This window comes from Triturus cristatus, chromosome 2_2 (genome assembly GCF_964204655.1).
Source record: "Triturus cristatus chromosome 2_2, aTriCri1.1, whole genome shotgun sequence".
NCBI classification, from domain to species: Eukaryota; Metazoa; Chordata; class Amphibia; order Caudata; family Salamandridae; genus Triturus; species Triturus cristatus.
Window position 1 is genome coordinate 1,188,976,701 of NC_140582.1, and position 144,179 is coordinate 1,189,120,879.

A 144,179-nucleotide genomic window follows, 5' to 3' on the forward strand; every position below is an offset into this window, starting at 1 on the left:
TACCTTATGTTGTGAAACATGCATTGCATGAAGTAATACTGCAAATTTTCTTTTGATTAAAGTGCATCCACCCCAGGAAGGACACACAGAGCAGCTTTTCAACAGGCAGAAGTTCTCCCCATGACCTTCCGTGTCTTTGAAATGAGCGTCATTATACCTTTTGCGGCATCTGTCTGGGATAGAGATTGGAAGTGGGCAGCCATGGCTTCTAGGAAACACCACCTTGTTCATGAAAAGAGGACCTTTGCAAGTATATACTGCAGTGTGGATGAAGCAGTGAAACCAATTCCAAGTTACTAATAGCCAGCATCTGTCCTGCTGCAATGTCTTCATCTCTCCAGGGATGCTACAACTCTTACCACCACTCCGGTGACACCAACAGCGTTTGTCAGTCCTAAGGGGTCAGCTCTTTTGCATTAGAAGAGGACCTTTGCAAGTATATAATCATGAAAACAAACCTCTCTGGGTGCGTCAGAGAAAACAATTCCTAGTTACCACCAGCCAGCATCTGTCCTGCTGCAACGTCTTCATCTCTCAAGGGATGCTACAATTGCGCATAGTGTAGACTGCATGAGCGGAGGGTAGTTTGCATCGCACTGGGCGATGAGGAGGGCTGCATGGAAGATCCTCTGCACATTCAAATAATGTGTCATTCGTCTGTTCATGAAAATGGGTTCACAGGCTCTGGCTGGCACAATGTGTAGTCCAAGCACCTACAACATTTGGAGAAGAGGCATTGGAGATAAATCCTGTTTTGACTGCAGTCAGCTCAGCATAAGCTGAGGGGCATTTAATACAATGAGACATTTCGATCATGTCACACATGCAAAAGGGAGGTTGAGACATGCAACCTGCGAATACCACAGTCCTTCTGTAAGAACCATTCAAACACTAATAGAGCACAGATACAAATTTTTTTAAAGGTGGGACTGCAGTCCTTATTTTGTTGCACCATTCCAGTTTAGCAACATTCATCCACAAGAGGTACAAAAAGCTGTCCTGAGCCAACCGACATGTAGCGAGGACTCACATCAGACTACAAACACATATAGACGTATCCTGTACTTTCCCTGTGCTCCTCCAGGCTCCAGGTAATGTATCCCCTCAGCAGGAAGTAGTTGCTAGTGAGCAAGTCCGCTTCTGTCTCAGAGCAAATGCCACTGCAGCCATGACTGCGGTTTCTGCCCTTCAGCAAAAACCAACTACTTTGATCATATTTATCGCAGACTTAGCATTAATGGTAGACCAGGAATGCACCAAAATCCTGCTCCTCCCGAGGGGAGGGGTATCAAGGAGAAATAGGTTTATTTCTCCTCATTTGTTCCTCTTTCTAAGAGTGCTGCATCCTGCAGCACACATAGGAAGAGTTAAATGTCTCTGAGGTTTGTTTTTCTGCAGGAAGGTGCACCTTCCTGGACAAAAACAATCCTACCCACAATGCAAACAACCTTGTACCATGGTGCAAGGGTACCTGCATCGAAGCTAGCCAGCCAAAAGTGCATCAGCGCTAGAAAATGACAGAATGGCCATTCAGTGTTAAATACGGCACAATCCTGCCCTTTTCCTTTCACGCAGAGCAGCAAGATGGCTTGTTACATTGCTCTGAATGAATTTTTGGTGAATATGGCCCTTAGTGTGCAAAAATAAGTTGCACCTTTACCTACCTAGGGATGGGTACATGATTTCTGAGAATAATCAATGGCCAGAATTATGTTCTGTTATATAACACATAGTAGACCATCAAATCCTTCCCAAATTCAGCATGCTGTCTTGAGTCTTGAAGCTTTTTCTGCCTATATTTATGTTTAAGCAGTTGTTTCTCCTCTTACTTTCAGTTATCTGAGGCTAAAACATGAACCGTGTACAGTCACTTTCATGTGTGTACTTCCTAATGTATATTTATTTGTGACAATTGTAAGAAGGTCCTACCACATTCACTACTATCACTAGAACTTGCATCTGTGTGCATCCTTTGGTGATCAACCAGACTTGTTAGAGGGAAAACATTCCCATGTTCCTTACATAAAAAGGTAGTGTAGGGTTGAGCGTCCCAGTTTTGCAACATTCATCATCAGAACGCAAGGCTCTTCTGCTCAGGCGAGGAACACCCACATTTGAGGCTCCCTACTTCCCTTCAGACTAGGCTATGAGCAAAATGAAGGTTGGTGGCATGTACAGAGGCATTTTACCTCTTCATTTAAGTAGCCATACTCCCCTGTAATGGATGTATTCTCCATAACCAGGTTCTTTAGCTTCCCCCCCATGAAGTGTGTACTATGTGTCACATTTTGTAAAAGTGATGTGAGAGTTTTAAACAGGGTTACTGGTGACCTACAAAGAATGGAGAGTAACTGTAAAATGTGGAGGTTCCCTTTGAGGTTTGTGGGGGCCACCACATGGATGTAATGTGCTTGATATCTATCTCTAGGACTTTAGCTTAGGGACTACGGTGGACTGGTGAAAAATACAATAAATTCCTGGCAACCAGGGGAGGAAATGTTCTAAATTTAAAGATTTTCCTTTTGGTTGGCCCTTGCTTCCAACTGGGCCCTCAAAGAAGGGTGCATAATCCAGCCAGTAGTTGCCCTCTTCCAAACTTGAAATGAGACTATATGTCCCATCCCAGAGATAACTGTAAGGGGGAAGATTCTACTGTTTCCTGTACTGACACACCCGTCCCAGAGGAAGCCCTGCAGCTGTGACCTATCCTGAAACAAGACAAAACTATATTAACTGCCTCTAGCAGTGTCTACACTTCTGTCCTTTCTGGATTTTAAATTCTGGCTGCTGTCACCGAACATCAATCTTTGATGCAAAAAATGAAGGTTTGGCACTGTTGCAGACGCCACAAACAAAACATAACCATGGACAAAGATGGTTGTTGAACATATTTATCCGGTATACAGTGCACAGGACTCTTCACTGGTGAAGATATTATACAATGGAATTAAGTGTTTCATAGCTGTAAGCATATGTACTCGCAATCAATCGTAAGAATGGTCAATGTTCTTGAATCAAGGTGTATTTTCTGTGTGCAATTCCATATGTTTTACCAGGTGTCCTCGTCGTGTAAAAGTTCTTGAACATTCTTTGCATGGATACAGCCTTTCACCCGTGTGTATCCGTCTATGTCTGATTAAATTTGTCATTGCTCTGAACGCCCTTCCACATATGTTGCAAGTATTCGGTTTTTCCCCCGTGTGCACTAGTTGATGAGTCATCAAGGATGATGAAGAACTGTAACCTTTACCACATTTACCACACATGTATGGCTTTTCCTTTGTGTGTGTTTTTAGATGACAAGTGAGCATACCTGGCAGACGAAAATTCTTACTACATATAGTACATTTGTAAGGTTTTTCATCTGTGTGAATTCCTTCATGTTTGAGTAGTTCTGTAGTTCTTTTAAAACATTTTCCACATTCATTACATACATATGGTTTTTCTTCAGTGTGTGTTATTTGATGCTGTTTTAAGGCAGCAGGAAGACTGAAACACTTTCCACATGTCTTACACACGTGCAGCTTCTCATGTGTGTGTGTTTCCTTATGTTGCATAAGAATATCTAATGAGCGAAATGTTTTACCACATTTATAACATCTATTGATTTTCAGACCGGCATGCATTCTTTGGTGACTAGTCAAACTTGATGACCAGCTAAAACTCTTCCCACACTCATTACAAGAAAAGGGTCTTTCACCAGAATGTATTCTCTGATGCATGATCAAGTATGTGTGTCGGCTAAAACTTTTCCCACATGCATTACAAGTGTTTGGTTTACCAGTTTCGTGTACTACCTTATGTTTTTGGAGGTCTCCAGACAGCGTAAATCTATTCCCACATTCTTCACATGCAAATGGTTTCTCTCCTGTGTGTATTCTCTGGTGCATGACCAGCTGTGATGACTGTCTGAAACTCTTTTCACATTCACTACATGTATATGGTTTCTCGCCTGTGTGCACTGAATTGTGTGATTTAAGGTGTGTTGATCGTCTGAATCTTTTGCCACATTCATTGCATTTATATGGCCTATCTCCAGAGTGTATACGTTGGTGAGTCATAAGGGAGTGACATAAGGTGAATTTCTTACCACACTCCTTACATTCATATGGTTTATCTCCACTGTGTGTTCTCTTGTGTGTTTTTAAGTTCGACAACTGATTAAAACATTTCCCACAATCATTACATGTATACGGATTTTCTCCAGTGTGGATTCGTTGGTGGGTACGAAGTGATGAGTTGTCACTGAAACGTTTATCACAATCAGTACATGTATGTGGTTTCTCTCCAGTGTGTGTTCTTTGATGCCTTTTAAGGTGCGCCGACTGTCTGAAACTCTTTTTGCATTCAGTACATGTATATGGTTTCTCTCCAGTGTGTATTCGCTGGTGGAAAGCAAGGTATGTTTGGTGCCTGAAACCCTTTCCACATTCACTGCAAGCATATGGTTTCTCTGCTGCATGCGTTAGTTGGTGGATTTCAAGATGCGCCAGTTGACTGAATTTTTTCTCACATACGTTACAACTGTACGGTTTTTCCCCTGTATGTATTCTCAGGTGCATTTTAAGGCTTGATGACACACTGAAACACTTGCCACACTCCTCACATAAATAGGGTGTTTCTCCTGTGTGTACTCGTTGATGAATCATGAGCCCCGAGCTGTTGCTGAAACTTTTCCCACACTCACTACAAACATATGATTTTTTTCCAGCTCTCGTCTTCCGTTTGGTAGTTTCTTTTAGTTTGCGGAATTTTTTTCCATGCTCAACAGGTCCAGCTAACTGTTTTTTTGCAGGTGTTACAGGATGCTTCCGTTGCAGATAGGTGACATTTTTTGGAAATTTGTTAAATGGCTCCGATTTCTCTGAAGAATGTTCATAATTCCCTTTGGTATGTGGGCTCCTTGGTGCCATAACTATTGGTAAAGAAAACAGTGGAACACAATGAGCAGGTAGTGTATAAAACATTATAACTTTATAATCATGTTTAGTCAGTGGATACCAGAGGGCATGTCTAAATTTCAATGGCCTCTGATCATTCAAAGCCGCAGTTGAATGCATTGATGATACTTCTATGTTATGGTACAGGAAACAGTATAGCAAAAATCATTCAATTTTGTGTGTCATGATAAACACAAAAATTCCAATTTAAACAATAATCTGCTAATTGAAATAACATGGACTTAGACTACTGTACACTTTTATAACAAGCAGCAAGACCCTGGTCACAGACAAAAGTAACTATCACAATTCACAAAAAATACGCAAAACATTAACGTCCAGGAAGGTGAAAGTTATCATAGAAGTGATTATTAAGAAATAGACTTTCACAAATACATACAGAAGGACCACTGAAGGCATGTGTAAGTAAAACTATCTGTGTAGCTATTTATCAATTGAAGTCATATTTAAAATAAGCATTAGGAACTGCAACATCTCTGGCTTGTATTCTGAATAATGCACAGCATAAGCCACTTGGTGACACCATTAGATCATGCACAATAGATTGCAAGCACCATATCACGTTACAAGAAAGCCATATTGTTATAGTAATGGCTTAGGGGCAAAGTCACAAACTGCATTTTGTAGTACGTTCAGTGGTACACCAATAGTATCTGTAAAGTCATAAAAGATACTATTTACAAACTGATGAGTCTAAATCACCACCTCTCTAATCTTTTCTGTGGGGAGAACACTCACACATATAGGTTTAATACTTAGGGGCCAATTACGGTGTCATCAAGTAAGGCTCCGAACGGGATTAGGATTCTGCTAATCCAATTGAAGACCTATGATCCTTACCGAATCGGTCACCTTTCTGGACGACTGATTAAGACGCAAGGAAGCAGTCCGGACTGTCCGAAACTTTTTCGAACGGGATTCAGGCAGCCTGAGCCATTTGGAGCCAAATCATACAGCTCAATGGAGACGGTTTCTGAACGAGCAAGTATGATGACCGATTCGGACAGCCGTTCCGAATCGGTTTGGCTAAGACAAAACTGCTGTGGGGATCGGACTTCGGGGGCCTGAAGCAGGCCCCCCTTCACCCTTAGGCCTCTGGATGGGGCCCGTGGGGGGTACCCAAGGGACCTCCCTTCCCAACCATGCACAGTGTGACAGGCACCATGGGGTGCCCGCCACAGGGCGGAAGGTTTTCCCCACCCACCTCTATTTTAAATGGGAGCCTGTGTTCTCGTTCGGTCAATGAGAGTCTGACCGAACCGATTCCGTAACCATCCGGACACACCGTAATCGGTCGGTAGGACTCCCCGAATATGAATCGTTCAGAAAGCATTCCTAACCCGATTCAAGGGGAATGCTTTCCTGACAACATCATAATCAGCCCCTTAGTAGTAAATGTGGAAGGGACCAGGGGAGTGGTTAAAAATAGGGGGGTACATTTACAAAATAGGTGTGGTTTAGGGAGGAGTAAAGACGAGTCAAGGCAGGATTAAAGAGGAGTTAAGGAATGGTTAAGGAGGGATGAGGGAGAGATAGGCACTCACCCACAAAGGAGTACGAGTAAGCCCATTCCTATTTATAAACTGCACTTCTAAAGTAATTACAGGCAAAAGGGACCCAAACACAAAACAGAAGTAAATGTACTCCAACTCAGAGCTAGACTATGTCCAGCACCACATATGGTCTACCACAACACTCTCCCATAGAAGATAATGGAGGAAGGGAAACCCCATAGGAAATAATGTTAAATAAAATTATTTAAGATAGTTAAAAATATAAATTCATTGTTAAATGTTAAATAAATACTTACATATAAAACTTGTTTTATTCCAATGTATTTCAATACACATTAAAATGTAAACATTATTGTAATATTTTTAATGAAAATGTTATTAAATTACATACAATTCTACACATACTTTAAGTACATGAATATTAAACAATAATTCATAAAAACAACTATAATTTGTGTGAGACTGGGGAGGATGCAGCAGTATGCAGCTATGTTGCTACCTTGAGGTCTCTGGCTGGTACTTGCAATTTCAGAGATGATTACAGACCAATTAATTCAGAATGTAAGCAGCAAAAAACAACTGTTGTCTATGGAATATTCTAGCATGGGATAAATCATAGAAATTATTGCCGAGCAGGGCCATGCAATGTTCTACATAAGAGAAACGGGAGGTATCAGGCAGAGTAGTGGGCAAGTTGAGGTGTGAAGCCTTGCAGGCAACAGCTCAAAACCAGAGATGCAGGCAAGTGCACAAAGACCGAGATTGGAATTGCAAACAGAGGGAGAGTAATCCAAAACAAAGACAATTTGCACTTTCCTTAGATGTGGGAGTTGCATAATATGTTCATCATCAATCCTTTATGCGCGCTACTCGCCTGAAAAATCACTTCAACACCCCATCAGGGGTAGCAAGTGCTATTTAAATGCAAACCTTTTTAAATGCAAGCTCTTCTATCCCTCCACTACCCTTCTCAATCCAAATAACTGACTAACATATCCACCACTCAAATTACTTTTATATTTCACTATACTAATTCACCACTAATCCTTCATGGGTTCCGGAGTAGCGTGCTACTCGCCGAAAAAGCACTTTGACGCCTCATCAGGGGTAGAAAGCGCCACATAAATGCAATTACAATACAATACAATCATGGTCATAGACGAGCATGTAATAACAAACTCTCCAAATCCTCAGAAGATAACGTTTGTACAACTGACAAATCCTGTGATTATACCTGTACAGCAAGAGAGTGCAAACTGGCCTGCTGAGAAAGCATAAGATCAGAGTTCCTAGTCTCGCCAGATCTTCCCACTAATGGCTTCCTGGCCACATTAGTCATCCATCCCGACTGACCAATCAAACTCAGCATCTGTTACACTGTGCTATAAATCACAAATGGTGTTTCCTTCTTCACTTGTGAACACACTATCCTCTTATTCCTCCATGCTTTACAAGTCAGCAAAACAGCTCACTGTGTCATCTTGGCAACCCTAACTGGTGCTAGGCCTCCCCTTTAGATACTTTGTGAGACTTTTTTATGATCACCAAGTATCCCACACCCTGCCAAAATAAAGTTCGCTTCTTGAGAACCCTCTCACATGACCTGTGTTCCTCTAAATCACTTTGGTTAGTACCTGAATCTTTTACCCAACCTTGGAAAAGATTAGTTTTAGCCTCGTTTTCCCATATAATCTGAAAGCATAAAGACCAGTTGTGATGTGGAGTGTGATGACAAAACCTCACACCTTTAAACACTAATCAACCATCCAATCAGAACCCAGCGCTGTTTGGATCCCCTCTTCGAGAAAACTATAAGCTCTCCCAATAAGTTCATCAATGCAGGAGTCAACAGGGCAACCATCAATTGTTTAATCTCCTGTACAGCCAAAAACTCAAGCCTATGCTCAGAAACAAAATGAAGTCCGTTATCTGTCACAATCTCTTTGGGAGGCCCCTCTACTGTAATATTTTCTCATAGAAACTTGATCACACCCTTAGTATAGGCAGATTCAGCAAAATAAAAATAAATAGATTTGGAATTATAGTCCACCACTGGAATTATACACTTCGTATGAGCAGGCAGTAAATGATATGAACCTGCAAAGTCAATGGCTACCTTCTCCCATGAACTACCAGATAGGGGGACAGGACGCAAGGCCTTCTATGCTGTTTTCCAATGCTTATGAGACTCTAATAATTCTCTGCAATTATTCACACACCTTTCCACTTGTGCATCTAATGAGGGCCACAAATAGCACTGCTTCAAATTCTTTCAAGTTGTGGTAATCCCCAAGTGTCCTTCATGGGCAATATTAACTAAGGTATACCTTAAAGACATCGGTGGAACAGAAAGGTCAGACCTCCATATCATTCCGAGAGATTGTCAGAAACTGGTGCATTTGCTCCCCTCTCTGGGGTTAAACGGGCCTTCGGCTTGACCATTTTTGATGTATTCCCTGACTTTGCAAAGGTTAAAATTCATATAAGCTGCAGCCCACTCTGCCTTAAATAACGCATTTCCAAATTCATGGACAGCATCTAAGCAGCCACCACACATCCCACACCATCCGCTTTGTCATCTACAGTCTTGTTTGTTGAAGGCATAGGAGATAAGCAATCTGCCCCAGAGTTCTTACTGCCTGGCACATGCTCAATTACAAAACTGTACTCTTGGAGTGCAGATAGAAGTCTAACCAGTCTGGCTGTGACCTCAGAGTTCATTGCCACTCAAAAAGTAAACTAAAGGCTTGTGAAACATATAAATGTCAAACTGAGCTCCACAAATATGTCTGAAACTTCTCAAGAGCCCATGTGCAAGCACGCCCTTGATGTTCAATAGTGCTATAGTTGGTCTCATCTGGTATCAATGTGTGTCACGTGAATGCCACTTGACATCCCCTGCCATTCACCCACTGGCCCAAGACAGCCCAAGACAGCCCTCAACTCATGTTAGATTTCATCCACTGTGATCACGCACCTTCCACCTGAAATAAAGAGTACTAGGCAGGTGGCTCCAAAACCAGCTTCTGTACTTTCACAAATGCTTCATCAGCTTCTAAAATCCACCCAAATTTACAGCCTTTCTTCATTAACCGACTATGGGGTTGGACTAAAAGTTCTTAACCCTGCAGAAAATGAGCATAGTTCTCACTTAACCTGAGAAAGGCCCATAAGGAACCTTCGTGCTTCTTCAATGAGTTGGCTTAATTCCGTACACTGAAAATGTATGGCCTAAATATTCAACCACCTGAGTAAAAACATTGCACTTGTCAAGTCTTACCATCGTCCCTCTGCCCTTAAGTATCATCAGGACTAGTTCCAGAATGACCTCATGTTCCCTGGGGGTTTGAGCAAATACCAAAATGTAATCGTGGAATGGCCTGTACACCAGAGATTTCACAAAAAAGGACATCCATCATCAAAGTATTGCGCAGAAGCAAGCTCAAACTACAGTTACAGATACCTGAATGGCCTTATGAGCGTGATCACTCCTGACATCTAGGGGCTAATTTAGAAGAGCCTTGTGCCACCGGAGTGCCATTTTTTTGAAGCTCCGGTGGTGCAAGCCTCTCAAATATATCTATGAGGCGAGGCAAATCCACCCTGCGTGGCTTTGCTTGGCCTCATAGATATGTAGTAAGGCAAGGCAGCGTAAGTCAGTGCGTTGCCTTACTCTGCGTCATGGAGGCGTTCCATGGGCATTGCAGTGGGTTTTCCCATGCAGCACCCAAGGATTTTGACACTGCCCCAGATTTACTTAATCATGTAAACATGGGGCAGCGCCAAAACACTACACCTCCCCAGAACAGGCATTACAAGGAGAAATATTTTTATTTTTCCTCGCTTTTTCCTATTCCCAGGTGTGCTGCGTTTTGCAGCACACATAGAAAGGGAATCATGCCTCTTCGGGTTGTTTTTATGCAGGAAGGTACACCTTCCTGCACAAAAACAATCCTGCCTGCAACAGAAGGATTATTGTACCATGGTGCATGGGTGCCTATTTTGGCTTTAGGCAGTAAATTGTGCCCCAGCAAAGGGGGAAAGGTCATGAATGCACAAGATTTCATAAATATGGTGCATTCCTGCCCTTTCACATTAGCGTAGGGCAGCACAGCATGAAGGCTTGTGGCGCTGGCCTATGCCAATTCCTAATAAATTAGGCCCCTATTGTTGAGGGGAATCGGATGCAATGCTGAATGCAAGTCAATGATGGAAAAACACCTTCACCTACCTAAATTAGCCAACATGCCTTTAATCTTGGGCAAAATTTGACAATGCACTAGAATGCTTGTCAAGTGTGCAAAGGTCAACACAGAGACGTATCTCGCTTGACCTTTTAGCGGGTGATCACCACTGGTGCCACCCACAATTATGCCCCTGACAATAAGTGGAACAGGCCTCGCATTTAAACAAAAGAAATAGGATTGGACTTCAGTCTTATGTGGTGGTCAAAACCTTTCACCTCACCAACAAAGTCCAAGAAAACCTTCAGGAAACGAACACAGAATTGTTCCTGCACCAGTCAAGATATTAACAGTACCATGACCACACTCAAAATCTGCATTCCAACCAATACTGCCAGGTCTCAGAAGTAATCCCAATCTTGCCAAATCCTGCCACTCTATGATGGCAACATAAATATTAAATTTCAGTCTTCTTGTCAAGACATGATCCGCAGATTAATTTTTGGGGAACCCGAATCAGCCATCACCTGATCTACAACACCCTTACGTACACATCACACAAAAGAGTCCAGGCGGTCATGTTTCAACAGTAAGCAGAACATTGGCCAGTCTCACTTTAAAATCATCCTGTTCAAGGTCTACTTGTGGTTTACCAGAGGTCTGACTCTTGCAGACCGTCTAGTAATGTTTTCCCTTATGAATATCCTACAACCCTTTTTGCTGAACCTCTGTACACGCTGTCTTTTGAGCTCACAGGCCATATTTGCTCTGTCACCTGATATTTCAAAACAGTTGATATACCAGCCTTGGCTTAAATCATGCATTGTTTGATGCCTGTGTCAGTATCTACCACTTCCAAAAGTGTGGGGTTGCTGCACCACAGCAACCGTTCCTGTGTGTTCTTAGAAAAACAGCTGAAAATCAACTGATATCTTAGATAAGCACTTCCACTGCTCTCAAAGCCACAAGTTGCAGCTAGAATCCACAGAGCAGCAAAATGGTCCTCACACCTTCTCCGCTGCTTTCCTTTGAAAAAGATGTGTCATTCCAATATACCAGGCTGCTCAGAATACTGCTGACATGAATACAAGTTAGAGCCCACTGTACTCATCTCAAACCCTGCACTGCCCCTGAGGGCCATCAGTCTTCAGACGATAGTCAAGCTTGTTGGCCCACATGCCCTAAGTGAACTACAGCAGTCTTTTAACAGCATTAAACTTAGTATCAATGGCCCTCAAATAATGTAAACACATTCTCAGGCATTGCTTCCATGTAAAGGGAGGTCTGCTGGGACTCTGGGGAAATGATGGCAGCTGTAAAACATGCTGTGCAAGAAGTTTAGTTTGAGTTTGAGTTTAAAGCATTTATAGAGCGCATGTTCACCTGGCGGTTTCATGGCGCTGTAGTGTACAGAACCCAGAGAACAAGAAGATCAGGGGGGGAGGCAGAACAAGACAGTTACAGTGGGAAGGCTTGTGCGAAGAGAAAAGTTTTTAGCGCCTTTCGGAAGAGTAAGTATTGAGTAGAAGATCTGAGGTGGGCGGGGAGAGAATTCCAAAAAGCGGGGGCAAGTGTGGAAAATTTCGTGCCCCCCACTTTTTACGCCTAAAGCGGGGAACTGCCAACAAATGTTGGGAGGATGAGCGCAGCTCCCTAACGGGGCCGTAGACTTTAATTTCCGAAGAAATGAAAGCAGGGGCTGCGCCAATCCGAGCCTGAAAAGTAATACAGCCCATCTTGAACTGAGCTCATTCTCGGATAGGGAACCAGTGCAAGGACTTGAGGAGAGGGGTGACATGGTGGAACTTAGCCAGATTATAAACCAGGCGGGCAGCCTGGTTTTGAACCAGCTGTAATCACCGCAGACTGTAAGCGGGCATGCCACAATATAGTGCGTTGCCATAATCGGGGCGAGAGATAACCATCGCCAGGACTATGAGTTTTAAGGCAGAAAAAGAAAAGAAACGGGAAACTTTACGAATAGTGCGGAGTGAAAGAAAGGAAGAGGACACCACTAAACTAACCTGGGAGTGCAGAGTGAGGTGGTCGTTCAACTTAATCCCAAGAGTTTTCACAGAGGAAGATGGAGAAGGGGGGGGGGGGCCCAGGGAGGGGGGCCAAAAAAGAGAAGTCCAGGGACTGGAGCAACCACCTGTCAAAACCAGCTCAGTTTTGTCTGGGTTTAACTTCAGGTGGTTAAGTACTAAATGGTTGGTGATAAAAGCACAGTGCAGTTGGATTAAAATGCTGCAGGAGCGAACGCTGAAAATACAATGAAATGCAAATCTGATATTGACCAGTTGCAATTTAATTTGACTTTGAAATGTCTCAAAATCTCCTTAAAACTATTTAAAACCTTTTTTTGTTTTTATCTTTATTGACCCAGTGCTCTGTCCTTTACAAGTGTAAATTCTTAATTCACTTTTTTTCCCTGCATAATACCGATTTCAAGCTTCCGCCAGCATATAGCGCTCATATTTTGTCTTAGTGCCGCGGAGTAAAAAAACAGAAAGATCGCTGCCAGATGCATAGATTAACATGCACAGGATTGTGGGGCAATACATTACGTCATATGCTTAATGGGAATCTTTAGCTATATGCTCTAAATCAAGCAATACAATTCATTTACTGTACAATGGAGGGTTATGGTTGTACCTGATGTCATCTTGCCAGTGACTCAGGGACCCATTCTAGTGTTTTAGCACCAGAGCAAAGGTTTTAAGGCATATATGGAGACTGAACGTGGGGATATTTTACGGTCAGAAGGACGCTCCCTATGCTTAAAAGGATTTTTAGGAGCTGCGGGACTCTGGGTGCTCAATCATCTTCCTCCCATAGTGGGTGAGGAAGTCCATGATCTCCGCCTGTTAAATAATAATTATTTTTTTTTTTTTACACAAATATATGCACAACTATAGTTCTTTAATGAGTCTTCATGGCGCTCTGATCACACGTCCTGATCATGCCTTTGGAAACTGGGGACAGGTAGAAGTGTCCTTGATGAGCGTTGGTGGTGGGGTTTTCACTTGTCCCCGTCTCTACATTGGCATCAGCGCCTGGCGAGCGATGAACCACATATCTGAAATGCAAGAAATCTCACGTAATGGACATCTCAGGACACTGGGCACTGCCCATGTATCCTTTTGAGGGTCACGACATGAAATGGCTCAGCATCAAATGGAGCATCAGATTTTCGTCCTCTAGACTGACAAGCACACGATCTTCTCTAGTGAAAGTAACGTCTTTTGCATGTCTGCACTTGTTTGCATTGGCCTTCATTTTCCAGTCTTTTAAATCGGTTTCTTCCTCAGTACTTGATCATCTGTTGATCCATTGCGGTACATTTGTCGTCATGGCTGTCCTGAACATCAAGGTTGCAGGGTTTTCATCTGTAGTTGAGCAAGAGGTAGAACAGTGTTAGAATCCAGGGTTCTCTGGTTGGCGCAGGTATGCACTTGCGACCAACAGGGACCCTTTCCTCTAAGTCAGGGCGAAGGATTACTCTGAAAAAATAACCCCTGCTCACCCTCTAGGTAACGTGGCGCGAGCAGTCAGGCTAGGTTCCAGAGGGCATTAGGTTAAGCATTCAAGATGTCCCACACAACAACCACCAACCCACCACACAGAGACACAAGACTGTATTTTTGTAAAAATAAACTCTTTATATAAAAAGGTTTCTTCCAGCAGGCTTTAAAAATACAGTTCTTCTCTTCAAAGTAGGTTCCAGTTACTTGTACTGATTTTTCAGGAGTCCACAGTTCTTTAAATGGCAAGTCTTGCTTCAAAATCCACTTATTTGAGGTCTGTGCGCTTCATAGGGCCGTCGGTACGCTTCGTACGAGTTTTTAGACGTGTCGTGCCGTTTCTCACGCTTCTCGCGTGAGCACGCGTACGAGGACTTGAGCCGTACGGACCGTACCCTCGCAGGTACGCGTCGTACAAGTCCGGTACGCCTCTTGCCAAACCTCACGCTACCTGCGTGAGCAACGTCTATATATTTCCACCGGTATGGACCGTACCTTCGCTGGGACGCCTCGTACAAATGCTCACGCTTCACACGTGAACAGCGTAGCGCGACGCCAGCGCTGGTACGGACCGTACAAAGGCAAGTACGGGTCGTACGAGGGCGCTTTCAGCTCACAGTACCTGGACCTTGGTAGGGGGTTTGTGGCGGCCTCAGCAGTCCCTCAAAGGGCGTCCCACGTTGCGTTGCAGTCCAGACTCTTCAGTGGACGGCGATGCTTCGGGGGCGCTCGGGGATGATTCTCAGCACACCACGGAGGTCAGGAGGAGGAGGGGCAGCTCGGGGGTGATTCTCAGCACGTCGCGCTGTCAGCAGACGCCAGGATCGGCGTACAGTGCACCTTGGGTCCTTACAGTGGTCTCGGCGGCTCAGGGTCGCAGAGGCTTGGCGCTTGGACGCAGGTCGTCTCCCTTCACGTTGCGAGCTACGGCTCGAGGGGGCAGTTGTTTGCTTTGGTCAGACCAGGCGGGCTGGTCTTCGCGGTGCTCACAGCAGCCCGGGCAGCCAGAGGTCGCGGTCCTCAGCGAGGTGGGGGCACACAGGTTCTTCTGGGGTCAGCGTTGCAGGGCCACCCACAGCAGCTTCCTCTTCTTCCAGGGAAAGGTAGCGCCCAATGTTCCTGGGGCGCAGTTCAGGGGGCAAGTTCACACGCAAGCCCTTGGAGATTGTTTGTAAAGCACAAGTTGAATAAAAGTCTTTTCTCCAGTCTTTTTCTCTCCTTCAGCAGCAAGGCACCCACCACAGGCCAGTCTCTCAGGCTTAGAGACAGTACTCCTCCATGCAGATTTCCCAGGTCCTTCTCTTCAGGCAGAGTTTCTTCTTGACGCAAACCGGATCTGATTTCTTAGGAGCAGGGCTCCTTCTTTTATACAGCAATTCTTTTGTTCTTTGTCGCCAGGGGGCCTAGGCCTGGCTCAGTCCGGTTTTGGAGCACTTTGTTGTGGTGACTCTGCTCTTTCCTTTCAGCAGCAGGGCAGAGACATCAGCCGCTCCACAGGGGGCGGAGCCGGCATTGTGGTGGCAGAGCACAGGTCTATTCAGAGTCCATGTGTACTCCTCCCACCCATCCTGGTGTAATCTCTCTACCCACCACCTGGCAGCCAGCCTGTCTCCTGGAATTCCCCAGCCCTGCTCCCCACTGAAACTAGGCAGCACACACACACACACAAAGCAGAGGCGGACTGAAATGGCTAAGCAAGTAAATACTAACTTTCTAAAAGTAGTATTTACAAACACAGGATATTAAAATAAACTTTACTAAAAGAAGTATTTTATTATTCTGAGTCCAGGCGTACTAAACTTGACTTCCTACCATGCTCTATGAGTCCACTGGGATTACAGCGTGTAGTAATTCCAGCAGCCCATTCTGGCCTATGGAGAGCAGATAGCCTTCAATAGTGAAAAACGAAAATGGCTGTAATTCACTATTAAGACATGCCACACACATCAGGGCATGTCCTACCTTATGCCTACAATGCACCCTGCCCTTGGGCCTACCAGAGGGGTGAATAATATGTAGTTAAGGGAAGGTTTAGGGACTGGCAATTGGGTGCACTTGCGCAGTCAGCGCGACAGTACCAGACTGCACGCAGGTTGTGCAGTGGCAGACCTTAGACATATTTTGCTAGGCCGCTTCTGTGGGTGGCACAACCAGTGCTGCAAGCCCACCAGCAGCATTTGTATTTACAAGCCCTGGCACTCCTGGTGCACTTTACTAGGGGCTGATAGTAAACCAAATAAGCCAAACATGGACACCAATCAATGTATACATTTTTCATAAGGGAGCACTTGCACTGTGGCACTGATTGGCAGTGGCACAGTGCTCTGAGCAGCCAACACCAACAAAACACATGAGGCACATCAGCAAAAAGTGGAAGGGAAACTCACGCCAAGGTGCCAGGTCTATCACGTGTCCCCTCCAGCTGAAATGTGGGGAGGGGGGGGGGGAACTACCCTACCCCAGGGAGTTCCTCTTCACTAAGGCGGAAACACCTGGACAGACCGTCAGCATTGGCGTGATCTGTGCCAGGGCGATGCTCCACCGTAAAGTCCATACCCTGTAGGGAGATGGACCACCTCAACAGTTTTGGGTTCTCACCCCTCATTTGCATCAACCATCTGGGGGGCCTGTGGTCGGTCTGAACCCGGAAGTGAGACCCAAACAAGTAGGGTCTTAGCTTCTTCAGCGCCCAGACCACAGCAAATGCTTTTCGCTCGATTGCACTCCACCTTTGTTACCGTGGAAGTAACCTCCTACTAATGAAGGATACAGGTTGGTCCCAGCCCTCCTCAGTCATCTGTGAGAGAACAGCCCCTACACCATGCTCTGATGCGTCTGTCTGCACTAGGAATTCTTTGGAGAACTCAGGAGCCAAGAGCACGGGCGCCGTGCACATGGCAGTCTTCAGGGTGTCAAAAGCCTTCTGACAGGTGTCAGTCCAGATCACTTTTCTGGGCTGCTTCTTCGAAGTCTGCTCCGTCAAGGGGGCAACAATGCTGCCATACCCCTTGACAAACCTCCTGTAGTACCCTGTGAGTCCTAAAAAGGCCCTCACCTCTGTCTGGGTCTTTGGGGGCTCCCAAGCCAGGATGGTTTCAATCTTGGGTTGGAGGTGCGCCACCTGGCCGCTCCCCACTTGGTGTCCCAAGTACACCACGGATCCCTGCCCGATCTGACACTTGCTTGCCTTGATCGTGAGGCCTGCCTTGTTCAGTGCCATCAACACTTCCCAGAGATGTTGCAGGTGTTCTTTCCATGTACCACTGAACACTGCGATGTCATCCAGGTAGGTGGCGCTGAACTCGGTCAGCCCAGCCAACACCTGGTTGACCAACCTCTGGAAGGTGGCAGGGGCATTCTTCATCCCAAATGGCATAACCCGGAACTGGAAATGCCCATCTGGGGTGGAAAATGCTGACCTCTCTTTGGGCCCATCAGTTAAGGCGATCTGCCAGTACCCAGACGTTAAATCAAACGTGCTGAGGTACCGTGCAGCCCCTAACCGATCGATGAGCTCATCAGCTCTGGGGATGGGGTGCGCGTCAGTCTTCGTGACCGAATTGAGTCCTCTGTAGTCCACACAGAACTGGAGTTCGGGTGTGGCACCCGGCGCTGCAGCCTTTGGGACCAAGACCACTGGGCTGGCCCAAGGACTGCTGGAGGACTCAACCACCCCTAGAGCAAGCATCTTTGAGACTTCCTCTTTGATGCAGGCTCTGACCCTGTCAGTTACTCTGTAAGCTTTGTGCTTCACAGGCACGCTGTCTCCTGTGTCCACATCATGGACGCACCAATCTGTGACACCAGGAACCAGGGAGAACAGGTCAGGAAACTGCCCCAGCAGCTGGCAGCAGTCATCCTGTTGCTCAGGGGTCAGGGTGGGTGAGAGGTTAACTCCATCCACTGACCCGTCTCGCTCTGAAGCTACCAGGAGGTCAGGAAGAGGCTCAGACTCCTCCTCCATCCCATCATCTGTGGCCAAGAGCATGCCCACTTCGGACCTCTCCAAGTAGGGCTTCAGTCGATTGACATGGAGGACCCTCAAGGGGTTCCTGGGAGACTGCAAGTCCACCAAGTAGGTGACAGAACTCTTGCGCTCCACAATCTCAAAGGGTCCGGTCCACTTGTCTTGGAGTGCACAAGGCTCCACAGGGGCCAGGACCCATACCTTTTGACCAGGTTGAAGCTCAACCAGAGTGGCATTCTGGTCGTACCACCGCTTCATTTCCTCCTGACTGGCTTCCAGGTTTGCCTCAGCAAGTTGCCTGAAACGCCTAGTCTGGTTCCGGAAGGCCAGCATGTAACTGTATACATTCTGGGGAGGTTTCCTGGGAGATTGCTCCCAGCCTTCCTTTACCAGACTAAGAGGTCCTCGTACTGGGTGGCCATTCAGAAGCTCAAAGGGACTGAACCCCAGAGACTTCTGTGGCACCTCACAGTACGCAAAGAGAAGGCATGGTAAGAGGACGTCCCACTTACGCCTCATGGGTTCCTCAAGACCCATAATCATGCCCTTTAGGGTTCGGTTGAATCTCTCAACCAACCCGTTACCTTGGGGATGGTAAGGGGTGGTGAACTTGTATGTCACACCACACTCTTGCCAAAGGGATTTCATATATTTCGATATGAAATTCGTTCCCCTGTCAGACACCACCTCTAGAGGGAATCCTACTCGTGAGAAAATTCCCATCAGTGCCCTTCCCACCACGGGGGCCGTCACTGTCCTCAGAGGGATGGCTTCAGGGTACCGGGTGGCATGGTCCACCAAGACCAGGATAAACCTGTTGCCCATTGCTGTCTTGGGGTCCAGTGGCCCCACAATGTCAATCCCCACTCGCTGGAATGGGGTACTGACCACAGGGAAAGGTTGGAGTGGAGCCTTTAGCTTCCTTCCACTCTTACCACTTGCCTGGCAAGTCTGGCAGGTCCTGCAGTGAGTGTCTGAACTCCTGCGCATTTGAGGCCAATAAAAGTGGGTGACAAGTCTTTCAAAGTCTTGTCCTGCCCCAAATGCCCTGCTAATGGCACATCGTGAGCCAGCCCCAGTAGGAAGGCTCTGAACTTCTGGGGTACCACCAGCGCAGAGGCTGACCCAGGTGTACTGCTCGATTTTCCCGGCCTTCCGGTGTTGCAGAGCAATCCATATGACTTCAGTCTCTTTCCATCCGAGTCTAAGGACTGGAGTAGTGAGTAGGGCCTATCTATTAGACATTTGTGACACCATCCCGTGCTCCTACCCTTAGCTCAGGGCCTACACACATAGCCTAGGGGATAGATTCGTTAGCCTTGAGGATAATTTGCCCTATAGTGAGGTTGTTTCATGGAGCTGTGTTGAATTCAGGCCTGGTAGGCCTCAAACGGGAGAGACTCCATCTTTCTTTCTGCTCCGGCAGCCCGGGACCTTTCCAGAGGGAGGGGGATGTTTTAGTTATGAGGTGTTATTCGCTCGGAGAGAACCGGTTCAGGCCGGCCCTTATCGAAGGATTGTATTTTTCTTCATGCCGAAGACACTACATCAGGCCGGCCGGCTGGGAAAGTGTCCTTGGTACGGGGAGGTACAGGAATTTGGTGGGCGGCAGGTTTCGAGCTGGAAATTTCCATGAGGGAATGCACTTCCATATTAGTGAAAGTCTGAGGGAGATAAGGGCACTTGCTTCTAGACCATAGGCGGCATCTGGCCGTTAGCAGAAGAGCTATTACTTATTCCAGGGAAGACTGATGATGAACTTGAATCCAAAGAGGAGAGAGTAGTCGATAAGGACGAGGTTCCAGTGACTCGGAGAGGGAGAAGGGAGCAGACCCACAACTGCAGAGGGGTGACTTCCAGGCTAAGCCGAGGCATAGACGAGAAGGGAACCTAGATGACCATTGAGTACAGGCGACGTACCCTCAAGGTGAAGTCGATCCCTTTTTCTTTGAAGTGTATAACTTAATCTTTTACTTTCTTTGCAGGTTATATACGTATGATGTGTTCCATAAATGTGCATGTGGCATTTAAATAAAGTATTTAGCTTATTGTACGTTAGCATGTGTTGTGTACTTTTGTATAGGAGGATAGCCTATTCTTTAGTCAGAGTTGCCTTAAAATGAACAGAGATTAATCCTGGTCAGGTAAGTGGTAACTGGATGAGGGGGAAAACAAGCCCCTCGAACTAGAGAACAGGTTGTGCTCAACTAATAGTCTTTGTGTGATCTGATATATAGTCCCAATTCCCCTGTCGTGTACTAATAGGATGAGCTCGTGCTAAGGCTGCCGTGTAGGTAGGAGATTCTGGGTCTGACTGAGGCCGCGAGATCGTGTGTGTGTCGCTGCCGAATGGGTAGGAGATTCTGGACCTGACCCAGGTCGCGAGACTTTGTGTGTTGCTACCGAATGGGTAGGAGATTCTGGACCTGACCCAGGTCGCGAGACTTTGTGTGTTGCTACCGGATGGGTAGGAGATGCTGGGTCTGACTGAGGCCGCGAGATCGTGAGTGTGTCGCTGCCGAATGGGTAGGAGATTCTGGACCTGACCCAGGTCGCGAGACTTTGTGTGTTGCTGCCGAATGGGTAGGAGATTCTGGACCTGACCCAGGTCGCGAGACTTTGTGTGTTGCTGCCGAATGGGTAGGAGATTCTGGACCTGACTGAGGTCGCGAGATCGTGTGTGTGTCGCTGCCTAATGGGTAGGAGATTCTGGACCTGACCCAGGTCGCGAGACTTTGTGTGTTGCTGCCGAATGGGTAGGAGATTCTGGACCTGACTGAGGTCGCGAGATCGTGTGTGTGTCGCTGCCGAATGGGTAGGAGATTCTGGGTCTGCCTAAGGCCGCGAGACTGTGGTTGCTGAGATTGCGAGGCTGTGAGGTCTTGATATATATATATATAATAGGAATTCCCTGTCCTTAGGTGGTACGTATATATGTGGTTATTTGGGTGTAAAAAGACCCTAGGGAGGGGGTAACGTTCTGTTTTGGGTCAGAAGGGCTCTGTAGAGCGGGTTCCACCCGATCCGAAAACCCAAGCAGAACATTTGGCGTCACGAACTGTTTACGTAACCTGTGTGCGTTGTGGTTGTCTTGTGTTTGCTTTCGGCGTGTGCGTGATTTTCTTTTTTGTACATTTGCGTTTATACTTTTTCTTTCTCTTTCTTTCTCTCTTCCTTTCTTTTCTCTGCGTTTCTTTTTCTTTCTTTTTCGCGATGTTTTCTAAGAAATCTAAATCTACTCTTAAATTGTCCGTTGATATTCCCGGATGGGATTCAACGCCTTATGGTGCCTTGGCCCGAGAGTGGGCTGACTCTACTGGTTTGAGTGAAAATTGGAACTCTTCTTTGGAGTCGGCGGAACCGGCGGACGTGATTACTTGTTTACAGACGGCACCTGTCTTGAAGGGTGAGGAAGTTCCCGCTTTGGGGCGCAGAGGTTGGGTTGTTCTATCTGCGTATCGGATTTTGCATGAGAGGTTGCTGAAATTGCAGATCTCTCTTAAGGATGCGGAATCGCACTTTGTTGAGGTTCAGAATTCCAATACTTTATTGCGCTGTCAAAACAAGTTGCTTTCCGACAAACTTGACACTTACCAAACGGTTGCTGAAAGGGCGGCTGTGCGGATTGCTCGTTACAAGTACAAGAACAGGCGTGGTCGGGTTTCGTCGCGTAAGGTGCGCCTGGCTGTGGCGAAGGCTGGACTGGATTGGAATCCTGATGAATGGGATGGTAATATCTGGGACTCGACTACGTCTTGTTCCTCGGGTGAGGAATGTGCTATGCATGAGTTTTCTCGTTCCCGTCATGGAAGTAAGTCTACTTCTCGCACCTCTGATGGTGCACCCCGTGATTGCGCTCGTTCTTCGGGCGGGATCGATACTTCTTACACTGATTGTCCCTCTACTAGTACTGCTCGGGCTCCTTGTGATGCTCGTCCCGTGGTTTCTGCGCATCCGGTTTTTCGTCGGAAGTTGCAGCAGTCTCCCAATGCTCCGCAGGGTGTTTCTTTGGACTGTTTGGAAGATTTTACCCAACAAGAAATTAGTGATATTTTGCAGCGCTTTCGGCAGCGGACTGGTGAGGCTTTGCTCACATGGATGGTGCGCCTTTATGAACTAGGCGCTGCTGGTATTATGTTGGACACTGGCGATTGTTTGAAGTTTTGTTCTTTGAGTTTGGATTCTACTGTACAAGATCATTTTCGTAACTATAATGGTGGTGGTCAGATTTCTTTGCTCCAATTGGCGACTGAGGGTTGTAATTTGAAGTATCCTACTGAATCTGACTGGCCTGTCAATGACAAGCCGTGGTATACCTTGCGTGATGCTGCGCAACGTCTTAAGGAGGAAGTGATGAAAACGGCTATTTTTCTGGGCACTGCTGACAGATTGCTTGATGGGATGTTGACTTCTTCTGTGCGGAATCGTATCATTCGCTCTTCTCCTGTTGCCTACAAGCAGGTCATGATGACTTTGTTGATTAACCAGACTGGTAATGTACTATCTACGGTGTTGGAGTCGGTACCCCAACTCGGTGAGTTGGGTGAGTGGTTTAAACCTGAACGTCAGTCCCGGCCTGACACCCGTACTCCTGGTGAATATAAATTTACTAGACGTGATATCTTTACTGGTCTTTTGGCTGACGGTGTGCGTCGGGAGGACATTGATGGTGAGACTACTGCTCGTTTGTGGGAGATGTTTCGCAAACGGGGCTTGGATCGGAAGGAGGGTGCCCGGCGTGTTCGAACGACTGAGTGTGATCGTGGTTGTTCTGATGGTAGCGGTGATGATGATCGCCGTGGGCGCTTTGATCGTCGTGATGATCGGCGTCCTGTACGTGATCTGTCCCCTCGTCGAGAGCGGGACAGGGAGAGAGAGGGGGAAAAGGAAAGGGGGAGAAATGATTATGCTTACAACAGACGTAGAGATGATAGGGATCAATCCCCTGAATTGAGAAGGAGGGAGGATCGATACAGTTTGGCCGATCGAAACTCGCAGTGCAATGTAGAGGACAGGAATCCATTTCGTAATAGAGATGGATATGAACAGGAGGTACCGATACCTAAGAAACGTGAGAGTCTTTATCCTGATTTGTCCTGGTACACAGAATGCAGTAAGAATGACTAGGAAATAGGTCAAGCTCCGGTACACAGATGGGCTCACAGAGATAATAGACCCTATGTAGATATTGATATTTTTTGGAGACATCGTAATATCCAAAGGGCCCGAGCATTAGTTGATACAGGAGTGGAGGCCACTCTTATTCATGGAAAATCAAAGAAATTTACAGGGCAGCCTTTCACTATTACCGGATTAGGAGGAAAGGAAACCCCTGCAGTTCAAACTTTGCTTGAAATGAGAATAGGTAGAATCCCTAGAAAGGAATATTCTGTATTAGTGGTGCCACTTCTAGAATTCATAATTGGAATTGATATTTTGAAGGGAATGACATTGCATCTTGATGATGGGTGTTACCAATTTGGAACGACGCATTATATCTCGTCCAGACCTATACGGGTTGGTCGTTTAAGGATGCCCCCCATACAAGTTCCCCAGGCGACCAAAGTGGTTTGTTAGAAGCAGTATCGTATTCCGGGTGGTCATGAAGAGATTAGTACCACCATTCAGGAGTTGGTTGATGCAGGCGTTATAACTCCAGTTACTTCTGCTTGGAATAATCCTGTTTGGCCGGTGCGTAAAAGTGATAATTCTTGGCGCATGACTGTTGATTATCGAGAATTGAACAAACACACGCCCTCTTTGACTGCTGCAGTACCGGATGTTATCACCCTGATTGAAAGAATCCAAACACATCCAGGTACATGGTATGCGTCCATCGATATTGCTAATGCTTTCTTTTCTATTCCAATTGCCCCTGAGTGTCAGGAACAGTTCAGTTTTACGTGGAACGGGCGTCAGATGACGTTCAGAAGTCTTCCTCAGGGCTATGTGCATAGCCCTACGATCTGTCACCGGCTGGTGGCAGAACACTTGACTGAGGTACCAGTTCATCCCAAAATTCAGATATGTCATTATATTGATGATGTTTTGATCCAAGGCGAAACACAAGAGGATGTTCAGACACAATTAGATAGAGTCATTGAGTGTCTGCGTGGGAAAGGTTGGGAGATCAATCCGGACAAATTACAAGGTCCGTCCCAAGCTGTAAAATTTTTAGGTATTAATTGGCATGAGGGACACCGCGAGGTGATCCCTCAAGTTAAACAGAAGATTCTTGATTTTTCGGTTCCGAGGAATAGGAAGGAAGCCCAGAGCTTCATTGGTTTATTTGGTTTTTGGCGCCAGCATATTCCTCATTTGAGTCAAATATTGGCCCCGTTGTACCGTGTTACACATAAAAAGAATGCATTTGAATGGGGTAAGCAACAACAAGATGCATTTAGTCTAGCGAAAGAGGCAATTCAACATGCTATGGATCTTTGGCCTGTACGTGATGGTGATGTGGATTTGAATGTGTCTGTGCAAGGCCCTTATGCAAACTGGAGTCTGTGGCAGAAACAAGGCAGGTGCAAAGTACCATTAGGGTTTTGGACCAAAAAGCTACCTGATGCTGGTGAGCGTTATACACCCTTTGAGAAACAGCTACTTGCTTGTTATTGGGCTTTGGTGGATACCGAGCAATTAACATTGGGACATGACATATTCTTGCGTCCTGAAATTCCTATTATGCAGTGGGTTTTGAGTTCACCAAAAACTCATCGAATTGGGCATGCTCAGGAGGCGAGTGTGATTAAATGGAAATGGTACATACAAGACAGGGCACGTGTGGGTCCGAAAGGAGTTGCGTCTTTACATGAGCAAGTGGCGCAAGCACCATCGACTGAGACTGAGAGTGAGTGTTCTGTACCTTTAGAACAGGAGTCTCCTGTCAAGTGGGGTAAACCTTTTGATGATTTGTCCGTCGAGGACAGGAACCATGTGTGGTTCACAGATGGGTCAGCAAAATTTATTGGAACTACACGGCACTGGAAGGCGGTGTCTTATAATCCGACCACACAGAAACTGTTGAGCACAACTGGTGAAGGGAAGAGTAGTCAGTTCGCAGAGCTCTATGCCGTTTATCAAGTTTTGAAACAGGAGTTACCTGGTGTATGCCATATTTTCACCGACTCCTGGTCCACTGCCAATGGACTGGCCGTTTGGTTACCGACCTGGCATTCCCATAATTGGAGGTTACACTCCAAAGAGTTATGGGGAAAAGAGTTATGGCAAGAGATTTGGGAAATGCTCCCACAGAGTACTGTTACCATCTTCCATGTGGATGCTCACACCCCCATAGATTCTCTTGACAAATTTTTTCATAACATTGCAGATGAGAAATCTAAAATTGCTGAGGCAGTGGTGGACAGACAAGATCCTGATATTGCGGGATTGGCGAAATGGGCACACCAGAAGGCAGGACACTTTGGAGAGAAGGCCACTAGCAGGTGGGCTGCTGATAGAGGAATTTATATTCCCCTGGACCTAATCAAAAATGTTATTCTACATTGTCCCGTCTGTCAGCATATCAGACAGCGTAAAGTACCCCAAATTGTTAGAGGTCATTTACATCGCGGGAAATTGCCCGCTCAAATCTGGCAGATTGATTACATCGGACCCCTTCCCATGAGCAGAAACTGTCAATATGTTTGCACAATTGTCGATACATATAGTGGTTTGCTGGTAGCTTTTCCATGTAAGCAAGCCACCCAATTGAATACCATTAAAACATTAGAATTGATTATGATGTATTATGGTGTGCCATTCCAAATTCAATCTGATAATGCATCCCATTTTCGTGGAAGATTGGTACAGGAATTCTGTGTGGAAAACAATATTGAGTGGATCTTTCATATACCTTACTACCCGCAGGCCTCGGGCCTGGTGGAGAGATTGAATGGCCTGTTAAAGGATCAGCTACGTAAATTAACAGATGACAAGTATAAAAATTGGCGAGACTTTTTACCCCAAGCACTATTAATCCTGAATAATCGTCCTTTTTTAAATGCTGAATCTCCACTTATGCGTTTGTTCCCCCCAAAGGTTGAGACTATGCCTAATGTAATTAATGAAACTGTGATGTATTGGGAAATTACTTCCGGAGCTCTGGCTCCATGCAGAGTGACCCCAGGGTCGGCAGGCTTAGATTTGCATGCTATGGATGACACCGTTCTGGAAAGCAAAAATCGGGTCATCATTGCTACCGGTGTTGGTATTCATATACCACCGGGGAATTTTGGATTGATCGCCCCTAGATCGGGGCTGGCTGTAAAAGGCATCCAGGTACTTGGAGGGGTAATTGACAGCGACTATCAGGGAGAGATTAAGGTACTTCTGCTAAATAGCAGTGAGAATGACTTGCTGATACACCGCACCGACCGAGTGGCTCAATTACTCATTATGCCTGTTTTCAGTGGTGAAATAATGAAAGGCACTGCCCCAACTTTGCTAACTGTACGAGGCCAGAAAGGCTTTGGCTCTACGGATAACCCTGGAGCCAAGATTTGGGTGCAATCGCCTAAGAATCCCCCTGAACAAGCAGAGGTTATTGCCACCGGTCAGGATAATACCATTTTGGTTATGAGGCCAGGGAAAGATAGCTGGGAAGCTGTCCCAGCTGATAAATGTTATTTACGAGAATGATTAATGCCTGTGTTTGGTTCTTTTTCAGATCATTCTTTGGATTGTTGCTGCAGGATGTGTCGGTACTGGACACCGTTCGGTCTACTTCGGAGAGAGAGAAGGGATCCCATTAACCCGGGATGAATTGGGAACCAGAGTGTTGCGTTCCTTCAATGCGTGGGACTCGTCATCGAACTTTTGGACACTGCTGGCGAAAAGAGTAACTGATGCCCCTCACTTCTGTTTGACACCGATGAGATCTGTGCACGATATCTTAGCGACGTGCCTAGTTGCTGTCCCCGCCTCGCTGGAGAAGTTAATAAGCATCTTTAACGTTTCAAAGGCTCGTCCGAATATTATTCTGGGTGATTTTGCTACCCATGCATATTGTCCTCTATGTACTGAACTGCCGAATGAGCAACTTCCCATCCAATCCCAAATAACTACGTATAACATTACACAAGGTGATCTATGCTTTTTCCTCACATGTAATCCTAATGCAATTTCTGAATGTCTACGTCTCAAGTTAAGAGGCGCCACTGTTCTCACATCTCATGAACGAACTCTGTGTTTCCAGAGGACACCGACCACATGTGCTTCAGTCCAGAACAATATGACTTGCAATAGTTTGGTAGTTACTCCCAGTCACTATCGTGCAATATTGCTACCTGCCGGATGGCTTTTCTCATGTGGTAATACTTCCTGGCCCTATGTCCCTGCGAACATTTCCGGAGGCCCGTGTGCCATTACTAGACTCAGTTTACTTATGTTCTCATCACATCCAAATGCCAACTCTCGTGTGCTCCGAGATACAACTACGTTACAGGAGGATTGTGACTCATCTTTGCATTTATATTCTAAGTCTGAATATCTTAGTCTAGCTGTTTCAATTATTGGTGTCCCTGCTTTGGCGGTTTATAATGCTAAATCCATTGGGAAAATGGCTTGCTGGATGGTCAAATCTATTAATCATACTTCTACAGTCTTGTCTGACTTGCTATTAGACGCCCAGGGTGAACGTAGGGCCATTTTGCAAAATAGAGCAGCCATTGATTATCTTTTGCTTAAACATGGACATGGTTGTTCAGATTTCGAAGGTCTCTGCTGTTTTAACTTATCTGATCATACACAATCCATTCGTGCACACATAGATAAATTGCATGACCTAACTAATGAAGTTAGGAAACACATTGATCAGAGCTGGTTTGACTGGCTCTTTAACTGGTTGCCAGACATGAATATGCTACGCCACACATTAGGTGGCATTTTGATTGCTCTTGTTGTTTTAATTTCTATCTGTTGTTTTATTCAGTGTATCCCTTCACTGCTTCAATTCTGCACATCTGGTACTAGACATAGATCAGTTAGTTTTGTTTCATATTATTCTTCCACAGATGTTAGTTCCGTTTAGTATATTTATAATAGACTGAAGTCAAGGGTGGAATGTACTGCTCGATTTTCCCGGCCTTCCGGTGTTGCAGAGCAATCCATATGACTTCAGTCTCTTTCCATCCGAGTCTAAGGACTGGAGTAGTGAGTAGGGCCTATCTATTAGACATTTGTGACACCATCCCGTGCTCCTACCCTTAGCTCAGGGCCTACACACATAGCCTAGGGGATAGATTCGTTAGCCTTGAGGATAATTTGCCCTATAGTGAGGTTGTTTCATGGAGCTGTGTTGAATTCAGGCCTGGTAGGCCTCAAACGGGAGAGACTCCATCTTTCTTTCTGCTCCGGCAGCCCGGGACCTTTCCAGAGGGAGGGGGATGTTTTAGTTATGAGGTGTTATTCGCTCGGAGAGAACCGGTTCAGGCCGGCCCTTATCGAAGGATTGTATTTTTCTTCATGCCGAAGACACTACATCAGGCCGGCCGGCTGGGAAAGTGTCCTTGGTACGGGGAGGTACAGGAATTTGGTGGGCGGCAGGTTTCGAGCTGGAAATTTCCATGAGGGAATGCACTTCCATATTAGTGAAAGTCTGAGGGAGATAAGGGCACTTGCTTCTAGACCATAGGCGGCATCTGGCCGTTAGCAGAAGAGCTATTACTTATTCCAGGGAAGACTGATGATGAACTTGAATCCAAAGAGGAGAGAGTAGTCGATAAGGACGAGGTTCCAGTGACTCGGAGAGGGAGAAGGGAGCAGACCCACAACTGCAGAGGGGTGACTTCCAGGCTAAGCCGAGGCATAGACGAGAAGGGAACCTAGATGACCATTGAGTACAGGCGACGTACCCTCAAGGTGAAGTCGATCCCTTTTTCTTTGAAGTGTATAACTTAATCTTTTACTTTCTTTGCAGGTTATATACGTATGATGTGTTCCATAAATGTGCATGTGGCATTTAAATAAAGTATTTAGCTTATTGTACGTTAGCATGTGTTGTGTACTTTTGTATAGGAGGATAGCCTATTCTTTAGTCAGAGTTGCCTTAAAATGAACAGAGATTAATCCTGGTCAGGTAAGTGGTAACTGGATGAGGGGGAAAACAAGCCCCTCGAACTAGAGAACAGGTTGTGCTCAACTAATAGTCTTTGTGTGATCTGATATATAGTCCCAATTCCCCTGTCGTGTACTAATAGGATGAGCTCGTGCTAAGGCTGCCGTGTAGGTAGGAGATTCTGGGTCTGACTGAGGCCGCGAGATCGTGTGTGTGTCGCTGCCGAATGGGTAGGAGATTCTGGACCTGACCCAGGTCGCGAGACTTTGTGTGTTGCTACCGAATGGGTAGGAGATTCTGGACCTGACCCAGGTCGCGAGACTTTGTGTGTTGCTACCGGATGGGTAGGAGATGCTGGGTCTGACTGAGGCCGCGAGATCGTGAGTGTGTCGCTGCCGAATGGGTAGGAGATTCTGGACCTGACCCAGGTCGCGAGACTTTGTGTGTTGCTGCCGAATGGGTAGGAGATTCTGGACCTGACCCAGGTCGCGAGACTTTGTGTGTTGCTGCCGAATGGGTAGGAGATTCTGGACCTGACTGAGGTCGCGAGATCGTGTGTGTGTCGCTGCCGAATGGGTAGGAGATTCTGGACCTGACCCAGGTCGCGAGACTTTGTGTGTTGCTGCCGAATGGGTAGGAGATTCTGGACCTGACTGAGGTCGCGAGATCGTGTGTGTGTCGCTGCCGAATGGGTAGGAGATTCTGGGTCTGCCTAAGGCCGCGAGACTGTGGTTGCTGAGATTGCGAGGCTGTGAGGTCTTGATATATATATATATAATAGGAATTCCCTGTCCTTAGGTGGTACGTATATATGTGGTTATTTGGGTGTAAAAAGACCCTAGGGAGGGGGTAACGTTCTGTTTTGGGTCAGAAGGGCTCTGTAGAGCGGGTTCCACCCGATCCGAAAACCCAAGCAGAACACCAGGTTCAGCAACCTTAGGCTCTGAGTACAGGAGGTCATTCTCCCAGTAGATTAAGTGAGTACCGGACTGATCACCATTGGCCTGGGCTGCAGCCTGCTGCCGCATACCCACTAGAGAGCGGCACTCTTTCTGCTCCCTGCAGTATTCCTCCCTGGTGGGGCCTCCTTGTTGCTGCCAATGGGTCAGCTCAGGCAGGTCCCCCAGTTCGGCTATCTGTTCCCCGGTAGGCTCCAGGGCATCCCCCTCAAGGTCTGCTTCCTCCTGGGCCGTGGGAACTTTAGGGGCCGGTTTCCCGCGCCCTCTCCCTAAGGCCGGTTCCTGGGCCTCTCCCTCAGGCTCCAGGTTCTCTTGCACACCCCTACTGGCAGCCATCGACCGGGTGGTCACGCACGCCCAGTCAGGTAAACCCACCATCCGCAGGTGAGCTGTCTTCTCCACCTTTTCCCAAGGGGAGCTCTCCAAATCATTCCCTAGGAGACAGTCTACAGGCATGGCAGTTCTCACAGCGACTTGCAGAGTAACAGAGACCCCCCCCACTCAAAGGGAACTAGAACCATTGGACAATGACTCTGTGTTGTCAGCATTGACAACCCGACAATAGGCATGGGGTACAACCTGCTCTTGAGATACCAGGTGCTGCCGCACTGCAGTCACGCTGGCGCCTGTGTCTCGAAGAGCCTCTACCTTCTTCCCATTGACGGTCACCACTTGCCCATATTTCTTAGTGTTAGAGGGCAAGTCGGCGTTAGGGACCATCTCACTGTCTCCTAGTGAGACTAAGGTGAGCTGGACGGGGTCCCACCCACCTGGGACTTCTACCTCCTCCCCAAAGGCTACTGTAGCCACTTGCTTCGGTAGAGCACCAGTGGGTGCTGGTTTCACATACTGTCGACACTTGGGATCACTGGCAAAGTGACCTAGTTCACCACATTTATAACATTGAGGGGGCCCCTTGGGAACAGGTTTACCTGTCGGGGCCCCTGTCGGCTTTGGGGGTGGGGGAGGCTGAGAACCTTTCTGCTGGTTCCCTTGGGTATTACTTTGGGGGCCTTTTGGAAACCCTTTCTGTTTTCCCCTGTCCCCCCCCCACTCTTCTGCTGGGGACCCTGCCCACCCTTGGCGGAGTCTCCCACTTGACCCTTGTGGACCCTGGTGCTGACCCAGCGGTCCGCCTCTTCAGCAAGCTTCCTAGGGTTAGTCAGCTTGCTATCTATCAGGTGTTGGCGTGGCTCAGGAAAACAATTAAGCGACAAGTGCTCCCATGCAATTATATCAAAGAGACCTTGGTAATCATCCACTTTGCTACCCTTCACCCAGCCATCCAGTGCTCTGCAGAAAAAGGTTACATACTCCACATACGTACTCCCCGCAATCTTGGTACACCCCCTGAACCTCTGTCTATATAATTCAGGAGTGAGCCCATATCTATTCATTAAAGCTTCCTTCATGTGGGGGTAAGAATTGTAGACATCAGAGGGCAAATCTAAAAGTGTGTCCCGCCCCTCACTCACTGAGGAACTACCCCACAACCCCGCTCCCCAATCTCTCTCAGGGACCCGGTGGGAAGACATGGCTACCACATAGGCCTTGAACCACTGCCCTATGTTGTCATTCTTAAAGTATTCCTTAACTACATCTTTTGGCATGTACACCCTTGACCTGCACCGGCGTTGCGCTGCCACCAGAGGGAGGGTTTTCCAAACTTTTGGCCTTTATCTCCAGCTCCCTCATTTTCAGGTCATACTCCATTCTTCTTTCTTCAAGAGCCATTTTCTTGCTCTCTAGCTCCAACTGGCCATTTAATTTCAGCTTTGCCAAAGTGACCTCTTGCTCTTTTGCGGCATGTCTGTCTGCCAGCTACTCTGGTGACAGGCCTCTGCAAAAACTATGGACGCTCTCCGCTGGTTCCACTACTATAATCTCCTCAGTTGCATTCCTTGATTCAATCCAGGCTTTCAGCGCCTTGTAGAGATCTGTTTTGTTCTTGCACCCTGCATGGGGAAACTTGAGTTTCCTGCAGAAGTACTTGAGTTCATCTCTCTTGTAGTTGTCCAGCTTTGACTCATCCCATTCCATTCCGGCTATTTCAGAGGTTTCAGAGACCGATTTCTCAATGCTGTTTGGGCCCGGCATGACTCCAAACACAAGGGATCTTCTTTCTTGGCAAGCAAAATTAAATTTAAAGTTCTGTGGCTCAAGCTACTGGACTGTCCTCACTGTGCAACGGCTAGTAATCACTGCGCAGACACCAAGAATGCAAATCCGTAAATCCCATCGCTGCCACCAATGTTAGAATCCGGGGTCTCTGGTTGGTGCAGGTATGCACTTGCGACAAGCGGGGACCCTTTCCTCTAAGTCAGGGCGAAGGATTACTCTGAGAAAATAACCCCATGCTCACCCTCTAGGTAACGTGGCGCGAGCAGTCAGGCTAGGTTCCAGAGGGCAATAGGTTAAGCATTCAAGATGTCCCACACAACAACCACCAACCCACCACACAGAGACACAAGACTGTATTTTTGTAAAAATAAACTCTTTATATAAAAAGGTTTCTTCAAGCAGGCTTTAAAAATACAGTTCTTCTCTTCAAAGTAGGTTCCAGTTACTTGTACTGATTTTTCAGGAGTCCACAGTTCTTAAAATGGCAAGTCTTGCTTCAAAATCCACTTATTTGAGGTCTGTGCGCTTCGTAAAGGCCGTTGGTACGCTTCGTACGAGTTTTTAGACGCATCGTGCCGTTTCTCACGCTTCTCGCGTGAGCACGCGTAGGAGGACTTGAGCCGTACGGACCGTATCCTCGCAGGTACGCGTCGTACAAGTCCGGTACGCCTCTTGCCAAACCTCACGCTTCCCGCGTGAGCAACGTCTATATATTTCCACCGGTACGGACCATACCTTCGCTGGGATGCCTCGTACAGCTGGTGCGACCCGTACCAAAGCTCACGCTTCACGAGTGAACAGCGTAGCGCGACACCAGCGCTGATATGGACCGTACACGGGCAAGTACGGGTCGTACGAGGGCGCTTTCAGCTCACAGTACCTGGATCTTGGTAGGGGGGTTTGTGGCGGCCTCAGCAGTCCCGCAAAGGGCGTCCCACATCGCGTTGCAGTCCCGACTCTTCAGTGGACGGCGATGCTTCGGGGGCGCTCGGGGATGATTCTCAGCACACCACGGAGGTCAGGAGGAGGAGGGGCAGCTCGGGGGTGATTCTCAGCGCGTCGCGCTGTCAGCAGACGCCAGGATCGGCGAACAGTGCACCTTGGGTCCTTACAGTGGTCTCGGCGGCTCAGGGTCGCAGAGGCTCGGCGCTTGGACGCAGGTCGTCTCCCTTCACGTTGCGAGCTACGGCTCAAAGGGGCAGTTGTTTGCTTTGGTCAGACCAGGCGGGCTGGTCTTCGCTGTGCTCACAGCAGCCCGGGCAGCCAGAGGTCGCGGTGCTCAGCGAGGTGGGGGCACACAGGTTCTTCTGGGGTCAGCGTTGCAGGGCCCCCCACAGCAGCTTCCTCTTCTTCCAGGGAAAAGTAGCGCCCAATGTTCCTGGGGCGCAGTTCAGGGGGCAAGTTCACACGCAAGCCCTTGGAGATTGTTTGTAAAGCACAAGTTGAATAAAAGTCTTTTCTCCAGTCTTTTCCTCTCCTTCAGCAGCAAGGCACCCACCACAGGCCAGTCTCTCAGGCTTAGAGACAGTACTCCTCCATGCAGCTTTCTCAGTTCCTTCTCTTCAGGCAGAGTTTCTTCTTGGCGCAAACAGGAACTGATTTCTTAGGAGCAGGGCTCCTTCTTTTATACAGCAATTCTTTTGTTCTTTGTCGCCAGGGGGCCTAGGCCTGGCTCAGTCCGGTTTTGGAGCACTTTGTTGTGGTGACTCTGCTCTTTCCTTTCAGCAGCAGGGCAGAGACATCAGCCGCTCCACAGGGGGCGGAGCCGGCATTGTGGTGGCAGAGCACAGGTCTATTCAGAGTGAAGGTGTAGTCCTCCCACCCATCCTGGTGTAATCTCTCTACCCACCACCTGGCAGCCAGCCTGTCTCCTGGAATTCCCCAGCCCTGCTCCCCACTGAAACTAGGCAGCGCACACACACCCACAAAGCAGAGGCGGACTGAAATGGCTAAACAAGTAAATACTAACTTTCTAAAAGTAATATTTACAAACACAGGATATTAAAATAAACTTTACAAAAAGAAGTATTTTATTATTCTGAGTCCAGGCATACTAAACTTGACTTCCTACCATGCTCTATGAGTTCACTGGGATTACAGCGTGTAGTAATTCCAGCAGCCCATTCTGGCCTATGGAGAGCAGGTAGCCTTAAATAGTGAAAAACGAAAATGGCTGTAATTCACTATTAAGACATGCCACACACATCAGGGCATGTCCTACCTTATGCCTACAATGCACCCTGCCCTTGGGCCTACCAGAGGGGTGAATAATATGTAGTTAAGGGAAGGTTTAGGGACTGGCAAGTGGGTGCACTTGCGCAGTCAGCGCGACAGTACCAGACTGCACGCAGGTTGTGCAGTGGCAGACCTTAGACATACTTTGCTAGGCCGCTTCTGTGGGTGGCACAACCAGTGCTGCAAGCCCACCAGCAGCATTTGTATTTACAAGCCCTGGCACTCCTGGTGCACTTTACTAGGGGCTGATAGTAAACCAAATAAGCCAAACATGGACACCAATCAATGTATACATTTTTCATAAGGGAGCACTTGCACTGTGGCTCTGATTGGCAGTGGCACAGTGCTCTGAGCAGCCAACACCAACAAAACCCATGAGGCACATCAGCAAAAAGTGGAAGGGAAACTCACGCCAAGGTGCCAGGTCTAACAAACAGTAACCTTGATTAGTAGAATTGAAGAAAGTTTTAAAGGTTTAACTTTTCCAATACAGCATGCTGAACAGCTTTCTTAAGAGTACTCATGAAAAGTTCGACAAGGCCATTGGCCTGTGGCCAAAAAAGTGTGCTCTTCTGATGTTTCACATTAAGATGACTGGGAAAGTCTCAGAATACTGGACTGTTAAAAGGTGGGCAATTGTCAGATTTCAATTTCGCAGGATCACCTAATGTCACAAAGGTGCTGTCTAATCTCTTGATGACTCTTTCTTGAGCGACAGATGAGAGATCTTCTAACTTGCGTATTCATCAACAAGCATCATCAGGTGATGTCTATTGTCAAGAGGACAGAGGTGGACAATGGCAATTCTTTCTCACACATGCTTTACCAACTCCGACATGTTTAAGGTATAGTGGTGGTGTTCATTAAAAGGAAGTTACATAGATGACAGGCTTTCAATTCTCTTTCAACTCTCTTACCGAGATGAGGAAACCAGACTCTGTCTTGGAGCGCTTGTTTTGTGGTAACAATTCCACGATGTCCTTCATGGGCCACTTCAATTATCTGTTGTCTCAGACTCTCTGGAATCACGATACTCAAACCTCTCAGGAGAAGGCCTTCTTGAGTGATGGACAGCTCATCTTTGAAATGTTTTAACTTCTGGAACTATCACTGGTAAGAGGTCGAGTGTGCTGGTTCCAAGACGGATGTGTAATAATGTCTTTTAGTTTAAACATGTCACTATTTTGACTTGTGACAGTGATAATTTGTTCTAGCGAATGGCAGCTGGTGTGCTTGATTTCACAATTACATTTTTTATGTAGGCTTCAGCCGTCTTGAAACGGGTACCATGGCACTGTAGAGACACTCGGCAGAAATACTTGGCAGGGTTTTGATCTTTCCCTGGATGGTGCACGATTGTGTCGATGTATTCTTGTAATCATAGACCCTAACGTTTAATGCGAGGAAGAATCTTTGCCTTTGGATTGCCAAATATGGTCAACAGTGCTTGATGATCTGTCACAAGCGTGAAAGGCTTTCCATATAAGAATACATAGAAATGTTCATAAGCCCACACCACTGCTAAACTTCCTTTCTCAGGCTGTGAATAAGCACGTTCAGTTTGGGCCAAACTTCTACTTGCATATGCCACAACATATCATCGAGCATTTGGGTGTCTGCTGTGTTGTACAAGGATTGTGCCTACCCCGACAGGGCTAATGTCGGCAACAACCTCGGTGTGAAACTTTGGATCAAAGTATGACCATTTCAGTAGTGTTCTCAATAGGTTGTTTGATCTTCATGAAGTTTTGCTCGCATTCATGTGACCAATGAAATAAAAACATTCTTTTTTTGTCAAGTCTCTTGACAGACCACTTACGGTGGCAAAGTCTTGCATGTATCTAGAACAGTAACTGACCTTGCTAAGGAATTATTGCAACATGAAAACATCTTGTGAGGGACTGGCCGTTGATATTGCCTGCACCTTAACTGGATTGGGTGTTATACCCCTATCAGAGAAGATATGGCCAAAGATTTCTACATTTGTCTTATGGAACTCACATTTCTCAGCACTGAAAATTAAACATGGATCAGCAAGCAAACGACACTTGCACAAGAGCTCTATCGGGCTCCTTCTGTGTAGCTTTGAAAACCAATATGTCATCACTATAACTGAAAGCATTCATGACAGGCTGTATGATATATCAAATGACATCTTGAAACAGCTCTGCAGCTGTTGACACACTGAAACATAGTCTTTTATAGTGGAACAGACCAATATGTATAGAAAAGGTAGTATTGTACCTGCAAATCTCCTCGAGTTCCAACGGATATCCTTTATTCAAATCAAGGCGAGAGAAGACCTTCGCATCATTCAATTGTGTTAGGTTGGCAACATGCGAACCTGGATGTTGTTTTCATTCAATTGCCCTGTTCGATTGACGCATATCAACACAGATGTGTACAGATCTTTCACTGTCCTTTTTGGATACCACCACTATGGGAGAAACCCATGGCATTGGAGCAGTGGAACGCTCAAACATATCATGTTTGAAAAAGGATTCAAGTTACTTTTCCGCAGCTTCCTGTAAATGAAATGCAATTCACCTGTGTCTTTGTGCAATAGGACAGACGTCCTCATTAATGTGTAATTGTACTTTCATAGTCTTGAGTCTTCCTAACTCATGAAACAACGAAGGGAACTGAGTAAATATTTCAGGATGAGCATTCATGTCATAGTTCACTGATATCAGCCCCATATCAGAGGCTGTGCTGAAGGTGAGTAAACAGGAACTTGAAGCCGTACCTTGAAGCACATGAATGGGTGCTTGCACTTTTCTTTTCTTGTGTTTCATCGTTGCTACAAAGGAACCTTGACTTTCTAATGGTATCGCTGCAGCCCATGTATAAACTTTGGATTTCTATGGTGTAAGTCGAGGCAATGTAGATAGTTACCTGTGTTTCTCCTCAGCCATAATGTTTATCAACACACCACAGTCGATAATAAATAGTATTGAGCAACAGTTTATGTTGGAAATGGCCCTTTCTGCAGGGTCAACCCAAACCTTTTGCTCTCCTCCTCCCCTTTTTGCTGAATTTGTTTTTATTGGCTTTTGGACTCTGGGCACTTTACCACTGCTAACCAGTGCTAAAGTGCATGTGCTCACAACTTAAAATATGGGAACACTGGCTTATCCACAATGAGCATATTTATTTTAATTCTAAGTCTGTGGTAAAATGCACTCTATGTGCCCAGGGCCTGTAATTTAAATACTACTAGTGGGCCTGCAGCACTGATTGTGCCACCCACTTTAATAGACCTTCAAAAATGCTTCCGGCCTGCCACTGTAGTGCCGGTGTGTGCAGTTTGAACTCTCTACATCCTTGAACACAAATTTCTCCAAGAACTTGTTGGCTTGCCTCCTGTTCTCTGAAGTCTCAGGGTCACAAAAGACTTCTTGCAACGCTGCTGGTGCAGCTGAACTCTGCCATCTGCAAGTCCTACCCTTGCCTGAGGAGCCCCTTTTAGTACTGGGCCTCAGAAGTATGTTCTACAGCTGTTTTCTGCTAAAATCGATGCAGGGACCTCTTTGCACTGATCGGAACCTACAGTGCCAATTCAATGAAGACATGGGTCGCAACTGCGAGTTTGACGACACAGTGCCAATCCGAAGATGCTGCTGCAAGGCTCAGGATGTGGTACCGATCCAACACTGACTGCAAGGCTGGACTCTGACGCATCGACCCAACTGCGTGAATCAGAACTGATGCATCAAGTCTTTGTTTGACGTCTGCTCCATACAAAGGTACTTTTTCAGCAGGCTCCACGTGGGTCCTGCAGCTGGCCTGCCCTCCATCATGGTCAACCTGAACTTTGGATTTACCCCGGTCTATCGTGAACTCTAGTAACCTTGTAGCACTATTAACTTCTAGGCACTGTTTCTGGATTTAATGTTTAAAGATTCATATCTCGAGCTCAACTTATTGGTTTGCTGTTTTAGTCGTGTTTTACTCCAATAAATATTCTTGATTTTACCACACTGGTGTGGAGTCTTTTTGTGGTGTTTGTCACTGTGTAACTGTACTTTAAGTGTTGCACAAATACTTTACACATTGCCTCTTAAGGTAAGCTTGACTGCTCTGTGCCAAGCTATCAGAGGGTTAGTACAGATTAATTTAGGTTGAGTGTCTGACTTACCCTGACTAGGATTGTGACTCCTGCTTGGACAGGGTGTATACTTATAGCTTACTCTTAGTGTAATCATCAGAAAGTGTTTGAATGACTGAAGCTTTTTCATGTCGATTTTTCTTTGACTTGTATTTTTCTTCACAAGTGGCCAGTCCAACAGGCTCACATTTATTCTGAGGTAAACATCAACATTGCACAACCATTTTCTTCACTTTTATGTGACATTTATACTGAAGAACTGTTTGATGATGATTTACATGACAATCGAGTTTGTTTGGTGTCGACTTGCTTCAATTGTTGTGGTTGCTTGGCTAGTCGCTTCTGGAATGTTCAGGCGGCCATTTTGTCTTGGTGCCATGACGTACTTACTTTTTCTTCACCCTGCAAACCGTTACAAAATGGTTCTCCATCCTACAGCCTTTGCAGATCTGTTTAATGGCGGGACATTTACCTTTGTATGGAAACGAAAATCCACACCTGAAGTACAATTTCTTTTTCCATGGAAACATTACTCTGTGTACTTCTGCCTTGAACTTTTGCTTACTTTTCATGTACATGACTGACTCACTCTGGGCACGTCTGGCTCCTACTCACCAGCTTGTCAATCAGCACGCTCTTCAGCTCTGGCAGCCAGGAGAACTCACTCCAGACTCTTCTTTCAGTATTCGTCAATAACTTTATGATGTATAAGTTCATTGAACATACAATGTTTGATGACAGTATCCAGTCTCTCAACAAATCATCCGATACTTTTACCAACTTTTTCATTCTTGACTGAAAATGTACCTTTCGTAATCTACATTTGACATTGGATTGATTTTCAGATTCAAGGCTGATTTAATTTGACAGTATGCAATTTTGTCAGCTCGCAGCATTTTCTTTAGGACTTCTTTAACACCTTCACCAGCAAGAGTCTTAAGGTATTTGATAATCTTCTTGCTATATGCTACATCTATTGCATCAATAAAAAACATCAAATGTCTCTATCCAAGCAGTCCATCTGTTGCCAATACTTTGCTTTTTGGTGTACTTAATGGTGGTTTCAAGAAGGCAGTGACATTGTTACCATTGGTGGAACTTACTGATGTGGAAAGTAGTGTTCTTTCCAACGCTACTTGGTCATCTTGTTTATGCAAACCATCTTGGAGTCCTTGCGACGTGCTGGCCTCTTAATAATTGCAGGAAACGTGGGCTCTTTCTTGGTCTCCAGTGAAAAAACTGCTTTCCACTATTCCGATCGGTGCTCTCAGTTTTCAATCCTTGAAGAGCTATGGAGTTGTTCTGAACCCCACGCGGCAGAATTGGTGGCGTGCGCCTTCATTTATGGATGGCTCCGCAAGCACAACCACAGGCACTTACTCTGGTGCCACTCTACCCATCGCTGTGGTACGATGATTCTCTTTACTCATTTTTGGTAAGCAGATGACAGTTTCTTGTATTTGAATTGCTTTGATTTTAGATGTCTCTTTGTACTGTCTGACACCCGGCTGATCTTTGCCTCACAGTGCTTCTGATCACAGCGTTATCTTGCAATTAACGGTCTCTACTTTCTGCTCTTTCAAAACCTGGTTGTATCCGCCTTTAACGTTATAACTCTGTATGGTTTATAGCTTTAGGTTGCGTAGTAGCGCAGTGCCTCTCTTTACGGCCTTACAAGCAGGTTCTTTGCCAACGATGTGTAGACTTCTCAAGTAAGCTTTTGTTATCTTCAAATACTTCACACTGGCTGGAGTTGCACTTTGACTCCACGTATGCCAAACGCCAATTATGCACTTCGACTGAGGCACACTTGGCACGCATGAGCAGTTTGCTGGACCACGGTCTTTAGGTTACTTCTCCCATCCTTGTTGCCAGCTGTAGCGTCCTCCTGAGCTTGGGCACTCGCCAATGACTACGCCACACACAGAGCTTGGCATTACAAGTCTTTGTCAGCGTGTAACCGCAAACTCATCATTCTAAATCTGCATTCACTTCACTACGCTCTAACACTTACGTCACAGTTCTAAGGAGTCCATCAGAAATCAAAAGGGCTCCGTCATTGCTAACTCACACAACACTACATTGTGTACAAAACATGCCATACAACAACTGGAAGACAACTACAAAAATAATATGAGTGAAGTGGTAGCAAAGCATACATTTCTAGGGAGATGCCAACTTCATGGTGACAACATCAGAAATGCCTAAAGATCATTTGCTTCCACTTGCAATTATAGGTGGTTCCTGATGAAATGATAATAGCAGGAAACTGCTTCAGAGAAAATTATTCTTCACGGAGGAACTTACATTAGACAAAGCACAGCAACCACTGCACAAGGCATTAAAGAAGTGTCTCAGACGGACAGAAGCAGATTCAACATAAAAGAAAAAAATGGAAATTTAAAAGCAACAGCACAGAGGAACATTATGTTCCAAGTACAAGAAAAATCTCTGGAAATATTAATGATGTAAAACAATTTAGAGGTGCGGAAGAGAAGAACGTGTATGCATTAGGACATACATGTCATAGATATAAAGGGAAATGGGCATTTTGCCAGTATTTGCAAAGGGAGGGGTGTGGGGATCAAAATAGTGTAAAAAGGCAAGGTGTACCCAAATTAAAGAGATGAAAGGGTGAAAGGCTTCCTGAAAAAACTATTTTAGGGCGAAGTTGAAGGTGTTGATAGAGATGGCCCTCTTGTAGTTTAAGAGTAGGTTAGAATGACATGCGTGTTCTGGATTTAAGCACAGTATGGCACACCTGTAGGACAATTAGGCCTGTTCAAGGATGTTATTTTGCAGCCACCAGCCATTCAATTAAAAGGGTACAGAAATAAACCTACTGAGGCTCTAGGGTATTTTGAAGCAAATATGAGGCTCAGGCACAGTGTAAGGAGCCATAAAATGTTTAATTGTTCATGTTTACTGGGGTTGAAACAACTAAAGGATCAATTAAATCCAAATTACCCTCATCAAAAGTTGGGCTACAAAGACATGATAATGGAGGTGGCTGCTCAGGACAACACAGTGAAATCAACAAATTATTCCTCAGGGTATTCTTCAGGGTTATTGACAGACTTTGTTTATAACAATTCTAAGTGTATACTAAGGAGGTGGTGAAGTTTCTGAAAAATATTTATGAGAGGTGGTCATCTCTAAGAAATACCTACTGATAATGAAGTGAAGCTAACTTCCAGTGAGACGGAGGAATTCTTTAAACCCTACGGGATAACACATATGCATGCATCTCCGCATCTTCCCAAAAGCAACTGAAAAGCAGAGACGTAGAATAGAATTTTGCAAGAGCGTGTGCAACTGTCTTTATACCAAGGACACACCTGGAGATAAACATTTGAGGATATGGCATGGGTATATTGGACCACTGTTTTGAATCAGGCATGGCTTGAGGTGAAATGTATGGATACATAGAAAGACAGTGAAGGTGACAAGTTTTCTAAACAAAGGTTCAAGGTTGGAGATTTGGTGAGGGTGAAGGGTGAGGGGGAGGCTGAGGGGGGAGGCTGGAAGATTGAGGCCAAACGGTTTATTACTTTTTTTTAACCTATTTCAGGCGGTGAGAATGGGTTGACAAGTGGTGGACTGAGTGACAGGACTGTGGTGGTAGGGCTGGAAGATATCAAGTACAGAAAAGAACAGGAAAAAACATCTTTGCAAGACAATAGTAAACAACGTAATTTGTGGAAGCAATAACACATGGAATTATTTTTTAATATTAGATAAGCCACTCACTGCTATCTGTTTTAGTTATTATGGCGTTTACTAATGTTATCAATGTTATACTGGAAAGGGAGATGCATGGTATTTGTCAGGAGAAGGTATAAACATTCCTGGAATGTAGAACCTGGAGTGAAGGATTCTACTATGAGAGTTGCTGGCAAATCCCCTCTCCTGTATGTTGTGATCCTGCTTTCCAGAAATGCCTTTAAATATACTTGAAACAACACACTGGGCGATAATCATTGTGCTTTCCAGGTATGCCAGAGGAAGAAAGGATTTCCTGCACCCAAAACAGTGGTGAAAGAAAGGATGATGCGGTGATGCTGTTTGATGTAAGGGTACAGAGCAAACGTAAGGTGTTGGCAGTGGGATGGCAGAAGTATTGAGGAAGGAAGGGTAAGTTTACTAACCGGGAGTGAAGAATCAGTTTGCAAACGTCTATAGCACTCCTCTGAGATAGCAGATCATTCTACTTTATTCAAAGGATTATGTCACAATGTAAACAGAGTTCAAAGTGAAAGTACTTAAGGAATTATAGAGTTATATTAAAGAATGTGGGTGGAAGGCATGGTGTCTTGTCTGTGCTGGAGGGAATGTTTTGTGGTTCCATGTGGATGTTTTGGGGATGGCTCCTTATGTCAGTCTGTGGATGCTTGTGCAAGTGTGTACTCCATCTCAATAGAAACTGCTGTATCTCTTCTTTCCAGAGAGCTATTGGGGGTTGTCTCTCGATGGACCGCACCCTTCAACTAGGTACCTCACCAGTTCTGACCCAGGAGCCCCTTTTGGCAAGAGATATCGACTGGGAAAATCAGGTAGAGGAGGCCAGAAAAATCATAACATGAGTGCTCCGACATTCTGTGACGTCTAAGGTTTAGCCCACGGTAATGATGTGTCGCAGAGACATTACAGAAAGAAAATAATCTCATTTGTTTTCATTTAGTGACTAGGATGCTTCAATATCTTCATAGAACCTGCCCTTTAGTTGCTTCTAACAGGAGAGTCCTCACATTAGAATTCACTTATAATGCATAAAACGCATCTAGCCACCTATAATCATGCACTACAGGCGCTTGCGTATACCCAACAATGCCCTTGCAGGCACCGCCTGCACATAGCAACCTCTCTTGCTATCTGAGAGATGACCGGCAAGGCCAAAAAAGCACAATACTTGCTTGCATTTTCAAACATCCTCCCAGAAACAAAATAAAAAGGTTTCTAAATGGCAGGATTGAAACTCTACTAGTGAAATCCCATTGCCTCAAGTGTGACCCAAGCCATGGCACACTAAAATATACAAACTATTCTTCATGCGCTGTATAAACTTCAGTAAAAATAAAGGACCATTGAAAAAAACATAAAAACAAAGTCAATGGTCCTTGTTTAAAGGTTGGTGGGCGGGATACTCCGTCCCATCGGCTGTATTACAAGTGCATTATAGCCTATGGGACCTGCTATCAAAGGCAATGCCCATGTCTCAGAGTTAGGGATGGGGTACTACACCCCATCCGATGTACTACAGGGGCATTATAGCCTATATCCCTTGCTATACGGCAAATAGAATATCTATCAAGGTATCACCTCCACCAAACTCTAAATAAGGCCCAAAGTAATATTGCTTTTCCTTTTAGTTCAAGCCAAGGCAGCGCGCATGCGCTGTATGCAAGACATGCTGTATTCAGTCTATGGGTTCTAACCACGGTCATCTATTGAGATTTGTTCTTTGCTGTGCTCGTCTTAAATGCTTGTTTTTTATTGGTGCATTTTTCTAAATGTCCCTCCTTTGTGTGCTTAGCTACCTCCCAGGTGATTTCACGAAGTGAACATTTTTGTTGGCCATCACACTACATTCACGCTTTCTCCTGTTACAGCCTGTGATGGCCCCTTCTCCTGTACGGGCATTGCAGCCTTAGTGTTCTTTGGTTGTCCATAGTTGGTGCCGAAAAATAGAGCCGGCAAAAGAAACTAAAGCAGTCCTTGAAGTTCCTTCTACGTGAGGGCTCAGAGCGCTCTCAAACATCTTTGTGTGTACTGGGGACAGTTCCTCCTGGTCGGCTATCTCAACGCATTCAGGTATGGTTACCAGATGGCTCCACAGCTTCCGTCTCTTACACTTATGGTCCCATCCCTCACTCCTACCACAACACGCTCCTGCCTCTGCCTCTCCTCTGATCTGCCCCCTTCACAGCGGCTTCCGCAGGTCCCCTCTATGGGCCATGAAAGACCGCGGGGGACAGCATCCCTACTGCGCCTCACCACTCGCTGGGCCTCCTTCGCAATCACAATTCAGCGGCGTTTGCGGAAGTGAAGGTGCCAAACCTCCTACACCTCCTTCACAGATCCGGTGTGCCAACATCCGTGCTTTTAGCATTCCAATCCCAGCGGCAGCAGACACCACTCTACCTCTGCTCTCCTGGTTACTTAAATGTTATTCAGTTAACATGCTTTACGATGGTAAAAGGCTGAGCAGTGCTCTTGAATTCTTGACTTGTGGCCAGGAGAATCCACCAGTCATGAGTGCTTTGAAGGCACATTGATGGTTGAAAAATAATACAATCTGTCAAGATCTGCCATCGTTCGAGAACATGGTGAAAATCAACAGTTTAATTGAAAAACATGAAGCGCAGCAGACACATTAGGGCAGGAACCCGCCGCACATACTCTCGGTTTAATTGGGTAAAGAATCTGTATGTTTTTCAACTAATGGAAGAGAGCTGTCCAGCCATGGGGCCATGTGCTAGCAGAACTTTGAAAGAAGCTGAAGTTTGCCCTTGTAATTGGTCTGTACTGCCGACATGTCCACTTAAAACTAAGCCATGTCTGGAGTCGAGGTTCATAACCTGGCGCACTTGCGTGAAGCGCCCTACTACTGCCCTTAAGCATTTGTCTGCAACCACCACCCGGGTGCATGTGTGACCTTGGCACTGCCCATGTTAACAGTCTTAAGAGCCACATGCACTCAAACCTACGCCTCACCTCTCTGATCAGGAGGTGCTTTCCCTTTTGGTCAAACTTTTGAAATGCCGCTCGGTCAAATGCAGTCACCGGCCCAGCCCAGCTGTCTCTCGTCCTGCTGCTGTGCTGTCTCCATCTTGGCTATTCCCTAACGCCAGCATGGGTGCCTTGGCAGACACGTGGGGGCGAAGGGAACTTCATAAAATGAACTTTTCTTTCATTCGGACTCATTTCAGGTCGGGCACTTGTGTGGTGTCTTTATTTTGGGATGGCACATGGTGCACACGTCTCTCTCGCTCACTTCGAGAAATAGGCGCCGAATCCATAAATGTAACGGCTTCAGATGCATCACCTTTGAGGGGCACAGGAGAGGCGCAGCACTGCAATTAGGTTTTACTTTTCAGTGCAAGCAATATTTAGTTGGCACAGGCGAGTCATTTTTGAGACAGTTCTGAAATATATGTGCTTTAATCATAAGTTACTATATTTAAAAACATGTACAGCATTGATTCTTTTTTAATAGCCGTTTCACCCTGTTGCCGGTAATTTCAACCTTTCGGCATGATTAGTGTGAGGGAGAAACCTTAATTGTGCACTGCGCCTGGCACTGAGAACTTTGTTGTTAAAGGTGCCATTCAAGGCATGTAATTGTCCACTATCAACTGCCAGGAGGGAAAATGATCTTGTCAAAGCAGTAAGCTGAGAGTATTTGTCCACAGAAAAATACATTTGTGCGTCAGTGCTCAGGCTGACGGAATGTGTTTGCTCAAGTGCTCTGCGAGGCGCTGCAGAGGCGGCTTCTGTGTGCTATAGATGTTCTGGCAATGCTTGAAGTCCAACAAACGTGTAATTGGTGATGAATGGGTAGGTCTGTGTCTTCCATGCACAGTGAGGTTAACAGAGCACTGAAGCAGATCTGCACATTCTTAACACCTGCTACGATGCCTTCTGGCAATTAATTAAGGTATCAATCATTTCTGACAAAACAATAATTACTAGTAATGTCCTTACACATTCATTTATTTGCTGACTCTTTTTTTTGTCTTACGCCATTAATGTACCACAAACTTTGATGTCTTTAATGGCCGATGTAATATAATGGATAATGTGCTGCATGGCTAAACACATAAGGTGCAAAGGCGAGACCTATTGGCTATGCCAATGCTTGGTATAGACAGTTATGCAGGAACTACTGACTGGAAAGCTAAACTTCTATTCAAACTTTTTGAAAATCTTGGACTTTTTCTAAACTGTCTGCCATGTCTAATGCTTTTCAAAAACTGCACAAACATTTAAGTGGTTTTGATAATATCTAATATTTTTTTTTAGATCAACCTAAACATCACTTTAATGGTGGTTTACTATAAGGAACAATACAACTCAAATGAACATAATCAGACATGTTCTTTATCCAAAGTCATGAAGAGTTGGGAAACATGCAATATTCTGAATATGTATTGTTATGGGTTCTTTATCCCGCATGGAGCATGATGTGTCACCAGTGGGGCGCGAGACCTAGACCGAATCATTGGGACTGAATTCATGGCGCGCATTCTGATGACTTTATGTATCATTCTTTTTTTAAGACATATCTTGCCTTGATATAGAACATAGAAAAGCAGTTCAGCATCAGAAGACGATAAGATAGAACAAGTAAGTCTTTGCAACCCTTAACATTTCCTATGCTCTATTACACACAAAATCCGAAACCCCAATATGTATCTTTGTGAAGAGTCCAAGATTGGCCCCAGTTTTTACAGTAATGCAAATAATGGACACCTCGAGTAAGTTCTGCTTCATACCGTGTTTGTGTTCACACTTCCCAACAGCTAGCTAAAAAGTTGTGCTAAGTCTAAGACTCGCAGCGTCTTCTGGTGTCGCTCGCATAGCTGCCAGCTCAGCAATGCAAAGGTCTTTCCCAACTCTTGTCTCTGTTCCTAAGAGTAGGGTCACTCTCCCTCACCTCATTGGCGCCCTAGGCAGTGTAATGCCCCCATGGGGCATGTCTGCTCTTACTCACACAAAAGGTGATGGGTGTTGCTTGCGAAAAGTTGAACCACTGGCAACGCTTGTGGTAGCGTTCTAAGCCATCATGGTTCGACCACTGGGCCAATCTAGACAAAGGCTTGTCTTATGCAAATCAGTATTGACCCTTCTCCTTATGGGAACAGTCCGTCCTGAACTGCCATACAAGGCCCTCTCCAGAAGGGAACACAAGCAACCGCAGACTGGTTCCGGCCTTGTTACGCCGCGTCAATGAGGTGTAGCTTGGATTGTATCGCCCAGTGAACTAATGACCGTTGTCTGGGCAAACCTTGGCCATCACAGAAAAGGTGATGGGAGGAATGTTTACCACTGTCAACCACCCTGGGTAGCACTCCAACCCATCATTTTTTATTTGAAATTCTGTTTATTGAAATCAAGCAAACCACGCGTGCAGATCACTGCAGTGAGAACAGTAAAAGATCAGCACCACCCAGGGCAGGGAGGATATCAGAGGGGCGTGCGTCTACTCGTCTAAACAGCCCCTTCGCAACAAACCTAGTGAGGTAAAATAGGGTGTGATGCAGAGTCCTCCCGGAGAACAAGTAACAAGGCCGCAGGGCCAGAGTCTGAGGAGGGCATATGAGGGGGGTCAAAATAAAGCTGCCCATACAGAGTTTGAACACCCAGTAAAAAAGGGGAACAAAACAGCAATTTGACTGAATATGCGATAAAGACTAAGCAGTTAAAGCCCCCATGTCTTGGGCGGCGTACCCACCCCATAAGGAACAACATCACATTGCAGCATGGAGAAACAATCTATAGTTCAGAGAAAGTTATCGAAAACAACCACCAAAGAGAAGACAGAGATGTGAGGTAAAGAATAGAAATAGAAAAGAGGAAGGTCAACAGAGAGAGAGGACAGCCCCCTTTTGGGGGGGGGGGAGGGGAGGTCGATGTCAGGCACACCATGGGGATCTGGAGGCCAAAGTGAGGGTCCTTGGGCACCGGAGTGGAGAGGGGCACCCGTTAGGGTTAAGTAGGGCGGCTCGGAGATTCCGGCTCTCGACTCAGAGAAAAAGGTGCTAGGGAGTTTTCAAAAAGTTGCAAAGTGCGTAGCCTAGGGGGCATCAGGCGGGAATGCTCAGTTTTAGTGAAGTGTCGTATAAGTGGTTGCCAGATACGGTCAAATCGGGTATCAGTATGGTTAAGGCATGCTGTGAGTAGTTCGAGGGCTAGAACATCCCACAAATGCAGGAACCAGGCTGCTATGGAGGGGAGGTCGGGCTTCTTCCAACTGGCAGTTCTGGACTGCCTCGCCGCACCCAGCAAGTGGAGGATCAGGTGCCATTCTGCTACACTCATTGCTTTAAGCATGCCTGGTTTAATGCTCAAAATCGTTAAGGCCGGGTCAGAAGGGATCGGGAACCCCACCACGTCTTTGATATGACTGAGGACCTCCTTCCAAAACAGCGCAAGGCCCGAGCAGGACCTCCAAATGTCCAGGAAGTCCCCGTCGGCATTTTGCCATATTCAGCAGAGGGAGGGAGAGTTCGGGAACATTCGGTGTAGGCAAGTGGGGGTATAGTACCACCGCATCATTAATGTATATGCTGACTCGCGCTGGGGTATGCTACGGTACACTTTGGGGATGTCCTTTAACTGGCGAGCCCACGCCTCCGGAGAGATCTCGGTGGCTAGATCAGACGTCCAATTTGTCTGGTATCCATGAGGCGGGAGTATTTGGGAGTGCTGCAGAACGCAATAAGTTCTGGAGATCAGCCCCCGTGAACCATCAAATCTGCGGACCAAATACTCAAAGGGGATAAGCTGTCGGGTTGCCTCTCAAGTATAGTCTGGAGAGCTAAGCCAGTGGCATAGTTGATAATACTGCATGCGCGCGGTGTCGGAGAGGTGAAAGGCCTGTTTACATTGCTCAAAAGTGCGAAGGGTCGGGCCCTGAAAGAAATCTTGGATGACACAATGTCCCTCCACAGTCCAGGCAGCAAAGGTAGTAGGTGGTAGGGCAGGGTGAAAGAGAATTGATTGTTAGAGGCGTATTCATAGAAGGGAACGTCGTAAGGCCCCGGGACACCACCAACCTATCCCAGATCTCCAATACAATCCTCGTTGGAGTGGCTATGTAAGCACTACGGGGCAGGCTTTGCGCGGGATCCAGGCAAGGTCCCATAAGGGACGACAGGCCACCGTCCGATCCATATGAAACCAATGCTTCTCGCTCTCGGGGACAATCCATTCAGAGAGAAAATCGGAGGCGACAGGCCCAGTAGTACTCCAGCAGGTTAGGGCATGCAAGTCCCCCCCCCCCCCGAGACCTAGGGAGCTTAAAAAGTTTTGTGGGAGAAGCGCGGTCGTGATTTCCCCCAGACGAATTTAGTAAAGACGCGCTGGAGGGCCAATATGTCCGTCCGAGGCATGGGGGTAGGAAGAGATTGAAAAAGGTAAAGTATTTTGGGAAGAAGAGACATTTTAATGGCATTAAGGCGCCCCAACCACACTAGGGGGAGACCATCCCATCTATGCATCTCGTCCCGAATGGACTTTCTATATCTGGGCCAGTTAGCCGAGGTCCAAGACACCAGTGTAGGGGTGAGGTCCAGCCCTAGGTAGCAAATCAAGGCATCAGTCCACTGGACTGGAAGAAGGTCCCACAATTCCTGGGCCTCCTCAGGAGCCGAAAGTGTGAGATTAAGGGCATGAGATTTGGCGAGGTTGAAGCGATATCCCGAGGGGGATTCAAAGGTCTCCAAAAGGGACGCGACCGCTGGAAGTGACGTCACAGGAGAAGACAAGGACAATAAAAGGTCATCAGCAATAAAGAGGCTTTGTGCTCTGTGCCCGCATAGGTATGCCCTGAACATTCTGGTCCCGACGTAGAGCAATAGCTAGCGGGGCTCGACCGCAAGGGCGAATAGGAGGGGACATCCCTGCCAGGTACCGCGGTGAATCAGGATGGGGGCTGTGAGGGAGCCATTAAATCGAATGCGAGTGACAGGCCTCACATAGGGGGCCATTAATTTGGAGATCATCCCTGGACCCAATCCTACTTTCTGAAGTACCGCCCGAAGGAAGCCCCAATCAACACTGTCACATGCCTTCTTGGCGTCCAAGGATACTAAACAGGCTGGGATTTTTCTGATACGTGCCTTCTCTACCAGGTGTGCTATCCGGCGGATGTTGTCCGGACCTTGGCGGTGGTGAATAAAGCCCACCTGGTCGGGGTCGATAAGACCCGGTAACTGGGGCTCTAAGCAATACGCCAGAATCTTTGTAAATAATTTGGCGTCCATGTTCAGCAGAGCAATGGGACGGAAAGAGGCAGGTTGAGTCGGATCCTTGCCCGGCTTAGGAATGAGAACCACCTCTGCCTCATTCATAGTAGGGGAAAGGTCCGAGTGATCAGTGAAGCTATTAAACAGGTGGAGCAAATGATTACGCAGCTGTGGATAAAAAGCCAGATAAAAAGTGACCAGCAGACCGTCAGGGCCCGGGGTTTTGCCCACCAGGAGCTGTTTCAACGCCTTGGTGATTTCCTCATGAGAGATTGGGTCATCAAGCAACTTCGAGTAGTAGGGATCAATAGGATTCCAAGGGCAGGAACCGAAAAAGGTCGCAACATCATCTGTGGAACAAGGGGCAGAAGCATAGAGGTCCCTATAGAAGTCTTCAAGCATATGGCTCTTATCAGCTTTCAAAATGGCCCAAGAGCTGTCTGGCCTCCTAAGCTTAGCGATATGAGACCGAGCAGTCTGGGTCCGAAGGCGCCGGGCAAGGCACGCCCTCACCTTATCACCACCCATGTAAATTTTTGTTTGAGAGTGACCAAAAGCCGTTCCGCTTTGTTGGTTCGTTGAAGACGTGGCTGGCCACGGAGGTCTGCTAGGTGTCGCCTGTTGCTAAGGGATGGATGTGTATGATCTCTACGCTCCAGGTCCTTAATGTCCCTGGAAAGGTTAGATTCGACCAAGTGTGCCTTCCTAGACCGGGCAATGGAAATAGAGGTAATAACCCCCCCGGATGGTAGCTTTAAATGAATCCCAACGGAAGTCTTCAGGGGTGTTGGAGAGCGAATTAGTGACCAAAAAGGCCTCAATTTCTCTACGAACATCCACCATGTCAACAGGGTCCCAAGGGACCTGCGGGGGGAGTTGCCATCTAGGTAGAGGTGCACGCCGAGCATCCGGGGGTTGAAGCATAAGCAGGACATGAGCATGGTCCAAGATCGATCTATCGGAGATCTCTGCGCAGCGTAATTGACGAATCAGGGGGAGAGAGATAAGAAAAAATAACCGATACATGAGTAGGATCAATGTACGTGGGGGAGAAAAAAAAAAAAGAGTAATCGCGGGAGTCCGGATGCAGGTGTCTCCAAGCGTCAACAAGACCAGAGTCAGTGAGGGCAGCCCACTGCGAGGCCAACATCGTGCCTGCGCAGTACGGTCCCTCTCCGGGTCCCAAACCAAGTTGAAATTGCCGCCAAGATAAACCAAGCGTCGCCATAACATCGCAACGCGAACGCGGTGACGTCATGGCTAACATAAACGCGTCCTATCAACACTAACTTCCGAGAAAGGAAGCTTTCGAACAACGAAGGACGGCGACGAAGATTACGGAGGAGAAGAAACAACCCTGACCGACACAGAAACAAAACGGTATGAACGATACATGCGACGATGGAACTCGTGGTCCCCTTGATATCATGCACGGACGCTTGGAACAACACAAGTTCCAAACGGTCCCGCTAATCACCAAACTTGGTCCCTTTGAAATTAAGCACGGTAGCTTAGAACAACACAGTCTCTTTTTTAAAAAAAAGTTCCGTTAAATCACCAAACGCATGCGTGAAAATTACCCATAACAATTCGATAGAAAAACCCGCCGTATACATTGCCACACCATTGGGGAACGAGCACGTTATATAAATGCCGCATTAGAGCACAAGTTGGTGTTCACAGACCCACGCATGAGATAACACAAACGGGGGAACCAGTCACAACAACCAGTTTGCAGACAAACGCTCACTACAGCTCCTAAACCATTTTTGTATCCAAAAGATCTATAAAGAAGCCATTAATCGTTTAAAAGAACCATACATCATAACCCGGTCACTAGAGGTCGAACGGGAAGGTACGTGAAGCCACATTTAAAGAAATAGCAAAGTTATAATTTCGTCAAACATGAAATATATAACGTCAGAAAGCTGACAGTGACATAAAAATGTCCCCCTTGTACTCCGCAGGTAAAAGAAAGCGCAAGCACCCTTTATCTGACAGCACGTAAGTTCCATTTTTTAACCAGGCTTTTAAGAAAATAATTAAGTGATTGCTCAGTCAATACATAGAGTACACTTAAAACTTACCCAATATCACACTCTTTTATGATAAGATATATCATTGATTTTTTCAGAAAAAGATGTCCCATGGAATTGTAACCAAGCCCTGATGAAGACCTTAGGAAGGCAATAAAAAGGTCCTTAACAGGAAAGGTCGAAACGCGTCGGCTAACAGAAAATGAGAACATATTGGGGATAAAATTATACAATAACGCCCCTTGAAGAGCCAAAACTAAATATCTAGTCAACGCTCTCTATCATCACTTTGGAAAAATATATTTTTTCTCGAATCACATTTAGGACCAAATCAATCACACAACGTGGAGGCAATAATGACTTTATATGCCACTCTATCTTACAAAGAGGATATCTGAGTACTGTTTTGATTCATGCTTTAATTTTTCACATTTATGTATGTCGTTATACTGTTTTGTTGGAAAAGTGAAAATTTGTTTATTGTCACACTGAGAAACTTATATTTGTGATATTTGTGTTTTGTTGTCACATTGTATTGTTGAAAAAAAGGGGAAATTTGGAGATTTATGATTGTCACACCGAGAAAGTGTTCACTAAGTTATCTAAATATATGAAATTATATTCAACTCGCAGTCAATAAATAGATCTGCTGAGACTAAAGTAATACTGTGATCTATGGTGTCAGAGGTATTTGCTGTTATAAAAGTATTACCCAGATTCCGGCCTCTGAAAACCTCATTGAATCCCCCCTCTTATTATATACTCGCCTTTTGAGTAGGCACCAAGCCTACAAGGGTTCAGGTAGAATCACTTACCTAGAAGAACTCAAAAACTCCCGTCACCTAGCTACAAGTGACATAGTAGTGACGAACAACTCGTGAACACTTCCATGTGGTGATATATTCCAGTTCATCACAGAACCAAACTTAAACATCCTAGTGGAACTTACACATACGAATACAAGGTGCCCAGTCACCACAGTTTATAATTCAAACGGGCCCAATGATAGAACCAAAAACTCTGAGTATCAGAGAGGAAGATATCGAAGAACTTCTAAAACGTCCATCTACATTTAATCTAGGCAACAATTCCACAAACGTTGCCCAACAATCAGAATTAGAAAAAATAACAAGACTAAAGAAAAAACAAATTCGGACAGCTCTACACGGCGAAGTGCTCCTGGAACATCTACGAGCCGGTACAATACCATCCGGGCTACAAGTCAAAAACATCCCAGTTATATTTATAGACTTACCTGAATACCTGGAAGGATTTAGCCACATAGGAACCAAATGCTCAAGAGACTGGATGTTTCACTCCATCAAAACAGCAGAACAATTGAGCCAAAGGGAGTTAGAACTAATTAAAGAACTAGAAGAAGCTTTTCTTACCAACGCAGCAATAGAAAACGCACAAGCATTATTGTCCAAATTGGAAAAGGAAAACACAACCTTTAAAAAAAACACAGAAGATGCCAAAAGAATAAAACTCCAAAAAGATATAACCAACTTTGCTGAAATTAGAGTTTACCCCTACTTGGAGAAAGAATTTTATAAACAACCCCAAAACACCGCAGCACTGAGAACATACGGAGGGAGGAGTAAGAGACGTTTCCTTACATTCTCCGACGGTACATCATCCTCTGGAACATCGAGTGAAAGTGAGGGGTCGTCGACACCCAGAAATAACCAACAAAGACCATTCTACCAGCCTGCTCCTTTTTTAGACAGAGGAAGCAATCGACCACGAGGCAGGCCACGAGCCAACAGATGGTTCAATCCCCACCCAAATCAATGCCAGGGGGAGATCACCACCCGGAGGAATGTATATCGGTGGTAATGAGAGAGCCAGACTGTATCTATAATCTATCGGATTACGTCTTAAATACTGATGAAATTCAAGTATTACAAAAAGGTCTATCATTTATTCCTACAGTGAAACCAAACATCATCCAAACCAAGATGGAAATAATCCAATTGTTCCGCAAAATGCGGTTAAAAATCTTTTTTTACGAAAATGAATCAACGGCATCCCGAAATTTTTCAGGCTTGAAAAATCCTTCTACTTTCTTTCCAAGTACTAACAACATGCCTATAGAACTCCTAACCTTCGAAAAAAATGTACTAAGAGATCTGGATAATCTTGAGAAAAAGAAAACGTTCACCAAATGGAACCTCACAAAAGATGAGAATAAGGCATTGGAACAATTAAGAGCAAACACAAACCTTATTATAAAGCCGGCAGATAAAGGGGGTGGAATTGTCATCTGGCCCAGAGAAAAATACGAGCTAGAAGTAGAGCGACAACTAGCCGATCCCAGATATTATCGGAAGACAAAAGAAGATTGGAACAGAAAAATCACGGATAAACTTACACCAATCATACACATTGGAGAGGAAGAAGGATGGCTAACTAAAAAAGAAGCAGAATTTCTAATAAATAAGAACCCTCGGACACCATTAATGTATGTTCTCCCCAAGGTGCATAAAGATTCGAATAACCCACCAGGCCGCCCTATTATTTCGGGAGTCAACTCTATTCTAGAAAGACCGGCAAAATACGTGGACACCTTTTTAAAACCTCTAGTCTGCAATATTCCCAGCTACATTAAAGACACGACGCAAGCCATCAATTTCTTGGAGGAGTTTCCGTTTGAAGAGGAAAATGAACTTTTGGTTACTCTTGATATCGTGAGTTTATACTCCAACATCCCCCAAGAAGACGGTCTGGAAGCCATGCAAATATTCTTGGACAAACGTATCAGGCCACACAATGTACCCACCATCTATTTAATACAACTAGCTGAAATATGCTTGAAGCACAACTTTTTCACCTTTAATGATATTCAATTTCTCCAGATCATGGGCACCGCGATGGGTTGTCCATTCGCCCCAGAGATGGCCATAATGTTCATGGCCCTCTATGAAGAGAAATGGATTTTCAATAATAACCCCTACGACGGCCATATCAAAATATGGCGCCGTTATATCGATGATGTGTTTCTACTGTGGAGAGGCAACATACAACAACTTGAGAACTTCGTGACTTGGCTGAATGATAGAAATCCAAATATTCAATTCACTGTCAGTCACAGCAACGTGGAAATGAACTTTTTAGACCTCCTTATTAAACACGAAGAGGGACACATCTACACAACACTGTACACAAAAACCACTGATAGAAACACCTTCCTGCATTTCTCCAGTTTTCATCAAAGAAATCTACGAGAGAATCTACCCTTCAGCCAGTTCCTAAGGATCAGGCGAAATTGCACAAAAAGAGAAGATTACTTCAAGAATGCAACAACACTACTTGAGAAACTGGTAATGAGAAATTACCCAAAAAAACTACTGAAAAGAGCGCTGAAGCGAGCATGGTACACTCCACGAGATGCGCTGCTCACCACCAAGAAAGAGGAAAAAAGTACACCACTGGTATGTGTCACCACCTTCTCAGGACAGACTACAGAGATGCAAAAAATCATCCGAAAAAACTGGCACACAATAAGAAGCATACCATCTTTTACACAGACCCCAATATTTGCCCTGAAGAAAAATACGAGCATCAGAGAGAAATTGGTACGAGCAAACACGACTATAAGGCAACCAGAAATCAATCTACGGTCTATGCTATCACTACCGCCCATTAAAGGACACAAAAAATGTGGCACTTGTACCTCATGCGACAGCACCATAGAAGGAACTAGATTCACGTATGGAGAAAAATACATCAAACACGAAGATTTCACAAACTGTAATACCCATAACGTGGTATACTGCATCACCTGTCCATGCCCATTGGCTTACATTGGGAAAACTACACAACCAATCAAAAACCGTATCTCCCAACATCGATCCAGGATCAAGTGTAAAGTATTGACCGCCCCTATGGTCAATCACTGCATTGAAAAAAATCATAGCCCAAAAGATCTAAAATGGACAGTCCTTCGCCACATACGAGGGACCAATATTGATGCAATTCTATCAAAAAGCGAAGCAAAAATGATAATGTTTCTGGGAACCATTGTTAACGGGATGAATGAAATGACAGAATTGACGCACATCACCTAGAAGGAGAATGCTATATGTTTCCTCTCAGAGAAGCGGAGTTGGAGGTTCATATCAGACACCCCGTACCTTCCCCGAACAACAAAAGACGATAGTGACAACATTTTTAAAAAAAAACTTTAATGACAAACCCAGAAGTGCACAGAACGGCGAAACTGCGAACCAAAAACCAAAAAAAACCGAAAACTATCCATTTGTCTTAACCTCAGGAGGAGCATAAAAGAAGAAATTTAGACACACAGCTAAAATAAATACAGTCCGCAGATGGCAAGACCACACATGAAGAATACAGGAAATCGCCATTCAACAATAAAACAAGGCGCCGTGCATGTGGCGACTTTGGAATAGCCACAAAGAGGAGCCCCTTTCAAAAGCAAACTTGGGGGTCCACAGTAGATAATCTCTACCGCATGGAAATGAAAGAACTTTATTGAGAAACCCAGTAACCAGTTGGCAGCAAAACAGCCACTTCACTATACACCACAACAGAAATTACGGAACAAAAAGTAAGGAATAACAAAGTTAATCCCACACTAGTAGAACCCCGACACAGGCAATCATGATAAATACGAAAGCGAACACAATTCGCAGTAGTTAATAAAACATACGAAGAAAAAAGGAAGCAGTCGTACAACGATAAACCAAGCGTCGCCATAACATCGCAACGCGAACGCGGTGACGTCATGGCTAACATAAACGCGTCCTATCAACACTAACTTCCGAGAAAGGAAGCTTTCGAACAACGAAGGACGGCGACGAAGATTACGGAGGAGAAGAAACAACCCTGACCGACACAGAAACAAAACGGTATGAACGATACATGAGACGATGGAACTCGTGCTCCCCTTGATATCATGCACGGACGCTTGGAACAACACAAGTTCTAAACGGTCCCGCTAATCACCAAACTTGGTCCCTTTGAAATTAAGCACGGTAGCTTAGAACAACACAGTCTCTTTTTTAAAAAAAAGTTCCGTTAAATCACCAAACGCATGCGTGAAAATTACCCATAACAATTCGATAGAAAAACCCGCCGTTTACATTGCCACACCATTGGGGAACGAGCACGTTATATAAATGCCGCATTAGAGCACAAGTTGGTGTTCACAGACCCACGCATGAGATAACACAAACGGGGGAACCAGTCACAACAACCAGTTTGCAGACAAACGCTCACTACAGCTCCTAAACCATTTTTGTATCCAATAGATCTATAAAGAAGCCATTAATCGTTTAAAAAGAACCATACATCATAACCCGGTCACTAGAGGTCGAACGGGAAGGTACGTGAAGCCACATTTAAAGAAATAGCAAAGTTATAATTTCGTCAAACATGAAATATATAACGTCAGAAAGCTGACAGTGACATAAAAATGTCCCCCTTGTACTCCGCAGGTAAAAGAAAGCGCAAGCACCCTTTATCTGACAGCACGTAAGTTCCATTTTTTAACCAGGCTTTTAAGAAAATAATTAAGTGATTGCTCAGTCAATACATAGAGTACACTTAAAACTTACCCAATATCACACTCTTTTATGATAAGATATATCATTGATTTTTTCAGAAAAAGATGTCCCATGGAATTGTAACCAAGCCCTGATGAAGACCTTAGGAAGGCAATAAAAAGGTCCTTAACAGGAAAGGTCGAAACGCGTCGGCTAACAGAAAATGAGAACATATTGGGGATAAAATTATACAATAACGCCCCTTGAAGAGCCAAAACTAAATATCTAGTCAACGCTCTCTATCATCACTTTGGAAAAATATATTTTTTCTCTAATCACATTTAGGACCAAATCAATCACACAACGTGGAGGCAATTATGAGTTTATATGCCACTCTATCTTACAAAGAGGATATCTGAGTACTGTTTTGATTCATGCTTTAATTTTTCACATTTATGTATGTCGTTATTCTGTTTTGTTGGAAAAGTGAAAATTTGTTTATTGTCACACTGAGAAACTTATATTTGTGATATTTGTGTTTTGTTGTCACATTGTATTGTTGAAAAAAGGGGAAATTTGGAGATTTATGATTGTCACACCGAGAAAGTGTTCACTAAGTTATCTAAATATATGAAATTATATTCAACTCGCAGTCAATAAATAGATCTGCTGAGACTAAAGTAATACTGTGATCTATGGTGTCAGAGGTATTTGCTGTTATAAAAGAACAACAGGAGTAGCAATGGAGCGGAGAAGTGTTACTAAATGTAGGCGCAGAAGTGCGTCTTGTTTCTGATTAGGGGCGTACACATTTGTGAAAGCAAAGTGCCCCGTCCCCAATCCATATGGACCGCGAGATACCTTCCCTCAGCAACAGCTGTACCCTTGATGGACGCTTCGCGCTAGCATGCATTAAAGAAAATGGCCACACCGCAAGTCTTGGAAGGAGAGAATGCCCAGTGTTGGGTGGGATACCTACGATGGGACACAAGGTGAATATCAGAAGAGAATAAATGAGTTTCCTGGAGGAAAACTACATCAGGATCGTGGTGGAGCAAATAACGCCAAATCTGGTGGCGCTTATTAGGGGAGTTCAGTCCCTTCACATTCAGGGAGAGGAATTTGATCGTATCTGTCATGTCACAGAAAATAAGAGGAGCTCGTATCACCGCCAGGCCACCGGGAGCCAAGTCAGGCCAAGCCTCACCAGCCACTAAGCGCACCCCAACAGCCCCCCACACTGTAGTCCCCAAGAGCGAGGAAGAGACGGCCCCCCCATGGACGTGCTGGAAGGAGAAATTGGCACAAGTGCTAGGAAAACAGGGAGAGGGGCAGAAAGGGGACATACCCAGGCACACCATCAGTCACGCCAAACCATAAAGGGCCCCTCCACGCACCCCCGAAGAACTGCAGTATTACCACCTCCAGCCAAGGCACGCTCAGAAGGGGATAGTAGGGGGAGAAATGTGAATAAAGAGAAGAGAGAAGGAGAAAAGAGAAACAAACAATCAACTGGCCAACTGGGCCAAGTGAGTACAGAGTCTAATGGTATCAGTCCAGGATCCCGAAGGTGGACCTTTCCGGAGAGGTCACTCTCCTGTGGGATTCCGATATGGGGGGGGCAGCAGACACACCAGGGAACAAGAATCGCCGTCGTCCGCATCCCGTATAGCAGTAGTACAAGCAAAATTCAACCAGATCACCGGGCCCGGGCTAGAGGGATCATCAAGCGGGCGTCAGAGGTGAGAGTACAAGAGAAGGAGTTGCAGGAGTCCAAGTATCTATATCGGAAGTGATGGGGAGCCACTCAAGGAGCGGATATGGCCGATGTCCTGTTTGGCCTGTGAGGATTCGAGTCCCAAAGATTGGCGTTTGGACTTGGAGGGAGGGACAGTAGACCACTCAGGGCGGGAGATGCCAGATAGCTGCATGCGAGAGGAGGAGGGATCCTCATCCTCAGCCCCAGCAGGGAGATGAAGGAGCTGTCGCACCTCCCGCAAGGACCGGATGACCCGCCGACGGCCCTCCCAGGAGAACATCAAAGCAAACGGATGGCCCTATTGGTATTTAATTCCAAGGTCCCAGAGTTTGTCTGTAGCAGGTTTGAACTCCTTCCTTCTACGAAGTGTGGAGGGGGCCAGATCCTGAAAGATTTGGATGGACAGGCCATTGTAGGAGAACAACTTGACCCCCTGTACCTTGCAAAGGATGGCCTCTTTGTCGGCAAAGAGGTGCATTCTTGTGATAATGTCAGGGATAAATTCAGGGCGATTGCGGGGGCCAGACACACGGTGCGCCCTGTCAAGCATTGGCGGGGAAGAACCTTCACCTTCCTGCACAGATGTCTGCCGTGTATTTCAAGATGTCCGTCCCCTCTGTACCCAAAGGAACACCTCTGATGCGCAGGTGATTCCGCCGACTGCAGTTTTCCAAATCTTCGTGCTTCAGCTGCAGAGAGATGTTTTAGTCTTTGAGTTCAGATACCTTTTGTCAGAGGTGTTCAAGGTCCTCCGTCCGGTTGTCCATCGTGCGTTCAAGACCATCCACCCTATCGCCTATTTCTGTGACCGCTTTACGGATGTCTCAGGCCCAGTTTTAAAGTCCTGCCGGAGAGCGCCGTTCTCCTGGAGGAAGGAGGACATAAAAGCCTGGGTGACCGGAGCACCAGAGGCAACCAGCCCAGTAGACGCTGGGGATGAAGAGGAGGAGTCCTGCGATTGTGGGGCCACCTTAGACCACAAAGAGGTGACCGGATTATCACGGGGGGCCGCAGAGTCAGCTTCTTTGTTGCCCCTGTTCTTGGGAGGCATGGCTGTGACTGGCAGCTAGGGAAGGCACCCAACAGTAAGAGGGGGGGTACCAGGAAGACTAGGAGTCCAGACGTGAAGGAGGTGCAAAGAGAGGACCTCTGGGGGGTGAACAACGTTGAGCCAAGCGGAGAGAGGTCCCCCTCAAGCTCGTACAGACCAGGACTGACCCCCAGGGGAGGGGGAAGAGGGTGCCAAACACAGAAGGGCACTTAAGGCCGACCAGGGGGTGAAAACCCAGCGGGCCAGTCGTCGCCAAATAGTGCCAAGTGAACTGGTCTTGCCCGGACCCCCACGCGAGGAGCCACCCCGGCACGGAGTGTGACAGCGTGGACGCTATCACTGGAGGCGGGAGTGAAGGCACCAGGGGTCGCAGGCCAGGGTGGGGTGGGGAGGGACAAGAGCAGAAGTCCAGGGGCAACCAGGTACACCCAGCTGCCCAGCGAGTGCACCCACCTCTCTCCCTGCAGTCTTCGGTGAACTGGTGCGGGCCGCTCAACGGAGAGCGACCATGCCAACACTGGGGAAGTCCACCGGCACCTGTCCCCAGGGCCCTGGAGGGCGAAGAAGTGGTCGGCCAGCAAGCACTGCAGAAGAGGGGCCACAAAGGGTGGATGCCTCCTCGGAGGTTTGTAGGGGCCTCTGCAGCTGTGTGGCGGTAGCTCTCCGAGTGCGGTCCCCTGTAGACACCAGCGTCCCCCGGCCCGCACTGTCAACGCCCCAGGAAGGGCCAGCCAGAGGAAGCAGGACGGCGAAGGCAGACTGTGGAGGAGAGGGCCCAGTCTCAAGGCCTAGTCCGGCGTGCACCAGCACCACCACCACCTCAGTAGCAGGGAAAACACAGGCCGCGACTGGTGCCGAAACAGGAAGGCACGAAGGGCCCAGACCAGGAGGGGCAGAGACAGCAGGGGCCCAGCCGGGCGCGGTTAACTCAGCCGCCTCTCTCCCCGTACCTGCGTTGTGTCGGGTCACCAGGAGGGTGATGTTCCAGGCAAGTGGATGGCTTCTTGCAGCGTCCAGGCCAAGCAGCATCAGGGATAGGATGGGCCGAGCCACTCCCGGGGGCCCAACCCAGCTGGTCAGCAGCAGCGCTTCGACGGAGGCAGAGTCCTCCAGCTCACAGCGACAGGGACTCCTGCCTCCCAGACGAACTCCAACGTCGCCGATCACCAAGATGGCGCCCGCGTGGAAGGGCGCCGCAGGCCGTCGAGAGATCACCACCCCGCAGAGGTGATCCGGTGGGTCCCCACCGCCCCTGGCAGCACCGCCACACCACCGCAACAGGACAGCACCCCCGCGACAGAAACAGGCCCGGTGGAGGGGGTTTCAGGTAATTACGGGATGTCCCGGAGCGGAGACTCAGCAAAGCACGTCTCGCTCCATGTGCGTCTTGGCCACGCCCCCTAACCTATTTTTTTTCAACCCAACTGTGTTACTGTAGGCAAAGACCTACCATTTGCATATCAGCAATGACCCTGCTCCTCTTGGGAACAGTCCCATCAGAAACTCCAGAAGAGAACACAAGCAACCCCAGTGCGGTTATGGCTTTTATAGACCTCGTCAGCGAGGTGTAGCTTAGATTCGGTGGTACAGTCAGCCAAGGACACATGTCTAGGCATACCCTTGGCCACTTAGGGCATTAAATCAAATGCACAAAAGGCACAACAGGACTGCTTGCAAATAGTCTAAATCACTGGTAATCACTCTGAGTAGCATTTCATCTCATTGTTGACTGAGGCCCACCTTATGCAAATCACTACTGCTCGGCTCCTTATAGGAACAGTCCATTCCGAACTACTGCTGAGTCATGAAGTGATTAGAGAGTCACACATCAGGATTTGGATTTTTTTTTACATTTTATAATTTAACAAAATTAGCAGATTGGGCGATAATGCTGATACTGGGCTGAAAACAACTAGACGTTTCCAAATGCGAACACCAGTGGACTTAACTGTGGATTAGAGAGAGCAGCAACGAAAAAATCCAAATAAAGTTCAACCAGAATCAAATCTGTTTTAGTGCTTGGGTCTGACAAGGATAAACTCCATGTCTGGGGGCTTAACATACGAAAGTTTCTTTTTTTTTTTTTTTTTTTTAACTCATGCGTTGTAGTTTCATCAGACCAGATCGGAGGATATATTTTATGGATGATGTCTTAAAGCGGAGCAGTGTATACTGGTGAATGTTCACCCCAGAATTTAAATCACCAATACAAGAAGTTACCAATAATGGTTGCTATTGAGGTTTATAAAGGATAAATCTGAAACATGTGGGTCCCGATTCACGAAGGGTCTCCGCACTCGTGGGGGAGTCTCCGCACTCGGGACGAAATATCCGCAGTGAGAACTCTCATTGCGGAGATTCCGCCCTGAGTGCTAGACTCCCCCGTGACTGTGGGGCCGCCGCTACGAGTGCGAGACTCCTCTATGACTGTGGGGCTTCCGCGCCAAGTGCTGAGACTCACCCATGACTGTGGGGCCTCCGCTACGAGTGCTGAGACTCACCGATGACTGTGGGGCCTCCGCTACGAGTGCAAAGGCTCCCCCATGACTGTGGGGCCGCCGCTATGAGTGCAGAGGCTCCCCCATGACTGTGGGGCCGCCGCTACGAGTGCAAAGGCTTCCCCATGACTGTGGGGCTTCCGTGACAAGTGCCGAGACTCCCCCATGACTGTGAGGCCTCCGCTACGAGTGCAGAGGCTCCCCCATGACTGTGGGGCCTCCGCTACAAGTGCAGAGGCCCTTTGTGAATCAGGCTTGTGGTGTCTTAGCACTAAAATAATGAGCGATTTTGGGAGAATGTCTGAATATCTTGCCACTGAAGAGCAAAGCACTAGGCTTCAAGTACGGCTTAGAAAGGAAAAAGGGGTGACAATCAACCTCATTTGAATGTTAACAAAAGTTAAATACTGAATTGACTCATCTTACCTTATTTAAATAAACCTTATAGTTTGCCTCTCGTAGACAGAAATGTTATTCCAAGAAAAGACAAGGTAGTGTGTTGTTTCGAGGTCTTGACCCGGGTGATGGTCCAGCTAGGCAATGCCAGGAGAAAGATGTAGATTCACTCTTCAATGGACTCGTGCTCCTCTGAGACCATCTCTCAAAGGACCAGGACAGAAGAGGAGGAAGCCCTGATAGAACAGAAGAAAAAGAAGAGGGGGAGTACCCAGGCACATGTACAAGAGAGGAGAAGTGAAACCCTGAGCATCTTAGAAAGAATGCAACTCAGAATTCGGAAGAGGTGAAATTGGAGTTCTTTTCTGAATGAGGAGGTTAACAGGTGCTAGAGACAATGTGTATTTGGACAACAATGAATCTACCTTCTGTCAAGCCTATTCACTTACAGGACAGGGGAATGACTTGCATTAGCAGAGAAGGACACCAGACACAGAGGAGGAGGGTGAGAATCCAACTTTAAAATCTGACAATAAAAGAAGAAGGAGGCAAGAATTTCTGACACTGAAAAAGGAGAGATTAAGAGGAACACTAAGTAAGAAGAGGTGGGAGAGTAAACTGGCACTAAAATATATGAGGAAGTAGTGAAGTGTAATGCTAAAAGGAAGGAGTCCCAACATAGTATCCCTAGGGCTCCCTTATGGCACAGGCGTGTTATGTTATGTGAATTTGTAGTGCACGGCTAATCACCCACGAGGTTATGCAGACGGTGAGTAGGGCAGGCCTATGGGGGAGGAGGAGATCATGCCGGTTTTGTCTGGAAGAACCGTATCTTGAGGTTCCTTCTGAAGTACGTGGGTGGGGTGGGTTTCTGTGGTGTTTCTGGAGGTCGTTCCAGGTCTCGGCTGTGAGGTATGCAAAGGAGCGTCCTCCACTTCTGGTCTTCTGGATGCTAGGGAGGTGTGCTCTTGCCTGGGACACAGATCGAAGGTGTATGGTGAGTTGGTAGAACTTGAGGCGGTGGTTGAGGTAAGCTGGACCGGTGTTGTGGAGAACTTTGTAAGAGTGGTTGTGTAGCTTGAACTTACATCTTCCCTGGACTGGGCGTCAGTGGAGATTGTTCAAGTGTGGAGAGATGTGGTATTTCGCAGGATGTTCAGGATGAATCCGACTGTGGCATTTGGGGGGCTTTGGAGCCAGCATAGAAAATGGGATGAGATTCCGATGTAGAGTGTGGTAGCAGAATCTGCTCAGTTTCTATGCCTGCCCAATAGCAAGGCAAAGTTAAGAGGTTCTGTATGCAATGGAATGGAAGTAATGTGTATGTCTGTGATGAGGTTCAGAGGCAGCATGCATATATAAGTGCGTGTTTAAGCAGAGAGTTAGTGCACGTGAACATAAGAGATGTAGGTTATCAGTGTGTGATAAGGTATACAGCATGTGTAAGTATTTATAGATTATGCAACGTGTGTGTGCAGACACATTTGAGTTGCAAAGAGTGTGTAGAGAGGAAATGCAAGTTATAAGTGTATGTGTGTTAAGATGAGAAGTAGTGTGTGTGTGTGTGAGAGAGATATGAGAAGCTGAGTTGTATGTGTGATGAGGGGCTAGGTGTGTGCATATAATTGTGTGTGTGTGGGTGATGAAGTTCAGGGGAAATGTGACAGAATATGCTAGCGCTGTGGTACAAAGATCTTGCCTGCTTGTAGTAAAATGGCAATATTTGTGTGAATGTGAGTGAGAGATAAAATGCCTTCATAAGTGTGAGACCAGGAGTTTTATCAGCGTTGTAAGTGTCCCAGATTCCAGATTTATATGTGTAACAAGGTGTGGGAGGCATGATGATGAAATCAGATTTGGTAAGTATAAGCTCAAAGTTCTCTGGGTGCTGAGCAAAAGCAGCCATTAACCACACAAAAAGAAAGATACACAGAGGAGAAGGGTCAGGTGCAGATGACTAGCTGTCATATCCAGGAAGAGGCGAAGGGACCAGGACTCAAATGGAATGGCCACCTGTGATGAGCAGCAAGGAAGCAATAAGCGGTTTACCTGCCACACAAGGATCCTGGCAAGAGAAGATCGGAACTTCGAGGTCATTAGGACAAAAGAAGGAGGAGAAGCAAGGGGAAAGAGAGGAGGAGGAGGAGGAAGGCGGTGGAGGAGCAGTCAAGGAGGATGGGAGACGCAGGACCAGAGGAAGGGAACCTGTGGCGTGAGGAACTGGCAAGTTCACACAGTGTACTCACCCGGCTGCCTACAGGAAGAAGGTGCTGGGTCCAGTCTGCCATAGCCCCAGAGGAGGGCCGTGGTTTCATGCAAGTGCTGCACTCGGCACTACTGCATTGGGCAGACTGGGGGCTCTAAGGGTGTGAGAGTTCACGTATGCACCAGGGGATGAGCGGGCACCTGCCCCCTAATGGTTCACTAGGGAAACGTCTGTAGGAGCCGTGACACCACCCTTCCGCTGAAAGACCGTAAAGTCTTGGAACACACAATATACAGTGGACCTTGAAGTGGATGCAGAATAGTAGGACACTAATTCTGAATTTCAAGTGATAAGAAATCACAAAACAGACTGCTCAATGGCACAAGCAGGGCCGGCTTTAGGACAGCGCGACTGGTGCGGCCGCACTGGGTGCTGACCTGGGAAGAGAGAGCTGGCCTCGGTGGAGGGGGGCACTGTATTTAGCAATTATTTACGATTTAAAAACAGCTTTAGCAGAGTTCCTTATGCGTTCAGTTTTCAGGCAGCAATAAAAATGTCAAGATAACTTATGATTAATGTTCCTGCTAGAGAGAGAGACCATAGTTTTGTCTAGTGCCAGTTTTGACTCGCCATAAAGTAGTACTGAGGGTTAATATGCCTGCTGCAAAGAATGCGTACCGTGCAGATCGCAGATCTGTATTTTATGAGGATAGCTGAGTGGATTACTGCTTTTGTCACAGAGATCCTTTTGCCACCACAGTTCATAAGATACAACCCTAATACAGAACAGAGACTGTTACAAACTGTAATCAAAGAGCTGCATGCAAACTGCGGAAAATAGGTTAGGACGTTCTGTCTTTTCCCCCCAGTCTTTCATTATCTATTCCTAATGTTGCTGAAAAGGGTTTGTTTGGGTAGATATATATTCTTATTAGTAAAGTCAGCCTTTACCAGTGCTTTATAAGAAATGAAATGTATGTATGAGAGGGGCTATGGAGGGATTTTGCCTGGTGGTCGTGAGGGAATCTGAGGGCGCCAGCAGCTCTAAAGCAGCCCTGGGCAAAAGGCAAAGTAAATTCCACTGTAAAACACAGGCTGTATATGCCACTGTAAAACACAGACTGTATATGCCAGTGCAATTATTGGGGCATTGGAGGAGCATGGTACCCTTACCCCAACTGTGGTGTTCTGGATAAACTGCTGCTCCTAGAGAGGACATTTCTGGCACTCCACATAGAGTGCCTTATGAGGTGCACTGGGTGTGGATGGGTATGTTTTAGAGATGTGTGTGTTTGGGGGAGTATTTGTGTGTGGGAGAGTGGAGTGTAAGTGCTGGTGAACCCATACAAACACATCTGTGAGGAGCTTCGTGCTTCGTGGAGCAGTCCCCGTATATTCAAGCAAGTGCATCAAAAACCTAAAATTGCAGTTATATTTGCATTAGAGCACTGTATGACATACCCGAGTAGTAAGGCACACGTTGAGTTAGAATAGTAAATACACCCCACATCAGTCAGCAACCGGTCCTCTTAGACAGTCGTATGTACAGCTCAATTCAGTTTGAGTGAGTGCGAGAGAGTGTGAGTGTGTGTGAGTGTGAGAGAGAGTGTGTGTGTGTGTGTGTGAGAGAGAATGTGCGAGAATGTTGATAAATACCATTTGGCTATGCCTAGGAATTTCTGCGCGTTTTGTTTGGCGATACAACTATTAAAATCAATTTTGTCCTGCTTTTTCGGAGACATTTTTCTAATTGCATTCCTCAGATCACACTGAACATATGAAAACATTCTCTTTGTGGTACCAAGCCTGTTCTGCTGGTGAGGTCAGTCTTCATGAAACAGCAGACACTAGGCCCAGGCATTCTGAGGCTTGCTCCAAAGACTTGAAACTCTGTCTCTCAGAGTCATTTCATCCCTTCATGTGGTCAGAAAACGGATGCCAAAACAGTCTAGTCCATCACCACCTTCTGTCCTTACATCTCAGAGCTTTAATTCCTCTCATGCTACTGCAGCTCTTTGAAAGGCACCCACTGCCAGCAGCAATATTCTGTGTATTTGTGTAGCGCACAACTCACCCGGGAGGGTATCGTGGCGCTCCTTTGCGAACTGCTGCACATTTGCATAGCTGTCAATCTGTATTTGTGCTCTGCGTGATATTTGTGTCAGTGGCTACTCTGTAAAGAGTTCCCTGCATGACTGGTTAACTCTGTTTTTATAAGACTATTCACATTTGCGTTGTTACAGCATGAGCTATCCCTTTAAGACCAAATGTAAGTTTTCTGCATTTTCACTTAAGACTTGGGGCAGGATTTATATTGGGATGAATGGCCCGTTTCTTCTCCAGGGTAACAGAGTAAATTACTCCATCGAGCTGGCGGGCGTACTGACCAGATTTAGCAATGACCGCCACGCAGGCAGTCATCTCTTAGAGCATGGCCAGTGTAGAAGTGAGCGGTATAGTAGTTGTGGGGGCTGAGCCAAGGGGGCCAGGAGGAAGAGGCGGGGATACAGCCGGAGGCGAGTTAGTTAGAGCAGGGACGGGGACCGAGCAAGGAGTCAGAGAATAAAGCTCGTAATAAAAGTACATATAGTGTCTGTGGTCATTGGTAAGGACACTACAACTGGCGACGAGGGTGGGATTCTGCAGCCCACCACCCATCGAACCTCAGGAAGAGCGTCCCGTCCCCTGTAGCGTGAAGAAAGAAAACGGCGTCTGAAGCAGAACGCCGGTTCGCGCCAAATTCTGATTCACCCCTGATGCGTGCAAGTTAGCACGCGAGTGAAGAGGAGAAATCGGGAGCCCACCCCGAGCCTGCCTTGCTGCTCCGGTGATCGGGAGGTGTTTGAGGCACTGTTGAAGCCTCGTGGAAGGGATCGGAATAAAGAGCGCTGTTGCGCGCCAAGAACAAAAAGAAAAGCTCACCCCCGATGCGTGAGGAACGGCACGCGCACAAAGAAAAAGTCGGTAGCCTACCCCGAGCCTACCTGGATGGGTGAAGTGTCCAACAACTGTGTGAGACACTGCTGATGTCCTGGCACCTGTGGAAGTGGCTGCGGGTGAGTGCCAAATGAAGCTTGGTGAGCCTGAAGAAAGACTGCAGCCAAAATCTCAGGGGTGTGAGAGTTTGTTTGGCGGCCATCTTGGAGACAGGCGTCCTTGAAAGACACCCCTATGAAGTTCATGGGCGGCCATTTTGAAGTCAGGCAAGGCCAAACAAACAAGCATTGACTGAGGAAAAGGCCTGAACAAGTAAACAAGCACAAGCTAATGCAAAGGGGAAATAACAAATAAGCCAGAGACAAAGCACACGGGAAGCAACAAACAACCACGTGCATAGACAAGAGAGAAACGAAAGCGTACTGTCAAGATGTCGAACCACAACTCTCCACAAAGAAATGAAGTCAAACCACTCCTGACGGGGGTGTCACACCTGCGTCACCCGGAAGCCCTTACGCTGACGACTGGAGGGAGCATGGGTCCCCGATGGCAGGAATGGCTCGAGGACTTTGAAGATTATATAAAGGGATCAAAAGTGACAGAGGAGGAAGACCAAGTGATTGCACTGAGAAATCTTGTGGGTAAAGAAATTAGCAAGTTAATCAAAGAACTGCCGACGGCAGATACAGGAACCTATGATAAGGTGCGAGTTGCTCTGAATAAAAAGTTCCTACCTAAGAGAAATGTGGATTACGAGAGATATGCTTTTCATCAAGCCCGTCAAGGGAAGGAAGAAGTGATGAGCACATTCATAACGAGACTACGTCGACTGTCCAGGTACTGCGAATTTGACGCGTTCTCAACAGATGATGCCATCAGATCACAAATAATCGATGGCTGTCAATCCGAGACGCTTAGGAGAAGACTATTAAGAAAGAGTCATAATCTGGAGGAGATTGAGGAAATGACCCAAGCTTACGATCAAGCAGTGGAACACGCCAAGAGCATGGAGACCGGGCGCACTGATAGAAGGGAGCAGGTATGCCGAGTGCAGGCCAGTCGTAGTCGCTGGCACTCGAAAGAGCGACAACACAGATGGCAACCGTCCTCTCGCCAGCGATACACTGAGCGTAGAAGTCATGAGTCAGGCTGGAGAGACAAGAAACAAAACAGCTCGAGGAAATGTTATCGGTGCGGGCACGACTTCCCGCACAGGGATGCCTGTCCAGCCATGGGCCAGCAATGTAGGAAATGTGGACGGATGAATCATTTTGAAGCAATGTGTGGAGACTATCGCAGGGAAAGAAGGAGTGAAAGGACAAGGCCTACTCGCTCTGACACCAGACGACACCATGCGAAAGCCGTACAAGATCGACCGGAGTCGTCCTCTGGCTCTTCGCATTCCAGCAGAGAATCAAAGAGATCCCAATGGTCGAGGAGGTCGTTGTCCAGGGATTCCCGATCAGGGTCGCGGGAATCGGAATACACTATTGAATATGCAAGTATGGTCGCGGATCCTGACCAGCTCAAGAAATACCCGAGACTAAATATAAGTGTAGGGAATCACGCCACGAAATTTGTTCTGGACAGTGGAGCGTCACTGAACTATATCCCATGACGGAATACAAGAAAATGAAGCCACCGCCGCCTTTGAGTCCAGCATACGTCAAGGTATTTACCTGGATGTCGAAGAAGCCTCTTCCCTGTCTGGGAAAATTCCCAACAACACTCAGGCACCAGACCATGTCTGTGCCGGCATTCATACATGTAATTGATGGCCCGGAGGCTGATTGTCTTCTCAGCTTACCCACTGCAGAGCGCCTTCGTCTAGTTGAGATTCTGTATAGGGTTAGTGATGACCCGGATATTTTACACAAATTCCCCAAGCTATTCACCGGGCTGGGAAAGATGAACAGATGTCAAATTCGACTTCACATTAATGAACAGATAAGACCGGTAGCACAACATCCCAGGCGAGTGCCGGTCCACCTTCAGCAAGCAGTGGAGGATGAACTTCAGGAATTATTAGCAACTGACATCATTGAACGGACCGACGGTCCCACACCATGGGTATCGCCGGTAGTTATCGTGCCGAAGAAAGGTACTCCAGGGAAGGTGCGCCTATGTGTTGACATGCGGCTTCCTAACACTGCCATCGAAAGGGAACGTCACCCCGGGCCCCATCGGAGTGACATGATCTCTGCATTAAATGGTGCCTGGGTATTTTCGAAACTCAACTTGAATAAGGGATACCATCAGCTGGAGTTGCATGAAAAGTCGAGATACATAACATTTGCAACTCACTTGGGGCTGTTCCGATACAAACGGTTAAGTTTTGGTATTTCCTCGGCTGCGGAGATCTTTCAAGAGGCTATCCGTCAGACTATACACCATATACCCAACACGTTGAACTACAGCGATTATATTCTCGTGTATGGGTCAAATGTTCAGGAACATGATAAAGCTCTAGATCGGGTATGTCATGCTCTCTTGGAAGCTAATCTAACCCTAAACAAGGACAAGTGTGAATTTCAACAAACCACTCTCAAATTCTTTGGACATGTGTTCTCTGGAGCTGGGATGAAGCCTGACCCTGAAAAAGTGATGGCGCTCAATGACACCAAGAGTCCCCAGAATGTCAGTGACATTCGATCGTTTCTGGGCATGGCCAGTTATTGTGCCAGATACATAAAGGACTATGCCACAATTAGTCATCCCCTCCGAACGCTTACGAAGCAAGGACAGCCTTTTGTCTGGACTCCTCAGTGCGAGTGGGCGTTTCAAGACGTCAAACGTGCAGTTGAGTCTGCCGACAACTTAGCTTATTTCAGTCCTAAGAGAAAGACGGAGATAACCGTGGATGCTAGCCCTGTGGGCCTGGGTGCAATTCTGGCTCAGTATGACAATGACATCGATCAACGGCACATTGTGGCCTACGCCAGTCGCAGTTTGTCGGACACAGAGAAGGCGTATTCTCAACCAGAGAAGGAAAGTCTGGCAGTTGTATGGGCCTGCAAACATTTCCATGTCTTTATCTATGGCAAACATTTTACCATGGTGACTGATTATCAGGCGCTTGTCACCATCTTTGGAAACCCTAGGTCAAAGATGCCACCTCGGATTGAGCGGTGAGGTTTGCGTCTACAGGAATATACCTACACAATACTGCACATGCCGGGAAAGTCAGCAAATCCGGCTGACTACATGTCACGACACCCTCTATCATCACCGGCATCACGCCCATCGATGGCCGAGGAATACATCCACTTTGTGGTGGGCCAAGCTCGGCCGCCCGCAGTTCCTCTGGAAGCCATTCAAGAAGCCACTGCGCAAGACGTCGTCCTGCAGAAAGTATTACGCCGACTGCAGACTAATCGGTGGAGACATGACAGTGAAGAAGAAGGGAATGATCCCACAATTCGACAAGAAATGCAAGCATTCCGACATGTGAGTGATGAACTCTCTGCCACCTCGGAAGGTCTGTTGCTGAGAGACCAACGGATCGTCATTCCGACACAATTGCGCCAGGGCATCATCAATCTCGCCCATGAAGGTCACCGGGGAGTGGTCGCGACAAAAAGAGCTCTCCGGGAGCGGGTGTGGTTTCCGCTTTTGGATCAAATGGTGGAACTCACCCTCAAAGACTGTCCCCAGTGTCAACTTGTCAGTCAAGGAGCTCCCCCAGCTCCTCTGTAAATGACAAAACTGCCCAGTGGAGTGTGGCAAGAACTTGCCATGGACTTTTATGGACCTCTTCAGTCGGGAAAATATGTCCTGGCAATAATGGATGAATATTCAAGATTTCCACTCGCCCAGTTCGTATCATCCACCAGTGCATCAAGCACCATTGCGGTGTTAGACGAAGTGTTTGCGGCATGGGGTATTCCCAAAGAACTCAAGACGGATAATGGCCCTCCTTTTAATGGACACGAATTTAGTGAATTCGCAAAGCATTTGAATTTCAGGCATGGTAAAGTCACGCCCTTGTGGCCGCAGGCCAACGGGACTATTGAAAGGTTCATGGCCACTCTCAAAAAGACCTTTCAACAGGCTACAGTCGAGAAAAGGGATCTTCAAGTGGCTCTCAACGAAGTTCTAAGGGCTTACAGAACAACACCGCATGCCACCACAGGAAAGTGCCCTGCCACACTAATGCTTGGGCGACCAATCAGAACTTGGATACCTACCTGGGAAGGTGCGCTGAGAGCGGTCTCACCTGCCCGGGTTCATCAGGAGGTAACAACAGCTGACCAAATTGGAAAAGACAAAATGAAGTCATATGCGGACGCCAGACGGAGAGCAAAATCACCATCCATACATGAAGGGGACTGTGTCATAGTTAAACAGGAGCAGCAAAGGAAAACGGACTGCAAGTTCAGAGCTGAGCCCTTGACGATTACCCAGCAAAAGGGTACCATGATGACCGCAGAGTCTGACCGCAGGAGAATCACCAGGAATGTATCACATTTTCAAAAATGCACCCCAGGCATGAGAGAGTCGCTCCAGAAGATGATGGGACGACCAGAGAGTGAGGAGAGAGAACGGCCTGAACCGGCAGTCGCGGTTCAGCAACATGATACTCACGTAGAGCCTGAGTCCGAATCAGGAAGCGTACTTCTCCGACCTCGACGAGACATTCGACAGCCAAAACGACTAATTGAAGAACTATGAACAAGTCAGTTATTTTGCTTTGTTAACAAAGGGGGAGATGTAGAAGTGGGCGGTATAGTAGTTGTGGGGGCGGAGCCAAGGGGGCCAGGAGGAAGAGGTGGGGATACAGCCGGAGGCGAGTTAGTTAGAGCAGGGACAGGGACCGAGCAAGGAGTCAGACAATAAAGCTCGTAACAAAAGTACATATAGTGTCTGTGGTCATTGGTAAGGACACTACAGCCAGGACCCGCTGTCACGGAGGGGTCGGGGGGGTTTGAACACAGCGGAGACGGAGTAGACTCCGCCATTATTGAACCAAAGGTCCGTCCGTATCTAAATTCAGCAGGCGGACCATTATGATGGCGTTAAGCAGCGGCGATAGAGTATGCTTACTGCCAACATATTATCGGGCCCTTAGTGCTTTTATGTAAAGCCCTCCGGCTCCTGGTGTGCTTTGCTCATCCTTTGCAGGGCTGCACAGACACCCCCTAACACCAGAGGGTGAGTGTAAGGGCTTCTTGCTGAAGCCCTCGACACTAAAAAGCAGATCCAGGGACCGCAGCGGAGAAGCAATAGTGGGGCTCAAAGCCTTGGACATAGAAAGACATTGGGGAGAGGATGTGGCTCCGTCGGCTGCGCTGCCGACTGTGGTGCAGAAAACCAGGGTTCGAGCCTCGGGGTCGCGTCCACATCCTGTGATTCTGGGCAAATCACTTAATCTCCCCGTGCCTGACTGTGTAATGTAAATACGGTGCTCATGTACAGCGCTCCAATACCTTCGGGTCGAGTTTGCGCTATATAAAAGATGCACAAAAAAAAAGGAGAATGAGGGGGGACTGGTCAACTATACTCTACACCAGGGGTTTTTAAACTGTGGGGCCCGACCCCCAGGGGGGTCGTGGAGCGATAGAATAGGGGTCACACAATCCCGGTCACACTTCTGCTTATTATCATTTCCATTTGTAGTGCGCTATGGTTACAAAAAGGTGTCCTGGGGCGAATAACCATCTGCTGACTGAAATGGCGAATGGGAAATACACAGAAGAGGAAGGAGAACCAGCCAAATGGGGTCACCTACAGGGCATAGAGCCAGTTTTTTATAGCTTCCTAAAGGATAATAGATTCTTAGTGGAGTGAAGCAAAGGAGGGTGCATGTTCCATAACTGTGTGGCCCCCACCAAAACAGTGAGGTCGACTATTCATGCCTTCCTGAATTAGGGAACAATAGGCAGATTGGCACAGGCCGAAAGGAGCATACAAGTATGCCGGGTGAGGACAGATGAGAGGGTGAGAGTAGATTGGATGAGAGAGGACAGCAAGGGAGTGAGAGAATTCAATTTAAGAGGTCAGGGATGAGGAGGATTGTGAAGTGCTGAAAGAAGTGCAGAAACGCAAGAGGAGGAGTGAGTGTGAGTGAAAAGTGAGGGCACAGAGGAGGGATACTGTTAAACTGTGAGAGAAGATAGCTGAGAGATGATCTGTGACGTAAAAAGAGAATTTGATGTGACGTGGGTGAGGGACAGCAGTGATAGGGGAAGAGAGAGAGCACTGAGGTGGGTGCTGATGTAAGAGGGGAGAGGGACGTTGGTTCAAGAAGGTGTGGAAGAAGAAAGGGGAGATGTGAAAGATGAATGCGGGACTGGAGAGGTGTAAGATACAAATAGACAGAAATTTGAATGGAGAGACTTGAGTTGAATGAGAAGTGCTGAGGGGCGAGACAGGTGACGGCTCCGGAGAAGCTATGAGATAAATGCGAAAGATGAGGGCAGTGAAAAGACAAAATGGCAAGAGGCGATTAAAGGTGAAGTGAGAGGTTGAATGGGGAGAGTTCAGAAGTTGTAAAAAGGGGTGAAAGAAAATGGTTTGCAAAGTCAGAGAGGGATCTGAGGTTGGAAGAGGAGTGAGGGATGGAAGGGAGGGGGTGAGAGGAAAGAGGCGTGGGTAAACTGCTTAACCCTGCATAAGACCGCAAGGTTTTTACGGGACCCCTGCTGCTCCCGGCCAGGGCCAGGTGAGCTTCAAATGTGGCAACACGTATTCCTGCGGAGTGGAAGGCCCTTCACAAAGGTTGAATAGACATCTTTCTGTTATGTATTGCTGTATTTTCGTTATAAACGTTATGAGCTGAAATCTTTCCTCAGTGGTACTGTGAGTAAAAAATGTCAAGACAATGAAACAATACTAACCCAAAATATGCGGCATCACATGGCATTATTTATATGTTCTTACCATACAATTTAGTCAAGCCTGTCGCATAATTTGGTCCTCACCTGCCTCATAATTCCAGTAGCTCTGCCTATAGGTTTTGAATTTGTCAGGAGGGGGTCCTTACGCCTGAAAATATTGACTGGGGGGGTCTCGGCATCCAAACGTTTGAAGATCTCTGCTCTACACCAATATCACACTGGGTTTTTTAAGTTGGATGAAGATAGCGTGCTCACCTTTGCTGAAGTGACCAATCCTCTATAGCGCTTCAGAGCACCGACAGCCAGACACTCCCGAACTTCCTTCACTTCTGACCTTGGTGTAAACTCAACCTTTGCACACAAAAAAAAAAAAGAAATAAAAGAATAAATCAACATTCAAACTTTTTAACTTCATAAATATTTGCCTTTGTAACGTGTGTAAAATAAATGCATTGATTACAACGTTGAAAATGTGGGTCAAACAAGTAACAACGCAACAGATCTTGTTATTTTTGGAAACGCATATGCCCTCTTTTAATGAAGACCTATTTGTGTGTTTTTAAGTAAAGGAAATGACAAAACATCTCAAATAAATACTAGCCAGAAAGCCAGAGGCTTCATCAGGATGCATTGTGTTTAGTATACAAGTCACAGTTAAGAGCCACAGGGGAAGCTATGATACATTGATGTACATTTTGTTTCCGCGCTTCGAGATCTTTATCGCGCTCTCCACGTACCATGCTTAGTTTGAGGCAAATTCCATCGGTTGAGATACTTTCCACTCTTCTCTCAGAATTCAAAGCAAAAAGCAGAAGGATTTCAAATTGAGTTTGCTCATAACTACTAACTTCTATTTTTAAGTCTGGCTAGAGACATCTTTAGCGTCTCCCAGGACTTACACCATGGTATTGTCAGTGAAGTAGTTTACTCTCAAAATTGTGAGCATGGTATTTCGTTTACTTTCACAGTGTGGAATGAGGTCCAAATATTTTAGGAATGACATTTCCTCTAAACTTCCAAAAAAGGTTAATGGATGCATTATGTATAGGGAAGGAACAAATAGAAATCATTGATGGTTGGACAACGCCCAGCACCAGGACCCCTGGTCCTACCCCCACAAGACAGTGCACCACCAAGAAAATCCGGGATTTGGACCCCGGATGCCAAAACAACAATTGTGTCTCCTCCTCCCTAGGATCCACCAAAGAACTCTTCAGCAGCCGACACTGCCACTTCTCCTGTGAAACAGCCTAAGAAAGATTCCACACCACACCGGCCCACAAGACCAAGAACACCCCGCATCCTGCTCAATGCCCGCTAACTCTGCAAACGTCACAGAAATCTGGGACATCATCACCACCCTCTCCACGGACGTGTCCTTCATCACCGAAATGTGACGCAACCCCTCCATGAACCCAGACTTCACCAATCACTCCCGAAGGCTACAAAATGCAAAGACCAAAATAAGAGGCACCCTCACCTACAGACTCCAGGGACCTCGAGCAACATTCTGCGAGGCTATCCCCAACCTCATTGTACCCTAGTAATCGATTTTCAACACTATGCCCTACTCGGCAACCTCAACTTCCACATCGACGACACCAATTCGATCACCCTCCTGGAGAGCCTCAATAACATTGGCATTACTCAACTGGTCACCAAACCCACACACACAGTCGTACACACACTCGACCACATTTTCACCTCCAGCACCAGAATCCCATTCAACTGGTCAAAAGAGACCGCCAGGTCTGTTGAAGAGCCAAGTTTTGAGGTTTCTCGTGAAGATGGAGAGTGATGTTGTCTGTCTGAGATGGAGTGGTAGGGCGTTCCAGGCTCTGGCCGCGAGGAAGGAGAAGGAGCAGCCTCCTGATCTGGTCTTTTTGGTGAGGGGGACCACAGCGTAGGAGAGCTGGGCTGATCGCAGGGTCCTTTGGGGTGCGTGGAATTTGAAGGTGATTCTAGTCTCGATGGGGAGCCAGTGGAGTGTGCTCAGGTGCTGGGAGATGTGGCAGTGTCTTGGCAGGTTGAGGACCAGTCTTGCAGCGGTGTTCTGGTTGTTTTGTAGCTTGCGGGTGAGGTTTTTGTTTATTCTGGCATAGAGTGCGTTGCCGTAGTCGAGTCTGATGGTGACGAGGACTTGATTGACGGTCTTTCTGTGCTTGAGGGGGATTCATTTGAAGGTCTTGCGTAGGAGGGGGAGGGTTTGGAAGCAGGAGGATGCGACGGAGTTGATCTGGCGGTCCATTTTGAGCTCGGAGTCCAGGATGATTCCAAGGTTGCGTGCATGGTCCGTGGGGGTGGGTGGGCTTCTGAGGGTGGGGGGCCACCATATGTCGTTCCAGGAGTCGGGGTGTGGGCCCATGATGAGAACTTCTGTTTTGTCGGTGTTGAGGTGTAGGCAGCTGCTTTTCATCCATTTGGTGACAGCTTCCATGCCTTCTTGAAAGTTGTGTTTGGCTGCATTGGGTTCGTTGGATAGGGAGAGGATGAGTTAGGTGTCGTCTGCGTATGAAACAATGAGGAGTCCGTAGGATCTGATGATGGGGGCGAGCGGACCCATGTAGAAGTTGAAGAGCTTGGGGCTGAGAGAGGACCCCTGGGGGACTCCACAGGTGGTTGGTGTAGGGTCCAAGAAGAAAGGAGGGAGTCTGACCCGCTGCATTCTGCCGGAGAGGAAAGAGTGGATCCAGTCGAAGGCCTTGTCCTGGATCCCTGCGTCGCGGAGTCTGCGTGTTAGCGTGCGGTGGGAGACTGTGTCGAAGGCCGCTGAGAGGTCGAGGAGGATGAGGGCTACTGTTTCTCCTTTGTCCAGTAGGGAGCGGATGTCGTCTGTTGCGGCGAGGAGGGCGGTTTCTGTGCTGTGTTTTTTTTTTTTAAAGCCGGATTGGGAGGAGTCGAGGATGTTGTGCTCTTTGATGAAAGCGGCGAGTTGGCTGTTGATGACTTTCTCGATGACTTTAGCTGGGAACAGGAGCAGGCAGATGGGTCTGTAGTTTTTTTAGGTCTGTGGGGTCCGCTGGGGGCTTTTTCAGGAGGGGTTTGACCTCAGCGTGTGTCCAGTCGTCGGGGGAGGACGCAGTCGCAAGGGAGTGGTTGATGGTGTGGCAAAGCATGGGTGCGTTGGTGTCGGTGGCTCTGTTGAAGATGTGGTGACGACAGGGTTCCATGGGTGCCCCAAAGTGGATTGACTTCATCGTCTTCAGTGTGTCTTCGGTGGTGAAGGCAGCTACTAATTGTTGGTTTCAGGGTGTCAGGGGTGCCTGGTGAGGGTTCAGTGTGTTGGTTGTCTTCGTCAAAGTTGTCGTAGATGTTCTTGATTTTGTAGTGGAAGAAGGCGCTGAGTTTGTTGCAGAGGTCTTGTGAGGGAGGAATGTCAGTAGACTCGCTGGTGGGTTGGGCGAACTCCTTGATGATGCTGAAGAGTTCTTTGCTGTTGTGTGCGTGTGTGGAGATTCTGTCTTCGATCGCTGTTTTTATCATATTTCTGATGAGTTGGTGGTGGTGGGCGTTGGTGGCGGGCCTGAAGTTGTTGTGGGCTTCTGTGGATTTGGAGTTCCTCCAGGCCTTTTCGAGTCGGCGGCATGTGCATCTGGACTCTCGGCGTTCGGTGGTAAACCATCTGGCTTTCTTGGCGTGTGTGTTGTTCTTCTTGAGGGGGGCTATGGTGTTTGCGCTGTCGGAGATCCATCTGTGCAGAGTTCGGGCTGCGGTGTTGGGGTCGTCGTCTTCCGTGGTGGTTTCTTCGTGGGAGCAGGTGCTGTGGTCTGTGAGTGTTCTGAAGGTGAAGTGGATGCATCGATGGTCTGTCCACGAGAGTTCGGTGGTGTGGCTGAAAGTGATGGAGTTTCCTGATGTGAGGAGGGGGTCGAGGGTGTGTCCTGCTGAGTGCGTGGGTTCGGTCACCATCTGGCAGAGTCCCATGTTGTGGAGGTTGTCCAGGAGGGATGCGGTGTTGGGGTCTAGTTGGTTGGAAGTTGGGAGTTCCATTGGGTCTGTGGGCTCGTCGGGGTGTGTGCTCAGGCAGAGGGTGGATTTGTGGACAATGCCGATTCCTCCTCCCGGGTAGGTGGGGTGGTCTTTCCGGGAGATTATGTATCCTTGGGGAATGATGATGTCCTGTCCCGAGGTGGTGTTGGTCCAGGTTTTGGTGAAGAATGCTACGTCCTGGGTGGTTCTGTCGAGGAGGTCCCAGATTTCGGTGGCGTGTTTGTGGAGTGTTCGGACGTTGAGGAGGATGCATTGCAGGGTCTTCAGTTTGGTTGTCTTCTTGGGGGTGGGTTGTGCTGGGTCTTTGTTCCTGGCGGTGCTGCAGGACAGCTGAAGGGTCCGTGGGTGTCGGCTGGTGACGCTAGCTAGCAGTTGTTGTTGTGGCCTGGGTTGGGTGCATGGAGTACCGCTGGGTTGTAGCGTTGCCGGTGCGGAGGTCCAGGGTTCCTGGTGCTGGTCGTGGTCGGGTGCAGACGGGCTTGCCTTTGGTGCGCTAGCGGCGTGGCAGAGTTGCAGACGCCATTAAGTAGGGGTTGGGGAGGGCTGGACAGCTGGGAGTGGGGAGGGGAACTGGCTCGGGCTGGTTGCGCTGGAGGGGAGGGTCCACGGGGGCAGCAGTGGCGGACAAAAACTGGGGGAAAGCAAGCAATAGAGGAAGAAAGTATAGAGTAAAAAGGGTGAAAAACAAAAGAAAAATATATGAAGAGTAAAAGGGTGGGAAGAATAAAGGGTGAAAACGGAGCAGAAAGAAGTAGAAGAGTGCTAAGAAGAGTGAAAGGGTGAAAGAGCTAAAGGGTGAAAAATGGAGCAGAAGGGGCAGAAAGCAGAGCGAGAGAAAGGAGTCAGAGGTCCACTGGACCACCAGGGATGAGGCGCAGGTATAACCTGCGGGTGGAGGAGGGCCTCGAACACCAACACTACGGAAGTGCAGGGGCTCAGGAGAGGCCTCACTTAATGGTGGAGCTGCAAGGGTGGGAGAGCAATTTCACTGACAATGAGTCAGTGGTCTTGACTCATGACCATGAAACTAAAAGTCAAGGCAGTCGCCTCCTCCTACTTTCACACACTCCGCATACTCTGCAGCATCTTCAGATGGATCCCAACCAATGGCAGAAAGACAAATCACTCAGTGCCCTCTACACCGGAATCTCCACCAAGCTCCTCAGAAGACTCCAGACCATAGAGAACACTGCACTTCCCCAAACGAACCCACATTGCACCCCACCTGAGAGACCTCCACTGGCTCCATCCAGAAGAGATGCCTATTCAAGATCCTCATGCACGCCTACAAAGCCCTTCACGACCTAGGGCCAGCCTAGATCAACCACCGACTGAACGTCCACCAGCCCTCTAGACACCTGAGCTCCTGTTCATTCACCCTCACACCCCCCACATCTGTCGCAGACCCATTGGTGGCCGCTCCTTCTCCTATGTCTCAGCGAAGACCTGGAACGAACTTCTCATCCAGCTTCGTACAGCCCCCTCGCTGGCAGACTTCAGAAAGAGACTAAAGACCTGGCTCTTCGATGGAGACACAGCGCCGAGATACCCTGAGGGGTGACAGTGTTGCGCTTTACAAATGCTGTTTGATTGATTGATTGAGAATGAGTTTGTGAGCCTTAAGATTAAATATTCACAACATTTCCCACTATATATATTGATAAAAACATTGCCTGAAAGAAAGTATTCAGTATGTTTCGGTGCATTGTTCTCCTCAGGGACTGCAGTGTCCAACAGACTACACATATTTCTTTTTCTTAGGCCTACATTAGATGCTCTTTTTTCGGAGGTAGAGTATTCACTAAGGTCACAGAGGCTGTTCCAGCTGTTGGAGAAGGATAGCAGACATTGTAAAGCGAGAGTCAGGAAGAGCTACGAGAAGTGAAACTTACAAAGTTGAAAAGTTGAGCATTCTATTGAAGAGCAGCACTCAGAAAAGTCTCCTCAACAGAAAAACATACTGGGTTGCAGAAAAAGAGATGTCAGCAGTGGGTCACTGCAGCAGGGACTTTCGACTGACAGCCAGAAAAATATTTAAACGTTTTTCATAAAAAGCGTAAAAAAATATATTTTTTTTAAAATCAAAAATAATTTTCATATCAATGTTTTGAAACAGCTCAATTAGTTCTGCCAAATGAAAATTGGGTAATCATCTTATTGGCCTCCAAATGATGAAATCACAAGGTGGTTCTATCTTGCAACAAAGCATCCAGGGTGGCACATGCGCAGAGGCCTGCTTCAGGAAGCTCTGACCTAACTGCCCACAGAGGTGCTGTGCTGACTTCCCACACTAGCTGAAGGTAGCTAATGGGGAAACGGCCTGACCATGCAGGCCTAAGTCCAACAAGGACCCCAGTCCTAGGAACCTGACATTTAATACCAACCAGGGGCCCTTATATGGAGAGTGACCCGGGACCGCAACAAGCATGTGTGCACACCAAGGCGCTTTGATATTACAGAAGGTGTCGCAGACACTTGTTTGGCCCTTTCTGTAATACAGACAGCATTTATGCACAGCTTGTGCCAGCGTTATCATAAATGGGCATTCCCTCATTTGCATGGGGAATGCTCCCCCTGAAAATTAATGAATCACTTTGCCTCTGTGCACAGGCTGTATTGTGGATGCAGGCTAGTAAGCAAACATGCCTTTAGAGGCGCACTGGAAGTGTACCAAAAAAAGGTGGCACACTTTCAGTGTGCCTTCCAAAGGCAGCCCTCTGGGGGGGAAATGGGGGCCCCAAGAACCCCCCAGACATCCCCTTGCACTCACTGCACCCGCTTTCAAGGGGATCTATCCTCCCTCTTTTTAATTTTTTTTAAAATTTTCTTTTGACCAAAAAAAAACAAAACATAAAACAGCATGAATACATGACGCATAGTATCTGTACATCCATAGTTGTTCCGTCTGGAGTACGTTTACAGTAATTGTCCACTGCAGGGCAGCACATTGAAGGATGCAAAATAACCAGTTGTGTATGAAGCATGGGCTAAGGCTACAGATTTTCTGTGCAGCATCATTAGGATCATAAATTACATTGTTCAAGGTTCCCTTCACAGCCTCCCAGACATTGATCCCTCTTCTCCTGTTTCCCCTTCCAACTCTAAGCCATAGTATTTCATCCATGGTGTCCATATTTTCTTGAATTTCCGAGGGCAGCCCCTAGCTCTGTATGTCACCTGCTCTGCCACCATATATAAATCCAGACTTGCCCTCCATTCCTTAAGTGTGGGTACTTGTCGCACCCCCCAGTATTTGGCTATGTCGCGCTTGGCCACTACTAACCCCAGATTGGCCAATATTGATTTCCGCCGTATGATATCCACATCTGTTGAAATGCCTAGAAGAAGAAACCTAGGTTCCATTTCAAGTATGTTATTAAACTCACCCACAACCTTTCCCCAATATTCCTGAATCTCTGAACATTCCCATAGGGTATGTATAAAAGGCCCATCCATCCCTTGGCATCTAAGGCATTTTGGACTGTCCGCTCTCCCCATTTTATGAAGTCGAGGTCTGTCGAAGTATGTTCGATGTAGAATTTTGTATTGTATAAGGCGTAACCTTAGTTTATTTGCCACCTCCCGTGGATGTATGAGGGCGGCCTCCCAATCTATATCTTCTAGTGCTCCTGTTGTTTGTTCCCACTTACTTTGAAGCGGACCAAGCTTATCCGGCATATTATTGAGTAGTGTTTTATAGGTGTATGAGACCGCTTTAGCTGGAATCTCCTCTTGCAAGAGGCGACCATCTAGTGGGGCGTACTCGGGTAATTTCCCCCCCTCCAATCCCTCTGCTATCCATGCGTGTTTCAGACAGAGATATGCATAAACCTGTGTATCATGAAGTTGGTATCTGTCTTTTAGTGTGTCAAAGGAGGCCAACATTTCCCTCTCTAGAAGGTCCCCTAACTTGGAAATGCCAATTAAGTCCCATTTTTTAAAACCTCTAAGCTTCCCAATCTCAGACAGTCTGTTCCCTTCCCATAAGGGGGGGTCTCTTCTTGTACGTTTCATCTCCCATTGCATTGGTCTTTCTGCCCGTTTCTATGCCTCCAGCAGGACGCTGTGTCGCTTGAAGTACTCGGCTACTGCCCTTGCCTCCATATATGTAGTGGAGGTACGTACGATTGCTAAATTGTAGTCTCTCCAGCCTATATGTCGAGTAATCTCCTCTTGCATGAATCCATTCGTTAAATACTGTAAGGTGGGACGCACTATAATATGCCCTAATGTCTGGGAGGGCTAGACCCCATTGTATGAGCTCCTCTGCAAGGTTTGGAGTGCCACTCTTGGGTAAGTGCTGTCCCATAGAAGAAGGCGTAGTTCACAATCAATTTGATTGAACAATGCGTCTGGGATTTTACAATATATATTTTGTAGCACATATAGCAACTGAGGAAGCGTGATCATTTTATACATTGCGGTCCTTCCCATAATAGTAAGGGGAAGTTTCCGCCATCTCTTAACATCTTGAAATTTCAGAAAAACCCTCTTGACATTGCGTGCTAAACTCTCTGCTTCATCAGTGGTAATATAAAGGCCAAGATATGTAAATCCCTCCGTTGACCAACATAGACAGTCAGGGTATATCTGGGCTCCATCCTCCCACTAATTGGGTACAAGGTAGATTTACTCCAGTTGATTTTATATCCTGCATGTCTCCCATATATTTAAAAAATCCACAGGATTCGTGGAAGCGATACACACTCGGGTCGGTCACATACATTAAGATATCATCTGCATATAAAGATATGCGCTCTTTATCAAGTAATCTGGTATCATCCACAAACCCACCTAAACCAGGGGTAGCCCTGATGACACAGGCCAGGGGCTCCAGGATAAGAGCAAAAAGTAATGGGGAAAGGAGGCAGCCCTGTCTAGTACCCCAATGAATTGGCCAAGTTTGAGATAGAACCCCATTAACCCGAACCCTAGCTACTGGTTTCATATAGAGCAGCGCAACCCAGTCTCGGAAACCCACACCAAATCCAAATGTCTCCAGGACCTGTAACATGAAGGGCCAATGAACAGTGTCAAATGCTTTTTCGGCGTCTAGTGAGAGGAGTAGATGTGCGCTCTCCCGATCTCGAACAGCATCCATCCAGTTGGCCACCCTTCTTAATTTGTAGCGAGTGGCTCGCTTTGGCATAAAGCCTGATTGATCGTCATGTACTAATGAGGTGATTACATTTATTAAATGTGTTGCGAGGAATGTAGCTAGGATTTTAGTTTCTACGTTTAACAACGCAATTAGGCGGTAGGATCCACATTCATCAGGGGGGGTTCCCGTCCTTGTGTATCACCACCACTATCGCCGCTCTGAGGTCAGCAGGGAGCAACCCAGTATCTTTGGACTCTTTAAACATTTTAAGTAAATGTGGCGCCAGGAGATCGCTGTTCCTTTTGAAGAATTCTCCCGGGAGACCGTTAGGACCCGGGGTTTTTCCCAGTTTCAACTTATTGATAGCTTCCGTAACCTCTTCTAGGGTAATATCTAGGTCGAGAGCCTCTCTCTTCTCTGAGGAAAGACAAGGGAGCTCAATATCGTCAAGGTAGTTGGTTATTTGCATTTCACTAACTCGTGTTTGAGCTGCATAGAGTGTTGTGTGGTAACGAGTGAAGGCCTCGGAAATGTCTTGTGGCGTGGTGTAGTGTCTGTCTGACTCCCTGATGGATGCGAGCCATCTAGACTCTTGCTCCTTCCTACACAACCATACCAATAGTTAACCCGTCCTATCCCCAGTTTCATATAAACGATGCTTCACAGCAAGCTGGTGTGTCCTCACTTCCCTAGTAACCAACGTTTGATATTCTTTCTTGGTGATGTCAATTTGACGAAGGGTGTGTATGTCTGGTGCATCGGTCCCAGTGTTCTCAAGCTCTAATAGCTTGTTTTCTAAGTTCAGGAGTGCCTGGAGCTCCCGTCGTTTTTGATAAGCAATAATGTTTTGTGCTCTATCTCGTAGCACTGTTTTAAAGGCTTCCCATAGTATAATGGCAGATTGAACTGAGCCATTGTTTGCACGAAAATATAGTTCCACCCCTACTCTAATTTCTTTGGCTACCTGCTGATCTTGAAGGACCCAAGCATTCAGTTTCCATGAGTTTATTGTGCCCTCTCCTTCGTCTCCCCACTTTCAAATAGAGTGGGGAATGATCAGAAATACCTCTAGTCAAGTATTCTACCTCTAATATGTTCTCAAGCTCTCCAGCTTGGCAAAAAGGTAGTCTAGCCGGGAAAACACTCTATGGGCTCAAGAAAAGTATGAATACGCACGTCTGGTCGGGTGACGACTTCTTCATATGTCGGTTAATCCAAGAGTCTCCTGAAATGTTGCCAGTGCTGTGGCCTCGCTCATCCCCGCTCTTGTCAGTGTACGATCTAATGTAGGAGCACATACATCATTAAAGCCCCCCCAACAATGTGTGTGGCGGAGCCTGCTTGCAAAAGGATTTCAGCCACTTTGTCTACGTGCGCTGTTGAAGACGTGGGGGGGCATATACACTAATTAGTAACCATGAAGCGTGATTCCAAACACCCTAGACCACTACGTAAGTGCCGTCTGGGTCTTCCCATTTACGATTAACCTTTTCGTGCAAGGATCGCTACCCCCCCCCGCCACCCCTCGAACCCTGAGTGAATCCTGCATGTGCTATGGTGGTGTATTGTCCCCTTCTTAGAAACGAACAATGGGGCCCCATAAGATACGTTTCTTGCAGTAGAACAAAAACTGGATTAAGCCTTTAAGGTAGTTTGACACCAGCCCACGTTTGATTTTATTCCCTAACCCATTGACGTTCCATGTCAATACTGTATATTCTCCACTGGCCATGGTTGGAGTAAGTGAAACCTATCAATGGCCCGTGGTGGTTCCCAAAAGGTGGCACCGCCACACCACGCCTGATTCAATTGTATGTCCATATATCTTGTATCATCCATTGTTAAGCCGTCTTCCTGCACTACTAAACCAAAACCTTTCCCAGACTATATCATATGTGGTCATACCAATATCCATGCCAAAAAAAAAAACAACCCCACCACCTACCCATCCCCCTCCCCCACAAACATATCATTATGCAAATAGCAGTGTTCATTGTACCCCTCTCCCCACACTCTGCAGGCTCCCCATCACCCCCAATTTCGTCAACGTGACAACACTGGTGCAGGAAACCATCCAGAGGTCTGTTTCCCGCCCTCCTCCCTTTATTCACCCACCTAAAAGTGTAACACAAAAATAGCAACCCACTGTATACTTCCCTTCAGTATGGCCAGAGTCCAAAGTGTTAGCCAAGTCTTGGAAGTCCTACAGCGTCTCTATGGGGGCGTCCGGCTCCAAATCATCATTCCTCCTCACCACCTTGGCTAGGCTGTTGCAGTTGTGGATCCGCGCCCACAGGACCCAGACCGGAGTCTTCCATTCGTTGGATGCTTTCCAACAGAGGGTGTTCATCAATGTCCTGCACTACATCTTGCTTCTCTGACTGATCTGAATCCAAGTTATCGTTTGATCTCCGTGATGTATGTGATTCACACTCCAGTGCCGTGTCTTCATCAGTGTCCGATACGTGTAGAGACCATTCTCTCCTTCCTAGGGCCCTCCCTGGCGTGGCTCCACTGGCAGCCCGTCGTTCCAGCACTCTTCTTTGCCTTCGTTCCTTAGGCAATTCCCAATTTGAACTCGGTATCCTACTGCCTGAGACTGCCGCAGTGAGTGGCGACCCTCGACTCAGCAGAGGCCGCTCCTCGATCCAGTGCCAAGCTTCTTCCGGCGTGTGGAAAAAATGTGTTTTATCTTGATAGAGGACTTTGAGTTTTGCAGGGAATAGCAACATATATTGAATCTCGAGCGTTCGTAGCTTCGTTTTTAATCGGATCAAAAGTGCGCCTCGGTTTCTGGACATCTCGCGAATAGTCAGGGAAGACCATAACCCTGGTGTTTTGGAATCTGATCTCCCCTTTTTTCCTCAGTTCCCTGAGGATGATGTCTCTATCCTGAAAATTTAAGAATCAGGCAATCAATGGTCTTGGAGGGGCACCTGGCTGTGGTCGAACTCCCGGAATCCTATGTGCTCTCTCTATGACAAAACAGGATGAAAATTGAGTCTGTGGCAGAGTTTCTTTGAGAAACGTCAGTAGGAAAAGTGCCGGGTCCGTACCTTCCACATCCTCCGGAAAGCCTATGAACCGGAGGTTGTTCCTACAGGCCCTGTTTTCCGCCTCATCGACCCTCCAGGCCATCTCTTTGACTGATGCCAGGAACCCTTGTACTTCCTTACTTGTGCCTCGGGAAGAGTCCTCCAGCTCCGACACTCGCTGTTCCACCTCTGTGACTCTTTCAGACACCTTTCGCAGGTCTTGGCGTAGAAAGGAGTCCTCCGTCTGAACCTCCGCCACCTTACCCTCCAGACTTTCGCGGCATGCGTTTATCGCCTGTAGTATTGCATCTGTGTCTTGACGAGGAGCAGGATCTCCATCGGCCCCTGAAGGCGGGGGCATTGTTTTAGTGAAGTGGTCCAGTTTTCCCTGTTTAGTCGACCTGGGCTCTTTATCTCTCGCCATACTGACTGAGCCCCAGGCCAGGTATCAACTAAGAGTATTCGGAATATGGACAAGTCTCTCCAGATCTAGTAAGGAGGCCTCTCACTCAGTACCCCTGTCTCTCTATGTGATCGTTGGGGCCCCGGCCTCCCTGTCCACAGAACCAGGATGAGGTGTAGTGACAATTGATCAAGTCTCCCAGTAGGTTGGCTGGCAGAGAATCCGCCCACGCTCCTCTCTTCCGATAAGAGTTGTCTTATATCCGAAAGAGATTTGCTCCTGGCGTCCTGGGGATTCCGACCCAGGGGGATGGCAGTCGCAGCAGAGCACTTAGAGTTCCATAGAGTTGAGCCCACTTTCGTTTCCAGGATTAGCTGCAGGCCTCGCCACGCCTGGACAAAACCTGGACAAAGCACCCCTGCCTCGTATGGCACTGTAGGAGAGTGGCATCGACTGCATAGTTGCCCCCAACTTTTTGCTGATGTTTTGACTGTTTTTATGACACTAGCCAGGCTGTGGCCCTGCTATCCAGGACCCCAGCCTATCTGCTTCTTCTCTAAACTGATGTGAGTACCCTAGGTACCTTCCAATTGGATACTGAGGACACCCTATCAGCCCCTTGTAGATGGTACCCTAGGTACCCAGGGCATGGGTCCCTCCGAGGCCTACCAGGGGCTGCAGCACTTATTGTGTCACCCCTGGGACAGCCATACCAAATGCCACCACCAGACCACTACTGTAGTCTGGGCAAGGTGGTGCTTACAGGGATATAGGTATCCTGTATCCCACTTAATACAACACATATATCCTCATAGGTCACCCCTAGAGCAGGCCTTGCTAATCCTACAAGGCAGGGTGCTGAGATATGTGTGAGGGGGGACACCTACCTGAGTAGGGCCCCTCTGCAACCTTCGTAAAATCATTGCTGGGTTGTTTGTAGTGTAGCCATACCATATACTCTTAACCGCATTATAAGTATATTGCGATAGCGTGATAACTTGAGAATGGCTACACAGAACCATATCGTGTTTGATGTCAAACATGTAGGAATCATACCCCCAATCCAGCCATGGGACTGAGGGCATGATTCCCCCCTGCTAGAGGGGCGATATGGGAAAAGCGGCAGAATTTAGACACCAATTTAAAAGTGCACACGTAGTACAAAATGGATGCTACCCGCCACCCACACGACTCTGGCTGCCTGTTGCTGGGCAGAACTCCAGCCACGGCAGATGGACAATAGGGATACTGTTGCAGGGAGGTGTTCGCACCTCCCCACCTCCCCAGACAGACTATGTGGATTGAAATTGGGTGGGTGCACCATAGGATGCCTTTCAGAGTTGCACGTAGGCTTCTCCAGTGCCTACATTCTGCATACACTGCCTGGAACCGGTTCAGGGGCATCCTGTCCCCTGCCCTGGCGGGAAACACACAAAGGGGAGAGGGTGTAGCCACCCTTTTCCGCCTGACCTCACATTGGTGGGCTCTGATCTGGACACTCCCCTAATCTTTGGATAAAGGTGAATACTGGGTCACCAGAGCCTCAGATTATTCTTGAACTTCACAGACTTGAACCTTGACTTTGCTGCTGCACAGCTACCTGAAGAAATCTCCCTTGGGGTAAAGGAGTTAACCCCCTGCTTGGCAGGCACCTGAAACACTGCAAGTGACCCGGTTGGAACCTCGCTGCTCCTTCCGACATCGACGACTCTTTCCTACCTTGAGGTGGGTTTCCAAGCATCCCAGAGGCCAGTGAGTGTGCACAGCAAAGCTCAGCACCATGGACCCCGTGGGTGCCGAGATCCCCAGTACCACAGGACACCGGCCACCTCTTGCACAGCACCCGACCCCGACGAGTGGGGAAGTTGTGCTTTGGCCCATTATTGAGCCAACCTCTCAGCATCATCTGTGCCAAAGATCGATGCCCTAGCCTGCTCCGGCAACCCGTGGGCGCATCTTTACGCACGCCAAATTGCTGCCTCCCGTGGTCCCTTGTCTCTCGACTTGTGGGCCATAGCGGAGGTCAATCTTCAATTCCAAGAGTTCCCCTGGTTGCTCCAGGCCTGCTCTTCAGTCTCCTTGCTGGAGACCTCGCGGGTCTGCACCAGTAGCAGTTTTGTGTTTCTTGCGTGGGTTGCGGTTGACAAGGCTTAGTGGATCCAATCCGGACAATAACACCGCAGCGACCCTCATCCTTCGTGGGACAGTCGCCCTCCAGAAGCTGGCCTTCCTTGACACCTCCTGGACCCCGTGGCTGACGATCCAAGCTACACCTCTTCCACCTGGAAGCACCCGACATTGAAGGTCTCCTTCTCTTGAGCCCCCAGGTCACTGTGCCATGACCCAGACTCTGTCCCCTCTGCTTTCAGGTCCTTCTCTACAAGATCTACATTTTCATTCTTCACGACAACGATGACGCTTCTTGCTAGCAGCCGTTCTTCACGTTTTGCCATTGAACATCAGCCCGCGACCCGACATCGAAAACGACCTATGCACCCGGCTTCCCTGGGGCAGGTATCAGTGGTACCTCGGTACTCTCGTGGGTGTGGGCTCTTCAAAAGCTTAACTCTAAAGTATTGAACTTGAACTCCTACTAGAAGTGTTTTTAAACTTGTAAAATTCAACTGCGACATTCTCCATAGGCTTTAATAGAGATCCCGACAGTAGCTTTAGCCACTGCACATGTCTCCCGTGGGTCCCCTTCTTCACTACCTTGGGTGGTTTCACCAGGGGCCAGCGACCCTAAATGCCCTAGGCATTGTCTGTAGAATTGTCGTGGTTCTTATACCACTTTTTTTGATATATGGTTTGGTCCCCCCCGGGCCCTGTGATTCCAGTGCTATTTATTGTAACTATCAATGCTTGTTTGAATTGTATCTTCACCTCTAGCCTCATAAAGAGACTAGTGGGGTTATTCCTAGAATAAATACATATATTTTATATATATATACCTGTGTGGACTACTCTTTCATTTGGTTATTCAAGAGGTTATCTATGGTAAAACAATAAGCTTAACACTCCTTCAAGACTTAGCCTGAAGGCTGCTCCCCACAGCTACCACTAGGATAGCTTTCTTTAAAGGTTGTCTTTAACATATCACCATAAGAGTCGAATTGGACTGGTACAAGGTGTCCCCTATAACTAGAGGACAGCATATGCCAGGCCAACTTCTCACATTGGTGTGCAGCGGTTGGATTCAAGCTTGCCATTGTTTTACCAGATAACAAATTGAATTTCTAAAGTGAAAGCCACTTGGTACTAAAGGTACATATAAATTTAAGCTTAGAATACAATAAGTTCTACTGAACTTAGGAGTTGTGTGTAGAGGGCTTAGCACACCTTGACTACAACTCAAGAAAGGGTTCAGTAGGCCACACCTAGTGTAGGTAGATACACCAGTACCACTACACTAGAAATGTCTTTAGGTTCAGGAGCCCATTAGGCCCTGGAAGGACCCTCAAGGGTCCCAGTCAACAAGTATGACAACCTCTCTTTTGCAGAGCTTAGGGAGATGTGCGCTACTAGGCAACTAAAGACAAACAAGGGTGCCAACACTCAACGTCTCAGGGAAATCCTGCTCATAGCAGACTTCAAGCAGACTCTAGTGTCTGAAGGGGTAGACAGGTTGGGTGAGCATCCTGCTGAAGAGGACACCCAAGTGGTGGACTCTGATGAGGACCAGGAAGAGGAAGTTGAACTTGACCTGGATGAATCAGACCATTCACAACATGGAGGTGATGGCCCAAGAGGCGCTCTCTCCCTCTCCATCCCTAATGGGAGAGTGGTGGACCCAAACAGAAGGAACAGATCCCCCTCAGAGGGGTCTAACCATTCTGGGAGATCCAAAATGATCTCTGCCTCTTCTCAGAGAAGAGAATCCTCCCAAGAGAGGAAATGCAGACTGATCCGGTTTGAGCAAGCCAAGCTTCAGCTCAGGAGAGAACAGTTATAATTAGATAGGGAGTCCCTGGAGCTTCAGAAAGCTTCAAGAAAATGGGGTCTAGAGACCCCTGGTGGCAGTAATAATACCCCTAGAGTTATAGACAAAAGCTCCTGACAATAGGAACCTGCATAAGATTGTGCCCCCCTATCAGTCAGGGGATGATATCCATAAATGGATCACTGCACTTGAGGGCCTGTAAAGTTCAGAGGGTCCCAGTAGAGCAGTGGGCAGCAATCTTATGGCTCTCCTTTGCAGACAAAGGAAGAGACAAGCTCCTCTCTGTCAGAGAAGAGGATGCAGATGATTATTATGTCTTGAGAGATGCTTTAATAGATGGGTTTGGCCTAACCACTGATCAATACAGGTTAAAGTTCAGAGATACCCAAAAAGCACAGAATCACGATTGGGTAGACTTTGTAGATTGTGCTACTAAGGCTCTGGAAGGTTGGTTAACTGGCAGCAAAGTAAATGATTACCAAGGATTGTACAATCTCATTATGAGGGAGCAGATCCTTAACAATTGTCAGAATCAGCTCTTACATCAGCACCTGGTGGACTCAGATGTGACCTCTCCCCAAGAATTGGGAAAGAAGACAGACAAATGGGTCAGAACCAGGATCAAGCAAAAGGTCCAGCCCTTGGGGGTGCAACTAAAAAGGAAGATGCCAAAAACTCTGAGAAGGGTGGGGAAAAGGGAAAAGACCAGCAGTCTTCAACAGGCCCCCAAAAATCAGCATCTGATAATTCCCAAAACAACAAAGCTAAGCAGCCAAGGAAGCCATGGTGTAAAATCCGTAAACAGAAAACCCATTGGACTTCAGACTGCAACAAGGCCAAAGACTCCACAAGTACCACTACACCTGCCCCTAAGGCATCTGTTCCCCCTAGTCCAGCTATAGGTGGTGGTACGCAGAACAAAGGGATAGTAGGGTTGACCCTGGGATCTGGAGAGGAATCTGGCCTAGTCAGAATGCCTACTCAGGCTGTATTAGTTTGTGATGGGGACCTGTCCCTATTTGTGAGTCCCAGTGGCCTGGGCAAATACAAGCAACAGCCTAGAATAAATGGAAGGGAGTCTCTAGCTTACAGGGACACAGGGGCCAGTGTCACCATGGTGACTAAGGACCTTGTAGACCCAAGCCAGATCATACTTGGAGAAACTTACCAGGTGACTAATGCAAGCAATGTCAGTACGAACCATGCTCTGGCAGTTATTAACTTCTCTTGGGGAGGGGTAAATGGCCTAAAGAAGGTTGTGGCGAGTGCAGACCTACCAGTAGAATGTTTGCTAGGGAATGATTTGGAGACCTCTGCATGGGCTGAGGTGGAACTAACTACCCATGCAGCGATGCTGGGTATCCCAGCAGAAGTGTTTGCCCTGACAAGGTCTAAAGCAAAGCTGACACAAACTGAACAGGCCTTGGATCCTGGAAAAATGGACCAAGGACCTTCCAAGAGGAGGAGTAGCAGGGGTAAGGCAGTGCCTTCCCCCCAGGATCAGTCTGAAGAGACTCTTTTAGCAGAAGAGGATCTGACACCTGAAGAAGGAACTGTCCCAGATGAACTTGAACCTGATCAGGTTGAGTTCTAGGGCAGCCTTGAGCATGGAGCAGCAGAGCTGCCCCACTCTTGAACCCCTCAGACAGCAAGCTGCTGCTGAGGCTGCCGGGAATGCCAGTGGAACCCATAAGATATATTGGGATGATGGACTCCTGTACTCTGAGGGTCGAGACCCCAAGCCTGGTGCAGCCAGGAGGTTGGTCATACCTCAGAAGTTCAGGGGTTTCATATTCACACTGGCCCATGATATTCCCTTGGCAGGACACCTAGGCCAAAACAAGACTTGGGACAGAATTGTCCCTCACTTTCATTGGCCTCAAATGAGTGAAGACTGTAAGAGTTTCTGTAGCTCTTGCATTACCTGCCAGGCCAGTGGCAAGGCAGGTAAATCTACAAAGGCCCCTCTCATACCACTACCTGTGGTGGGGGTTCCCTTTGAACGGGTAGGGATTGACATAGTTGGTCCCCTTGACCCACCAACCGCATCTGGGCACAGGTTTATTCTGGTGGTAGTGGATCATGCCACCAGATACCCAGAAGCTATTCCCCTTAGGACCATCACAGCACCGGTGGTGGCAAGGGCCCTCCTGGGAATCCCTAAGGAGGTCTTATCTGACCGAGGTACAAACTTTATGAGTAGTTACCTCAAAGCAATGTGGAAGGAGTGTGGTGTCAACTACAGGTTCACCACGCCTTATCATCCTCAATGCAATGGGCTTGTTGAGAGATTCAACAAGACCCTCAAGGGTGAGATCAAAGGGCTCCCAGAAAAGCTTAGGCGAAAATGGGATGTTCTTCTGCCCTGCCTTCTCTTTGCATACAGGGAGGTGCCACAGAAGGGGGTTGGTTACAGCCCTTTTTAACTTTTATTTGGTCACCCTGTTAGAGGGCCACTCTGTCTAGTGAAGGAGGGATGGGAGTTACCTCTCAAACCCCCTAAACAGGATATTGTGGACTATGTACTTGGTCTCCGCTCCCGGATGGCTGAGTATATGAAGAAGGCGACTAAAAACCTTGAGGCAAGCCAGGAACTGCAAAAAGCCTGGCATGCCCAAAAGGCTGTACTGGTGGTGTACCAGCCAGGACAGAAGGTATGGGTGTTGGAGCCAGTGGCCCCAGCAGCCCTCAAGGACAAATGGAGTGGACCCCATACCATTTTGGAAAAGAAGGGAGAGGTCACCTACTTGGTGGACCTTGGCACTCCCAGAAGTCCCCACGGGGTACTTCATGTAAACATACTGAAGCCATATGTAGACAGGGCTGACATGGGCTTGCTCATGGCAACGGATGAGGGACAGGAGGAGGAGAGTGACCCTCTCCCAGACCTGCTCTCTCACAACCCTGATGATGGGTCAGTGGATGGTGTAGCCTTGGCAGGCAGCCTCACTGCTCAGCAACAGTCTGACTGCAGACAAGTTCTACAGTCATACAGGCATATGTTTTCACTGACTCCAGGTCAGACCACCTGGTGCACTCATGAAGTGGACACTGGGGACAGTCTGCCTGTGAAGAAAAAGATCTACAGGCAACCTGACCATGTCAGGGACTACATAAGGACAGAAGTCCAAAAGATGTTGGAATTGGGAGTCATTGAGCCCTCAGATAGCCCTTGGGCTAGCCCAGTAGTCCTTGTGCCAAAACCTCACACCCAAGACGGTAAGAGAGAGATGAGGTTCTGTGTTGACTACAGAGGACTCAATGCAGTCACTAGGACTGATGCACATCCCATTCCCAGAGCAGATGAGCTCATAGATAAATTGGCCTCCACCAAATATCTGAGCACATTTGATCTGACAGCAGGCTACTGGCAGATAAGGTTAGCTGAATCTGCAAAAGCCAAAACAGCATTTTCTACCCCTGGTGGGCATTATCAATTTATTGTGATGCCCTTTGGTTTGAAGAATGCACCTGACACTTTTCAAAGGTTGGTGAACCAAGTCCTCTCAGGCCTGGATGACTTTAGTGTAGCATATCTAGATGATATTGCTGTAAATCAGCTCCACCTGGGAAGATCACCTGATCCACCTGAGGAAAGTTTTGGAAGCCCTGCAAAAAGCAGGACTCACTATCAAGGCTACTAAGTGCCAGATAGGGCAGAGTCAGGTTGTGTACCTGGGCCACCTTGTAGGTGGAGGCCAGGTTCAACCACTACAGAGCAAATTCCAGACCATCATGGACTGGGTTGCTCCAACCACCCAGACTCCGGTCCGAGCTTTCTTAGGCCTGACTGGTTATTACAGAAGATTTGTCAATGGATATGGATCCATTGTGACCCCCTTAAATGACTTAACCTCTAAGAGGATGCCCAAGAAAGTTCAGTGGACTGTCAGCTGTCAGAAAGCTTTTGATGACCTAAAACAGGCAATGTGCTCTGCTCCAGTGCTCCAAAGCCCCAACTACTCCAAAGAATTCATAGTTCAAACTGATGCTTCTGAGGTGGGGGTAGGTGCTGTATTATCACAACTGAATGAAGAGGGCCAGGATCAACCAGTAGCTTTTATTAGCAGAAGGTTGACCCCCAGAGGGAAACGTTGGTCAGCTATAGAGAGGGAGGCCTTTGCTGTGGTCTGGGCCTTGAAGAAGCTGAGGCCATACTTGTTTGGCACTCACTTCCTTGTTCAAACCGACCATAAGTCCCTCCTATGGCTAAAACAGATGAAGGGTGAGAACCCCAAACTACTCAGGTGGTCCATTTCCCTACAGGGGATGGATTATACAGCGGAACATAGACCTGGGAGCAACCATGCCAATGCAGATGGCCTCTCCAGATATTTCCACTTAGAACATGAAGACAACTGGTCAAGGTTAGTTTAATGTCCCTGCGTTGGGGGGGTGGGGGTTATGTAGGAGAGTGGCATTGACTGCATAGTTGCCCCCAACTTTTTGCTGATGTTTTGACTGTTTTATGACACTAGCCAGGCTGTGGCCCTGCTATCCAGGACCCCAGCCTATCTGCTTCTTCTCTAAACTGATGTGAGTACCCTAGGTACCTTCCAATTGGTTACTGAAGACACCCTATCAGCCCCTTGTAGATGGTACCCTAGGTACCCAAGGCATGGGTCCCTCAGAGGCCTACCAGGGGCTGCAGCACTTAATATGCCACCCCTGGGACAACCATACCAAATGACACCACCAGACCACTACTGTAGTCTGGGTAAGGTGGTGCTTGCACTCCTTACAGGGATATAGGTATCCTGTATCCCACTTAATACAACACATATATCCTCATAGGTCACCCCTAGAGCAGGCCTTGCTAATCCTACAAGGCAGGGTGCTGAGATATGTGTGAGGGGGGACCCCTACCTGAGTAGGGCCCCTCTGCAACCTTCGTAAAATCATTGCTGGGTTGTTTGTAGTGTAGCCATACCATATACTCTTAACCACATTATAAGTATATTGCGATAGTGTGATAACTTGAGAATGGCTACACAGAACCATGTCGTGTTTGGTGTCAAACATGTAGGAATCATACCCCCAATCCAGCCATGGGACTGAGGGCATGATTCCCCCCTGCTAGAGGGGCGATATGGGAAAAGCGGCAGAATTTAGACACCAATTTAAAAGTGCACACGTAGTACAAAATGGATGCTACCCGCCACCCATACGACTCTGGCTGCCTGTTGCTGGGCAGAACTCCAGCCACGGCAGCTGGACAATAGGGATCCTGTTGCAGGGAGGTGTTCCCACCTCCCCAGACAACCTATGTGGATTGGAACTGGGTGGGTCCCCAGAGCCTCAGATTATTCTTGAACTTCACAGACTTGAACTTTGACTTGCTGCCGCACAGCTACCTGAAGAAATCTCCCTTGGGGTAAAGGAGTTACCCCCCTGCTTGGAAGGCACCTGAAACACTGCAAGTGACCTGGTTGGAACCTCGCTGCTCCTTCGGACATCGACGACTCTTTCCTACCTTGAGAAGGGTTTCCAAGTATCGCAGAGGCCAGTGAGTGTGCACAGCAAAGCTCAGCACTGTGGACCCCGTGGGTGCCAAGATCCCCAATACCCCGGCCACCTCTTGCACAGCACCCGACCCCGACGTGTGGGGAAGTTGTGCTTTGGCCCATTATTGCGCCAACCTCTCAGCATCATCTGTGCCAAAGATCGACGCCCTAGCCCACTCCGGCGTCCAGTGGGCGCATCTTTACGCACGCCAAATTGCTGCCTCCCGCGGTCCCTTGTCTCTCGACTCGTGGGCCATAGTGGAGGTCAATCTTCGATTCCAAGAGATCCCCAGGTTGCTCCAGGCCTGCTCTTCAGTCTCCTTGCTGGAGACCTCGCTCAGACCTCGTGGGTCTGCACCAGTAGCAGTTTTGTGTTTCTTGCGTGGGTTGCGGTTGCCAAGGCTTAGTGGATCCAATCCGGACACTAACACCGCAGCGACCCTCATCCTTCGTGGGACAGTCGCCCTCCAGAAGCTGGCCTTCCTTGACACCTCCTGGAACCCGTGGCTGATGATCCAAGCTACACCTCTTCCACCTGGAAGCACCCAACATTGAAGGGCTCCTTCTCTTGAGCCCCCTGGTCACTGTGCCGTGACCCAGACTCTGTCCCCTCTGATTTCAGGTCCTTCTCTACAAGATCTACATTTTCATTCTTCACGACAACGACAACGCTTCTTGCTAGCAGCCGTTCTTCACGTTTTGCCATTGAAAATCAGCCCGCGACCCGACATCGAAAACGACCTATGCACCCGGCTTTCCTGGGGCAGGTATCAGTGGTACCTCGGTACTCTCGTGGGTGTGGGCTCTTCATAAGCTTAACTCTAAAGTATTGAACTTGAACTCCTGCTAGAAGTGTTTTTAAACTTGTAAAATTCAACCGCGAAATTCTCCATAGGCTTTAATAGAGATCCAGACAGTAGCTTTAGCCACTGCATGCGTCTCCCGTGGGTCCCCTTCCTCACTACCTTGGATGGTTTCACAAGGGGCCAGCGACCCTAAATGCCCTAGGCATTGTCTGTAGAATTGTCGTGGTTCTTAATTTTTTTTTTTTTTTTTTAAACATGTGTTTATTGCAGCATTATAAACAAAACATCCATTAGGGCAACCGGTACCCGCGTATAATCTCAAATCACACCCCTCGTTATAGCAATGCACACAGCCGTTTAGCCCACATCCCGGGGGCCGGGCGGCGTGTTAAGAAAGTGATTCATGTGATCATAACGATCTCCTCATAGCAAAGCCCGGTCCATGTCCTATTATAGCCTCTGCATTTATTCCTATCAGATTCTCTCCCCAAATCCAACTACCGCCTGTCTGAAGCAACCCCTCGACGCAGTTGATACTAGTATTGTCCGTGTCCGCAGCCTCCATCCCCATCTGCGCCCACCCCTGTGAGCAGTGCCTAAGGCCTGCCACTCATCACCTACTAGGTGCCCAAGGAGAGCTGCCCATGCGCCCCGTTGCCCGGCGGTCAGCAATCAGGGGTCCTTCCTGCCGGCCCTCGTCGTAACACTACAACCATACCCCAGTAACTCCCCCCCCACCCACCCCACCCCCCCAACTGCTGCTGATGTGGGCCCTACCAGTGGATCCTAACACTAATGCGTGCTAGTCATCGGGGTTTGCATATAGTCTCCCCAGCCTCAAGGATTGTCGTGGTTCGTATACCACTTTTTTTGATATATGGTTTGGTCCCCCCGGGGCCCTGTGATTCCAGTGCTATTTATTGTAACTATCAATGCTTGTTTGAATTGTATCTTCACCTCTAGCCTCATAAAGAGACTAGTGGGGTTATTCCTAGAATAAATACATATATTTTATATATATACCTGTGTGGACTACTCTTTCATTTGGTTATTCAAGAGGTTATCTATGGTAAAACAATAAGCTTAACACTCCTTCAGGACTTAGCCTGAAGGCTACTCTCCACAGCTACCACCAGGATAGCTTTCTTTAAAGGTTGTCTTTAACCTATCACCATAAGAGTCGAATTGGACTGGTACAAGGTGTCCCTTATAACTAGAGGACAGCATATGCCAGGCCAACTTCTCACAGGCACTCTTCAGAATTCTAAATCCGTGCAGCCCCTACCGGCCTGTCCTATGTGGGCGTCACTCTACCCCAAGTGACAAGCCACCAGCTGAGCCTCAGCGAGATCTCCCGCCTGAATGACGATGTACACTTTTTATTGATTTCACTGACACCTCGGCGTATCTTGTAGCATTATGGGCTAGGTGAGATACTGTCTATTCCATAGGGGTGGTCATGGGCACCAGATGGGACTTTTGCAGGATCGTCGAAGTTCACAGTATCTTCTCAGAAGCCTATCTTCCCTCTTAAAAGTGCAGATGGGTTGCTTCCTTCACAGTGAAATACGAAGTGGCTTTGAAGCTGCCACTCCGTATTTCACTTGAAAGCGTGGCCCCAAGAGCAGCAAGGGTTCGCGGCTGCCCTAGGGGCAGCGCATTCACAGTAATACGGACCACTCTCCTTGTTTGCGTACAGGGCACCTATTTAAAGGTGTGCCGTAACCCAAACAGAGAAAGTGCGCCGTATATTTAATATGACACCTGGAATACATGCAACAACTGCTGCAGCACTGTTTATTTACAGCTACACTTTCTGGATCATTCAAGTGTGAATTTAAAAGTGCAGACGTGAGGAAAATGCATTCCAAATGTTTCTGTTTGCCTATAAAATTATAGATCTGTGGAGATTACCCTCAGCTGCGCTGCAATTTGCACACCACCCCAACACTATCGTGGGATCATCCATAACTTCTCTGTCCCCCCAAATGTTATGTTAAGGTATTTGTAGAGCGCATGGCTGCCCTAGCAACAGGACGTCCAAGCGCTGAGATGAGCACCAAGTGAAACGACAGAACAGAGGAGAGTTTAGCTTTGGGTGAATAGCTGTGTCTTCATCAGCCTTCTGAAGGTAAGGTGGTCAGGGGTGCTGCAGATGTGGATGGGGAGGAAGTTCCAGAGGGCAGGAGCCAACATCCTAAAAGAACGGCCGCCAGCTCTGGCCCTTTGTATCCGAGGAACTCTGGCCAGGAGCAGATCTGCCGAGCGCAGCGTGTGTGTAGGAGCATAGGTGGAGCATAAATCACTGTAGTTTCTGGGGTCGATTCCTCCCAGGATTCTGTGGGTGATGCACAACGTTTTGAAGCGCACGCTCTGCTCGAGGTGGAGCCACTAAAGGCAACAGAGGAGGCTGGAGATATGACAGTGTTTAGGGAGGGCAAAGATTGCATGAGCAGCGGCATTCTGAACACGCTGCAGCCTTTTGACAGTGGATGTGTTGATTCCCAAGAGAAGCACATTGCAGTATTCTAGTTTGGAAAGGACAGGAGATTGGATGATCAGTTGACGAGTCTTGGAGTCAAAGAGACCAAATATAGGTTTGAGGCCCCGCAACAGACCAAATCATTTCCCTGCCACTGCTTTGGCATGGGTCTCGAAAGTGAGATCACTGTCCATCATTATGCCGAGGTTTTTCACCACCGGTTTGGGTATGGGGGGGGGGGGGGGGAACTCCAAGAGCAGGAGGCCACCATTCGTTGCCCCAACGATGGTGATCTCTGCCTACCAGAAGATCTCGGATTTGGACGCATTGAGCTGCAAGTAGTTAGCAGCCATCCACTCTGAGATTACTGTGAGATCCGGTCTAAATTTTCCCATATCCTGGCTGTGGATGTTGGAGAAGGCAAACACCAGCTGGGTGTCATCTGCGTATGACACCAGGGAGATGCCCCGAATTTTGGCCAGCAGAGCCAGCGGCCTCACATATATATTAAATAAAGTAGGGCTTAATGCTGAACCATGGGGCACCCCACAACGCAGTGGATGAGTGCAGGAGTGAAAGTGAGGGGCCAAAACTTGGAAGGTCCGATCCTCCAGGAGAGATGCGAACCATGAGAGGGCCAAGCCCTTGACAGCTATCTCCTCCAGCTGAAGGAGCACGATCTCTTGGGAGGCCGTGTCAAAGGCTGCACTTAGATCCAGCAGGATTAATGCTGTGGTTCTGCCAACATCCAAGGAAGTCCGTAGTTGATCCGTGACTGCCAGCAAAGCGGACTAGGTGCTATGCTGAGGCTGGAATTCATTTTGAGAAGTGTGAAGTATTGAGTTGGCTTCCAGATAGGAAGTAAGTAGAGAGTTGACATATGATTCCGAGATTTTGTACAGAAAAGGAAGCAGCGAGATAGGACGGACGTTTTCTGGCCTAGAGCTATCTGGTGACGTTCTTTTTAGTAGAGGAACCACCTTGGTGTGCTTCCAATGAGTAGGGACCACCGCCATGGAAAGAGACAGATTAATTAGCTCCCGGCAGGAGACATTGCTGATATCTCCGGAATGCATCGGGTTTCATAGGGTCAGCTGGGGATCCTGATTTCACTTTGATAAAGAGTGCTTCCATGACTTGATAGGAAATAGGGGGGGGGGAAGCACTACAAGTGCATGAGACTCAGGACTCGTCGACGCATTCTGACCTGTGCCCCGAGGGATGTCCCCCAGGTGGAAGCTACTGTAGATGCGTTATACCTACTCCAGAAAGAACTTGGCCAGTGCTTCACATTGCAGACTAGAAGATATGGTGCTGTCAGTGGCAGCGGAGGGCTTTACTATGTCCTTCAGAAGAGAGAAAATGGTTTTGGTTGGGTTATTGCTTGAGGTTATCAGGTTAGTATAGTGTGCGGTCCTATTCTTATGGACCAGTTTATGGTAAGCCTTTAATCGCATCTCATTTTTCCTGGCTAGGGTCAAGGATTCATTAAACCAACCGTTGGCACGTGCTTTTTTTGGCTAAGTAAGTTTAAGCGGGATGTATGTGTCCAAAGCTTGTGTAATCCACTCCTGAAAGTGTAACAGGGCCTCGTCCATATTCCATTTGCTGGAAATTTAGGGGGGCGGGGGGGCATTTTTAGGTCTCACCTAGGCATCGATTGCGCTGTCTCTTTGAAACATGCTGCATTCAGGATATGGGCATTCAACACCCCTAGCACTTCTGGTTGGTTAGTTGGCCTGCCTTTCTAAATTCCTTTACTCTGGTTGGTCATTACTATCTATCTGTACCACCTTTGTGTGCTTGGTTCCCTCCCAGCAGACGACATCACTTGTTTTTTGGTTTGGCCAGCTCTGGCCATCTGTTGCCTCCTCGCTCGCACCCCCTACCTCCCGTCATTGCTGCCGCCCTTCCTGCAGCATGCCCCACCCCCTGTACGACACTGTATTTACTTATGTGGCAATGGCGGCACTCTGCACTTTCGCTTTAAACATCTAAAACTAAAGCGCAGCTTGCTGCCATTGCTACAAAAGTCAACAAATAAAAAAAACAAGGCGGGTGGACGCAGCAGTTTTCCATTTATTTACTTTTAAAGTAATGGCAGCACGCCGTGCATTAGATTTAAGCATCTAAAGCTAAAGCGCAGCGTGCTGCGATTGCTACAAAAGTAAATAAACAGAAGAAAAAAAAAAGGTGGCTGCACAACTTTTTGTTTCTAATTATTGACTTTTATAGCAATGGCGGAATGCCACTCCTTAGCTTTAAACATCTAAAGCTAAAGTGCAGTGTGCCACCATTGCTATAAAAATCAATAAATAAAAAAAACAAGGCTGGTGAACGCCACATTTCTTTTCCATTTATTTACTTTTAGAGCAATGGCGACACGCTGTGCTTTAGCTTTAAACATCTAAAACGAAAGCGTGGCATGACGGAATTGCTACAATATTAAATAAACAGAAAAAAAAAAGCCAGCCGCACAACTTTTTAATCCTATTTATTGACTTTTGTAGCACTGGCGGCACGCCGCAGTTTTAGCTTTAAACATCTAAAGTGAAAGCGTGGTGTATCGCCATTACTACAAAAGTCAATAAATAAAAAAACAAAGGCAGGCGGACGCTGCATTTCTTTTACATGTGTTAAGCAATAGCTCAACATTTAACTAATACGAGACCTATTGCATTGAAAATGCTTATTGCACCTTTTAACAAATGGTTATATAAACAGCTATTTATTTTTTATATAAATAACTCTGGCTGGACATTCACACTACAGCTGCTGTGAACTTATCTGGATGCTACATTGTTTTGAGTTCTCAAACTCACCCCCCCTCCTAAGGAGATCCTTAGCACTAAAAGAGCTTGGCCCGGTGGCAGGGCATCGGGGATCGTAAGTAGTTCCCAGCTCTCCACTAGGCATCTCTCAGGCTTCTCTGGTATTTCAGCGTATGAAGATTAGATGACATTCGGCCCTTTACTGTTCGAGAGAGGGCAGTGGATTTGTCCAACACAGCCCAATTACTCCCTGTTGCTGGTTATCTCAGACCTCAAAAGCACTCGCTGCTTTCACTCAATAATACATACACAGTACTGTTCCAACATTTCTAATTCACCTTTTTTAATTAGAACACAATAGACTGAACCCATGGCACTTTCATACATACAAGATGGCATCAACCCCACATTATTACAAGGTGCTACAAGCTCACCTGCAATCCCCGGCACCACAGTCCCATACATGTTGGAAAGATTCAGATGTTAGCTTAAACATACTATACACTCCCCCACAAATCACCTCACCATAGCTGTTTACCAAGCTAGCAATGCTGCCTAGAAAACTATCTGGCCAGGTAATCGAAGACCCAGATCAATGAAAAAGACCTCTCCACGCCCATCCATACACCCAACACACTACCATGAATCAAACTCCTTTTACTTAACACATCTCGTCTAAACACTAAGGGTGGGAGATGAATTCTGCTCTGCCAGTGGAGTTCGCGGAGTTCTGCCCACTGCACTCTCCGCATGGAGTTCTGCAAAACTCTGCAAAGCGCCGGGGAGCAAAGTTTTTCCTCTTGCACGTCTCACAAACATTTGATTCGTGAGCGAGAAAAATCATACGTTAGGCCACCTCCCAGTGAGATATCACAATGCAGGTGGTCGCTGCAAGTCGCTACCGTCGTGTTGAGAAACCGCCGCTTGCGTTGGACTTGAGCTGCAACTTCATCAACATGTACTCGAGCGGCAGAAAGACGCCACGCCCTCTTGTGCTGTGCGTTGTGCCGATTTCACAGGGCGGGACAAACTCCTGGTGCTAAAAATCAGTGCGAACAGCGTGACTTACTGCACTCTGCTGCTCGCAGAACTCCGCGGAGCACGGTGGAGTTGTTTCAGCACTTCACAGAGTTACGTGTAGCAGAACTCCACGAACTCCGCCCAAGTCTACTAAACATGCACAATCATATACAAAGAATCATGGAAATCCCAAAACAACACAAGAAGGAGGGCCAGATTAAGAAATTGCTACATTTATATGATCATTGAAGAATCCCTACACGAATGATGAAAACATAAAATACACAAAAGGTGACGGGAGGATTCCTGCAGTATGTCTAACCACTAGCAAGCTCCAGGCGCATCATTCCAACCCATCATTCTTTTTCCCTCTGGGCCACTTCAGATTAGACGCAGCCATAAGCAAGTCAGTCTTCGTCCTGCGCGCTTTACAAACATCTGTCTTGTTTCTGATTCAAATGGACAACAACTGACTTACCTCCTAATTCCCTAATGTCATTGTCACGGCGCGGCGGAAGGGTGTGAATATGTTTTAAGTTGTCACGTTTAAAGAGTGTCACTGTTTATAAATGCCTCTCATTGCAGTCAGATGTACCGATCTCAAACGCTTCGAATGTTAAAGAAATACACGTTTTAACATTTTAACGGTCTCGGTCATATTTTATATGGCATTTGCTGCACTATTTCGGTGCAAACATGTTCTGGGCTCGGCTCGTGCATGGGTCTTAGAGCTCTGCCACGCTATTGGCTCGGATCCTTCTGTCATTTTGCTGGCTCGCTCACCTCTGCCAAGTAGAGAAAGCCTGGTACCCTGCTGCCGGTACAAGGCAGGTGCCATCGCCGCTGTAGCATCACAACGCAGTGCAATACCTGCCCAGCTCGCAACGGTGCACTGATCACGGCGAGGGGAGGGTGTGAGGGGCTGGAACTGTGAACCACGTCAGGATCTGGGGCTCTCAGGTGAAAACAAAGCCCGCTCGCAATCCGCCTGGACCCGCATCTCTGCAGCTTCACTGCTCCCCACTGCATCCCTCCTCCATCCCAGGCAGAGTGTGGGAAGGGTGTCCGCCGCCCACCCCATTCCCCCCGGGCATGCACGAAGCAGAGGGTGTATCTCCTACCTCAATGCACGCCCCCCTTTCCTTTGCGAGCAGCGTGCAGACGCGGACCCGGCGTAGCTGCCTGGGACGCCGGGCTTCGTTTTAATCCGTCCCGCCCGTGTCTGACGCTTCTGCAGTCCCCGCGTCCAGCTTGGCCTCTCTCCGGTGCAAACAATTCCCAGGTCCACCGCTGCCCCCTACTGGTCTGGAGGGGTATGGCGCTGCCCAGGTCTGGATTTAGCGCATGTACAGCATGCCATCAACGTTTGCACTGGCTTCAGAGATCACATTGATGGGTGATAATACATTTATGCCGTCAACAAAAGAACGTTAACATTAGTTTTACGGGCTCATTTTCAACTTACAATAGATATCATATTCTAATCTGTAAAAACAAACCTAGGTGTTCCTGAAAATCAATAAACACATTTCAAGTACTGCTAAAAACAAAGAATTACCCGCGATAAAAAATAAGAAAGTCTACATTTGTTATGACAACCGAAGACTCGACCATAGCAATGAAATGACTCACATTTGCAAAGCCAACGGGCCTGGTTTGGGCAGCCAACCTTGTCTAATCTTGTGGTGTCACGGTGCTTCCAAAACTGTATAACTGGGGAAAACATCGGCTAAAAGAAAACATTTTCTGGTCTCAAAATGCACTCATTTCCATAGTAGTCCATGCAATTGAGGAAATTACTTTGTGAGTGATGTGCACCTTGTGATAAGGTGGAATGCCGCCACTCACAGTGAAGTTAGCCAATGGCTGAAGTGGGCTGACCCACTGGCCCATGCTATATGCTGTAATGAGGGAGGGAGGGGTGAATGACACAATAACAGGCCAATGGATGAAGAGGGCTGTCTGAAAGCCCTTATAATATATTATAGATATAATCTTATTAAAATCTTACGGTCTTGATTACTGCCAGGCGAAAGAAAGTTCGAATATTACAGACCATTTCCAGTTATTTCTGTATCGTTACGTCACTGACAGTCAAAGAAGATATTTATCGCCACTGGTTTTAAAGATGAAGTCAAAGGGTAATAATATATTTTAATTGTTCAACGGAAGAACGTACCTTTTAGTTTAGGGCCAAACGGTTAACTTATGAATAGATAAAATATTCTGATTTGTAGAAACAAACCTGTGCGTTTCCGAGAATTAATACACGAAATAGGGTTATTGTAACACATGTAGATTTTCCTATTTTCATAGAAGAAAATAATTGACGTCTTTCAAGTATGTATATTAGTCATTTCCCATTCATTGGTACGGCAGCAGAAGACACTTTAAACAAGCATTTGCAATGCAATAGGTCTCGCATTTGTAAAGTTGAATCTGTTAGCATTGAAAATAACTATAACTATGTATTTTAATTTTTCATTGGTGTTTTCAACAATAAATAGACTCCTTATAAGCAAAGTAAACTATTAATAATTGACAGATATGTAAAATTTTAGAGCAGGTTATGCACAATATATGAAATATATGAAATAAAATGTAGTTAGTTGTTAATTGTAATTCTGTAAAAGTTATGATGAATACAGGCCCCAGCTAGGCCCGCAGGACACAAGGGTTCGCTCTCCTGTAATGGAATCTATAAGGAAGTTGGCACGGAAACTGCAAAGTACAAAGACAGCATTTATTAACCCTTAAGGGTGGTCCTACAATCCACACAACACTCTTCAGTATTGCATAGAGTAGCACAAAGAACCTTCGTACATGGTCCCCTTTTATACACAGTAGAGGGGCTCATAAGTGGGTGGATACAACATGAAGACGAAGAACATTACCATTTATGGTCATTTTCGATACTGAATCAATATGTGGGCGGAGCTAACGCACTCCTTGAGCCCGCGAAAACATGGTCAAGCAAGGCTAACTGATAACAGATGTGGTCAAGTCTGGGCATGTGCCAGATGGACAAAGGAGCTATTTATAGACTGTTACTAGGCAGATTACAAGAGCAACTAACACAGAGGTTGGACTCTTCTCGTGGGGAACACGTGGAAGCATGACAATACAAAATGGAGTCCAAGCTTCGGCCAACATAACAAAGAAAACACGATCTATAAAAGGGGGAATTAATGTCTTTAGTAAATGCTTAATCACATCGTTGTTTCAATTTACAACAGACGACCCTTTCAGCATTTACTGAAGACATCCGGTTTGTTAGGGTAATCATCATATATGTCAATTGTCATCATTTCTTCAACTTCTTTAGCCAAACGTTTTTGGTGGGCAACATCAGCAATAGCTTTCTTATCAGGGATACAGAATGATACACATAATGAGCAGAGCAAGGGACCACACTGAACGCAGATACAGCACGAAAACAGAACCACTACAATAATGCAGAGACCAGTTAGAACCTTCCATCCCCAGGCGGTAATTAACGCCCAAAACCATCCAGAAAAGGACCAAGTGCCGTTTTCTGTATGGATCTCAGCTGCAATTTTATGCAGTTTATTGATGGCATTATAAACTGATGGCGTATGATCAGGGATAAACACACAACAGCTACTTCCAATAATTTTACATGCTCCTCCTCTGTCAGCTAGCATAACGTCTAATACCATACGATTCTGCAATGCAACAATTCTAGTAATCTGCAATTCCTCCGTAAGATTCCCAAGAGCAGCAGCAGTCTGATTTGTCACAGCTTCTACCACTCTTGTTAATCTTCGGATCTTCCTACTGTTCAGGGCGGCTCCAACAAAGAAAAACAGGCCTAAGTTAAAATCAATATACTGTTGCAGACTGGTGTCAGTCTGATCTACATCGTCAATTGATAAAGTACGTTTATACCTATTTACAGTCACATTATTCAATAATTTCAAATCCTTATGATAAGATGCGGGAGCTAGGAATACAGGAGGTAATAGAAATGATACATAGCATACCCCAGACCACCCAGCCGGCAGACGGTAATAACCTTTATTTCCACACACAAAGTACGTATTATGGGAGGCTAAGAAGGTACTATTGTTCAACCCATCAATATTCAAAACAGTAATGCAATCACTGACACCAACAGGGATGAAACCCACACTCTGGACACACAGGTCCGCTTGAGCTTGTGCTACTTGAATCACAAATTTGTCTTTTCCCACAGTGTCTCTTGTGTTCGTAAAGATGTAGGGAATGGATTCATTGTCTGGTCGGTACTCTTCCCACTCCCAAATTGTCCCATTCGCTTGTGGATACCCATTTTTGTCTTGATGGCATTCTTTATTAAGTCTAAAAAGCAATCGTCCCACTGTCGGTTTCCGAGTGGCAAAAAGCAAAGTATACCATGCTCTACAAGAGCCATTATGAGAGAAAGGAAGTGGTATAAATGGCGTTCCTCCTTTCTTCTGATGAGCTGGCATCATCCCACATATCCAACAGTTCGTAGCATTCGTAGCAACGTGGGTATGATGCAGCATCTGGATGAAAGTGTTATTCAAGTAAGATTGTCGATGCTTCAACTCTTGATACGGTAATGTATAAAAGTAGTGCTCCTCAGGCACCGGAGTTGTCAACACAAGAATCTTCCGAGCGGGAGTTACATCCTCCACGAACCATGTGGTTATCCCAACAATGGCTACTGTCAACATGAACCCTAATGCGCAAAGGATTTTCTTTTTCTCCATATCAAAGCAAAAATAAAACCCAATATCTTCCTGAAACTAAAAGTCTGTCAGAACTCTTCCCCTTGGGCAGCGGTTGATTTCTTCACCAGCGGGCCAAGACGGGTGTCGCTACACTAATGCAGGGCTAATCCCCCCCCCTTGCCTCATCGGCTCTCCGTTTCACTAACCCAAGGGCCGTTCTGACAGTATGTCCCGGTACTGGAAAACTCACTTCCTTGGTCGAAGATGATATCGCCTTCCTCCAGGAGTCGCGTGGTCCGGAAAGAGCTCCTCAGTGGCGTTTGGCTCCGCAGCACGGCCTGTCTCTGCAGCCAAAATTTCTCGTTGATCGGTCAGCACGGCAGGTTCCACCAATCCGGGCGGCACCTTCCTACAGTGCAGGGAGTGGATCCAATTCTTTCTGTTGGAGACTCGCACAGCCGTCCTCGTTGCGAGGAGGACCTGCTCAGGGCCCACCCATCTCGGCTCCAAGCTGTTCGTTCTGTCGAAGACTTTCACCATGACATGGTCACCAGGCCGGAGACCATGTCCTTCGCCGGTAGACCGATCAGGGAGCGCCTCTCGGACCTGTTGATGGATAGAAACCAAGTTATCCGTTAACTGTGCCAGATAATCGCTCATCATTACACAAGGTACATCATACACAGCCTTAGGTCTTGGTGGACCCCAAATATTCATTGGGCGTCCAAAAACGATCTCATATGGCGTAAGGCCAGTTCGAGAGTGCGGTACTGATCTAATTGACAATAACGCCAGTGGCAGAGCGTCTGGCCAAGTCAAAGACGTCGAAGCTTGAATTTTGGCGATCTTAAGCTTCAGTGTACCACTTTTTTTGATATATGGTTTGGTCCCCCCGGGGCCCTGTGATTCCAGTGCTATTTATTGTAACTATCAATGCTTGTTTGAATTGTATCTTCACCTCTAGCCTCATAAAGAGACTAGTGGGGTTATTCCTAGAATAAATACATATATTTTATATATATACCTGTGTGGACTACTCTTTCATTTGGTTATTCAAGAGGTTATCTATGGTAAAACAATAAGCTTAACACTCCTTCAGGACTTAGCCTGAAGGCTACTCTCCACAGCTACCACCAGGATAGCTTTCTTTAAAGGTTGTCTTTAACCTATCACCATAAGAGTCGAATTGGACTGGTACAAGGTGTCCCTTATAACTAGAGGACAGCATATGCCAGGCCAACTTCTCACAGGCACTCTTCAGAATTCTAAATCCGTGCAGCCCCTACCGGCCTGTCCTATGTGGGCGTCACTCTACCCCAAGTGACAAGCCACCAGCTGAGCCTCAGCGAGATCTCCCGCCTGAATGACGATGTACACTTTTTATTGATTTCACTGACACCTCGGCGTATCTTGTAGCATTATGGGCTAGGTGAGATACTGTCTATTCCATAGGGGTGGTCATGGGCACCAGATGGGACTTTTGCAGGATCGTCGAAGTTCACAGTATCTTCTCAGAAGCCTATCTTCCCTCTTAAAAGTGCAGATGGGTTGCTTCCTTCACAGTGAAATACGAAGTGGCTTTGAAGCTGCCACTCCGTATTTCACTTGAAAGCGTGGCCCCAAGAGCAGCAAGGGTTCGCGGCTGCCCTAGGGGCAGCGCATTCACAGTAATACGGACCACTCTCCTTGTTTGCGTACAGGGCACCTATTTAAAGGTGTGCCGTAACCCAAACAGAGAAAGTGCGCCGTATATTTAATATGACACCTGGAATACATGCAACAACTGCTGCAGCACTGTTTATTTACAGCTACACTTTCTGGATCATTCAAGTGTGAATTTAAAAGTGCAGACGTGAGGAAAATGCATTCCAAATGTTTCTGTTTGCCTATAAAATTATAGATCTGTGGAGATTACCCTCAGCTGCGCTGCAATTTGCACACCACCCCAACACTATCGTGGGATCATCCATAACTTCTCTGTCCCCCCAAATGTTATGTTAAGGTATTTGTAGAGCGCATGGCTGCCCTAGCAACAGGACGTCCAAGCGCTGAGATGAGCACCAAGTGAAACGACAGAACAGAGGAGAGTTTAGCTTTGGGTGAATAGCTGTGTCTTCATCAGCCTTCTGAAGGTAAGGTGGTCAGGGGTGCTGCAGATGTGGATGGGGAGGAAGTTCCAGAGGGCAGGAGCCAACATCCTAAAAGAACGGCCGCCAGCTCTGGCCCTTTGTATCCGAGGAACTCTGGCCAGGAGCAGATCTGCCGAGCGCAGCGTGTGTGTAGGAGCATAGGTGGAGCATAAATCACTGTAGTTTCTGGGGTCGATTCCTCCCAGGATTCTGTGGGTGATGCACAACGTTTTGAAGCGCACGCTCTGCTCGAGGTGGAGCCACTAAAGGCAACAGAGGAGGCTGGAGATATGACAGTGTTTAGGGAGGGCAAAGATTGCATGAGCAGCGGCATTCTGAACACGCTGCAGCCTTTTGACAGTGGATGTGTTGATTCCCAAGAGAAGCACATTGCAGTATTCTAGTTTGGAAAGGACAGGAGATTGGATGATCAGTTGACGAGTCTTGGAGTCAAAGAGACCAAATATAGGTTTGAGGCCCCGCAACAGACCAAATCATTTCCCTGCCACTGCTTTGGCATGGGTCTCGAAAGTGAGATCACTGTCCATCATTATGCCGAGGTTTTTCACCACCGGTTTGGGTATGGGGGGGGGGGGGGGGGAACTCCAAGAGCAGGAGGCCACCATTCGTTGCCCCAACGATGGTGATCTCTGCCTACCAGAAGATCTCGGATTTGGACGCATTGAGCTGCAAGTAGTTAGCAGCCATCCACTCTGAGATTACTGTGAGATCCGGTCTAAATTTTCCCATATCCTGGCTGTGGATGTTGGAGAAGGCAAACACCAGCTGGGTGTCATCTGCGTATGACACCAGGGAGATGCCCCGAATTTTGGCCAGCAGAGCCAGCGGCCTCACATATATATTAAATAAAGTAGGGCTTAATGCTGAACCATGGGGCACCCCACAACGCAGTGGATGAGTGCAGGAGTGAAAGTGAGGGGCCAAAACTTGGAAGGTCCGATCCTCCAGGAGAGATGCGAACCATGAGAGGGCCAAGCCCTTGACAGCTATCTCCTCCAGCTGAAGGAGCACGATCTCTTGGGAGGCCGTGTCAAAGGCTGCACTTAGATCCAGCAGGATTAATGCTGTGGTTCTGCCAACATCCAAGGAAGTCCGTAGTTGATCCGTGACTGCCAGCAAAGCGGACTAGGTGCTATGCTGAGGCTGGAATTCATTTTGAGAAGTGTGAAGTATTGAGTTGGCTTCCAGATAGGAAGTAAGTAGAGAGTTGACATATGATTCCGAGATTTTGTACAGAAAAGGAAGCAGCGAGATAGGACGGACGTTTTCTGGCCTAGAGCTATCTGGTGACGTTCTTTTTAGTAGAGGAACCACCTTGGTGTGCTTCCAATGAGTAGGGACCACCGCCATGGAAAGAGACAGATTAATTAGCTCCCGGCAGGAGACATTGCTGATATCTCCGGAATGCATCGGGTTTCATAGGGTCAGCTGGGGATCCTGATTTCACTTTGATAAAGAGTGCTTCCATGACTTGATAGGAAATAGGGGGGGGGGAAGCACTACAAGTGCATGAGACTCAGGACTCGTCGACGCATTCTGACCTGTGCCCCGAGGGATGTCCCCCAGGTGGAAGCTACTGTAGATGCGTTATACCTACTCCAGAAAGAACTTGGCCAGTGCTTCACATTGCAGACTAGAAGATATGGTGCTGTCAGTGGCAGCGGAGGGCTTTACTATGTCCTTCAGAAGAGAGAAAATGGTTTTGGTTGGGTTATTGCTTGAGGTTATCAGGTTAGTATAGTGTGCGGTCCTATTCTTATGGACCAGTTTATGGTAAGCCTTTAATCGCATCTCATTTTTCCTGGCTAGGGTCAAGGATTCATTAAACCAACCGTTGGCACGTGCTTTTTTTGGCTAAGTAAGTTTAAGCGGGATGTATGTGTCCAAAGCTTGTGTAATCCACTCCTGAAAGTGTAACAGGGCCTCGTCCATATTCCATTTGCTGGAAATTTAGGGGGGCGGGGGGGCATTTTTAGGTCTCACCTAGGCATCGATTGCGCTGTCTCTTTGAAACATGCTGCATTCAGGATATGGGCATTCAACACCCCTAGCACTTCTGGTTGGTTAGTTGGCCTGCCTTTCTAAATTCCTTTACTCTGGTTGGTCATTACTATCTATCTGTACCACCTTTGTGTGCTTGGTTCCCTCCCAGCAGACGACATCACTTGTTTTTTGGTTTGGCCAGCTCTGGCCATCTGTTGCCTCCTCGCTCGCACCCCCTACCTCCCGTCATTGCTGCCGCCCTTCCTGCAGCATGCCCCACCCCCTGTACGACACTGTATTTACTTATGTGGCAATGGCGGCACTCTGCACTTTCGCTTTAAACATCTAAAACTAAAGCGCAGCTTGCTGCCATTGCTACAAAAGTCAACAAATAAAAAAAACAAGGCGGGTGGACGCAGCAGTTTTCCATTTATTTACTTTTAAAGTAATGGCAGCACGCCGTGCATTAGATTTAAGCATCTAAAGCTAAAGCGCAGCGTGCTGCGATTGCTACAAAAGTAAATAAACAGAAGAAAAAAAAAAGGTGGCTGCACAACTTTTTGTTTCTAATTATTGACTTTTATAGCAATGGCGGAATGCCACTCCTTAGCTTTAAACATCTAAAGCTAAAGTGCAGTGTGCCACCATTGCTATAAAAATCAATAAATAAAAAAAACAAGGCTGGTGAACGCCACATTTCTTTTCCATTTATTTACTTTTAGAGCAATGGCGACACGCTGTGCTTTAGCTTTAAACATCTAAAACGAAAGCGTGGCATGACGGAATTGCTACAATATTAAATAAACAGAAAAAAAAAAGCCAGCCGCACAACTTTTTAATCCTATTTATTGACTTTTGTAGCACTGGCGGCACGCCGCAGTTTTAGCTTTAAACATCTAAAGTGAAAGCGTGGTGTATCGCCATTACTACAAAAGTCAATAAATAAAAAAACAAAGGCAGGCGGACGCTGCATTTCTTTTACATGTGTTAAGCAATAGCTCAACATTTAACTAATACGAGACCTATTGCATTGAAAATGCTTATTGCACCTTTTAACAAATGGTTATATAAACAGCTATTTATTTTTTATATAAATAACTCTGGCTGGACATTCACACTACAGCTGCTGTGAACTTATCTGGATGCTACATTGTTTTGAGTTCTCAAACTCACCCCCCCTCCTAAGGAGATCCTTAGCACTAAAAGAGCTTGGCCCGGTGGCAGGGCATCGGGGATCGTAAGTAGTTCCCAGCTCTCCACTAGGCATCTCTCAGGCTTCTCTGGTATTTCAGCGTATGAAGATTAGATGACATTCGGCCCTTTACTGTTCGAGAGAGGGCAGTGGATTTGTCCAACACAGCCCAATTACTCCCTGTTGCTGGTTATCTCAGACCTCAAAAGCACTCGCTGCTTTCACTCAATAATACATACACAGTACTGTTCCAACATTTCTAATTCACCTTTTTTAATTAGAACACAATAGACTGAACCCATGGCACTTTCATACATACAAGATGGCATCAACCCCACATTATTACAAGGTGCTACAAGCTCACCTGCAATCCCCGGCACCACAGTCCCATACATGTTGGAAAGATTCAGATGTTAGCTTAAACATACTATACACTCCCCCACAAATCACCTCACCATAGCTGTTTACCAAGCTAGCAATGCTGCCTAGAAAACTATCTGGCCAGGTAATCGAAGACCCAGATCAATGAAAAAGACCTCTCCACGCCCATCCATACACCCAACACACTACCATGAATCAAACTCCTTTTACTTAACACATCTCGTCTAAACACTAAGGGTGGGAGATGAATTCTGCTCTGCCAGTGGAGTTCGCGGAGTTCTGCCCACTGCACTCTCCGCATGGAGTTCTGCAAAACTCTGCAAAGCGCCGGGGAGCAAAGTTTTTCCTCTTGCACGTCTCACAAACATTTGATTCGTGAGCGAGAAAAATCATACGTTAGGCCACCTCCCAGTGAGATATCACAATGCAGGTGGTCGCTGCAAGTCGCTACCGTCGTGTTGAGAAACCGCCGCTTGCGTTGGACTTGAGCTGCAACTTCATCAACATGTACTCGAGCGGCAGAAAGACGCCACGCCCTCTTGTGCTGTGCGTTGTGCCGATTTCACAGGGCGGGACAAACTCCTGGTGCTAAAAATCAGTGCGAACAGCGTGACTTACTGCACTCTGCTGCTCGCAGAACTCCGCGGAGCACGGTGGAGTTGTTTCAGCACTTCACAGAGTTACGTGTAGCAGAACTCCACGAACTCCGCCCAAGTCTACTAAACATGCACAATCATATACAAAGAATCATGGAAATCCCAAAACAACACAAGAAGGAGGGCCAGATTAAGAAATTGCTACATTTATATGATCATTGAAGAATCCCTACACGAATGATGAAAACATAAAATACACAAAAGGTGACGGGAGGATTCCTGCAGTATGTCTAACCACTAGCAAGCTCCAGGCGCATCATTCCAACCCATCATTCTTTTTCCCTCTGGGCCACTTCAGATTAGACGCAGCCATAAGCAAGTCAGTCTTCGTCCTGCGCGCTTTACAAACATCTGTCTTGTTTCTGATTCAAATGGACAACAACTGACTTACCTCCTAATTCCCTAATGTCATTGTCACGGCGCGGCGGAAGGGTGTGAATATGTTTTAAGTTGTCACGTTTAAAGAGTGTCACTGTTTATAAATGCCTCTCATTGCAGTCAGATGTACCGATCTCAAACGCTTCGAATGTTAAAGAAATACACGTTTTAACATTTTAACGGTCTCGGTCATATTTTATATGGCATTTGCTGCACTATTTCGGTGCAAACATGTTCTGGGCTCGGCTCGTGCATGGGTCTTAGAGCTCTGCCACGCTATTGGCTCGGATCCTTCTGTCATTTTGCTGGCTCGCTCACCTCTGCCAAGTAGAGAAAGCCTGGTACCCTGCTGCCGGTACAAGGCAGGTGCCATCGCCGCTGTAGCATCACAACGCAGTGCAATACCTGCCCAGCTCGCAACGGTGCACTGATCACGGCGAGGGGAGGGTGTGAGGGGCTGGAACTGTGAACCACGTCAGGATCTGGGGCTCTCAGGTGAAAACAAAGCCCGCTCGCAATCCGCCTGGACCCGCATCTCTGCAGCTTCACTGCTCCCCACTGCATCCCTCCTCCATCCCAGGCAGAGTGTGGGAAGGGTGTCCGCCGCCCACCCCATTCCCCCCGGGCATGCACGAAGCAGAGGGTGTATCTCCTACCTCAATGCACGCCCCCCTTTCCTTTGCGAGCAGCGTGCAGACGCGGACCCGGCGTAGCTGCCTGGGACGCCGGGCTTCGTTTTAATCCGTCCCGCCCGTGTCTGACGCTTCTGCAGTCCCCGCGTCCAGCTTGGCCTCTCTCCGGTGCAAACAATTCCCAGGTCCACCGCTGCCCCCTACTGGTCTGGAGGGGTATGGCGCTGCCCAGGTCTGGATTTATCGCATGTACAGCATGCCATCAACGTTTGCACTGGCTTCAGAGATCACATTGATGGGTGATAATACATTTATGCCGTCAACAAAAGAACGTTAACATTAGTTTTACGGGCTCATTTTCAACTTACAATAGATATCATATTCTAATCTGTAAAAACAAACCTAGGTGTTCCTGAAAATCAATAAACACATTTCAAGTACTGCTAAAAACAAAGAATTACCCGCGATAAAAAATAAGAAAGTCTACATTTGTTATGACAACCGAAGACTCGACCATAGCAATGAAATGACTCACATTTGCAAAGCCAACGGGCCTGGTTTGGGCAGCCAACCTTGTCTAATCTTGTGGTGTCACGGTGCTTCCAAAACTGTATAACTGGGGAAAACATCGGCTAAAAGAAAACATTTTCTGGTCTCAAAATGCACTCATTTCCATAGTAGTCCATGCAATTGAGGAAATTACTTTGTGAGTGATGTGCACCTTGTGATAAGGTGGAATGCCGCCACTCACAGTGAAGTTAGCCAATGGCTGAAGTGGGCTGACCCACTGGCCCATGCTATATGCTGTAATGAGGGAGGGAGGGGTGAATGACACAATAACAGGCCAATGGATGAAGAGGGCTGTCTGAAAGCCCTTATAATATATTATAGATATAATCTTATTAAAATCTTACGGTCTTGATTACTGCCAGGCGAAAGAAAGTTCGAATATTACAGACCATTTCCAGTTATTTCTGTATCGTTACGTCACTGACAGTCAAAGAAGATATTTATCGCCACTGGTTTTAAAGATGAAGTCAAAGGGTAATAATATATTTTAATTGTTCAACGGAAGAACGTACCTTTTAGTTTAGGGCCAAACGGTTAACTTATGAATAGATAAAATATTCTGATTTGTAGAAACAAACCTGTGCGTTTCCGAGAATTAATACACGAAATAGGGTTATTGTAACACATGTAGATTTTCCTATTTTCATAGAAGAAAATAATTGACGTCTTTCAAGTATGTATATTAGTCATTTCCCATTCATTGGTACGGCAGCAGAAGACACTTTAAACAAGCATTTGCAATGCAATAGGTCTCGCATTTGTAAAGTTGAATCTGTTAGCATTGAAAATAACTATAACTATGTATTTTAATTTTTCATTGGTGTTTTCAACAATAAATAGACTCCTTATAAGCAAAGTAAACTATTAATAATTGACAGATATGTAAAATTTTAGAGCAGGTTATGCACAATATATGAAATATATGAAATAAAATGTAGTTAGTTGTTAATTGTAATTCTGTAAAAGTTATGATGAATACAGGCCCCAGCTAGGCCCGCAGGACACAAGGGTTCGCTCTCCTGTAATGGAATCTATAAGGAAGTTGGCACGGAAACTGCAAAGTACAAAGACAGCATTTATTAACCCTTAAGGGTGGTCCTACAATCCACACAACACTCTTCAGTATTGCATAGAGTAGCACAAAGAACCTTCGTACATGGTCCCCTTTTATACACAGTAGAGGGGCTCATAAGTGGGTGGATACAACATGAAGACGAAGAACATTACCATTTATGGTCATTTTCGATACTGAATCAATATGTGGGCGGAGCTAACGCACTCCTTGAGCCCGCGAAAACATGGTCAAGCAAGGCTAACTGATAACAGATGTGGTCAAGTCTGGGCATGTGCCAGATGGACAAAGGAGCTATTTATAGACTGTTACTAGGCAGATTACAAGAGCAACTAACACAGAGGTTGGACTCTTCTCGTGGGGAACACGTGGAAGCATGACAATACAAAATGGAGTCCAAGCTTCGGCCAACATAACAAAGAAAACACGATCTATAAAAGGGGGAATTAATGTCTTTAGTAAATGCTTAATCACATCGTTGTTTCAATTTACAACAGACGACCCTTTCAGCATTTACTGAAGACATCCGGTTTGTTAGGGTAATCATCATATATGTCAATTGTCATCATTTCTTCAACTTCTTTAGCCAAACGTTTTTGGTGGGCAACATCAGCAATAGCTTTCTTATCAGGGATACAGAATGATACACATAATGAGCAGAGCAAGGGACCACACTGAACGCAGATACAGCACGAAAACAGAACCACTACAATAATGCAGAGACCAGTTAGAACCTTCCATCCCCAGGCGGTAATTAACGCCCAAAACCATCCAGAAAAGGACCAAGTGCCGTTTTCTGTATGGATCTCAGCTGCAATTTTATGCAGTTTATTGATGGCATTATAAACTGATGGCGTATGATCAGGGATAAACACACAACAGCTACTTCCAATAATTTTACATGCTCCTCCTCTGTCAGCTAGCATAACGTCTAATACCATACGATTCTGCAATGCAACAATTCTAGTAATCTGCAATTCCTCCGTAAGATTCCCAAGAGCAGCAGCAGTCTGATTTGTCACAGCTTCTACCACTCTTGTTAATCTTCGGATCTTCCTACTGTTCAGGGCGGCTCCAACAAAGAAAAACAGGCCTAAGTTAAAATCAATATACTGTTGCAGACTGGTGTCAGTCTGATCTACATCGTCAATTGATAAAGTACGTTTATACCTATTTACAGTCACATTATTCAATAATTTCAAATCCTTATGATAAGATGCGGGAGCTAGGAATACAGGAGGTAATAGAAATGATACATAGCATACCCCAGACCACCCAGCCGGCAGACGGTAATAACCTTTATTTCCACACACAAAGTACGTATTATGGGAGGCTAAGAAGGTACTATTGTTCAACCCATCAATATTCAAAACAGTAATGCAATCACTGACACCAACAGGGATGAAACCCACACTCTGGACACACAGGTCCGCTTGAGCTTGTGCTACTTGAATCACAAATTTGTCTTTTCCCACAGTGTCTCTTGTGTTCGTAAAGATGTAGGGAATGGATTCATTGTCTGGTCGGTACTCTTCCCACTCCCAAATTGTCCCATTCGCTTGTGGATACCCATTTTTGTCTTGATGGCATTCTTTATTAAGTCTAAAAAGCAATCGTCCCACTGTCGGTTTCCGAGTGGCAAAAAGCAAAGTATACCATGCTCTACAAGAGCCATTATGAGAGAAAGGAAGTGGTATAAATGGCGTTCCTCCTTTCTTCTGATGAGCTGGCATCATCCCACATATCCAACAGTTCGTAGCATTCGTAGCAACGTGGGTATGATGCAGCATCTGGATGAAAGTGTTATTCAAGTAAGATTGTCGATGCTTCAACTCTTGATACGGTAATGTATAAAAGTAGTGCTCCTCAGGCACCGGAGTTGTCAACACAAGAATCTTCCGAGCGGGAGTTACATCCTCCACGAACCATGTGGTTATCCCAACAATGGCTACTGTCAACATGAACCCTAATGCGCAAAGGATTTTCTTTTTCTCCATATCAAAGCAAAAATAAAACCCAATATCTTCCTGAAACTAAAAGTCTGTCAGAACTCTTCCCCTTGGGCAGCGGTTGATTTCTTCACCAGCGGGCCAAGACGGGTGTCGCTACACTAATGCAGGGCTAATCCCCCCCCCTTGCCTCATCGGCTCTCCGTTTCACTAACCCAAGGGCCGTTCTGACAGTATGTCCCGGTACTGGAAAACTCACTTCCTTGGTCGAAGATGATATCGCCTTCCTCCAGGAGTCGCGTGGTCCGGAAAGAGCTCCTCAGTGGCGTTTGGCTCCGCAGCACGGCCTGTCTCTGCAGCCAAAATTTCTCGTTGATCGGTCAGCACGGCAGGTTCCACCAATCCGGGCGGCACCTTCCTACAGTGCAGGGAGTGGATCCAATTCTTTCTGTTGGAGACTCGCACAGCCGTCCTCGTTGCGAGGAGGACCTGCTCAGGGCCCACCCATCTCGGCTCCAAGCTGTTCGTTCTGTCGAAGACTTTCACCATGACATGGTCACCAGGCCGGAGACCATGTCCTTCGCCGGTAGACCGATCAGGGAGCGCCTCTCGGACCTGTTGATGGATAGAAACCAAGTTATCCGTTAACTGTGCCAGATAATCGCTCATCATTACACAAGGTACATCATACACAGCCTTAGGTCTTGGTGGACCCCAAATATTCATTGGGCGTCCAAAAACGATCTCATATGGCGTAAGGCCAGTTCGAGAGTGCGGTACTGATCTAATTGACAATAACGCCAGTGGCAGAGCGTCTGGCCAAGTCAAAGACGTCGAAGCTTGAATTTTGGCGATCTTAAGCTTCAGTGTACCATTATACTTCTCAACTAGGCCTGCAGACTGAGGGTGAAACACGGCGTGGAACTTCTGAGTGATGCCTAGACCCTTCAAGACATACTTTATAACATCCGCTACAAAGTGAGGGCCATTATCGCTCCACAGAAGTCTACAAACACCATATCGGGGGAAAAACTCCTTCAGCAGCAGCTTCGCAGTAGTCATTGCAGTATTGTCTTTCGTAGGGTACGCTTCAACCCATTTGCTGAAGGCGCAAACCACTACTAGAACATACTTCAGATTATTACAGCGCTCCAGCTGGATGTAATCCATCTGCAGAACCTCAAAGGGTGCAGTGGGTGTCACAAATCCTCCTGCTGGAGTTCGAGTACCCTTTCCTGGGTTATACCTCAGGCAGATCATACAGGTCTGCACCACCCTCTTTGCTGTGCTAGCAATCTCTGGATGCTCCCAGACTTGGGTAAGCAATTTCACAATTGCGGAAGCTCCAACATGTGCTAGCCCATGTGCCATCTGAACCATAGGTTGTACAAAGGCCGTGGGTAATTTCCATCTATCCATCTGCTTATTTCTCCAGCAACCCTCGTCATCCAGTTCTCCCTCGCTAGCCCATTGTTCCCGCTCTTTGTCAGAAGCGGTCCTTTGCATTTCTCGCACTTCCTCCTTCGCATCATGCCATCTCTCCACCTGTGACTTCACTACATACATGCAAAAACAACAATTGATGGACAGAATGCAGAACAATGTCATACATTCACCCCAGTACAGAGATCTGGGCCTAAATCCATCGTTTTTTTGCTCACCATGCCATTCCAGTTTGAACCCAGCCATATGCAAATCAGTCTTGACCCTGTGCCCCATGGGAACAGTCCAGCCCGAACTGCCAAGCCAGGTCCTCCCTGGACTGGAAACAAGCATCCTAGGACCGGTTTCGGGCTTTCAGCCCTCGTCAGCCAGGATAGCTTGATTCCAGTGGCATGGAGAGCAAGGGACTCACGTCTGAGCATACCCTTCCCACTCGGGGTGACAAATGCAAAAACAACAATTGATGGACAGAATGCAGGACAATGTCATACATTCACCCCAGTACAGAGATCTGGGCCTAAATCCATCGTTTTTTTGCTCACCATGCCATTCCAGTTTGAACCCAGCCATATGCAAATCAATCTTGACCCTGTGCCCCATGGGAACAGTCCAGCCCGAACTGCCAAGCCAGGTCCTCCCTGGACTGGAAACAAGCATCCTAGGACCGGTTTCGGGCTTTCAGCCCTCGTCAGCCAGGATAGCTTGATTCCAGTGGCATGGAGAGCAAGGGACTCACGTCTGAGCATACCCTTCCCACTCGGGGTGACAAATGCAAAAACAACAATTGATGGACAGAATGCAGAACAATGTCATACATTCACCCCAGTACAGAGATCTGGGCCTAAATCCATCGTTTTTTTGCTCACCATGCCATTCCAGTTTGAACCCAGCCATATGCAAATCAGTCTTGACCCTGTGCCCCATGGGAACAGTCCAGCCCGAACTGCCAAGCCAGGTCCTCCCTGGACTGGAAACAAGCATCCTAGGACCGGTTTCGGGCTTTCAGCCCTCGTCAGCCAGGATAGCTTGATTCCAGTGGCATGGAGAGCAAGGGACTCACGTCTGAGCATACCCTTCCCACTCGGGGTGACAAATGCAAAAACAACAATTGATGGACAGAATGCAGAACAATGTCATACATTCACCCCAGTACAGAGATCTGGGCCTAAATCCATCGTTTTTTTGCTCACCATGCCATTCCAGTTTGAACCCAGCCATATGCAAATCAGTCTTGACCCTGTGCCCCATGGGAACAGTCCAGCCCGAACTGCCAAGCCAGGTCCTCCCTGGACTGGAAACAAGCATCCTAGGACCGGTTTCGGGCTTTCAGCCCTCGTCAGCCAGGATAGCTTGATTCCAGTGGCATGGAGAGCAAGGGACTCACGTCTGAGCATACCCTTCCCACTCGGGGTGACAAATGCAAAAACAACAATTGATGGACAGAATGCAGAACAATGTCATACATTCACCCCAGTACAGAGATCTGGGCCTAAATCCATAGTTTTTTTGCTCACCATGCCATTCCAGTTTGAACCCAGCCATATGCAAATCAGTCTTGACCCTGTGCCCCATGGGAACAGTCCAGCCCGAACTGCCAAGCCAGGTCCTCCCTGGACTGGAAACAAGCATCCTAGGACCGGTTTCGGGCTTTCAGCCCTCGTCAGCCAGGATAGCTTGATTCCAGTGGCATGGAGAGCAAGGGACTCACGTCTGAGCATACCCTTCCCACTCGGGGTGACAAATGCAAAAACAACAATTGATGGACAGAATGCAGAACAATGTCATACATTCACCCCAGTACAGAGATCTGGGCCTAAATCCATCGTTTTTTTGCTCACCATGCCATTCCAGTTTGAACCCAGCCATATGCAAATCAGTCTTGACCCTGTGCCCCATGGGAACAGTCCAGCCCGAACTGCCAAGCCAGGTCCTCCCTGGACTGGAAACAAGCATCCTAGGACCGGTTTCGGGCTTTCAGCCCTCGTCAGCCAGGATAGCTTGATTCCAGTGGCATGGAGAGCAAGGGACTCACGTCTGAGCATACCCTTCCCACTCGGGGTGACAAATGCAAAAACAACAATTGATGGACAGAATGCAGAACAATGTCATACATTCACCCCAGTACAGAGATCTGGGCCTAAATCCATCGTTTTTTTGCTCACCATGCCATTCCAGTTTGAACCCAGCCATATGCAAATCAGTCTTGACCCTGTGCCCCATGGGAACAGTCCAGCCCGAACTGCCAAGCCAGGTCCTCCCTGGACTGGAAACAAGCATCCTAGGACCGGTTTCGGGCTTTCAGCCCTCGTCAGCCAGGATAGCTTGATTCCAGTGGCATGGAGAGCAAGGGACTCACGTCTGAGCATACCCTTCCCACTCGGGGTGACAAATGCAAAAACAACAATTGATGGACAGAATGCAGAACAATGTCATACATTCACCCCAGTACAGAGATCTGGGCCTAAATCCATCGTTTTTTTGCTCACCATGCCATTCCAGTTTGAACCCAGCCATATGCAAATCAGTCTTGACCCTGTGCCCCATGGGAACAGTCCAGCCCGAACTGCCAAGCCAGGTCCTCCCTGGACTGGAAACAAGCATCCTAGGACCGGTTTCGGGCTTTCAGCCCTCGTCAGCCAGGATAGCTTGATTCCAGTGGCATGGAGAGCAAGGGACTCACGTCTGAGCATACCCTTCCCACTCGGGGTGACAAATGCAAAAACAACAATTGATGGACAGAATGCAGAACAATGTCATACATTCACCCCAGTACAGAGATCTGGGCCTAAATCCATCGTTTTTTTGCTCACCATGCCATTCCAGTTTGAACCCAGCCATATGGATTCAAGCAAGCCTGGCTGAAGACGGCTGAAATGCCAGAAACCGGTCCTAGGAAGCTTGTTTCCGGTCCAGTGAAGGCATGGCTTAGCAGTTCGGGCTGGACTGCTCCCATGAGGCACAGGGTCAGACTGATTTGCATATGGCCATGTCTGAACTGGGGTGGCAGAGTGGGCTAAAGAACGGTGATGGATCAAACCCAGATCTGTTGACTGGGTGTGAGTGTTTGATTGGTTCTGATGCTCCGTCCATCACCACCCCCTTTTGTACCGCTTTGTTCGCCATAAGTTGGCAGGGTATGCTCAGACGTGAGTCCCTTGCTCACTTTGCTACTGGATTCAAGCAAGCCTGGCTGAAGACGGCTGAAATGCCAGAAACCGGTCCTAGGAAGCTTGTTTCCGGTCCAGTGAAGGCATGGCTTAGCAGTTCGGGCTGGACTGCTCCCATGAGGCACAGGGTCAGACTGATTTGCATATGGCCATGTCTGAACTGGGGTGGCAGAGTGGGCTAAAGAACGGTGATGGATCAAACCCAGATCTGTTGACTGGGTGTGAGTGTTTGATTGGTTCTGATGCTCCGTCCATCACCACCCCCTTTTGTACCGCTTTGTTCGCCATAAGTTGGCAGGGTATGCTCAGACGTGAGTCCCTTGCTCACTTTGCTACTGGATTCAAGCAAGCCTGGCTGAAGACGGCTGAAATGCCAGAAACCGGTCCTAGGAAGCTTGTTTCCGGTCCAGTGAAGGCATGGCTTAGCAGTTCGGGCTGGACTGCTCCCATGAGGCACAGGGTCAGACTGATTTGCATATGGCCATGTCTGAACTGGGGTGGCAGAGTGGGCTAAAGAACGGTGATGGATCAAACCCAGATCTGTTGACTGGGTGTGAGTGTTTGATTGGTTCTGATGCTCCGTCCATCACCACCCCCTTTTGTACCGCTTTGTTCGCCATAAGTTGGCAGGGTATGCTCAGACGTGAGTCCCTTGCTCACTTTGCTACTGGATTCAAGCAAGCCTGGCTGAAGACGGCTGAAATGCCAGAAACCGGTCCTAGGAAGCTTGTTTCCGGTCCAGTGAAGGCATGGCTTAGCAGTTCGGGCTGGACTGCTCCCATGAGGCACAGGGTCAGACTGATTTGCATATGGCCATGTCTGAACTGGGGTGGCAGAGTGGGCTAAAGAACGGTGATGGATCAAACCCAGATCTGTTGACTGGGTGTGAGTGTTTGATTGGTTCTGATGCTCCGTCCATCACCACCCCCTTTTGTACCGCTTTGTTCGCCATAAGTTGGCAGGGTATGCTCAGACGTGAGTCCCTTGCTCACTTTGCTACTGGATTCAAGCAAGCCTGGCTGAAGACGGCTGAAATGCCAGAAACCGGTCCTAGGAAGCTTGTTTCCGGTCCAGTGAAGGCATGGCTTAGCAGTTCGGGCTGGACTGCTCCCATGAGGCACAGGGTCAGACTGATTTGCATATGGCCATGTCTGAACTGGGGTGGCAGAGTGGGCTAAAGAACGGTGATGGATCAAACCCAGATCTGTTGACTGGGTGTGACTGTTTGATTGGTTCTGATGCTCCGTCCATCACCACCCCCTTTTGTACCGCTTTGTTCGCCATAAGTTGGCAGGGTATGCTCAGACGTGAGTCCCTTGCTCACTTTGCTACTGGATTCAAGCAAGCCTGGCTGAAGACGGCTGAAATGCCAGAAACCGGTCCTAGGAAGCTTGTTTCCGGTCCAGTGAAGGCATGGCTTAGCAGTTCGGGCTGGACTGCTCCCATGAGGCACAGGGTCAGACTGATTTGCATATGGCCATGTCTGAACTGGGGTGGCAGAGTGGGCTAAAGAACGGTGATGGATCAAACCCAGATCTGTTGACTGGGTGTGAGTGTTTGATTGGTTCTGATGCTCCGTCCATCACCACCCCCTTTTGTACCGCTTCACTACATACATGGCAGTAGTAGCGGGCTGCATCGCAGTCTCCCGTGCTACTCGATCCGCTAACGCATTCCCTTCTCCAACTTTATCAACCACTTTCTTATGGGCGCTACACTTAACGATGGCAATTTTCTTTGGGTATGTCAATGCAGTTAAAAGATTATGAACTAACTCTCCATGCATTATCTGTACTCCATGTGACGTTAAAAACCCTCTCTCCTTCCAGAGTAGGCCGAAGTCATGCGCTACTCCGAAGGCATAGCGGCTATCTGTATAAACATTCACACATAGTCCTGTACTGAGCTCACATGCTCGTGTTAATGCTATCAGTTCCGCTGCTTGAGCTGATTTCTGTGGTATGCGTGCTGTCTCCACTATCGTTTGTAATGTGGTAATTGCATATGCTGCTGAAGTCGTACCATCTGGTAGCTTCAGACAGGATCCATCCACCCACAGTTCCCCATCTACATCTGGAAAGGGCGTATCCTGGAGATCAATACGACCCTTTGTTTGTTCCTCAGTCACGAGAATACAATCATGCGCTTTCTGCGCCTCAGGCTGGGTTTCGGGGTATGGCAACAATGTTGCCGGGTTTAACGTTACGCACCTTTTCAACGTAATATGAGGAGCCAAAAGCGTCAACTCATATCCCGTTAAACGGGCACTGGTCAAATGCTGCGTCTTTGTTTGATTAAGCAGGGCATCGACAGCATGGGGGACTAATACCAACAGCTTATGAGATAACACAATTCCCTCGCTTTGGCGTATTGACACAGCTGTCGCCGCAACCGAGCGAAAACACCCGGGTAATGCTCGGGCGACAGGATCAAGTACAGCCGAAAAATATGCACATGGGCGCTGCTTATCGCCATGCATCTGTACTAAAACTGACAATGCACATCCATCTTTCTCATGCACATACAACGAAAAGGGTTTTGCATAATCAGGGGTCCCTAACACTGGTGCTGAACAAAGGGCCTGTCGTAGTTGCTGAAAAGCAGTATCACACTCATCTGACCAAGGGATTGGGATAGGCGTGTCCTTTGTCAAAAGGGCTAACAATGGCTTAGCTATGTGCGAAAACCCCAATATCCACTGTCTACAAAAAGAAACAAGGCCCAAAAATGCACGCACATCCTTCTGTGTGGATGGTCTCGGTGTATCCAAAATTACTTGGATACGACCCGGTGTGAGTGCACGTCCCTCCTTAGACAAAAGGTGACCCAGATAAGTCACCTTTGGTCTACAGAATTGCAATTTCTTCCTAGATACCTTATGATTGCGGGACGCTAGAAAGGAAAGTAAGGATAACGTACTTTTTTCACACAACTCCAGGGTGTCAGCCGCCAGCAAGATGTCATCAACATATTGAATGAGGGCGACCCCCTCGAGCAGAACAAAGGAATCCAATTGTCGTTTCAAAGCCTGACTGTAAATGCTAGGGCTTTCTGTATAGCCCTGGGGAATCCTACAGAAACGATAAGATCTATTATTCAATGTAAACCCAAAAAGATATCGGCTATCAGGGTGAATGGGAATGGAAAAGAAAGCATTTTTCAAATCAATCACTGAGAACATGGTCGCCGTAGGCGGGACCAAGGTAAGCAACGTCGTGATATCGGAAACCACTGGGTATTGAGGTATCACGATCTTGTTCACTTCTCTCAAATCAATTATAAACCGATAAACTCTGGCATCCGTATCCTTTTTCAGTATGGGAAGAATCGGACTGTTACAAATGTTGTAGGGGACTTCCTCGACTACCCCAACCGTTATCAAATCCTGCACTATCTGTATGAGAGCCTCCTCACCCTCCTGGGAAATACGGTACTGTGGGAGGCGTGGTAACACCGCCCCCTCCTGGACGCTAATGTAGACCGGCGGAATCACCATTTGTCCCACATCAGTATCCGAAGTTGCCCACAAAGCATGAGGGAGGGTAGCTAACAGCGCATCTTCTGACATCGCACACATCCGTTCAGACCGGGGGTAATTGTCATTCAATATTACCCGCACACCAGCAGGGGAGCAGCGGATAGTAGCCCTAAAATGCTTTAACATATCAAGACCCATAATATTGTCCGGTGTGTACGGGGCAAGCAGAAACGGACAGGGTGCAGAAAAAGAATCAACCTTAAACATGAGGGGCTGTGAAAGAGGGCTTCGGGAGAGTGTACCGTCAAACCCTACCGATGTGACCATTAAGCCGGATGGGGGAGCCCCCGGAACCAATTGCTTAGATAGCGCACTACGTGTCGCTCCAGTATCCACTAGGAACTGATCAGTAGAGCCCAAAACCTCAGCCGATACATAAGGGCCCTTCTGATCGACCGGCACCTCAACTGATTCTAACCCCCATCCAACGCAATCCTATGCATGCTGAGAGTCATGGTACCCCGACCGGTCAATCCCTGACGCTTGATACTGATGCTGGCGATCAAAAACATTTGATCTATCTCGGTGCTGCCCAGCAGAGTCAAAACGAGCCTGTTCGTTAGAGTTCCCTCGAAAGTTCGAGAAACCCCCTCTACCTCGCGGGCCACCGTGGGTATGCCCCTGGCGCGATGCATGCAACACCGGGCAGTCCCTAGCCCAATGACCCGATTGCTTACAATACGCACATTGATTCCTATTCAAATCAGACCGGCCTGAGGGAGGACCATAAGTTCCTCCCCTACCTCTATTACTACCCCGTCGGGGCGGGCCATAGACTTGCGCCAACATCACCTTTGTTTTCAAATCTTTCGACTTCTTTTCCTCCTGGCCCTTTGCTTCTTGCTCCTGACGCTCATAATACTGGGCGATAGTCAGGAGGGCCGTCGGTGTAGCGGAGGACCAAGAACTTTCACTCGCTTTTAGACGGGCCGCAACTGCCGGCAGCAGATTAGCTACATATTTATCCGCAAAAAGGTGGCGTCCCGTATCGTCGGTAAGCGACTGTCCACTAAAATCATGAAACGTCTCCTCAAAGCGCGTAAAGAAGTCCGCAACTGACTCGTCAACTTTCTGTTTACATGCAGCTAACATATTCCAGTCAATCTTTTTAGGGGGGATAATTGTCTTCAACTTAGCCACAATAGCAGCAGGGAGATCTAAAATATTTTGGGGCGGTTTCTGCGCAGGCTTCCTCTCCCTATCCTCATCCTCCAGTTCAGACCATCGAGCCTTAAAAGTGGCAACATCATCTACCTTCCGCACAGATCGCCACATGTCTGGTGGTAGAATAAGCCCAAAGAACAAATCTATATCTGCTAAAGTCATAACGCAAGAATTCAAGGCCCCCTCGACTTCTTCATAGAAGGCCGCTGGATTCTTGCGGGGGTCGGGCAGCGCATTCTTTAATGCCATAACATCAGCCCTATGCCACGGAGTGTAAACCCAATTATACACAAAATATCCCTTAGCATCGGCGGAGGTAATGTCCGAGCTAGTCCCCGCTCCTTTAGGAGGAACATACAAAGGCGCCGCCTCTCGCATTGGTTTAACATGCACTATGTCATCCTTATCTGACTGGGAGGTGGATGAGTGGCCCTCTGTTGTGCACGAATCCGACTGCTTCTCCTCCCCTGCTCGCTGGCGCGCTTTCTCTTTAAAGACCAGCACCTCGTCCCGCAAGGCGAACAGCCGCCGAGCCGTATCTGGAGCCTTAGAAAAAGAGAAAACACCATTACGCAATGCTTTAGCATCCGATGACACTTCGTCGGGCTCAAAAACACCAGAACGTTTCCGGAAAGCATCAATCACTTCCTCCGCGAAATGACCCAGAAAATACAATTTATCTCTCTCCTGCCACGCCCCCCAAGTATGAAATAATTCCTCTATGGATATCTTGCCGTTAAGTGCACGGAAGGAAAATTGCCGAAGCTCAGCCATTTGTTCGGCTGATAACATGGACCGCGTATCTACCTTACCCGGACCCGGGACAGAATCTTGCGGCCTTGGAGCAGATGCGCCGACATAAGGGGGCGGAGAACGATCTAGTAAATAAAAATCATCATCAAGATTATTAAGGACAGGATAAAGTGGCTGTCGAACAGCGTATTGACCCGAAACTTGTAGCCTACGCTCCTTCTCTTGCCTGTCCGTCTGCTCTCTGTCCTCCCGACGCTTCGCTTCCTGTGCTCGCACATGATCATTCTTCCGTTGTTCTTTATCAAACAGCGCTTTCTCACGCTTCTCTCGCTCACGCACCTCCTTCACCCACAACCGCACACACTCAAACATATCCTGACGAGCACGCCGCTTACACATACACTGTTCCACATACTCAATCTTACGTATATCAAACGATCCATACAAAGGCCATCGCAACTCAGGATCCTTTTTTGTATATTTCCTCCATACTGTGCTGTACATTATGGAAGAAAGACCATGCTTCACATACATATCCCTATTAGGAGTCCCCTCTGGGGGAGCTGGAGCAGATTCCTCGAGGTTCAACCGGTTCCCAAAACAGCCACACCACTTACGGAGTGCGCTGAAAGCAGGCATGCTCAGAAATAATGCAAAATATGCAATATTATCGAAAAATGGCACTTAATCGTTGCGCCGTTCAAAGTTACACAGCTCCGGAATAATCTCTCCACATTACCTGCCTATATGTGTTGCAACGCATATATTCACAAAGACAAATTCAAAATATGACTAGTCATCACAAATCAAACTCAAATAGCCAGATCAGGCTTCAAAAACTCGGAGCAAGTACCGTACACCGGTTCTTACCAATCAAGAGTCCAGATTCCAACTGCCAAGCTCAACAATCGCCCAAACGCCTTTCACGGCAAGACCGACAGAAGAGGTCTCAGTCGAGGACCGGCGCCACCCAGACGGTCAGCTCGGAAGGGAAGGAAGAAAAACCTCGGGATGCCAGGGCTAAGACGCCGCTGGCAGTGATCACGTCCCCGGCCAAATTCCTCACCTTCGTCGCGACCAGTCCTTCGAGCATCCGAGTCGCCGATGAGCCCCACGTTGGGCGCCAATTGATGAATACAGGCCCCAGCTAGGCCCGCAGGACACAAGGGTTCGCTCTCCTGTAATGGAATCTATAAGGAAGTTGGCACGGAAACTGCAAAGTACAAAGACAGCATTTATTAACCCTTAAGGGTGGTCCTACAATCCACACAACACTCTTCAGTATTGCATAGAGTAGCACAAAGAACCTTCGTACATGGTCCCCTTTTATACACAGTAGAGGGGCTCATAAGTGGGTGGATACAACATGAAGATGAAGAACATTACCATTTATGGTCATTTTCGATACTGAATCAATATGTGGGCGGAGCTAACGCACTCCTTGAGCCCGCGAAAACATGGTCAAGCAAGGCTAACTGATAACAGATGTGGTCAAGTCTGGGCATGTGCCAGATGGACAAAGGAGCTATTTATAGACTGTTACTAGGCAGATTACAAGAGCAACTAACACAGAGGTTGGACTCTTCTCGTGGGGAACACGTGGAAGCATGACAATACAAAATGGAGTCCAAGCTTCGGCCAACATAACAAAGAAAACACGATCTATAAAAGGGGGAATTAATGTCTTTAGTAAATGCTTAATCACATCGTTGTTTCAATTTACAACAGTTATGTAACAGGTATTTTAAAAACACACTGTGTTACGTTGAACACGGCAGGGTATTTTCTAACTTACAAACTTTATATGTAAGGAATACTCTTATGCGCAGAGCTGATCAGATAAAGCGGCCCCTGTGCCTACACTGGGTTAATGAAATAATAAAAAACAGACTTTACTCATGGCCGCATAAGTACCAATAAAAACACGACAATAGGTGTTCATTAGCCTACTTTAGGGATTAGGGTTTAAAGCATTCCTCCGAACAAACAACAATATTGTTGTGCAGTGCGGCTGTCAAAATGCAACCTGAAGAAAAAGCACGGAATCGAAACATGTAGTGCGCGCGCACCACAGAGGAGCGGGGGCGAGGGAGCGCGGCAGCAAAGCGAACGCGCTCTAATTAGAAACACATGTTTAGTATTAGATCTCAGATGCCGCTGCTGCACGTAACAGACACCACTGGGAAATGGGCGGTTACATTTCTAAAGAAGCTGGGACATGCACACGCCTTTCACCAATGGCGTGCTGCCATTTTTTACAAAGACGCACGCAAAAGCCAATAGCAGCTGACGTAAACAAAAGCACACGCACAAGCATGTGGTCAGCTTTTAGAACCCCCTACATGAGGTCTCTCGCTGCGCGAGCAGTGCTGTGCATTGCAACGGTAGGCTCCAGACGTAAAAACATACATTTTGCAACGAAATGACAGCAACTCCAATGAATCACGCATGAAAAAGTCAATCATAACCTATTTACAGGAAATGTCCAGTTACTTCGGTTTCTATCCATTGCAGCCAGGTTCATTAAAGTTTAATTATTGTAAAAAATGCACAGCACGGGTACATGTAAAGCAGCAAATTAACATTCATGAAATCACACTGAACATCACAGCCTCCTTTGTTTGCGTGTCTTCCTAAAGTTATATACAGGCCCTCCATATTCCTGGAAGGCTACACACACCTGACTAACTCTTCAAGATCATAATGTTTCACTTTTCAAACAAACCTAAGCAATACAACGATACAAACATGGCAACAACTGGTTTAAAAATGTGTTTTGTTTTTTTGGTTCTTTTTTAATTTGACCAGAAGAGTACCTTGCACTACCAAACTGATATATTTTACCAAACCTAAAATGTAAATGCCAGGCCCCGACAGAAGCTGCAGAAAGGAACCAGTGCTCATCAAGACCAGTGCTTGATTTGTAAAACAAAAAAAGAAATAAAAAAGAAAATGTGCCAGGGTCCTTCTCGGGAGGCAACATCAGCCTGCACCACACATTGACCCTGCCAGTGCTGCCAATGACAGCACCAACACAACTACTAACCATTGCACTCCTACAAGTGATGCAAGTCTTATGTATTTTGATTTATTAAACACACTTGTTTTGCTCATCTCAAACTTATAAAGACACCGCCACCATGTGGTGGCCTGTCACTAGAGCCCTTGCTGACAGTTAAGTGTGGGTGCCAATCACCGGCTCAAATTAAACACTGATCAAGACACACATTACCTTTTTTTAGTGCAGCAGCAGTTGGTGATCTTTGAAAGCAGTGGGGCGTGATTTTAGCCCAGAATTGTAGTGACTGCTGGACATATTCTAAGCAGGCTCCAAAATGGGAGAGGGTCTTCGCTGAGAAAATTGTGAATAAAAATTGATCAAATAGTGCATTTGAAATCAAAATGTTCACATATATTTGCTCAGAAGCCACAGGCTCTGCAAGGGCACTCATTAAATATTCAAGTCCTTTTAGAGTGTGCCAAGCCAGTGAAACCGGACGTTCAACAAAAGTTGACTAAATCTTTTTCAAACTGTGCTCTGGATGCCCCCATGTGCCATTAATACCTTCAATTGTGCCAGGGCCAAGGTACCCCCACATGCCAAGGGTGCTATAACAGAGCAAAAATTACATGCAAAATGCCTGTGCAAGAATTTTGCCATTAGTGCTGCCTGTATTCCATGGGTGACCCTTATGTCAAAAAGCCCCTCTGTTATGTTGTGGTAAATAATTTAATTACCGGGACTTAATTTGATACAGAAACATAATAAAACAGCTCAGTAAATAAGAGGCAGAATCCGTGGTATTAGAGGTTCGGAATGGGCTTTATTCCAATGGTCGATTATAATCGGTTGCTCCAAGTTCCGTCACCACGAAGGTTCAGGAAGTGAAGTACATACGTTATTGACAATCAATTACTTTTATACAATAGACATTACAGTGAAGCAAATACAAGAGGCGTAACAATTGATAGCAAAGATAACAATTCACATGCGTAACCGGAAATGGGCGTAATGAGGAGTAAAAAGGAACATAATTGGTTATGACGTCATATATAGGTGGATCTATAAGATTATACTTGGCATAGATGCGCGCGCAGCAGCATGACGTGTCATTGACGTGCAACTAGGGGGTGAAGGGGACTTGACATTTAGCTCTACATGTGGCGACAGAAGTCTGGAGGGTCAAGTCAACCTAATCCCAAATCATATCTAACATCCTATGTTTAAAGAACTAAGTTATCCAAAAGAGAGGTCTCTTCGAGTAGAATCTTATTCTATACTGACTATACTGACCATTAGTGCGTGTACAAGCGTCTAAGTGTCTACACTAGATGCGAGGGCGGAAATCTTCCATAGCAATAGGGCTATGAATTACTTTCATAAAGACAGAGAAGCCGAGCCTTTGCTCGGTAGCTGGAAGAATGTTTACTTAAACTACTAGACAGGAATGCATCGGGCAGAGAACGAAGCAGATAATTTCGAAGGTGAAATACAGTTTTTTGGCAGGCAGCAGGCTGATGTCAGGCTTCGTGAGCCGCGCAGAGAATGAGACAAAGTTCATGGTCACAGATGCAGGCTCAGACTGGAGCTTTCAGAGGCAGAAGGCAAGAAGAGTTCGATGACAGAATCAGGGCCTACTTGCCTGGACTGTAAAATGGCATAAGTGAACCATATAAAGCCGGTGGCCTTTCATACTTAGGAATGGAATATCCGGCCTGTTCATGGCGGATCTGACAGAGGACATGTTGACGGTGGACGCACATGTGTTTGCGTCTGTCTTCATAACTGGAACTGGAGGGAACATACATGTACTTGTGATTCATACATGGAACCGTTGGGGTCCAAGATAGGGGACATAACTGATCAGAAAAATCCATATTTCCACATTCCCTCCTTGTCCCCTACTTGCCCGTTAAGAGATATCAATCTTCATCAATCCATTGATCTGTTCATATAACATCATTTGTTCTTCTTTCTTCTTCCGTGACGAATGAAATCTTGGTGGTGGAATACACGATGTGGCACACAGACCACAGATCGCTGGTCCACATTGTAGACATAGACAGCAACTGAATAATATGAGAAGGCCAATACCTAGGAAAGATAGGACCTTCCATCCAAAGGTAGATAATACACTCCAAAACCAACCGGACCAAGTCCAGGTGCCTGGGTTCTGGTGTATCTGGCTTACAATCTTATGAAGGCGAGTTATGGCTTTATATACAGATGGCGAATTTTCTGGTATGAAAATGCAACAGCTTGATCCGATGACCCTACAAGCTCCGCCCCTATCGGCCAGGATGACGTCAAGGACAAGACGATTTTGAAGCAAAACAATCCGCATAGCAGACTGCTCTTCTGTTAAATTGCCTAAGGCGGAAATAGTTTCGTTCACTACTGCTTCAAGGGTTCTAGTTAATCTACGTATCAGCTTACTATTAGTAACGGTACCTATATAGGGGAAGAGACCTTTATTGAAATCTGTGTATTTTTCCCATGCTGTTTCAGTGTAATCGACTATCGGGAGATCTCTCCTTACTCTATTATTTACTAAATGTGTGTTTCTGTGATAATCAGGAGGAGCTAGAAAAACAGGTGGCAAAAGGAATCCAATATAGCAAGTACCATCCCAATCTAGAGGCAAACGTACATATGCCGTCTGACCACATATGAAATAAGAATGGCGGAAAGCTTTAAATGTAGACTTGCCTTGATCACTAAATTCTACTACAGTGGTGCATTTACTATGGCCCATATGTATGGAACCATTTTTCCTTACACATAGTTCACCCTTTACTGGAAATATTGACATAGCGGGCAAAATTGGAGTAACTTCGGATTCGACATTTAGGATCATAAGATTAAGCGTAAAATTACCTAATCCATACACTTCGTTTTCTAGATCAGTTCCTGTTCTCTGGAAAAGTCCCTCCTTGTTAGGGTAGCAGACCTTAAGCAAAACTAGGTTCAAATTTCCCCATACCCAGTTATCTTGATAAACTGCAGAATTCGAATCTAGAGAATTAATCAAACTAAACCATGCTCCACAGGAGCCGTTGTGTGTGAACGGGTATGGAAAGAGAGGTAGAATTCCTTTATAATTCTGATAGGGAGGGAGTCGGCCACATATCCAGCAATTTGTAGCATTGCTAACCTGATGGGAATGATGTAACATACTGATAAACGTGTTATTGCGCAGCGCAAATCTATAAGACAACTCAAGCGGAGGTAATTCACTAAAAGAATGTTCAGCAGTAACATTGTAAACATGTCTAGAAATAGGGTAATATATGTGCAACAATATACTTGCAGTAATTATTAAAAGACTTAAGAAAAACAAGATTAATAATGTCACTATGCAATGACTACGCAGTGATTTACAGTACGCCTGTCGTTTCAACATTTTCCGGGTGTTTTCTCTACTCAGGTCCAAGGGATACATGTCAGAGACAATTCAACCGCTTCACCTTGGAGAGGACTTAAACAATCAAATTGCTTGACTGATTGGGCCTAAGCTTTAGTTTATAGTGTTCGGAATTACTTTGTTCAACAAAAGGAAGTTTTGAGTCAATGGGTGAAGTCACACGAGGTGGGGTATTCACATCTGCTGGTAGTCCATGAAATTTCTTGATATGACTTGAATGAATCCATCCTTTTCTGCCTTCGATCTTCACGGCTGTTCTTGTGGTGAGCAACACCAGCTGAGGTGACCTCCACCTAGGTTCCAGCTGAGTCTTTCGATCAAAGTTCCTCACGAGGACCAAGTCTCCCGGAACCACGTCATGGGGTTTCACCTCAGTGTTGTCAGGAAAAGCTGCAGCTACCTGTGAACGACAAGATTGTAGTGCAGACATCAAGGAAGCCAAGTAATCTGTCAGCATATTACAGTCAATATCAGTTATTTTGCGTGGTATGGGCGTCCCCCACATATTTGGTGGTCTGCCGAAGATCACTTCATACGGGGATAGCCCTGTTCGAGAATGTGCTACCATTCTCATGTAAAAGAGTGCAACTGGTAATGCTACTACCCAGTCGACACCTTTCTCTCTGCATATTTTGGACAATCTGATTTTCAGTATCTGATTATGTCTTTCTACGAGACCTGCTGCCTCGGGGTGTCGAACACAGTGGAATTTCCACTGATATCCTAACAGAAGTGAAACATGTTTCATTAATTCGGACGAGAACGGCTGGCCGTTATCTGAGTGAACAACACGTGGTAAACCGTATCGTGGGAAGAATTCTCGAACCAACTGTTTGGCAGTAGTCGGGGCAGTGTAATCTGAAACCGGGTATGCCTCCGTCCAACGGGAAAGAGCACAAACAACTACGAGAACATATTTGAATCCTCGACATCGTTCCATCTGGATATAATCCATCTGTAGGACTTCAAAAGGGTGATCAGGAGGATGAAATCCACCCTGTTCTACGGGAACGCTTTTTCCTGGGTTGAACTGGCAACAGATCATACAGGTACGAACTTTTTGTTTGGCTGCTGCTTGCAAATGTTTATTGAACCAAATGTGTTGAATGCTGTCTAGCATAGCTTTTTCTCCTAGATGTGCTGGACTATGTATAGTGTTAATTATAACTTGGACCATTGAATCAGGAAGGAACCACACAGACTTTTCCTTCATCATCCATCCTTGGTCCGTTTGGATCCCTCCTAATTCAGTCCATTTCTTTATTTCGTCTGGTGTAGCATGTGTCTGTATGTCAATTACGTCAAGAGTAGGATCTTTAACCGTCATACAATGTGTCGGCGTCGGGACTATTGTCTTTGTCATGTCGGATGTTTGAGTTTGAGCAGTCTGTTTAGCTGTTCTGTCGGCTAGATCATTGCCTTGAGAAATGATATCAGTAACTTTCGTATGAGCTTTACATTTCATGATTGATATTGCAGTGGGTAGATGTATTGCATCTAATAAGGCATGAATGAGGGGCCCGTGCTGAATGTGGGCACCGTGGGAAGTTAAATAACCTCTCTCTCGCCACAGCACGCCGAAGTCATGTACAACTCCGAATGCATAATGTGAATCAGTGTATATATTGACTTTTTTATTTGTGGCTTGAATACAGGCTTGTGTCAGAGCGATGAGCTCTGCGGCTTGAGCTGACAAGGTATTTATGCGATCAGTTTCAATTATTTCAGTGTCTGTTGTGACTGCGTAAGCAGCCACTAACTCTCCTGTACTTGTTCTCATACATGAACCATCTACATACAATGTCAGGTCTGGGTCTGACAATGGAACATCGGTTAAGTCTTGTCTGGGTTTCGTCGTTATTGTAATAACTTCAATACAGTCATGGGCTAGTGGGTCTGTTCCGATTACAGGTAAAAGTGTGGCAGGATTCAATGTGTTACAACGTCTGATTTCTATATGTGGCTGAAACAATGTTAGTTCGTACCCAGTGAGTCGCGCAATAGTCAAGTGTTGTGTTTGCGTTCTATTTACAAGAACCTCTACTGCATGTGGTACTTGAACTGTCAATGGATGTCCTAACACTATGGCGTCGCTCTGTCTTATTGCTAAAGCTGTCGCTGCCACTGATTTCAGGCACGCAGGCAAAGCCTGAGCTACGGGATCTAATGTACTAGAAAAATAAGCACATGGTTTGTGTGCTCCTGCTTGTTCCTGTGTGAGTACTGACAAGTCAGTACCTTCGCGTTCTGTAACGAAAAGTGTAAACTGTTTACTGTAACATGGTGTTGCTAAAACAGGTGCCTGACATAAAGCTTTCTTTAGGCTTTCAAAAGCTTGTGTATGTTCCTGTGTCCAAGGGAGAACAGTCGATGTGGCTGCCTCCTGTGTTGTCAACTGAATTAGTGGTTTTGCTAGAAATGCATACTGAGGGATCCACTGCCTACAATATGAAGTGAGGCCTATGAAAGCTCGTACCTCCTTTTGTGTCCTGGGTATTGGCATGTTAGCTATTAACTGAATGCGGTCGGGTGTAAGCTGCCTTCCCTCCTTGGACAGCGAGTGTCCAAGATAAACAACTCGCTGGACACAGAATTGCAGCTTAGAAGGGGACACCTTGTGCCCCTTTTCTGCTAGAAATTGTAAAACTGTCAGTGATGCTTTCTCACATTCGGGTTCGCTTCTCGCGGTGATCAGCAGATCATCGACATATTGAAGCAGAGCAGTATTAACTGGCATGTGGATACTGTCGAGTTCTCGTTTCAGTGCTTGGCTATAGATGCTGGGGCTTTCCGTAAATCCTTGAGGTGCGCGGGAGAATTTAAAGCTACGTCCATTTAAACTAAATCCGAACAAATATTGGCTTTCCGGATCTATTGGGACGCTGAAAAAGGCATTCTTGAGATCAATTACAGTAAAGAATGTTGCTTCGGAATCAATAGCTGTCAGTAATGACGAGATATCTGGGACCACAGGGAATTGTGGCACAATGCATTTGTTTAATTCGCGCAGATCAATAACCAATCGATATACTGGCGGTGCCTTTGGATCTGTTCGTTTAAGAATCGGAATTATCGGTGAATTACATACATTGGAGTCTGTTTCCACAACCACTCCTTGGGCAATGAGCTCGTCAATGATTTGTAGTAAAGCCACTACAGCATCTGGTGGTAACTTGTATTGTCGCATTCGTGGTAGTACCACTCCTGCCTTTAGTGTGACTCGATATGGTGTAATATTCATGCAACCAACATCAGTAGGGCCTTGTGCCCATAGATGTGTAGGTAAAGTCTGCAGTCAGGGATCCATGTCTCTAGACACATAGTGACCTTTAAAATCACGTAAAAACAATCTTACTCCTTCCGGAGAACAACATATTATAGCTCCTAGAGCTTTCAGTGTTTTTATTCCTAACAAGTTTTCTGGACATGATTTAGTAAGCAATAAATCTGTAGTTCTGGTCAAAGGTCCTATCGTAAGTGGAAGAGGCTGTGACACTTCATTAACAATAGGTTTTCCTGAAAAACCAAGGGAAATATTCTGTGAGCCTGAGAGGGGTGCCCCTGGAACTTCACTACGTTTTATGGTTGTTCGACTTGCCCCTGTATCGAGTAAAAATTTTCTGTCTTGGCCTAATAATTCACTATGTACGTAAGGTCCTTCTTGATCTACAGGGATCTCGATAAGGGGTAAGTCAACTTCCCTCTCTAGGCTGGTTCATGCGTATCGTTGGTAATCAGGATAGTCGTACTGTGCGGTCTGGTACAGTTGTCGTGTCGTGGTTTGTGTGGCAGCAACAGGCAGCGCTGGTGCAGCCGGCACAAACTGTATAGACTGTGGTGGAGCTGGCATGGACTGTGCATGCTGCGGGGCTCCTTGTTCATTCTGATCCTGTCTAGGTGGCCGTGGTCTTTCTTTAGTATTACCTATGGCGATATTATGTTTCAAAACTGGACAATCGTGTACGTAATGGCCTGGCTTTTTACAATAGTTGCATGTCCCTTTTACAGGTCCTGTTGAATCACTGGAATGTGTCGTACCCTTTTTATGTCCTTCAGCTGGAACTGTCTGGGAAACTAGCATTTTCATTTTCGTGTCTTTCATGCGTCTGTGTTCATGTTCTTGTTCCTCTCTAATTCTATTGTGATGGTACTGTAACATTTGTAACATTTGTGATGGAGTGTTACCTTGCCAGGTACTCTCGAATTTTAATACTCTATTCTTTACTTGGGGCAGGGCATTGTCTACTAATTTTGTCACAAACAGATGTGGGTATGATTCGCTACTTGCTTTTATGCCACTATTTATACCAAAACATTTTTCAAATCGGGCATAGTAATCACTAGTGTCTTCATCTTGCTTCTGTTTACAGGCTGAAATTGTACCCCAATCTTCCTTTTTCGTAGTTAATAAACGTGGCAGTACCTGTACTAATAAACCTGGTAGCGCTTTAGTTTTATCCCCAAGTCCTGCTCCTGCAGTTCGGGTCTTTTCTTCTGCTTCTAATACTGACCATTCTATCTTTTGGTCTCCTACCTCCCACTCTTTTTCCCTGAGTTTCTCATAAATGCCAGCAGGCATCAATACCTTTAATATTGTCATAATGTCGGGATAGGTATACTCTCCCATGAGTAACATGTCTTTAATTTCTCGGTGAAAACCCGCTGGATCTTTGTCATGACTGGGTACCACTTTCTTCATTTCTAACAATTCTATTTTCGATATGGGCGTATATACAAACACGCGCTTAAACTCATTGTCCTCGCCTTTTATTGGGTGTACTTCTCGTAAGGGATTCTGCCTGTCCATGTAATACGTTGTTCTTTCCTTGATGGGTAATGAGACATGTTCTGAGCATACAAAAAGAATGTACTGTTTTCTTGATTCTAGTATTTCCTTAATTAATTTAGTACCTGAACCTTTCCATCTATTCATGAGTAATTCAGTCAATATATCAGGCAAGGGACCAGGATCCGAATGCTGGCTCTGATATAGTATAAGGAGTTGTTGAATCATATAAATCCCAGCTAAACGCTGTTCATCTGGGGTGAGATTCAAAAATGTGCGTGCTACTGTATCATCACTATACTTTCCGGGACTGTCAACCCAATGGACAGCTGACCTGGCTAAATCTTGTTCATCCATAGAATCGAGAAAATGATAACCCCTTCGTTCTCGGAGTAATTTGTCAGCGGCTTGGAACGAATGCTCGTTAGACTTTATATTAATTATAGGTGTTTGGAAATTCCTGTTATTATCTGGACATATCGGACGTATCGGGTCAATAAGACATCTATTATTATTACAAGATCTTCCTCTACCTACATAGGCTATGGTGTCTGACTGTCCTGTGGACAGTCCTGATCCTTCTTCCTCGCTTTGTTCGAACTGGTCTACCGCTAATCTTTCTTCGTGTAGGCGTTCTATTTCTTTACGGATCTTTCGGCACATGGCTATTATACAATTTTGCTTATCATGTCTCCCTTCTGATATATTCTGGCTCCATCTGGTAAGAATTTGCATTGCTTCCGGGTCTACCCCCGGTCGGTCTTGATTTCTGATCACACAATTTATGAGGAAACGTAACAGTTCCCCCTGTATCTCCACTTTCTGGTATTCCATAGCTCTGTTAATACTTTCAGAATCTCGCCCTGTTTGAACAAAATGGTATATATTATCTAGATGCGCAGTCATTCCTGGTAACTTCCCTAAATACACTGCGGCTCGTCTGATACGTAATGATGCCATGATCATTTCGTCCTCTTTGCCGGGCACAGGGTCATATCTACAATCTACAAGAAGTTCCTTAAGTGTACGGGCATTTATGAGTTTGGGGGTACGTGAATGTGCTGACTCTTGAAAGGTAAGTTTATTTATTCTGGGTGGCGTAGAAAAAATGTTGGCAGCACCTCCCGTAGCCCCATCTGGGGCATCGGGTGTGAAAGGATTCGTTGAACGTGATACAGCAACTATAGGTGTGGACACAGCTATAGAAGTAGCTGTAGGAACAGATGCAGAAACAGATGTGCTTGCCGGAATTTGTTGCTGTAGAGATACCGGTACTGGATCTTGGCGTTGAACCTCCCTAGCAGGCGGTCTATGTGGGGCGGAATTAGCATACTCGGGTGCTGCGTCATCTAAATATGAAGAAAGAAAAACATCTTCTGCGGTTCTAGGATGCCCCTTAGGATGTACCTTTATTGGAAACAATGGGGGTGGCAAGTCTTTTGGTATCTCTGGAGTAGCCTTAGGTAATCCTTCGGCCAGAAGGGGATACATACCATTCATAAGGGCATTTCTTTGTCTGTCTACTTGTTCTGATTTCACTCGGGTACCTTCTTCAATTAATAGATTTTCTCGAACTTTATTTGAATTCTCTCTATTTCTCTCTTCCTGTCGGAGTGCTTTTTCTGTACGTCTATGAGATTCTTTACGCCATAACTCAACGGCATCTTTCTGTGACTGTCTGACTTTCCTTTTCCATAACTCTTCCTCGACTTTCATGATGCACTCTGCATCCCAGGTCCCCGCTGTGGGCCACCTCTGACTTTCTGGTAATTCCTTGGTGTTGTCTACCCATAAATCAAGAAATAATATAGCGTCTAAGCCATGTTTATGATACATGAAGTACCCTGGAGTGTCCCTAGGGGGAATAGGAACGGCTTCTTCGAGTACCCCTTTTCTTGTTGTGATCTGTCTTAATTTCGAGAAGAGCGGCATATTGAGAACTGATCTGATACTTGGTTTTAAACAAACTTAATACAGTAAACACGATAATGAACAGTCATTCACACCACAATATGCAGAACGTACTTAAAACATTTAACATTTAACATTTACCTGAACAATCAATAATGATGACGATCTAAGGAAAACTTAATCACTAAACATAATACTCGACATTAACTGAATCATTCTGAATTATATATACTTGATATACTGCTAAACAGTACAGATACACTGCTGAAACAGTGCAGACCGGATTTGTGTACCCAAACCCGTCTTGACCGGCACAAACTATGTGCACGTCAGAAAGCCTCCCCAGTAATGGTACTCACCGGGTAGCTCGGAAACGGAAGGCCTCGGAAACTGAACTGAACTTGAACCGGACTGGACTCGACTCGAACACTGCGGAGACTGGACTCGACT

The 144,179-nt window shown here is 46.8% G+C and overlaps 1 protein-coding gene across 3 annotated transcripts; it reads right to left on the bottom strand.

The window, feature by feature from the left end:
* Positions 1-2,889: 2,889 nt before the first annotated feature.
* On the bottom strand, positions 2,890-106,175 carry LOC146863349 (uncharacterized). Of its 3 annotated transcripts, XM_085642784.1 has the most exons (4): positions 106,004-106,175; positions 76,086-76,181; positions 63,882-64,087; positions 2,890-4,915 (listed from the first exon to the last, which is right to left on the bottom strand). In XM_085642784.1, the coding sequence occupies exon 4, from the start codon at positions 4,911-4,913 to the stop codon at positions 3,015-3,017; it is 1,899 nt and encodes a 632-aa protein (XP_085498910.1). In that variant the 5' UTR covers positions 4,914-4,915; positions 63,882-64,087; positions 76,086-76,181; positions 106,004-106,175; the 3' UTR covers positions 2,890-3,014. The 3 variants fall into 3 exon arrangements, with proteins under 3 accessions (XP_085498910.1, XP_085498908.1, XP_085498909.1); XM_085642782.1 differs by lacking the exon at positions 63,882-64,087; XM_085642783.1 differs by lacking the exons at positions 63,882-64,087; positions 106,004-106,175 and adding an exon at positions 105,666-105,874.
* Positions 106,176-144,179: the final 38,004 nt, after the last annotated feature.

Excerpts from the sequence above, each read along its gene's own strand:
- LOC146863349 (XM_085642782.1), bottom strand. The coding sequence starts at position 4,913 with ATGGCACCAAGGAGCCCACATACCAAAGGGAATTATGAACATTCTTCA.